At 42.0% G+C, this 144,179-nt stretch overlaps 1 protein-coding gene across 3 annotated transcripts; it reads right to left on the bottom strand.

Annotated features, from left to right (window-relative positions):
- Nucleotides 1–23,138: 23,138 nt before the first annotated feature.
- Nucleotides 23,139–141,712, bottom strand: MYOF (myoferlin). Of its 3 annotated transcripts, XM_048505859.1 has the most exons (54): nucleotides 140,362–141,712; nucleotides 133,930–133,985; nucleotides 132,648–132,739; nucleotides 115,141–115,249; nucleotides 112,813–112,903; nucleotides 108,287–108,444; nucleotides 107,124–107,252; nucleotides 106,011–106,073; nucleotides 105,872–105,922; nucleotides 105,024–105,054; nucleotides 103,684–103,799; nucleotides 101,308–101,434; nucleotides 100,430–100,533; nucleotides 96,377–96,445; nucleotides 96,242–96,285; nucleotides 95,465–95,547; nucleotides 93,788–93,826; nucleotides 91,201–91,325; nucleotides 88,157–88,273; nucleotides 87,524–87,701; nucleotides 86,022–86,146; nucleotides 84,799–84,905; nucleotides 82,890–83,079; nucleotides 82,045–82,200; nucleotides 79,029–79,160; nucleotides 77,354–77,517; nucleotides 70,682–70,796; nucleotides 68,510–68,615; nucleotides 67,167–67,315; nucleotides 66,839–67,012; nucleotides 66,300–66,408; nucleotides 64,289–64,366; nucleotides 56,767–56,948; nucleotides 56,515–56,673; nucleotides 55,842–55,940; nucleotides 53,810–53,971; nucleotides 52,341–52,506; nucleotides 51,009–51,085; nucleotides 46,113–46,124; nucleotides 44,795–44,893; nucleotides 44,154–44,279; nucleotides 42,402–42,557; nucleotides 41,111–41,202; nucleotides 40,347–40,517; nucleotides 35,718–35,866; nucleotides 34,915–35,054; nucleotides 33,265–33,353; nucleotides 32,426–32,521; nucleotides 31,348–31,489; nucleotides 30,027–30,126; nucleotides 28,856–29,049; nucleotides 27,667–27,776; nucleotides 26,201–26,348; nucleotides 23,139–24,134 (listed from the first exon to the last, which is right to left on the bottom strand). In XM_048505859.1, the coding sequence occupies exons 1-54, from the start codon at nucleotides 140,447–140,449 to the stop codon at nucleotides 24,099–24,101; spliced, it is 6,180 nt and encodes a 2,059-aa protein (XP_048361816.1). In that variant the 5' UTR covers nucleotides 140,450–141,712; the 3' UTR covers nucleotides 23,139–24,098. The 3 variants fall into 3 exon arrangements, with proteins under 3 accessions (XP_048361816.1, XP_048361817.1, XP_048361818.1); XM_048505860.1 differs by lacking the exon at nucleotides 93,788–93,826; XM_048505861.1 differs by lacking the exons at nucleotides 105,872–105,922; nucleotides 106,011–106,073; nucleotides 107,124–107,252; ... (4 more) ...; nucleotides 133,930–133,985; nucleotides 140,362–141,712 and adding an exon at nucleotides 103,184–103,259 and having other exon boundaries at nucleotides 105,024–105,043.
- Between the last annotated feature and the right edge of the window lie 2,467 nt (nucleotides 141,713–144,179).

Raw genomic sequence — 144,179 nt, 5'->3', positions numbered from 1 at the left:
CTTTATTACTGCTAATAAAATACAGGCAAAATACAGGCACATGTCTTTACTAGATTAATATGGGGTGTGTGGGGAGGGGGTGTTGATTATTTCAGAAGTTTTTTCAGGATAAAAGGATTAAATATCTTCCCTTCCACAGCTGTACAGGTTCAAAAACACCTTGTCAAATCTTATAACCACTCTCCCCTGTGATCTGTAGTTTGAAGATGTACACACACTGGACTTTATTTATCTGTTTCCCCAGTTTATTTTGTTTGTTAATACTTCTGGCTGTATTCTTTATTATAGTTATTATGTACAGTATACTGTAATTATTTGTTTCATCGGTTTCAATGGGAAGCAGATTTCCAGCAGTAATCGTTTTCTGTTCCGCTAAATTGGGTCAGCAGTCTCAGAGACTGTCCCTATCATACTCTCTGCCAAATTTCAGATAGACAGGAGAAAAGGATTCAATTTTTTAGGCTATTAAATTTCTCTCTTGAGTAGCAGGTGAATGGCATCTTGAATTGGTCTCAGTCCCCCTTCCCTTTCCTGGGTTTGTCTTGGGATGACAAAACCCCGATCCTCTCCTCTAATTTTACCTCATTACAGCCAGTTGGTTTCATCATGTTTCACCCAAACTGGCTGTTTTCTGGTATTGGAAAAGGTCTGGGGAAACATGCTTCAAGCACCAGAATCAGGTCAGGGGGCAGGAGGGCTTGATTCCTCTGGTTTGCACATTCAGGTTTTTTAAAAAAATACATCCACAGTTCTTACTTCATTTGCTTGTGAATAGGAGGAGGCCTCTCTTTCTCTTCTACCAAGGTTAATAGCAGAGGGATATGTGTGTGTGGGTAAAGTGCTATCAAGCTGCAGCCACCTTTTGATGACTCCAGCAAGGGGCTTTCAAGGCAAGTGAGAAGCAGAGGTGGTTTGCCATTGCCTTCCTCTGCAGTGTCTTCCTTGGTGGTCCTCCTTCCAAGTACCAATTGTGCTTAGCTTCCTAGATCTGCTGAGATTGGGCTATATCATGCAGAGGAATGGGGGTAGACAATTGATGTCATGTAAAAGGTCAAGTTGCTTTTATCTAAGAAATCTCAGAGATCTCATAAATTTGATTCTCATTGGCCGTTTCTGCATGGCACAATTATACCGGGTTACAATCGGTATTTTACAATCCGGGTCTATTTTATCCCGGTTTCTCCCTTCGCATGGCTGCTCATTTCTGTGCAGAAATCGAGTGAAAACCTGGAGGAAATACTCCAGTTTATTTCGCACGAGCCTGGGTCTTTTGTATTTACACCGTAGCAGGTTCAACACAGGATTTTTTTTGAAAAGAATTGCAAAATTGGCGATTTTGAAAATCCCAGGATGAGGGAAATATCACGGGACAAAATGGCTTTAGGACCAGGAACCATGCAAATTTCTTGGCCAAACAGGGATGTTTCCCTCGCTCAACCCGGAATATTTGGACCATGCAGAAAGGACCATTGATATTTAACCCATGGACATAGAACTCTTTTCTTAGCATAGATGCCTGACATCTTGCTACTGCTCTGTAGTAGCCTATCCACCAACAGGTTTGCTCCTGATTTCTGCAGATGTGTCACCTATCATCCTCTGTCTCTACCTCATAAACATCCCATCTCTAGTATCTACCTTCAGAAGGCACAAGAGAAACATTTACCTTTGGATAGGCAGATAGGTGCACCACTAAAACAGAGAATGGAAGCAAATAGGTTATAAGATAAGATTTATTTATACATCCATGACCAGAATAAATGAACGGGATAACATAATACTAAAAATATAACCTCAAAATATAAAAGCACATCAATTACAAGAGCATAGCGTCAAAAACCAGAGGAATCAGAATTAGTCAGGATAAATTACAGTAAAATTACAGAGTTCCAATTAATACCCATCTTGCTGGGGGTAATGGGTAGACAATGACAAACCACCTTGTAAACAAAGGTGAAGGCAATGACAAACCACCTTGTAAACACAGTCTGTCTAGTAAATGTCAAGATGTGACATTACCCCATGGGTCAATAATGACCTGGCACTTGCACAGGTACTACCTTTACCTAACTTCCAAGTGCACATCCCTAGCACTGAACCTTGACCAGCATCAGGTTTTGGAGGGTCCTGGTCAGAGTCCCAGGTTTTGGAGGGTCCTGGTCAGAGTCCAGGGCCCCCTATCTGCTTACCACCAGCCCCCCATGCCCTCTTCTTCACCCCCTCAGCTACATGCTCCCTATGCTGCCTATTTTCCCATTTGCAAGCTCTCCTACCATACATGCTCAGTTCCCTGCGCCACCTGCACCCTTTCCTGAATAGCATTGGCCAATGCATGAAGCTGGGCATGCTTTTGTCATTCAGAGTGCTGCCACCCACATGCCCTTCCTCAATGACACCAGGCACTTGGGAGAATGATTTTAGATAAATAGTAGGGGAGGGGTACAAATCAGTGGCACTGGACCCCTCCAGAGGTCCTGGGCCCTGACAGCTGTCCCACCTTGGGGTCACATAACCCCAGCCTTCATCTTCATCCCTATTAATTGAAAAAGGATTCTGCATTAGAAGTAAATCTTCAGATTTAGCATAGATATGGGGGGTGGGGAGTAAAGTGCCAGCGTAAAGAATCCATAGTAAAGTGCCATCTTTTGCAGTAAAGAGTTCACAGTAAAGTGCCATCTTTTGCTAAGGGAAGCCCCATTGAAACTCCCTTTTGTTCTTCCCATCCCTCAGAGTCGTCCTCCACCTCAGATCCTTCCAAGTTGTCAGAAGGGTAGAAGCTGCCATGGGAAGTGGAAGTTGGCTTTCCTTTGCATGGAATGCAATTGGAGGGGTGAGAACTCAGCTGAAGCCTCAGGTGCATCAGAACAGGAGGGCGTTATAGGTGCTTTCCTGAAAGATTATGCTTTGCAGAGGCCCCTTCAGTTGTGCTGACGTCCTCAAATTGAGCTTCGTTTTTTTTTCCCAAAGAGCATCTTGGCTCCTGTCCTCTCACCAAATCCATCCTTTTAATACTTCTGCATTTTTAAAAAGGGATCCACCTTACGTAGTGTAATTGGAACCAGAAGCCACACTGAATAGGGAAGCAGGAGATAACATCAGGTCACTCAGCGAACAGAAGTTCACCAGGAGCAGCAGGATAAATCATAGTTCATTGACATATTTTTATTGCCTTGGCCTCCTCTCCTATTGGTGGGTTTTTACAACTCATATGACCAGAGCCTGCAATTACAAATCCAAATGATTTGGCAGGCCCTTCTATCAAAGCACTGGTAATAGATCACCCTTGCAATTCCATTTTGTTGTACAAATGTAGGAACCAATTAGATGGGCAGCTTTGTCTGCGTTTCTGCCAATTTATGCATACAGTATGAGGTCTGGATTCTAGTTTTTTTTTTAAAGCTACTCAGAGAAGACTCTTTTTTTCCAGCTAAGGTAGTGGAAATGAGTCAGGCTATATACACTTGATGCAGATACACAGCAGAATTATCCATTCCCAGTGAAAGCTGGTTGGAAGGTCAGAGAAGTAATCATAGAAAGATACAGCAATAATCTCTTCTGTTGAAAGCCTTTAATTATTTAATCATGTTGATTTTTCACTGCATTCTAAACATTTTCTCACAATACACAGTTCAGGAACGACGGACCATACGTAAAAAAAGTATTCCCTGTTCATGCAAAGCTGACCAAACCTGATTGCTGTGGTATCATTCTTGTTTCCTGTTACAGTATAAACAGAGATGTTCTTTTGAATGGCTTGATTAGCTTTCTCATCAAAAATGTTGTATGTTACAGTCTCTGGGCTTTTCAGAGTACTTGGAAATCCCCGGGATATTATTTCCATAAGACTGGGGTTTTCCAAGATATACCTAGTCCTAGTCCTTGCAAAAAAGCTAGTAAAATGTGAGCTAGACAATACAACTTTTGGTGGATTTGTAATTGGTTGACCAACTGGACCCGAAAGATACTCACCAATGGTTCCTTTTTATCCTGAAGACAAATGACTAGTGGGGTGCCACAGAGTTCTGTTCTGGACCCAGTGCTATTCAATATTTTTATCAATGACTTGGATTATGGAATAGAGGGAATGCTAATCAAATCTGAGGGTTGTACCAAATTAGGAGGGGTAGCTAATACCTTAGAGGACAGGGCCAGAAGTCAAAATGACCTGGACAAATTAGAGAGCTGGACCAAAACTAACAAAATGAATTTTAACAGAGATAAATGTAGGACACTACACTTAGGCAGAAAAATTGAAATGCACAGATATAGGATTGGTGACCCCTGGCTTGACAATAGTATGTGTGAAAGGGATCTGGGAGTCTTAGTAGATCACAAACTGAACATGGGTCAGCAGTGTGATGCTGCAATTCTGGGCTGCATTAATGAGACCTCACCTAAAATACTGTGTACAGGTTCCAAATTCTGAACCAGATTGTCATTCCAGTCCCACCACTCAACACCATAAACGCTTTGAGGAATAGCCTTACTTGGCCCCTATTGTCTTTAAGACTGAAGATCTAATAGTTGCCTGTTGAGCTGATGAGCTTCAAGTCTCACTGGCCCATTACACATGGAACGCTTACCTCAGGACTCTTCTGTGCATATTGGTCTTGTAGAGGGCTCTCCTCACATTTCTCTGTTTACACGCAAGAAGGCACTTTCCTGAAGTTTTCAGTAGAGAGCTCTCCAGGCCTGGTTCTCTTAATTCTACCAATTCAGGGATTCTTAAAGGCACAGATATAATTACACCTGGCCCATTACACATGGAACGCTTACCTCAGGACTCTTCTGTGCATATTGGTCTTGTAGAGGGCTCTCTATAGACCTCTGTTTACACGCAAGAAGGCACTTTCCTGAAGTTTTCAGTAGAGAGCTCTCCAGGCCTGGTTCTCTTAATTCTACCAATTCAGGGATTCGTAAAGGCACAGATATAATTACACCTGGTAATCAAGACGGTTGGTTTAGCCTTTAAGATGCACTTATGCAGTGGTGTTCCTAGGCTGGGGACAAAACCTGAGTTTGGCGCCCCCCCCACCCCCGGCAAATGGGCGGCTACCCTCCCCCACCATGAACAAACAATGATTTTTTGCACCAGCTCACAAAACACCTCCCACTCCCAGCAAAATATACATGGCTCTCTCCCCACCAACTCTTTTCCCAATTTCCTAATCACAACAACCCTACGATGTAGGTTGTTAGCCTGAGAAACAACTCCAAGCCAGTGCAAGTGGGTATTAAGCATGTAAATCTCTCACAAATCACCCCCAGCAAAACATTTACCAAACAAATGTCAGCATCATCTCCCACAAAACACCTCCAGTGGAATCCACCCCCAAACACCATCACTTTCAATGGTGCTTAAACTAGGGAGCTCAGATTCTTCTTTTAAATCCACCTTAAAGGGAGAATCTGGGGTCCCCGGTTAAAACAAAATTGAAAGTGATGCTGTTTGGGGGTGGATTCTCCCCCACCCTGAAACAGCATCACTTTTGAGGTTTGGAGATTCAGATGAAAAAAATACCAGATTCAGCCGGAATCTGGGCAAATTTGGGCACTTTTGGACAAATAGTGTCCGATTATGTCCTGCCCAAATATGAACAAATGCGAATGCAAGGTATTTGGGCTTTTTTGGGGGTATTTTTGGTGTTTTTCGGCCTGCAGGGAGAGCATTTTTAAAGCTAGCGGCACCATGATTTCAGGGCATCATCAAGAGACTGCCCTGATGATCACCCAAGTTTGGTGATGTTTGGTTCAGGGGAAGCAAAGTTATGGACACCTAAATGGAATGCCCTATCCCTATTGTTTTCAATGGGAGCTAACAGGAGATGGGGGCAGCCCATTTGAGGGACCATAACTTTGGTCCTCCTGAACCTAACTTCACCAAACTTGGGTGGCATCATAAGAATAGTTACCAGATGATACCCTGAAATTTTGGTGTCACTAGCTTTACAAATACACTCCTTACAGGCACCCCAAGAAATTTGCCCAAGATTCTTTGTTTTGCAGTGACTTTGCTCCATTGTAGCCAATGGGGAATTTCTGAGACAGGCTGCACATTTTTGAAGATAGAGGCACCAGACTTTCAAGGTGGCTCCAGGAAGCCCTCCTGGTAATAGCATCCAGGGTTGGAGACCTTTGCTTCTGAGGGTCCAATTTTATGGGCCCCCAAAAGGCTTATTTTGTTTCCACACTCCTGCCCATGAAGTCTGCGGGCTGAGTTCTCTCAGAACTCTCTCAACTCGCCCCCCCCCACTCCAAAAGCAAAGCTCACCAAGCTTGGATGCTATTACCCAAGACCTCTTGGAACCACCTTGAAAGTCTGGTGCCTCTATCTTTAAAAATGTGCAGCCAGTGCTTACACACTCAGACATTCCCCAGAATCTGCCAGGCTCTTCAGCAAGTTCTGTGGTGGGAAACATTTTTCCCAGCATAGACTTCAATGGGGCTTTCTGTTATGCCCAGCTGGCGCTGTGGTAGAGGTTTCAACAGGAGGCAATGTGGTAGTGGTCTTGCTGTGGGTGGGGGCACTTATTTCCTGCAGGGCTGCTGGTGTGAGTCTCCTGAAAGGAACCAGCCAACTTTGCTAAAGTTTGCCTGGGATGGCCGAATGCTGTGGGCATCAGGTTCACCTTCAACTTGGTGCCCACAGCATTTTCCTCTTCCACACACATTTTAGCAAATTTGGCTGGTTCCTTTCAGGAGACTCACACCAGCAGCCCTACAGGAAATGCCCCCACTCAGAGCAAGACCCCTACCACAGTGCCTCCCTTTGAAACCTCTACCACAGAGCCACAGAGTGAGGAAACCTAGATGTTTCGGTGACTATCCCAGGATTAATCGCCAGTGGTAAATCGCCCCTTGGAATGCCAATAAAGGCTTGTCTATCAAATCGCCCCTTATGTCTTGTCTGGTCCAGGTCTCCTTGCAGCTGGCATAGAGCACCCTTGGCAAACAAGCTGACATTTCTGCTACAGCTTTTTCATTGAAACGAAAGTGCAAAATGCTCCCCAAAAAGCAAGCTCCTGCCTCCATCCTCCTGATCAAGACTCCAACACTACAAAAATACTGACAACATCGTGCAAAACATTCCTGAGATTGCTGATTAACAGCAAATCCTGAATTACTGCACACCTGGCAGTTTCTTACCTTGTGTATCTCCATTTCTTTTGATACAGACATTATTCATTCCCCTCCGGCGATTGACATATGGAGAGTGTTTTTAAATATTTGTGTTCCCTGTAGAACAGAAATACAGAACAGTCTGTGCAATGCAAAAATGTTGTTTTTACTTGCTCAAACTTTGTGTGATTTTTAAACATGTGGTAACATTATCAAAATTGCTACTATTGCTTCTGCTACTGCACTTGGGTTTATAATGTTGCTCTGACTGATCCACAAAATGACATTGCATAATCCTGCCACTGAATCTACCGGTAGTTTTGTCTCTGCTTCTGTTACCTTACATTGCATGCATCTTGTTCCTATTGCAGCTGGCTGAACACTAACAAAAGAGATCTGGACTGTATGTCAGTGTAGGTCAGAGAAACAGTCACAGAGATTCAAATAATTCTGATTTGGATTGAGAAACTATGTCAGTCTTTCACTACAGCTCCAAGGTACAATAGAAGTTTTCTGCATTGTTTTTCTTTCCTGTTGCACCAAATAATGACAAATTTGTAGAGCTGATTTTGCAGATTCTTTGTTCTCCCTTTGTTCAGTTTTTCCTTAAGCTCTAGTGGCAATAATCATGGTTATATAGTGCAAGAAATATTCAATAAATTTAATATTTGAAATTGAAATTGAAACCTTTGATGCCATTATGCAATAGGCTTGAAGAATATAAAATTTAATATAATTAAATAAAACAATCTCTTTTTTTTAAAAAAAAGAAAGGCTTAAAAGTTCTGTTTGGCAAAAAATTGGGAATGTGTGGTTGACAACAACACACAGAAATCTGGCCATAGGTTCCAGTACTGAGACAGAGTTACTATCTAACAAAAACAGAGCTTTGGCAGCATCCGCAGTGCTGTCTAGGCTAGAGAAAAGGGGTTCAAGTAAGTTTTTCTGCACAGAGATGTAAAAAGGGCAGTGGTGAAGGACATGGTGGATGGTTTCCTCCAATCCAAGGGTGCAACTGCACCCTTGGATCGGTGGTTGCAATCAGTGGTTGCAATATGATTCTCTCTTCTAAATCTTCTGGTGGAAGGAAACACATTGCATAAATTCAATATTTAATAGAACCCAGACATGTCAGTGTAACAGACAGGTGGGAATGTCCTGTATTTCAAAGTAAAAAAACAACCCAAAATAGGTCTATTTGATATAATTATGGTGAATCAGGATAATTATTCAAAGTTGAATTTGACAATGAAGAGAAACATGATTCTCGGAAAGAAGGAATTTTTGGCAATGAATGTATATTAAAAACAACATGGAGTCCAAACCATAAACTGTATCACCCCCATCCCCAAATATTACTGTTCACAGATTAATACACACTGGTATTTTTCCAGACTCATAAATCACTAGTTCAGTCTTCTTCTTGACACGTTTTGTAATTCTTTGGAAGATGCATGTAGGTGTTAAAATTGCCCCCAGGGTAGCTAGTCACCACCGAGCTTTTGCGTGTTCGTGCTCCCTATGAACTCGCTGATGCCATGTCTTTCCTCTTTGGGTTCCATTTCTGTTATTCAGTCTTTTGTTTGCTTAGCAACACAGGTGAGTTCAAAGGAAAATTGCCAGACAGAATGGTCCTGATCCAGCAAGCAGGAGGGCCTTTAAGCTAGAGAGGCTGAGATTTTTGTGTCAAACACATTCAGCAGGTGAAAATAACATTTTTTGACAGTCACAATCAACCAAACACCAAGCATCAGCTCTCCTTGTCTGGCTGCTCAGTAATAGAACATCTGATTTGCAGGCATAAAGTCACAGACTCAATCCCCAGTTTCTCTGTACAATCAGGCAGTAGCTGATGTAAAACAGCTGCTGCCAAGTCAGAGTAGACAATTCTGACTTCGATAGACTAATGGTCTGACTCAGTAGAAGGCAGCTTTGTGTGTTCATGTGACAACATGTGATTCGAGCAACATGCTGAACAATTCTGCATCTTCACAGCAGCAGTGGTAACGAACTTCTGTTGCTTTGTAATTTGCACCCTTCTTTAGTGCCCGAATGGTAGGGGAGATCCATCATCATCATCAACCTGCTGTTAAAGTACACTGACCACCCCAGCTGGCCTTTCTTGTAAATGTGCAAAATGGTGCTGCTGACCACCACAATTCTCCAGCTTTAGCATCAATGGCACTGAGTTCACTAAACGCCAAATGGTAATTCTTTTTGCAAAACAAAAGTATTTTTATTTCAGTTTTAAATTTTAGTTCATTATTCACAATACACATACACATGTGCATAATGTATAGATTTTCATACTCTTACAATTAATATGGAACTTGCTATCTAATGTTTCATTTTTAAAAAATTACATGACTCTGCCTTTTCAATATATTTTTTATATCTGCTAACATTTTAAAAGAATAAGACATGTGTTTCTGTGCCATGGAGGGAAACACATCTCACCGTGACATGCCTCTGAAGATGCCACCCATGGACGTGAGCAAAATGTTATGAGCCAACACTACCAGACTGTGGCCACACAGTCTGGGAAACACACAACAGCCAGCATTTTATATTACATGTATTCTTATCACCCTCCCTCCCTGTGTACAGGAGGTCTCAGGACAGGTAACAATAATTTTAAGTACACTGAATAAATACATAGACTTAAAAGCTAAATCAAAACAGTACACTATAACTACAAATTCAGACACTGGGAGCAAACACACAACTGGCTAACCAGGCTGATAAAGAGTCAATGGAGAAGACCAGATGATCAAATAGCACAAAATAGCACTTGCTATATGTGGGGGGGTGGGAGGGGGGACAAGGTTCAGAATAGCCTTATGTATTGTTGCTGCCCTGAACTTTAAGCCTGTGAATTAATAATCCAGCCAAGCGATTGATTGTGGAGCAGCATGCCATGACAACAGGTTTGGGAAGGAGGGATCTGTGACTGCCATTGGGCTGTATGAGTGTGAAATGTGCCTGATTTGACTGTACTGAACTGTTTGAAGATCCAGAAAATAACAGATTTGAGTTGTTCATGACAGCTAAATTGCCCAATGAAAAACCTGGATCCTTGCTCACCACTGGTGAGCAAAATGTAAGCTGAACCTGTGAGTATCCATGCATCCCTTACTTTAGCAGATTGATTGAATTAGGCTTCATTAAGGGAGATGGTGGCCTTTCACTTCAATGTACTGAATTTATAAATAGCTTCAAGAGTCAGGGAAATGATGATGGTCTCATTTCCGTGCATTTACACATGCAGTTGTTCCTAACATGCCCCACAGCTTCTCCCCAAGTATTTTCTTCCATTGGCTGAGCTCAAAAACCAGAGGTATATTGAATGAAAAGACATGTGTCCACCCAAAGAAAGTTTCAGAGGGTACCTGTGTTGGTCTGCAACAGGAGAGCTGGAACTGAGTCTAGTAGCACCTTAAATACCAGCAAGATTTTCAGGATGAAAGTTTTCCAAGAGTTATCATACATCACTTGTCTCTTGAAAGCTTATACCAGTGGTGGCGAACCTATGGCACGGGTGCCAGAGGTGGCACTCAGAGCCCTCCATGTGGGCACACGCAAACAGAGTGCCCCCCCCACACACAACTAGGCTGGCCTGGGCCGCTGGACTTGATTATTAGCATTAAACCTAAGACCTAGTTTTTGGGAAGCAGTGTAGATGACCCTGTTAAGTGCTGTTAAGCCCCACTGATTTTCATGCAAAGAACTAAAGCACGATCCTTTACTTGGGAGTAAGCTCGGTTGCTGGCAATGGGGCTTGCGTCTGAGTAAACCCTCCTAGAGTCGTGATTCACCCGTTGGAAGAGTTGCACGGTTGCTTCAAAGCAAAGCCACCGACTACCACCAAGCTTACTCCTGAGTAACGCACCTGAGTCTTGAAGCCAACCGGTTTTTCTAAACTAAAACCTCAGTATTCAGGTTAAATTGCTGTGTTGGCACTTAGAGATAAATAAGCGGGTTTTGGGTTGCAATTTGGGCACTTAGTCTCGAAAAGGTTTGCCATCACTGGCTTATACCCACTGCACAATTTTTTTTTGGTTTCTTAGAAGCTTATGGATTCAATTCTAGCTTTTGTAGAGGAAAAACAATTAGGCGAGGTAAGCTATAGGTGGAGAGTTCTGTGCAGTCCTGACTCACATGCCCCTTTTGCTTATAAAATGAGACCCTCACATGCCCCTTTCTATTACGGCATTCCTAAGAAAATTGTCCCTTCCTCATCGCTTTTTCACCCAAGAGGGAAAAAGTACAGGTACCCGCATGTTTTTCTCTGTGTGTAGAAAAGCTAGGGTATTTGTTTCTGAGTAGAGAACACAGTGGGATGAGTTAAGTTGCCCTTCTTATTCATTCAGCCAAATTAGCAATCCCAAACAACTGCTTTTTAAAAAAGAAGATGTTGAGATATTGTAATATATCTATCAACTAAATGTATTGATTAGCCTTTGGAACACAGTGTCTCTGTTGACCATGTTAGGATCATAAACAATCAAGCTGTCCTACCTTATCTTAAAAGCAAGGCAAAAGCAGAAATCTGGGGGAAGCACAGAAGTTGAAGTAATGTTACTCAGAAGTTCAAGACTATTCTATAGTTACTGTTTTATAAGCTGCATTTGAAATGGACAGGGAAAGAAAATATGGGCATGACAAAGGCAGCTGATATCCTCCAACTAGATGTCTGTCTTTAATATAGTCTACAAGAAATGGTATCCATTGGGAAGGTCAGCAGAGCTCATATGGGCTGCTAGCCAGATCTTGTTGATGAAGCGATAATATATAATGTTGCAAATTTTAATAAATAAGCAATACAGAAAGATGAATACTGTTGAGTCACTGAATGTATACTGAAACATTTTAAGAGGAGTGTGTGTCAGTGTTCTTGGGATGCCTGTTAAAATTCTCTCTAGTTCACATGCTCCTCAGAAAAAGCCAGTTGACTAATAATTGGTTAAAACAGTTTGTCAGTCATGAGTTATTTAAGCAGCATAATTATGCTAAAGTAGTGTCAAAACACCTCTTAAATGAAAATCACATGAGCACAGGGTAACTACCAAACTGCCTTAAAATCCTGTGTTTAACTATAAAACCTGCTATTGAAGAAGAGATTTACAGTGTAATTCTAAGAACACTTTTCTAGGAGTAAGCTTCATTGAACAGATGCCAAGTAAGATTTTTACTAGACCTGCTTAGGATGGCACTATTCAAATAAGGTAATTTCTATAGATCAGTGGAAGGAAGAACGGTTCAGCGCGCATACACCCCCTTCTCCCTGCTTTGAGGTGCTGCTTCTCTGTTTCCTACTGAAAATCAGCACTCTCTTAGCTGCTTTTACTACCACTGGGGAGTGGGGGGGGGACATATATTTACAAAATAGATATGGGATCATGTCTGATGAAGAATTAACTATGTCATCCATATCTAGCGATAATATACCTTCCAGTAATCTATATCCAAGTCCCATGGTTTGGTGGTTAAGAGTAGTGGATGCTAATCTTGGAGAACCGGGTTTGATTCCCCACTCTTCCAGATAAACAGCGGTCTCTTTATCTGATGAACTGGATTTGTTTCCCAGTTCCTTCATGTGAAGCATGCTGGGTAACCTTGGACAAGTCACCATTCTCTCAGTGCCATCTACCTCACAAGGTGTCTGTTGTGGGGAGAGGAAAGGCAAGGAGTTTGTAAGTCACCTTGAATCTCCTTACAGGAGAGAAAGGCAGGGTATGAATCCAAACACCACTTCTTCTTTACATTTACAATTCAAAAATATGTGCCAGAACAATACTTAACATTTTTTAAATTACCTACTTCTTTTAAGAGACTGGATTGTCTAAGAGCACCAAGCTCATGACACACAAGAGACCACAGTGCCCCATCTGACAAATACTTCATGTGAGATAAATCAATTGAAATACCTTAAATTCATTTAAATCCAAACAAACTGTTCACTGTAGGGCCTTTCCCCACTTACCTTAAGCCCCAGCTGCCAGGGAGAGTAGCTGGCATGGGGTCCTACGCTGCACTCCCTGAGGAGGAGGCTGGCCTGAGCAGCACAACAGCAGCCCGGCGCTGCCGCTGTCACGTCCCCTCAGCGCAAGGCATCCCTGGCGCTCTTGCAAAGGGCGCCTTTTGATGACCCTGCACAGAAGCGTGGGAGTGCGTTAGAGGGATGCCAGCCTGCCAGAAGGAATTGCCGCGATGCTGGGAATTAGATGCACGCTTAACAGCCCGGCCGAGGGAAAAGTGGGGAAAGGCCCCTAGATATCCAAAAAGATCCTCTGTATCAGCAATAAATTTATCCAGTCTATTATATTGATGTTTCTGTTCAGTAGCGAAGAATTTCAAGTTTAAATGTTTATGTTCTAAAAACATTTATGTTTACATTCCAAAAAACCACAGGTGTTCCAAGCAATCTTTGCTTGATCTTTAGTAGCTCTAGTTTTCAAGATCTTTCTGTTTTCCCTACACCAGTGGTTCTCAACCTTCCTAATGCCGTGACCCTTTAATACAATTCCTCATGTTGTGGTGACCCCCAACTCTAACATTTATCCATTTTACAGATGGAGAACACTGATGCAGAGAGTCTTAGGTGACCCCTGTGAAAGGGTCGTTCAACCCCCTCAAAGGGGTCCTGACCCCCAGGTTGAGAACCACTGCCCTACACAGAGATGTTTACACATGCAAAAATCCCATAGATTATGTTTCCACTTCTCCAATCAGCGAAGTGATTCAGTCTATATATTTTTTTTCTTATTGAAGGGATTAATGGAAGATTTCAACAGGAATGACAGTTGGCAGTGCAAATAATTGCCAAGACCATCCTGTTCCTTCAGTGCCCCCCCGCCCCCCCCCCCGCCCCATTATAATTCTGGGCATATATATGAAAGAACCATTAAAACCCAGATATTTTATATCCAAATAATAAACTGGAAAAACAGTAAACATGAACATGAAAAAGATGCAGTTGTTAAAAGCCCAGAAAGTCTAAGTTGGCCCAAATGCCGTCATTGCTTTGAGGTTCAGAATTCCTTTCTGGCAAGCTGAATAGCCCAGTATGGTGCAAAGAAAAGGTAGTTTCTATACACCAGTGGAAAGAAGAATGGTTCAGCACCCAGCATGTGTGTGTTTGTGTGTGCACACGTGTGTGTGTGTGTGTGTGTGTGTGTGTGTGTGTGCACGCTCCCTGCTTTGAGGTGCTTCCTCCCTGGTTAATTGTCCTTTACACCTTTTAAATTTCACCTGGGAGGGGGGAGCTAAGTGACCTATGTAAACATCTTGTTGTTCAGCCTTAATAAAGCCAGGCAGAGAGGCCAAATTTGCATGAAAAAGTTGCCCTCAGATTAGGCTTTTACATTTGGAAATTAGTTATTTTCAGGTCTATTTTCTTTCTATTGTGATGGGCTTGAATGACAGAACTTTGGGGAGGGCAGATTGTCAGCTATTCAAATAGGCTGGATTTAGGCACATGAGCGGCAACAAGGACCCGGTTCCCTGCTAGTTCTTATTTATGTCTTGCAGAAAGAATCTATAGAGGCCTACCCCACGTATAAACCATTAGACATTTTAAAAGAGATATCTAACCATGTATAGGATCACTGAGTTCCATATATTTCTGTATATACCAAATTGATTTATTTACTTATTTCATTTATTCCTTGCCCATCTGCCCAATAGGGACTCAAAATGGATTATATAATTTTCTTCACCTAATTTTCATCCCTACAACAACATAAGAACATAAGAACATAAGAACAAGCCAGCTGGATCAGACCAAAGTCCATCTAGTCCAGCTCTCTGCTACTCGCAGTGGCCCACCAGGTGCCTTTGCGAGCTCACATGTAGGATGTGAATGCAATGGCCTTCTGCGGCTGTTGCTCCCGATCACCTGGTCTGTTAAGGCATTTGCAATCTCAGATCAAAGAGGATCAAGATTGGTAGCCATAAATCAACTTCTCCTCCATAAATCTGTCCAAGCCCCTTTTAAAGCTATCCAACCCTGTGAGGAAGGTTAGGTAGAGTGTGTAATTGGCCCAATGTCCCCCAGCATGCTTCCACAGCATGGAGGCAGGTAATGGTGGTGGTGTGGAGATTTAACCAGGGTCTACAAGATCAACACTCTAACCATTATACTCATTGGCCATTTGATAGGACTGAGGGCGGGTGCAATTTAGAGCTGTATAACGCCTGATATTTTCTTGGCAAGGGCCAGAATCCAAAGAACTGTGAAATTCATTCCTGGAGATCAAAGATGGATGGCTTGGCTGTGAAAAGGAGAGGGAAGAGTTAAAAAGACGATTACACTAATATAAGTCCTTTGCATTAGCTTAAACTGCATTTTGGAACCTCACTAAGGGTCTTGGATCATTTAAAATGTAGGAATTTTCCATTGTGAATCACAAGAGACTTGCAGTTAATGAGAAAAATTGAACATACTAGAAAAGTCACACAGATCTGTAGATTTCTTGGGGCCTAGCTACTGAGACGCCACTATCAAACACAATCTGCTAATAAGTGTGCACCCAATGAAATAGACCACTGTAGAAAGGTTACACAAATTTACACATATGTAGGAAAAGTGCTATGAGAAAATGGCTCTCAAAGATCTAAGGTGAAGATACAAAGCTGGAGCTCACACGGGGCATCAGTGATTGGCCTGAAACTCACAGCAAGAAACCAGTCTCTAATCCTGGGGAAGAAGGCCACCTAGAGACAACAGCAGAATATCCTGTTGCTACATTAAGCTAATAATGAAATCCAAAACTGTTGCATCTTTCACAGGTGTCAAACTCGTGGCCCTCCAGATGTTATGGATTACAGTTCCCATCATCCCCTGCCAGCATGATGGAGAGCAGAGTTGTTAAATTATTCTCACAGCCTGTAAAGCAGGTCAGCACAACTTCACCATATTTCTTGTCTTTTCCTACTACACTCTGATATCCACTGATTTCAATAATATTAAGCATGCCTTCTGCAGTACAGAATCTGCACAATTAAAATTTATGCAACTAATTGTATCTTTGATGTCAAGGGAACTTGCCTAGAATTGCTGTTACAGCTTGATACATTCATTTGTTTTCTTTTAAAGAATGACCCATGTCCCATGTCCATAAGATCCATGCTGTGCCTCAACCAAGGTGTAGAACAATTAACTTCAGTGTGCCTAGTTTCACTCTTTGTCATTGGGGGCAAGGAGGAGACATGATATTTCTATATTTACAATATTTATATCCCCATCTTCTGCTCTAACAAGGGCCACCAAGGCAGTGCACAATTTAAAGCATTGCTTTTCCAAAGGAATCTTTATAGATTCGACTAATGTGCACACCTTAACTTGCCCCAGTTCATTATCACAGTTAAAGTTGCAGGTAAAGGTAAATATCTGTGGAAATACTGGGTCATTACTGATTCATGAAGTGCAATCACATCACATTTATTAGGCAGACTTTGTTTATGGGGTGGCTTGCCATTGTGTTCCCCAGCCATCTGTACTTTACCCCCAGAAGGATCGAAAGCTGAGTCACCTTTGTGCCGGCTACTCGAAACCCACTTCCTTTGGGACTGAACTCAGGTTGGGAGCAGATCTTGGGTTGTAGCACTGCAGTCTAGCAATCTGAGCAAGGATGTTCACCTTGGTATTTGATGCCACTTAAACAGTGAGTTTTTAAAATAGGAATATGGTACTTACAGTGACATCTTGTGACTGTCAGAAGAAATGCAACCGGTAAATCTGGAACTCTGTGGGCTGTGGCATTAGAAAGGAGGACTCTGGCAAGTGGCTGGGTCATTGTAACAATGTAGTTGCTTGATTGGGAAAACCAGAATGTGCTCATGTACCATGACTTTGAGCAGAAAGGGGCGGAGGAATCTCTTCATTCTGCTTGGTCCACAATTTAATACTGCGATGACTGTTCAGCATGATTGAATACCAAGAAAAGCTGACATTCAAGAACAGAAATGGGCGGAGAACCAATTAAGACCTGTTTGTGTGTTATGTGCCATCAAGTCCCTTCCAACTTATGATGACCCTATGAATTAATGACCTACCAAATGTCTTGCTGCTAACAGCCTTGCTCAGTCTTGCAAACTGAGGGCTGTACAGAGTCAATCCACCTCATACAGAGGCTTCGTCGTTTCCTGATTACTTCAATTTTTCCTAGCATTTTGTTGTTTCCAGTGAGTCTTGTCTTCTCATGATGGGACCAAAGCATAATAGCCTCATTTTAGACAGTTTTGCTTCTAGGGAGAATTCAGGCTCCATTTGATCTAAAACCCATTTATTCGTGTTGATCTGTTTGGGGCTGTGTAGGGATGGGTGAAGGAAGGGGAAAGTGAGGATGGGGTATGAGTCTGAAATTGTGTGCATCGAGGAATGCTGGTGTAAATTTCATTGTGCATGCACAGTGACAATAAAATGCTTATGCTTACGCTTATTTGTCTTTTTCATGGCCTGTGGCATCTGTAAAATGCTCCACCAACACAAATGAATCCATTTACTTCTTGTCTGCGTTCTTCATTGTCCCACTTTCACATCCATATACAGTAAGAGGGAATACTATAGCATGAATTATCTTGGTCTTCAGTAACACTCCCTTACACTTAAGGATCTTTTGTATTGTCTTCATGGTTGAACATGATAAGCCCCAGTCTCCTTCTGATTTCTTGGTTGCAATGTTTCCTTTTGGTTGAAAATTGAGCTAAGGACTAGAAAAGTCTTTAACAATTTCAAGTCCTCATTGTCAATCTTAAAATGGTGTAATCATTATTTCTAGTCTTGATGTTCAGCTGTAATTCTGCTTTGGCACTTCCTCCTTTATCCTTCATCAGCAGTCATTCCAAGGTTGATTAAACACAGGAGCTCTGCCCGGCAGTGGAGGTAGATTGTCTTTGTGGTAGGCCCTGCGTTATTCCTTCCTTTGGGTTTTTTTTTGGCTCCAGCTCCCCTCCCCTCTCTACTTCTGTCTTTGCAGATGATCTGGAAGCCTTTTTTTAAAAAAATGTAAAGCACTTGGTCATGTTGGATCTATTGAAATGAAGCTAGATCTAACACAGGAACAACTATTTTGATAGATCTAATACAACCAAGTGTTTAATGTTTAAAAAGCCCTCTCAATCATCTGCAAAGGCCAAGGGCAGGATAAAGGGCAACTCAACCTGTGGGCAAAGAGTGGTTTGATTTACTGGGCAAATCTGAGCCCTGGCACCACTTGGCCTGGCAAATGAATGTCTGGGTTTTGGCGGGAGGTGCTGTGTCCCACTCTTGAGGAGATAAACTACCGAGAGGACCCTCTGCCACAAGGGGGGACTGGCAGCACTTTCCTGACTTTCACAGCAGTTTGAGATGTGCAGCCTGATCCAAAACATGTTTGCAGAGCACTCCAACCCCTGCTTGCGAGTGTGTGTGAGTCCACTGTCCTAGGAGCACAGGATCTGGAGGCTGGATCATGTCTCCATACGCTTGATGGGGTTTATTTTACTTCTGAGTAAACCAGCGGAGACTCTGCCTACAATTCTATGCATGCTGGGGAACCAGTTGTGCCAACAAATGGAGTGCAGCTGGGCTAAGTGGAGGGCGGCTGTAGGAATAGCTCTCTTATTTGCATCTTACTAGTGTATGGTGTGGGGGACAGAGTGCGAAGCCCAGACTCCAGGTATGCAGCTCCTTTAAGTACATAAAGCCCCAGGAAAACCCCACTGTGAAGCAAGCTGCCACAGTTTATCAGATTGCTGGTTATGCGGAGAACTAGCGGACCCACTGATTAAAAGTAGTTAAATGTTTATTAGGGAAGTACATTTCAGGCAGGAACACTGAGAGACAGAATAGCCCTCTTGCCACCTCTTGGCAATGTCACATGGTATGCCACTGTAGTTTGCTATTGTCTCAGATCATTGGAGTTGTCTTTTGGACATTTTTCTTCTCTGCTGAGAGAACAGAGGATACTGGCTAGCTAGGCCAGCACTAAACCAGAATTGCTGATACATTCTAGGTCTTAGGATTGCAGGTTGTCAAAGGTTCAGTCTAAATATCACACTTTTAGCTGAGAGATGTCTGGCCTCAATACTTGCGAAGTATGCAAGTATTAATCAGCATTATGCAGTGTTACATTTTAAAAAAACACAACATTTTCTGTCAGGATAATTTTCCTATCCTACCTCCTAGAGTTCTGGATGCTTTTTATAGTGTATTCATAGATTTTGAAAAGAAGTGGTACAAAGAAGTGTTTTAGTGTGGTGTAGTGATTAAGAGCAGGTGGATTCTAATCTGGAGAACTGGGTTTGATTCCCCACTCCTCCACCTGAGTGGTGGAGGTTTATCTGGTGAACCAGATGTGTTTCCGCACTCCTACATTCCTGCTGGGTGATCTTGGGCTAGTCACAGTTCTCTCAGAACTCTCTCAGCCCCACCTACCTCACAAGGTGTCTGTTGTGGGAAAAGAGCTTGTAAACCACCTTGTCTTCTTGCAGGAGAGAAATGTGGGGTATAAATCCAAAACTCTTTTTTCCTCCTCCTCCTCCTCCTCCTCCTCCTCCTTCGAAAGAGAACCATAGACACAGATGGCTAGATAGACTCCCTTCTCAGATGATTTGGAATCAGAATTCTAGGGCTGTAGATATCAAAAACTTCATTCCCTGCAATCATAATCTAAACTTTCAGAATGCCACAGGCTAAAAAATACAAGCTACAAACTCAAGATACCAAATGTATCTCTTCTGAATGAACAAGTATGTTATGTGAAATTGAAAATCTCCCCATGATCAGTGTATTTTTAAAGTCTCCCCACAAAAGATGTTCTTCAGTCATTACATTATCTTGTCTTTTTTCCATTGTCTTCTGTGCCTTCCCATTGTTCTGTTATGCTTTGTTTCCTTTCTTTATGCTCCAGTCTCTGCCATAGTTGTTTCCCCTCCTTTTTTAAACTCCATCATCCTCTTCCTCTCTTGCACACACAATACCTTGGGAACTTCCACTCCACCCACCATTCCATGGCTAGATAGGTGAAGACATTGTAACAACACTAAGAATCAAACTATGGGTTATATCTCAACAGCCCAAAGTGTACTAATTGTACAGCTAAGAATCATACAGCTCCCCCCATCCTTTTTGTGCCTTTAAAATGCACACGGTAGAGGAAAAAAAAAACATTACTTCTGGCTTCTCTTGTTACCATTTTTTCAAAAGTTTAATTATTTATTTTATTTGTTTTGCACAGCACTTCTAAAAAATCTGGTCTGAAATTCTCATAGGTTTTGCACAGATTAGAACAGCATTTGTTAACTTGTTCAAAAAAATCTACCTAATCATTATACAACTGACAGCAGAATCTGAAAATACAGAAAAGAACTCAGTGGATCCTGGATAGGCAACACATGTCACCTTCACACACTAAATGAACACGACAGCTGAGACCACTTCTCATCCGATTTTCATAATCGTTTCTCTTGGAATGCAGTCCTTCAAAAGTCTCTTACAGGCTAAATTTGGAAGTGCATTTCAAAATGCCACACTTTTCAGCTCTTAAATGCAAAACCCAAGTATTCTGTGATTTCCATCCTGTCAAATCTGTGGCACTGACTAGAAACATCTTAATCGTGAGCGATCAAACTTTTGTTCACACAATTGCGGTTTATTGCCAAAGTGCTATTATTTCAATAGTACACCAACAGTCCATCTGGACCATGATTAGTTCCAGCTCTGAGCCATCACTTTTAGGTCATGCCTTTTGAGTTGGTTCTTACCAATCCCAAATAGAGGGCTATTATATTTTGACAGGCCGACCATTCCACCCAGCATATAACACTCAGCCATTATGGAAGTGATTTCATGGAATTATACCCACGAGTTCATTCAGCAAGTTTAGGTCATTATCTTTTATCCAGTTGCACTGAAAACTGAGAAACCGATTCCTCTTTCACCCAGATTCAGGGACAGCCTTGTCACGACACACAGTCATGGCAGAGGGCTTCGAACCTGATGCAGCTGGCCATGGACTTATTGGTAGTGGCAGGCGATGCTGCATTCCAATGAAAATCAAGGCAAAATGCAGAGTTTTTACTTGTAATCATATTTTAGCTGTATTAATATAAGTATAAACATATGCATAAGTTTAGGACTCCAACCAGTGGAGTCCCAGGCTAAAGAATGTTACTTTTTTATTTGTCTGATTACTAATCATGAGAATGGGTTTCACAGACTGGGTTTTACCCCATCTATGGACTGTTTCCAATATGCACATACATACATGTTTACTAACCTGTCAGCTGAATGTGTGAACAGTCTCTGACATGTTTGAGTTGACACTGACTGGTAGTTAATCAGTGATGGCTCATTCATGCATGTGATACAAGTGCGCTTTGTCCCTGCAAATCTCCAAAACAGGGCAGGACAGACTCAAGCAGTGTTAAAAAGAAAGGCAGTTCCCATCAGAAGACAGCAGGCCCACTTTTAAACTTCCCTACCTCTTTGGATAGTGTTTTTACCATTGCCAGTGTTTTAATCACTAGTGGAATAGGACCAACCAAGCTGTTGTGGCTAGATGTTAAGGCTAATAAAAAGAGGGGAGGGGAAGAAAAAGTTGTTCAGGGACATGATAGAAAAGACTCTCTGCTCAGTCCAGTCTTTGGTGGGGCCCAAGGAATGCTATCCAGACTTGATTGGAGAATTAGTTAATTCAAGGTGAAATAAAGATCCTGTATTGCACCAAGGGCTGCTGTTGAAGCATCATGTATATGAATTAAACTATAATCCATCGAAACTAAGGAAATAAGCCATAAGTTCAAAAGAGAAGTGTTGTTATTTCTTTATCAAAGAACCTGATTATTTCTTTATCAAAGAACCTGATTATTTCTTTATCAAAGAACCTGGGAAATCTGAAGTCTTTTTCCATATTGGTGGAAAAAGGCCCCACATTGCACCTTAGATAAGTCTGAAAACCACATTCTGTGTTCGGCTGGAAGCATATAGAACCACTGCCTGTCAGATCTCTGCCTGACAGCATATCCTCCCCCCCCCCACACACTTTTGTATTACATCCAACTTGATGAAGAGTTCTGAGGAAGTCAAAAGCTTGCTCTTTAATTTGTGACACTTTGGCTGGTTCTAATAAAAAGTATCACACTAGTGGTTAAAATCCCACTAGCAATCCCAAAATCTATCCATAGAATTTCAGGTGAGTGTCCTGCAATTTATCGGGGAGGGGGGGGACGCAATGTCCTTGAGCTAACCTATGGATCTAGTAATGGTTTGACAATTTGTGTCAGGTTTTTCACTGACATATTTCTTGGCACCTTGGTGCAGGCAAAAACGTTTATTTCGTTCTGTGAAGAGCGCTATCTTCTGATTTCTACAGATGAAACTGTGGTAAAAGGCAGAAGATAAAACCAGGCTGGGTTTTTCTCCTGTCTATTTATCAACACTGAAAAACATCCACTCCTTAAGAATGCATAATGCAGGGTAAACACATGGTAAGATTGGGTTATCAGCCCTAAGACAGCTATGACTTTTGAAAAAAAGAGTCTGTCTGTGAGTGCTGTAGAGCCTGGTGAAACTACTAGGTAAGGATATCACTGAGTTGTTAAACGGGAGCAGCAAATACCAAGCTGGAGCCAGTAGACTCCATTGTGGTAGCTCATTCAGCTCAAGGAGCCTTTACAAAGACTCTTTCACTGGTGGAGGAGCCTCATGTATTGCAGGAAAGCACCATCATTAGTAGAGTAGATACTCTAGATCAAACCTGCTCTAATTCTTTAATGGTTCCACTTCTGTTCTGGATCCACAGAAACATTAATGCAGAAAGCACAAGAAATAATACTGTATCTCATAATACTGAGTAGTGAAAGAAACAAGAAAAATGTACTGTTTGATCCCATGCAGAATTACATCTGCCATCCCCAAACCACAGATTTCAGTAGGGGTAGATGAGCCTAACTGAATAGGATGAGCATATTATACAACTATCAACTTGATGTCTGCATATTTGCTACTCGGAAATAACCACCACAAGGACAAATTGTGACTTTATCCCTTATTTCATTGTTTTGCTCATAAAGTTGGAAATGTACAGTACAGTGATCTTTTACATCACTAGTTAACAGTTTTTATTGCACTACATTTTGCTTTACAAAAATACGTATAGTATCTGGTTTTTCAGTGAGTGAAGAGGCAGGATTTCAAAGTGCACTTGATAAAAATACTTTAAATAGAGCTGATCTGTAAAGATAGAGGGAAAAGTAACAAACATTTTGAAAAAAAAGTCATGTAAAATCAAGGAAGACATAATTTTCATATACTGGTGCGTTGAAGAAGACAGCTGGCCTATCCTATGCAGAGTACTACAGTACAGGGTAGTGATAGTAACATGCGTATCAAAGGTGACATGACACAACAGTTTTGGTGACACACCAATGTTCACCAACATTCAACAATGACTATTCTCCCTATTTTCAGTTTAGTAATTTTTATAATTATTTGACATTTCTTTATATAATACATAGTGCCACAATTTTTAAAAAGAAATAAATGCATAAATATTTTTTTCTTCTTTGTTGGGGAAGTGACATGCCAACAGAGTTATATTAGGCATTTTCTGAATTTTTTACTTGCTGTCCAGAATTTTTTACTTGAGTCCAAAATATTCTCCATCACTGGTTTTGGCCCATGCATAGAATTGCACTGCTAATCTGTGAAAGTGTAATCCATAAAAAGTCCACAATATGGGCTATAAGACTCTTTTTTGCTTTTCTGTAACAGAATAACACAACCTACTCTGGAAGAGATAGAACATGGTATCGTCTTCCTTTAATTACCCAAAACTTAATGAAGGACAGTTAAATTCTTAGAAATTATCCCCTTCATGGTTAAAAACATAAGGGAGCAGAGTTACAGGCACAATGGGGAACTTGAATGATTTGGCTAACTGATATATTTGGTCCATATGTAGAAGTTGTCATTGCAATGTTGCAATTCAACTTTTTTAAATAGGGCTCACAATCCTCATTGACAGGTAGTTCTACAAAAAAGAAAAAAAAAAGAAGGTCAAAATGCACGTTAAACATTTAAACACACAGGGTCATTTTAAATGACACGTTTTATCAGTAGTCAGATTGAGATATATAATAACCTGAAGGAAAACCAGGGTATATTATTTCACAACTGTGCCATTTGGCTAATCACCCCAAGTCCAGTGACAGCAAATCCAGATCTGAAACAGCTGTTTGCACTCAGTAGGCTACACCCCTAGGACAGATGACAGCATACACTGTGGGGGAGGGGATGCTATTGAGAGGAGTGCAGAGGATTTGGCTGTACCTACAATGCCCTGAATTGTGAGATGATTTTATACATGGCACAAAAAGCAGGGAACCCACTAGGGATCATGGGTGCTGCCTTCTTATTCCTCTTCCTATGAACTCTGCTTTTGTTTTTTCCCCTCTTCTGCTGGTGACCACAGCGGCCTCTTCCATTTCCCTGCTTTTTTCCTTTCCTTCCGTTTACTTGTTTTTCTGTTCTCTCTTTCTTCTTCAGCTTCCCCTCTGTCCCTCCCCTTTCTCCGATTCCTTCCTTCCTTTGTTCCTACCTACCTACATTTTTCGCTATCTGTCCTCCTTTCCCAATACCAACCTAGGCAAAGCAAAACTGCTGCAGATGGGCATGATGTCGTCTTGTGAGATTTCAGTTGGAATTTTTTAAAAATGTTACAATTTAATGGGTTTTGAACCACCACATTTTAATAGGTTTCAGAATATTTTTTGCCAACTTGGGAATTCAACCAAGTTTGTAGAAATGTCTCTCTTATCCATATGTGGTCCCACTATATGAACTGTTTGATCCATATTTTGGAGCCAATTTCAGTATTAGATATATAACAAATGAGAACCTGCAAGGACTTGCGAGGGACATTTCATTGCCCTCTCCTCCACTACTTCTTTCCTCAAAGTACTCATAGTCTTTACACTTTTCTTGGTTCCTTCTCTCCTTCCCATGCAATAGCCAACCTACATTTATCTGGCCCTTTGTTTTCAGCTTACCTGCTCTTCCCAGCAGCCTCTACCTAGGCCCAGAGGGATGATGCCAGGCCCACTTGTATGGTAGGGAGCCCAGGGATTTGTGTGTGGAAAGGTAACCTCATTTTCCGTATCTCCCACCCCAGAGTACTTCTCTTCTCTTTCCTCACAGCAAGCCCCATGTTGTCTCCTCTTCCCTGGTTCATTCTCTCCTTCTCAGACATTTACCAACCTATCTTTTATCAGCCTTCCATCTTCAGCGGTATACCTTACTTACTTCAATTACACTGCACCTTTCTCCATGGTGGAGATCAAAGCAGCTTACATCATTGGATGTATTGTACATCATTGGATGTATTGCCTTTTTTTTTGTAGAATGATCTGTATTGCCCGTTTGCAGATCCAGTCACCAAATATAAATATCCTCAAGTTTGGACAACTTGGCTATTAGAATATCAGAGCAAGTTTCTTATATCCCAGTTCATGGTGGTGGGGGGTGGGAATCGGCCCATGGAGGTGGCGCAGTCCTGTGCTGATGTGGGTGCCCACTCCACTGGTGCAAGTGACAAATGCGCCGGCAGAGGGAGCAAATACCTGGGCAGTCGGGTACTGCACAGCTCCGCAGTGCCTGATCCTGGAAGAGCCTGCTGCTCTGAGGCTCTGCTGCCGTAGAGTGCTACGCCAGTGCAGCTGAAGGTAGGTCAGGGGCATTCCTGACCACAGTCAGCTACCACTGGGCTTTCGGTCCAGGAATGCCCCTTTCCTAGCCCCTGACATACGCCACTCGAAAGGAATGAGTGATTCTCAGGCATCCAGAGGTTTTCTTGCTTTTTCTATCTTCCCACGCCACCTAAAATTCCCTTGGAGTTATTGTTTTACCACTGCTTACTGAAAATAATTAAAGTAGTTGAGCATTTTGAAACACACACACAAAAAACCCTTCAATATCTGTAGGAATTCTGCCCTGCACAAATTTAAATCCTGAATTCAAGCTTCTATCCTACTTCTATCTAACCCAGAAAGACCTAATGTTACAACTGGGGGAAAACGTTACAAAATGTAAAATGCATACCGGCAATGAATAGAGGAAGATTGCCACAAATAGGAGCACAATCAGCAGGAAGATGAGGCCTATGAAGACCCATTTGAATCTGCGCCAGACAATGAATTTCATAGTCTTGCAAGGATTTGTGAACCAAAGGAAGGAAGTTTCTGGACGACTATATTTTGAAAGAAGAAAAAGAAATACATAAACCCCATTAGTGCACAAGCATGTTTACAGGCCATGGGACAGTCATGGCCATTTTGTAGGAAGAGATTATAAGCATCCCTATGTACAGCATCTCAAGTTGACCAGTTATAGGAAACAGGTGTTCAAGTGCCCTTTGAACATTGCAGGCCATTGCAGGATTATTTTGATGCCTCAGGTGAAAGTTCATTTTGTCATTCCCTACAGTGCTGGGCCATTGTGTTCCCTGAATTAAAAGAAAAGAGCCTGCAGATTACAAAACCACTGGGTCCCCCGGGTCACAGGTGTGTTTTCCCAAAGGACCAAGTTTAACTGAATTCACCAGAGAAGTACTTTATTTACCTTGAAATTGCTTTATCAGGGGGTAAAGAACTGTTGCTGATTATGTTGGGCCAGCCTTGCTTTTGAACAGTCTCCAAGGATCCTCCATTTCCCTTCTTGTCCTTTTCTTACTTACAACTAACCCTGAACTCTCTGATCCATCTACTTCTTCTGAAGACATTGCTTGACCTGCCCTAATATCTCAGTGGGACTGGACTGCCAGAGGGTTGTCTGCCTTCTATAGGTATAGATGCTCTTTTTAATTTTTTTTTATTTTCAGTACAAAAAGAAAACCAAATATACCAAATGATAACAACTGCATTCAATAAGAAGGTATACTATAGATGCTCTGATGTCACCAAAAGGCTAAAAGCCAAAGTCTATGTAACCAAGCGCTAAAGTGGGCTCGGATGACTGCAGAATGTGAATGCCTAGTTTTACGAAGATCTATGTATTGTCGAAGGTCTAATGCCAAGTTTTATGAAGGTCTAAGGTCTTTCGTAAAACTGAACCACATTATTCTTTCCTGATTGCACCACATTATTCTTTTCCACACGCCACTTAATTTTTATTTTATTTTATTAGTTTTAATACCCCGCTTTCCCCAGCCAAGGCCTTTCTCCCTGGAGGTTAACATGCAAATCTGCCTCTCCTACAATGTCTGTATACCCAGTAGCTACTCTGCTGAAGTGTGGGCTTAGTTGTGCCAATAAATAAATATATAAATGCATTCCAATTACATCTACAGAGTCTTAGTCGGTGGACTGGATTGAAGGAAAATTCAGCTCCTCAGTAAGCCTCCAACTATGGAAATTCACAGACATCCTGTTGAAATTAAGAGTGTGGAGGCGCTTTCGTCTCGGAAACAATGCAGACAATATTTTTAAAAAATAATCTAAATTCTTTGGGGTATTGGGGAGTATTCTATAAGACATTCAGATTAATTAGAAAAAAAGGAAGTTTCTCACTTTGGTAGATCTAACTTTGGGTTCATGTTAGGTTCATCTCTTCCTTTACCAGCTGGCCGCTCATCGATGTCTTTTTCTCCAAGGACCTCCAGAGTCATCTCTATTTTACCCTTCAGATAAACCAAAATATACCGGTAATCAAAATCTTCACAGTAAATTTTACCTAAAAGGGAAGGTCTTTTAACTATTTTCAAGTTTAAACATTTGTACTTCTAGGGACATGTGAATAAACTTCATACTCCATCCAGCTTTACCTTGCTTCTCCTTTGACATATATGTTGAAAAATAATGCTTGTAAAAATCTTGCACATTTTAAAACCTACTAAAAAACCCCTGCATGTTTGTGTATACGTAATGTTCCTGATTCTGCCCTCCGTCCCATGCTAAATTTTACAAATGATTCTCATTGCATGTGTGTGAAATCCTCCTTGGCTATACAAAACTGCCTTCTTCCTGTGATTGTATTCAAATTTTGATTAAATCTTATGTGACAAGGATATAAAGTTGTAAGTGCACAATCCTTGGTTTTATTATATATGTAATTGATTTGATTCTGTCCCAGGAACTAGTCTCTGCCTTCTTAAGATCTCTGTGTCCCCACCTTCCCCAGTCAAAAGCACTCTTGGGGGATGCCCAGGGATAAAAAGCTGCTAGACACAAGCAGTGTCTGTACTGGGGGTGAATGGGGCAAAACTGCCTTCTATCACTGAATTCTGTGGAGGCTCTACTGGAGAAAGAAAAAGCACAATTGTGTCTGATTCCTCATCCTCACCGCAAATGCCAGGCGGCTTTTTGTTTGGGGAGGGGTGCCTCAGAAAGTTGCCATAGGAAGGCAAAGGCAGAGCCCATTTCCACAGGATCCACACCAGTGTTTTAAAGACACATACAATGGAACATGCAGAATTTAGCCATCAACCAGAAAATGTCAAAGACAAAACCAATGGATCATGTCCACTTAAACAGCAGGAAATTTGCTTTCAGGGGACACTGCCTATGATAGGCTGAGGTTGCACACACTTGTGCGTGGCATTATTGCCATAGTGATCACATGTGCCATTAAATTAGTCAGGTTTGAGCTTAAAGGACTTTTAAGAGGGAAAACAGTTGTGTGAGATATAGGAAAGGTTCATTACCAAGACTGAAATTCTAGCAACTAAGGAACTGTTTATACATATTAAGCGAAGCCTACTGCTAAGACACGTGAGCCATCTTTTTCCTGGTAGCATGGCCACCACCCTTTCATGGACTTCTGTTCAAAGAGCGAAGCAGCTTTCAGGGGCTTGAAAGAATTGATGGGCTTAGATTCTGGAAGCATGTCCAACGTGCACTTTTCTGAAACCTTTGCCGGGATAACCGCATTGTGTAAATCAAGTTCAACAAAACCTACAGGAAAAAGGAAGGGAAAAAACCAATCTTATATACTCTGTCAATTTTTCAGTAAGAACTTAAGAAGAGCCTATTAGATCAGACCAGTTGTCCACATAATCTAGCACACTGTTTCACACTGCAGAGGACAAATAGGGCATAGAGACTGAGGCCTTCCCCTCCTGTTGCATCCTAAGAGCCCATTCAAAGGAGGGGGGGCTGCCGGCGGAAGTGGTGTGGGCTTCCACAGGCACAAATGCCCTCCTCGGGGCACTTATGCCAGAAGGAGGGTGATCCCACTGCCATGTGGGCTCCGCCACCTTCCCACGTCACTGGAGTGCGGCACTAGATGCCATGCTAGCATCATGGGGCTGCCACTGCCAATGAAGAGAGGGCGGGCTGGGGGAGGAGCCAGCATTAGTCAGCTTCCTCCTGGCCAGTCGTTGTGTTATGCTAGCGACTGGTAGTTCTGACGTATGGGACCTCAGTCAGCAGCATAAGACGGGTGGGGGGCAATGGGGCTTCTTGGTGGTGGTGCTGCTGGGAAGCCCCTTTGAGAGTGGTGCAGTGGCTTGGCTGCAGCTGGCCACCCAGTCTGTGCATAGGGCTGTAACACTGGTATTCAGAGGATTGTTGCCTGTAGATATGGAGGATCTCTTCGGACACCATGACTAGTGGCCCCTAACCTCCCCTTTATGACTCTGTCTAACCTCTTTTAAAACTATCTATACATGTGACCATCACTACTTCCCCTGCCAGTGAATTCCAGTTTAATTACTTTTTGAGTAAACAAGTGTTTCCTTTTCTCTGTTCTGAACCTATTTCCCAACCATTTCATTGGATGTTCCCAAGTTCTACTATTATAGGACAGGAAGAAAAGTCTCCTTCCATGCACTTTTCCCACCACATGCAAAGTTTTATAACTCGGGCAACAGCAATTGGTTGTTTCTTTGACAGATCTCTCCACAACCCTCTGGTTAAATTTAAAGTCATACCCAGATAGTCATCCAAGGAAAACTTATCGTTGTCCCATATCTGAACGATAAGCTTGGGTGGGATTCTGAATTCCGTACTGTCAAGACTCCAGAAGTGTTCCTAAAGAGAAGAAGTCATCATATTTTATGGAGCTGATGTTCACTACTGCATCCTCTCTCCTTCCTCCCATGTATAAATGCTCTGCACACAGAACTGGCCAGTTCTACCCCCATCACAGCCCCCTTGAAAATGGTAAGTTGCGTTTTCAGGAGGGCTGCACATGTTAATCAAATTGGGATCCACATGCTGTTGGATATAGAGAGGAGGCTTATGAGCTTACAAAATGAGACAAAGATTTGCAGTGATCACAAGGAGGATCTTCTGTGTAGAAGGATGAAGCTATACGATTACATGACTTGCTTTATGCTACTTGCAAGAATCCCAGCCCTGGTTGTCATGCACCTGGGCTTAATTTGGCTGGCAGGCCTTCCCTTGGCCTCAGACATAGAGGGTTGGGTACCACCTTAATCTACCTCCTCTATCTTAGCTCTTCTCTCCTGGGAGTCAGAGCTGGCCTTCCCTCCCTGACCTCCTCTCTCAAGCCTTCTGAAGACCTTACCCAGACTTGGGGCTTGCCAAGTGGGATGCCTCTACCCAGAAGGCTTATGTGGATGTGGGCCAGCCTGCGAGGGACCAACAGCACCTTCAGAGCAATTTCTCCCCTGTCACTCCCCTTCCTGGCTCTTAGGGTGGAGCTTCCTAACATTGTCAGATAGCTGACTATTAAAGGGCCGGCTGTCAGTTGGTGCCCAAGTCTTAAAGAGCCAGTTGCTGTTAATCAGCTGGCTAGTACGCAGCACTTTATAAGGTGCATCGGTCACCTCACTGAGTGTGGTAGATGCAAGACGTGATCCTGCGGGGGGCTGAGAAGGAGAGGGACATGTTGTTGTCTCCACTGTGCCCCTCCAACATCCCTTATGCCACAATAGACATCTCATGGTAGATGAATGTAATAGTTTGCTGGCTGCTTTTAATGAAAAGCAAAAATGGGAAACATGGGAGGTTAACAGGAAATGTGGTGTGGAAGGAAGAAGGGCTGCTCAATTCTTTCCTCTTTGATATTGGTCTACTCAGAATTGCCAAAGCAGGGGAAACTTGTAGGAGAGGAATATAAAGGGCTAAAAGGATCTTTGTCCTCCATGGGGGCTGGCTGCATTAAAAGAAACAAAGCAAACCATATCAAAACAAACTCTTAGGAAAGAGTTAGATCCTACTCAGCATCATGTACAATTTGGTCTCAAGATTAACAATTATCTTGAACTTTATTTGAAAAAAAATCACCTTTTTGGAAACAGTACAGAGCTGCTCAGCTGGAAAATAATCAAAAGGAAAAATGAATCTCCAGTTGAAATTCCCCTCCCCATCCAGGGACCTGTAATGCACATCTGTTTTCTGCTTATTTTCTTCAAATCCAGGCATCCATCTGAAAATCAGAAGCAAGAAAATTTGGCCATTCACACCTAATGGAACCGACGACTGTTTGCAATGAAACAGCACTTCACAGTGATTACCAGACTGAAGGATGGCATTTATGTTCTAACGCACTAGAAATGAAATACAGATTTTGGCAATACTTGATTTCACTCCATTAGACCCATCGGAATTCAATGAAATGTGGCTTGTACTCTTCATAACACACAGTGCTAGAACTCTAAATCCCAATGAAATCCCTTGAACTCCAGATGACTAAAAAGGCATATGACCGATCCTCACGGCAGATTCAAAGAGACATTTCATTACATTAAAAATGAAACATGTTCCACTAAACCATTCATTTCATGAATCACCTCTGACTTTGAACTCACAAATCCCTTGAGGTACATCTATTTTACATAGGAGCCCCTTGGGGATGGGGCAGTATAAAAATCTAATTAATTAATAAATAAATAAATAAATAAATAAATAAATAAATAAATAAATAAATAAATAAATAAATAAATATTACACATAATAAATACAGATTGGCTTTTTTCATGAACAAAAGGAACTTAGTATCTGGCCTTCTACAAAGCTTCTTGGTCTATTTTATAGATGGCTCACACTAGTGATTTCACAGTCTCTAAGTTGACCCTAACATAATTCAGTGAGCTGAAACCAATGAATTTCAATGTAGTCTTTGCATAAATGTTACCATATTATTCATTCTTTGGAGTTCTTAATGAGAAATGGAAAATTTCAAATTATTATCTAACACAGAGGTGTCCAGCTCTGGTACTTCAGATGTTCATGGACTACAGTTCCCATCAGCCTCTGCCATGCCAGCAGGGGAATTGTAGTCCATTAACATCTGAAGCGCCAGAATTGAACACCCCTGATCCTAACAGCTATGTTCAGTAGATCTGGGCTACAGCAGCCTTACCCTTTCACATAAATGTCACTCATTTCTTCCCCTGTGATGCTTTTCTCATCTAGAATGACATCCTTTGTATTCCATATAATGACCCGCAGTTCATATCTGTAATACAGATTGGGAAAAATGAAGTCACAAAGGTTCTACTCTTGACTTAGTATCCTGCAGAAAGTAGGCAGGAAGGGTATAAGGCAGTGATGGCGAACCTTTTCGAAACCGAGTGCCCAAATTTCAACCCAAAACCCACTTATTTATCGCAAAGTGCCAACATGGCAATTTAACCTGAATACTGAGGTTTTAGTTTAGAAAAAACAGTTGACTCCGAGGTGTGCGTTACTTGGGAGCAAGCTTGGTGGTAGTTGGTGGTTTTGCTTTGAAGCAACCATGCAACTCTCCCAACGGGTGAATCATGACCCTAGGAGGGTTTACTCAGAAGCAAGCCCCATTGCCAGCAACTGAGCTTACTCCCAGGTAAAGGATCATGCTTTAGTTCTTCACATGAAAATCAGTGGGGCGTAACAGCGCTTAACAGGGTTACCTACACTGCTTCCCCAAAACTAGGTCTTAGGTTTAATGCTAATAATCGAGCCCAGTGGCTCAGGCCAGCCTAGATGTGTGTGCGGGGGCGGGGGGGGGCACTCTGCGTGAGCCCATAGAGAAGGCTCTGAGTGCCACCTCTGGCACCCGTGCCATAGGTTCGCCACCACTGGTATAAGGTAAGAGCAAAACATTACAGAACACTATCCAAAACATTTCACCCACACATTGTTCTTAACATAGCGATATGGTATCATTGTGTGGAATTTCCAGAAAAAGCAGAGCCCCTGCCTTCATCGTGGTCTACTCACTTCTTAGCTTTGCGAGGAGTGATGTTGAAAGGAGGGCCAGGAGGGCCCAAGCTTTTGGGGAAGACATCCACCCACATCTGAAGCTTTCCCTGCACCAAGAAAACCCCAGTCAAGTAAGTATTAAAAAACACACTAAACCAACACTTTAATTTTTCCAGTGTCATCTGATACATCTTGCTCCAAAGATTGTGCAACTTGTTTTGCACAACTAAGAGGGCTCTGGGCTTCCTCTGGGAGCACACAAAGGCACTTTGCAAAGAATTTCGGTAATTGAAGTGTTGAATTCGCCACACATGACCATGCAGATTTAATTTAGAGTTCCTTTGCTAACAAGGATTGGGAACACTTTACTGGCAAGAAAAATACTGTGCGATTCAGCATATTTTGTTACTGCAAACTACAGTGTCATTCAAACAGAACCAATAACCTTTTCAGTGACAGGCCCCTGTGCCTGGAACAGCCTCCCAAAAGGGGCTCCTATGTGGTGGGGAAGGTTGCTACCACCCTGGCTCTCTGGAAAGCTAATCCTGGACAAAGGGGAACTACACTGCTGGTGGGAACAGAAGGTGCTTTTAGATATTTTAAAAAACACATATTGTTATGTCTTTTGTTTTAACGTTTTATAAAAAAATAGTTTTTATATTGTTGTTATCTGCCTTGTGTCCTGAAATGCACAGGATAAAGACAGACTTATAAATATTTTAAACAAAATAAAACAACTGACACACACACACACACACACACACACACACACACACAAGCAGTCAAGGATCCCACAATGGAGCTGTCCAATGCAGAGCTGGTTTTATATTGAAATTAAGTTACTACAGCAGATTTGGAGGCTTTCCTGGAACAATCCAAGGCCATATCTGTCTCTGAGATAATGAGTGTGATCCAGATGAAGTTCTCCACTAACACAAGGCACTGCAACCAGCTGAACAGAATTTCCTGTCTCCCTGCTTCCTGCCACAGTCCAGTGATCTTCCAAAATGTTCCTCTTTGAGGGACAAAGAATGATCAAGAATGGTACGGGGGCAAACTGGAGGTCTGCAGCAGGAAGCTGGCAGGAAGCTGGCAGAAATTACAACTCCCCTTCCACTAGCAGAAACATTCATTTCCATCCAACCCAATGTACTATAACTAAGAAGTCCATTGATGAAATATTGATTTATACATGAAAATAAAGAAAATAATCATACTATCTGACTAACCAATATTTCATGAATGCCAAAAATTAGGAAACAATTGTGGTTAATTACTTCATAATGTCTTTAGATTTTCTTTAATTCTTATTACCTGGCTGATATTTACCACACTTTAATACATACTAGAATTTTGTAGTACAAAACTTGGGTGCAATAGTTCATGGTGATTCGTCCCAAAACAAAGCGTAATCCAAACAAAGTAAACACTTTCTAAATCCTTTTGATTTAAACAGAACGATTAAAGATGATTTAAAGGACTCCCACTTAGACTTGTATGTGTTACAGTACAAGATATAGCCTCATTTATGGACAATTAGAATCTTCACGTAAAGGAAGGTGGAGAAGGAGAGCTGGGATCTATTTCCACACTGTACTCAGATTTGAATGTGTTCTCTGTATCTAGCTATGCCAAAAGTGCTAGGAAAGTAAAAGAAGTTTAAAGTACTTGTGAGATGTTTGGCTGGAAGGTACTGTACAAGGTTCTTGTCTCTACATGTTCAGGCACCAAGCCCTGAGTTCTGAGAATGTGAAGAGCAAGCCGTTCTTCCGCAGGTCCGAGGTGTTCATGTAGTTTTTTGTTGACCTCTGAAATAAAGAGAGACCATTTAAGCAAGTGCAAATGCACACCGAAGTAATGAAATCAGTGTGTGTTCGCATTTACAGTTGTATTGAAAAATGCCTTAAATTCAATGGCTTTCTTTTGGATTTAGGGGTCTCAGCACAGGCACATTCCACAGCTAGTTACGGGAAGGCATGCTGCCATGCACTTCTCTCTTTCACTTGCCCACGGTCTGCAACTGGAATGCCCCAGTTGTACATGCTGAGCTGGTCTTCTATAGCACGATCACACCCTACAATTTTAAATGCAGTTTTAAAATTATTTGTCCAGGTAAATATAAACATTCATGGAAAACACCGAATAGGAAGAAACACAGGTCGATTCCCCACTTACCATCTGCTGCGCGCTACTCTCGCCAAGTAGTGCGGGGTCCCACGGCACTCCCCACTACAGGGGCGGCGACAACGCAGCCGCCCCGACGCTGCCGCTCTCGAGCCCCCTCAGTGTACATCATTCCTGGCGCTCCTCAAAACTGTGCCTTTTGATGACCCCACGCAGAGCATGGGGTCATGGGGAAGCCTGGGAGTGCGCCAGAAATGACGCGCACTGAGAGTAGCGTGCAGCAAAGGGTGGTCGATGGTAAGTGGGGAATCGACCACAATCAGTGAAATAACTAGCAGTGAACATACCAAATTCATCCAAAGTGTAATCTCTGCCTCCATAATTAATTCTCATTCCATTTTCAGAAAGGACCGGTAGAGAGTAGCCTTTGACCCGGGCTAAGTTTTGCAAGAGAAGTGTTGGTTTCAGTTGATCTCTCCAGGTGTTTACCCCTGAACTTTTACAAAACAAGAGCACAATTCTATATGTAATCTTTCTCTTGCGGATACACAAACTATTTCTTTTTTATTTTATTTTTATTTATATCATCAATTGTCCACTTTTCTCACTGGGATTCAAGGTAGATTACTCAGAATGGGTCAATATAATCAACAGGATGGGACATGCAGTAAACAATGATATAGAATTGGGGCTTTAGAATCAACCAGAAATCTAAAAAACAGGACTGAAGCAAAGCATTAACATGGCACGTTGAATGACACAAGTTTATAGAATAGGATCCAACTTACAGCAAACGAAACACAATAGTATAGATGACTGTCCCTAAAGATTTGTCCCAGTTTCTTTGTGAATTATTTTGTACAGTGCAACCCTATCACTTGCACAGAAAAGCCCTCTTGAATAATTAAGTTTTACCTGGATTGCAGAAAGCCAGCAGCATGGAAGCGTTACTGATCTCCCCAGGCAGACCATTTCACAAGGTGGGGGACACAACAGAGAAGACATGACTACAGACCAGAGGCGTAGCTGGGCCAAACTGTGCCTGGTGCACATTCTATATTTTCTCCCCCCCACAGCGCTCCCCCTTTTCCCCTTCCCACACTTACCTTAGTTCAGGGATGGGCAATTATTTTTTCCATGGGGCCGCATAAGAAACAGAAAATATTGTGGAGGGCTGGGCCAAAAGGCAGGTGGGCGAGGCGCTTTTGAAAGCCCCGCAGAAGCCGGCAGCCAAGGCAACCGGCTTCTGCGGGGCTTTCAAAGGCGCCTCGCTCCCCAGCACAGCAGGGGGGCCAGTCAGGGTCATCCGGCGGGCCGGATGTGGCCCTCGGGCCGTATAATGCCCAGGTCTGCCTTAGTTCCTTTCCTTTTTGAGAACTTTTTCAGGCTGCAAAAGGCCCATTCTCAGTAAAAACAGCCTGATGGGAACTATACTTCCCAGGAGACCTTGTGAGCCCCAAAGTCTCCTGGGAACTGTAGTTCCTCAGGCCATTTTCACTGCGAACAGGCCTTTTGCAGCCTGAAAAAGTTCTCAAAAAGGAAAGGAACTAAGATAAGTGGGGAAAGTGGGGAAGGGGGGCACCGCAGAGGGGGCAGGGGAAAGGGGAAGGGGCCTGGGGTGATTTTCTACGCCCCCAGGCGTGCACCCAGTGCATAGAGCACCCCCATCCCCTTGTAGCTTCGCCACTGCTACAGTCACTGATTTTGCCCATTTGCAGCTGGTACCTGCAGAAGGCCCTGTTCAGATAAGTGAAGCTGTCATGGTGGAGCATAGAGGGAGACAGTTTTGCATATATGAGGGTCAAAGGCCATAAAGGTTTTGTATGTGACAGCAAATACTTTCAAGTGAGCCCAGTAACTGAAGGAGCAGGCAGTGGAGTGACTGTAGAATGGATGTAATATACATGCACCACTGAGCTCTCAATGACTGCCAAACTGCAGCATTCTGCATCAGCTGGAGCTTCCACATTGATTTTGAGGGAAGACCGTGTACAGTGCATTACAGTAGTCTAGTCTCAGTGTCACCGTGGAATGGATCCAGGTGGCCAAGGTCTGTTATATCGAGGTATTCAGAATACTCAGAATGCTTACAGGGCAAAGTAAAACGTCCCTGAGTCCACCATCCCTACAAGCCTAACGCCTTTCATGCCTGTTCATGTCCCCAACCAGCTACTGAATCATCATCACCTGTTCTTTATTTCAAGTAAAAATGTCCCTGTAAGAAGTGCCGCTGTCAGGTAGCCAATAAAACCTGGCTATATGCCTATGTCACTGAGAGTAAACAAAGGTAGTATTATGTAAGGAAACCCCTTACACTGGCATGCTGCCAGATCATATCAGCTAAATGACAGCTGTACTTTTATGCAGGGACAGGAAGAACAAGGATTTTAAAGGCATGAAAACAGCACTGATTCAGCAGTAAACAGAAGTACAAAGAGATTTGTTTTAGAAAGCTTCCACTGCTGCTAAAAATACTGGATGGAGAAAAAACTGCTTATGTTTACAGAAAGTGAGAAGGAACTGATGTTGAGGTACACAATTGTATCAGGTGAAAATGAAAACATTCTCAACCCTTTCAACACCTTGTCCCCAGGATCAATAACAATACAGCCCTAAGGAGAATTACTCCAGTCTAAGTCCATTCATTTTAATGGACCTAAACTGAAGTAACACTCCTTATGAATGTGGAGCAAATCATGGAGTGTGAAGGCAGGGGCGTAACGAGGCAGCCCTGGGCAAACTGTAGCCCTGGGCAAAACCTGAGTTGGATGCCCCCCCACATGGGCGGCCACTCCACCGGGACCAAATTTTTTTTTTGCACCAGGACATTGGTGCCTGCAGGGGGTGCATTTTTAGACATATCAGCACCAACATTTCAGCATATCATCAGGAGATTGTCCTTATGCTACTCCCCAAGGTTGGTGAGGTTTGGTTCAAGGAGTCCAAAGTTATGGACTCCCAAAGGGGGTGCCCCTATCCCCCATTGTTTCCAATGGGAGCTAATAGATGGGGGCTACAGATTTGAGGGTCCATAACTTTGGCCCCCCTGAACCAAACTGCACCAAACCTGGGGGTATCATCAGGGCAGTCTCCTGATGAGACCCTGAAAGCTTTGAGACTGTGCCTTCAGAAATGTGCCCCTCCCAGCCTGCAACCCCCATTGACAGCAATACAGAAAACTCAATGCAGAACAAAGATTCTTGGGCAAATTTCTAGGATGTTCCTGAAGGGGGTGCATTTTTTGATGTATCAGCACCAAAATGTCAGGGTATCATCTGGAAACTATCCTAATGGGACCCCCCAAGTTTGGTGCAGTCTGGTTTAGGGGACCCAAAGTTATGGACCCTCAAATGGGGTACCCCATCCCACATTCTTTGCTAAGGAGATGGGGGCTACCCTTTTGAGGGTCCATAACTTTGGACCCCCTGAACCAAACTGCACCAAACCTTGGGGTTGCCATCATGACAGTCTCCATATGATACCCTGAAATTTTGGTGCTGATATGTCCAAGAATACCCTCCCTGCAAGAACATCCTGAAATTTGCCCAAGAATCTTTGTTCTGCATTGAGTTTTCTGCATTGCTGTCAATGGGGGTTGCAGGCTTGGGGGGGCACATTTCTGAAAGCACAGTCTCAAAACTTTCAGGGTCTCATCAGGAGACTGCCCTAATGATACCCCCCAGTTTTGGTGCAGTTTGGTTCAGGGGGGCCAAAGCTATGGACCCTCAAAACTGTAGCCCCCATCTCCTATTAGCTCCCATTGGAAACAATGGAGGATAGGGGCACCCCCTTTGGGAGTCCATAACTTTGAACTCCCTGAACCAAACCTCACCAAACTTGGGGGGGTAGCATAAGGACAGTCTTCTGATGATACACTGAAATTCTGGTGCCGCTAGCCTAAAAACTGCGCCCCCTGCAGGCCAAAAATGGAAAACCACTAAAATACCCAAAAACGAACCCAGCATTTTGATGCCCCCCACAAGGTGATGCCCTGGGCAGCTGCCCACCTTGCCCAATGGGCATTACGCCTGTGTGTGAAGGTCTTTCTCCCCTTGGCTAAACAGACCCCCTGATGGGCTCAGCAACAATTCTGAATAGGGATAGAATTAATTTAAACTGTGCCTTAGATAGGAAAAACATAGCATATTACAGTGGAACCTCGGTTTTCATTGCTTCGGTTTTCATCAATGTTTTCAGTGAAAAATTTGTCTCGGTTTTCATTGATTTGCCTCGGTTTTCATCGATTTGCAGTAAGGTGCAGGGGTTTGTGGAGAAAAATCACCTGGACAAAGCTGTTGCAGGCCATGTCTGCAACTTGTCTCATGACAATGTCTTGCCCCATTTCAGACAAATCTTAAAGAGGCATCAGAAACAGACCTCTTTGGACAGCTTTCTGGTGCAACATTGGTCCACTGGCTCTGAAGCTGATCCTAGTGGTTATTGTTTGTTATTGTTTTCAGCATTAAACACTATGTTTATTCACCAAAAATGTGTTTTTGGTATCTTTTTTGGAGTGCCTAGAATGGATTAATTGGATTTACATTGATTCCTATGGAAAAGTTTGCCTCGGTTTTCATCTGTTTTGGTTTTCATCTATTCTTTTCAGACGGATTACCAATGAAAACTGAGGTTCCACTGTATATCCAGTTACAGTCAGTGATAGGTTAGCACCATGGTGGCGAACCTATGGCACTCCAGATGTTCATGGACTACAATTCCCATCAGCCCCTGCCAGCATGGCCAACTGGCCATGCTGGCAGGGGCTGTTGGGAATTGTAGTCCATGAACATCTGGAGTGCCATAGGTTCGCCACCACTGGTAGCACAATGTAGCCAAGTGAAGTGTTTTTGACAAACATCGGTGATGCTGACAAACATGATGTTTGACAAACATTTCAATTGGTGATGCTGAAGCAGGTTAACTTTTATCTTTATTTCCTCAGCCTTTTTAAAATTAACAGTATAACAGGGACTTACGTGCAGTACTGCTGAGGTATTCCACATTGAGAACCAAAACGGGAGAGGAACCTGTTCTCCAGATCAATGGTGGTTTCCCCGACTTTCTCATCTCGTGTCAGCACATCATAGTCATACACAGAAATCTTCAGATCCTTCTCTTGAGGCAAGAAGCAGCTCAGTTCATACATTCTAAATAATAAAATACCCAGTATTCTTCAAATTAATGCTCACAACAGCACTTTCAACATTGTTCATAAACCTGTAACTAGTTCCAATAGGTATTGCTATTTTAATATGACTACCCAGCCCATTCTGAAAACAAATGGATTATAACAGAAGTCTATCATCAGTGTAAGGAAGATATAGTATTACAGCCTTTCTACTACCAATACCCCTTTATCAAATGTATAAAATACCAGTTTTTAAAAACCTGTTTTTTTGTAGTATAGAAGTTTTAAAGGTTTTTCAAAAAAGTTTTAAGAATTTGCATTTAGTTGCTTTATTTTTCAGCAAATGGTGACAATTGTTCTATTAGTCCTTCAAGAATCCTCTCTTGATAAAAAGCAACAGAAGATGACAAAAATCAATGGAAAAGCCATGCTCTGTCCCCATGACACATTCCTTTCTGTTTTGTATGTGAAAGTAAATTCAACTATTCATTTCTCTATGATTTCAGTGCTGCTGTTGATATCGCTGTGATGCACTGTATGGAAATTAGAATCGTTTTGACAATAGGATCATTTTATTTTTTGGTTTTTTGTGTGTAAAAATAAATGAGTTACCTGCCAAAAACTGGATTGATAGTGTTGGGAACATAATTATCTCTGTCTTCAATAACTTTTTTTCCTAACGTAATTTTAATGTATGGATCACACTGTTTGGAAACAAGGTGTAAATATGATGTTAATTAACATACAAGTCAAAATTGGCACATATGCTAGACATCATTATTATCTATACCAATTAGTCATTTGGTCCAACAGACGGTAGCTTTGCGCACATGGCCTTTGTGCAAATAGAACTCTCTTCCATTTAAGTCACTGGGGAACAACGTGAGGTCCTGATGCTATGGAGTGCCATGTGTGCAGTAAATCCCTAGTATCTAAAAATAATTGCTATCTATACCCTTTTCCACAAAAATAAGTAGGTGTGGTCATGCATGCTACAGCGGAAGTCACAGCAGTGTGTTTCCACACTTTAAAGTAGTACAGATTTTCCGATAGCATTTATAATGTTATTTAAGCACCACTTTCATCCAAATCAGATTTCTTATACTAGTTAACACAGAACTTTGAAAAAATAGTATTTATATTGCCCCAGACGGCTAGCAGCAAGACTTACTTTTCTCTATAGTTGAGCCCACCATTTTCTTCCCTGCTGCAGCACAGAGTCTACTGAATGGGGAAGAAAATGGTGGGTACAACTATAGAGAAAAGTGAACATTGCTACTAGCCACCCAGGGCAATATAAATGCTATTTTTTCAAAGTTCTATGTTTACTAGTGCAGGAAATAATGATTTGGATGAAAGTGGTGCTTAAATAACATAAATGCTATTGGAGGATCGGAAAGGGGGGGGGGATGGCAAATGCTAGAACCCTGGAGGAGCACGAAGAAGGTCCAGGATGTTCAGGTGGTTTAACTGCATGCCTCCCGAGTTCTTTTTGTAGGAAAAAGTACATGTTGTTGTATTAGTCTGCAAAGTGCTTTACTACCTTTTTGTCATCAATACTACCAATTGTGAGACAATTATCTGATGGAAACTGAGGGTGATACTGACTTGATCAGGAGTTTAAACCTAGATTCTAAGACTAAAGTTGATATTCAATCTGTCATAATCATAGTGTTATTAAGCAGCTTAATTTTTTCTGTATTTTGGTGCTAACAGGTCTTCACATTTCCTGAGTCTTCCCAATAACAACAACTACTACAACTAACTACAACTACTACTACCACCACTACCACTACCACTTTTCTACCAAGTTCCTAGTTCAGGATCCCAGACAAATGAAGGGCTCCAACCACTGAACCAAAATAGCTCTAATCTAAACTAAATCCTGGATACATTGGCTCACCAGCCCATTGTTATCCTTAGGTTGGAGAACTAAGCCGCGGACAATATAAATCCGTATAATACATTCTTGAGGTCCACTGTCTGGTAGCTCACGGAACTGTCTGGGAGGAGGTGGAACAGTAGGGTCATCTGGCAATGGGTAGATCCTGAAGGATCCCTAAGAAACATCATAAAAAGAAACATTGAAGTTGCAACCAAACAACACATTTCACTAAGTGATTAGCTACCTTTTCTGCTGTGCCCATGGAGAACAATATCACAATCAAGTTTTATTTGAAGACCACTGAAGAAATTACTCAGCACTGAGTCCAGTAACTCTTTTAAAAAAGGTAACGTTTCCCCGTCAGTTGTGGTCAACCCTGGGGTACCACTGCAAGCAGTGATTTTATAGGCAAGCCATTTTTGTGGGGTAGTTTGCCATTGCTTTCCCTGGCTATTCTTTACCTCCTAGCTATGAGTAAGGTACTCATTTACCAACCAAAAAATGGCTGAGTTGACCATGAGCAAGCTGCAAGGATATTTGACCCACAGGGGGCTCGAACTCCTGACCATGTGAGTGGCAGTCACTTAACCACTATGCCACGCGGCTCCCTAGTAACTCTTTTAGTTTACACAAATGAATGGATTCTTATGTTGTGTAATTTAACTATGTGTGTGCTATTTTTATGGCCGTTTCTGCATGGTCTAAATATTCTGAGCAAGAGAAATAACCTGTCTATTCAAGAATTTTGCATAGTTCCCGGTCGTCAAGTAGGTTTGTCCTGCTATATTTCCCTCCTCCTGGGGTATTCATTTGGCAATTCTTTTCCAAACTCCCAGGGTGAGCCCGCTACCATGCACATACCATGGGAGCAGAACCAGTTTATTTTTCCTGCCCAGCTGCCTGATCTCCCTGCCACTCCGCCCACCCCCTGATCTCCCTGCCTGACGTTCATTCAAGCTGCCACTCAAAAACAACAGCCAATCAGAACGTGGGACACTGGCATGCTCAGATACATACAGAAATCCCAGGCTTGTGTGAAAGAAATTGGAGTATTTCCTCCCAGTCTTCACTGGATTCCTTCACAAAACGGGCAGCCATATGAAGGGAGAAACCAGGATAAAACAGACCCAGATTGTAAGAAACCGGTTGTAACCAGGTATGATTCGTGCAGAAATGGCCTATGTCACTGTTCTTATTTCATTTATTCTGCATTAGAATTCATTTGTACACAAGTTTCTTACCCAGAAGGCATCTCTTCATATATAATATTTTGAGACTATCTTTTAAAATATGTCCATGTGCATAGTGTATTCGCAACCATAGAGCAACATTCTTTTTTACACCTAACATAGGATAAGTTTATATACACAGCTGATCAAATCACATCCATCATCTTGGATGCCAAGCACTCCCATTCCTGTAAGAACTGTATGTGTTGAAGTCAATTTCTTCCCAGATTTCTCCCCAAACCCACACTTCAAGAACAATTGCTCTGGAAAGCTTCAGAACTAATTGAAGTCAGTTTTTGAAGGGCAGACGGTGGGGTGGTGATGCGTATTTCTGTAGCCAAGCATAAATGATGTCTATAAAATACTGCAAATGGTACGTATACACGGATTTAAGATTTGAACGTACCATATGATACATAATTGTTCATGCCCTCACTTGGAAGCTCAATTTACTCAACTAAGTACAATTTGCTTAATAATAATAGTAAATTATTTGCCCTGTTCTGCTTAACAGGGGCACTTTAAGATGTATTTTTTTTACCTTAAATTCCCCTACAACTGTAGGGTCATCATTTTCTTCAGATTTTCCCCGTAGCAGCTTGAAAGTATCACAGAAGTCTGTTAAACTCCTAAATTCAGCCACATTCTCCAGTTCACAGTTGTACACCTTCAAACAAAATGTAAGAAAAATTAGAAAAATGCTAAGCAAAAATACAAACTTTGATCAATTTAAAACATTTGCAAGTGTACCTGGTTATTAACGTTAAACTTGAAAAAGGCATTTGGAAAGAGAAAATTACTTTTTTGGATGACTATTTGTGGAGGAACTTTGACATAACTGGTGAACGTAAAATCCATACCATCTGGCAGAATAAACCAGTCAACAAAAATGTTATTGGGTGACTTTGCCTTATGATTTTTAAGTATAGAAATAACGTAATACTTGTGATAAAAGAGGAAGTTAGAGAAAATTACAGATTTCAAATGTTTTCTCTCATGAGGTAGCTCTGGAGTTTTTTCACATGGCAGCTCTTTCCAAAAAATACAAAGCTGAAGATAGATAACATCTCTGAATAAGGGTCACATTCCTAAGCAAAGTAAATTGAATTAAAGGCAGGTAATTTTAATAATTGGGTTGATATTTTACAACCAAAGTTTGGATTATCCACCCTCAACAAATACCTTTAGTGTTTCATATCCTTTTTGAATGTATTGTCCACATTTTTCAGTATCTCCTGTTGAAGCATAAAATTTACTCCACCAGTCTACAATTTCTTCTTCCTAAGGATGGACAATACAAAAAAGTTTAGCAACAACAATAGCTTTCAGAACGTGGGCCAAGCTGTTAAATGTGTTAAATGTGCCCCAACTCTGTGCAACACATGGTGTGCAGAGCAATATGTATTACATATTGAGGCATACAGTTGGGCTGCTTAGTAGATCAGGTTTCAAAGACTTCAGAAACTCAGATAAATCTACTGAACATTCAGTAGGTCCCTCAAATTCAGAAATCAGTTGAAGGGCCAAGAAGGTTCCTACACTACAGATCTACCAGAATCTCTTTCTACTTCTTCAAAGCCTCCAGTACATGTTCAGAGCAGTAGCGTAGTGTCAACGGGGTGCCGGGGACATGGTGGGGGCATTCCGGGGTGGGGGTTAGCGTGGCGGGCGGGGTGCAGGGCTCACATATCCTGGGAGCAGTTCCCCCTTGCTTGGCCCCAGGTTCAGCATCAACCAATGAAACCTGAAACTCTCTGGTATGAGATGCCCTTCCCCAGTTCAGAGCTCTACATAAATCATCTATTCCCCCCGCCCCTTCCAGTACCACCAAAAGATCCTTCTGGGAGCAGCTGAGCAGAAATGACTTAGGAATGTACTTCTGAAAATGTACTTCTGGAAAAAAATTATGTGGGGAGCAAGTAGTTTAAAGGGGCAAATGAATCAGAGAAGGATCAAGTATGCAAGCACACATGCTACTTTCCTACTTCATATTGGGTCTTCCTAAGACAGCTGTTATTGAAAGAATTAGGCCACTGTTACAAGGTACCAGAACTGTAGCCAATGTAAGGCCTTTAGATACTCCCTTAAACTGGAGCACTGATTTGTTCCTCTTGGAAATGTCACAGTGGAGAAACTGCCTATTGCCCTGATTCACATACACATTTACATCTGATTTGCATGAAATACCCCCTATAACCTGTTTTTTCAGGAGGCTCAGAGATGTCAGGCAGTCTCCCATAATTGACTTGGCTGAGGCCTGCTTAGTTATGACAAAGTAATGGCATTGCCACATATTTTAGAACAGCATCTTTATGAAAACAAGGAGAACTGAACACAAGCACTTCTGGGTGCTCCAGCATGAGTGATCTCAAACTGCTCCACATTTAAGGGAACTGGAAATGCCCTTCTGGTGTTAAAGGCCCACAACAAATGATTGGATCAAACACAAAGAAAATGAAATGTTTGACTACATATTTTCACACATAATTGATTCATTTACCTTTTCTGTCAGCTGTTCAGGAAGATACAAGGAAATGAAAAAAAGTAAAACAGAAGTAAAAAGATTAGTATTCAAACATACCGAATAAAAATTACACAAAAGAAAACTTGTGATTTTTCCAATGGATATATACATATAAAAACAGAATTATCACAAGAACCTGTGCTGATTTTTATCCCATAGTCATAGAATTCATTGATTTTTTTTTTCGGGATCTCCAAGTTTAGGATCAAAGAATGAAAAAAAAAGTGGTCTGATGTTCTATTCCTAGCAAAGGGGTCAAGGACTGCTTCTAAATTGGGACTTCTCTCCTGATGGAGAACAAGAAGAGAAAGTCCATACAACATGGTGCTAATTGTGTGGCATGACTTGGGAGTTTCCTTCTTTAACTAGATTAAAAATCCATTTTGGGCACTCCTGCATCCCCTATGAGGTGGGAAGCAGAGTGAACAACTTGATTAGAAGAAGAGGAGGAGGAGGAGGAGGAGGAAGAGGAGGAGGAGTTTGGAGTCTCAAAGCAGCTTACAAACTCCTTCCCTTCCTCTCCCCACAACAGACACCCTACGAGATAGGTGGGGCTGAGAGTTCCCAAAGAACTGTGACTAGCCCAAGGTCACCAACAGGTTTCACATGGAGGGGTGGGGAAACAAATCAAGTTCACCAGAGAAGAGTCTGCTGCTCATGTGGAGGAGTATCAAACCCGGTTCTCCAGATTAGGTCCACCACTCTTAACCAGTATACCACGCTGGCTCTCATCATATTTTTTGTTAGAATTACTTCTATCTTATTGGGAGTCCTGCTGAATTAAACCAAAGATCCCACTAGCCCAGCATTTGGTGTCCAACAATTCCTAAAAGCAAAAAGCAGTTCCCGCTGTTGTCTCTAGCATTTGGTCTTCAGAGCATTCAAAATATCTGGTTGTCCACTGCTGTAATTCTGTGAATAGGGCCGGGGCGGGGGGGATCTCAGGCACAGAATCCATTTTTTACAAGCCTTAACTGATGGCAAATACTTAGGAAAAAATATAGAGAACATGTTCTGCCTTTTCCAAATGCCTTAACAAGCAAAGTGCCCCCCCCCATCAGCCTTTCAAATAGTTGGTTTCCAACAATATTTTAAGAAACATACACTGAATTATTAGCAGACAACTGTTTGTTGACAAATTGGTCCAGAAAACAACTATAATCGGTAACTGAGAATGCTACTGATGACAGAACCCACAAGCAATTCTAACGCATGAAAAGCCAATAATGAAATAACCATATAGCAGCTTGAGATCTTGGAGGAAAATGTCCATGAAAAAGACCAGGACTAAATTTCTTACAGTTAGCATGGAGCCTCTTTGAATGTTGGCAACCTTGTTTTCAACTGAAATGCTGCTCAGAACTTTGTATCAATGCTAAATTTAGAACTGAAGTCATAATAATTATTATGCATTAAGTTGGAACTTTTTCTTCTCCAAAACCTCTCTGCAGAAGATCCAAAAGAGAACCATCAGCTGAGTGATCAAAGCACACATAAGACCCCATCTGTATTGAAATCATGCATTTTCTTCATACATACATACATGCACAGTTGTTGGAGTAGTCATTTTGCTGACTGCTGTTGACATACTGCTTAAGCACTAGAAATTGGAATGCAGCTCATGAAAGTTCTACATGTCATTACTTTAATCTGCACATTCTTTGTATGCTTTCCAAACAATAATGTATTATTTCCTTCTAAATTGGTCTATTAAATTCCAAAGGGATGCCATCTTTGAGTGAAACTGTACAATACAGTACTTTTAGGATCCAATCAAATTTTTAAATAGATTTTACTTTGAATCTCAAATTCTATAAATTACTTGGCACTGCCAAGACCTGTTATCTACAAATCTTTCACACATTATTTTTTTCTTCAGGACTAGTGGCAGGAAAGAGCTTGTCACTCTGGTACATATTTGTAGGGGTCATACCACTCTAATCTTATTCCATCTACACTGGCTTCCAATTTGCTTCCAGTTCAAGGTGGTGTAGTCACCTTTAAAGCCCTGTATGACTTTGGGCCAGCATCTTTGAAGACTACCTACACCCATATGGATCTACCTGTCTACTCTAGTCATCTTCAGAGGCTCTGTTTCACGTTCCCCAGCCATCTGAGGATAGATGGGGGGCTACCCAAAGGAAGGGCCTTCTTGGTTGGAGTACTGAGCCTCCCTACCCAGGGAAAGTAATCTGACTTCCACTATGTGTGTTTGTATTTATATATATTATTAAACTGTTTATTTTGTATATGCTATATTTTAAACTCTGTTTTAATCAGACATTTTAATGTTAGAATGTTTGATGTTCACCATCTTGGGACCCCTAGTTGGGTGGAAAGGCGGCACAGATATTTTATGAACAAATCAATAAGGTCATGAGTGAACCTCAGACCAAAATGCAGTGCTTGTGGTCTACTGGAGAGGGGTTACTCAGTTTGTGATATGGTGGCCCAAGACCTGGATGTGAGGTCTTGTAAAGTTTTGAGAAACTCTCAAAAGGTCACAGATCACAAACAATCAGAATAATTAGGATGTTTTTGGTTTTTCTGGGTTGTATGGCCATGTTCCAGTAGTATTTTCTCCTGACATTTCTCCTGCATCTGTGGCTGGCATCTTAAGAGGAGACATCAGGAGAAAACACTACTGGAACATGGGCTCATTCCGCACATGCAGAATAATGCACTTTCAAACTGCTTTCAGTGCTCTTTGAAGCTGTGCGGAATGGCAAAATCCACTTGCAAACAGTTGTGAAAGTGGTTTGAAAACGCATCATTTTGCGTGTGCGGAAGGGGCCATGGCCATATAACCCAGAAAACTCACAAAATCCTCATGATTCCAGCTGTGAATGCCTTCAACAACCAGAATAATCTCATGTCAAACTAGAATATGTTCACACTGAGCCAAACGTGGGTTATTAAAACCACTATCTAGCAGCATTAGGATTTCTAATTTCCTTAAATCTGAAATCAAACAGAGCAATGTAAGAAACTGATTCTTACTCCTATACTGAATTAATAATTACAATGGCATTTTTCAATCTGTGAACATACACACATAAAATACCAATGTCACTGTTGTTCTGAAACAGAAAATGAATGTTTTTGATTTTTCATAAGAATACTTCCAAATTAAGTTCAATACGTTTCCCCTTTCTCCTTAAAAATGTCAAACAACATTAGAAGTTACTGTACTAAGCTATTTGCTATACACTGCTCCTTTAGTCTTTAAAGTACCCTAAATAATAGAAAATGATATATTCTTGTGAAAACAGCAGATATTGTTGCTTGTGATTGGGCCATCTCAGAGGAGGCTTCTAACATTTTACCTGTTTTTTCCAGTCCTACATCATAATGCAGTTTCCCGGCAAAACAGAAAGATTTTAGGTAAAACATGAGGGGGCTCAGACTTTCCAGAACATTGTCTTTTGACAATGTTTTGCAAGATATTACTGGAATACTGCTAGGGAATGACAGCTTCCTTTCATTATTTAGATTCAAATTGGAAGACTAACTGGACAAGTCATTTGCTGCAAGAGCATCGACTTTACTTTAGCATTACTTTAGCATTTACAAGAACACATCATTTGCTCATTCAAATGGTTCTCTTCATATGGCACAATTAAAGGGCAGCTATGCTACATCAAATTCCAAATGAGGGTGGGTGGGTTTCTCCAAGCATGTCAAACAAGGTTTTAAACAACCTGTAACTGGAAAGAGAGAAAAGATAAACTGCAGTTGCAAAATTGTAACACTTCTGGCATCATTTAACTGGCAGATGAACCTCAGACGTTACCATGGTTTAGTAGGATGAACCCCCTAAAAAGCATGAAATATCAGCAATTGGATGCATAATTGCTTTTGATGAATAATCTTAGAAATCAGTTGACTGGCTACTGTTGCCATGGCAATGCTCCATTTTCAACACATTTCTAGAGGTTTAGTGCATCTCTGATTCTCCTCAGTGCATGTAAGATCTAGATACAATTTTCTTAGTCTTATTAATCTTAGTCTAATTATTAATCTTAGTCTTAGTCTAATTAGTCTAATTTTAGTCTAATCTTAGTCTACTAATCTACTCATCTTGTCAGATAAGTGAGAAAATACCAAGCACTTCTTCACACACTGCTTCTCGAGAACAAAGGCCCTTTCCCCACTTTCCTTAAGCCCCGCGCTACTCTCCTTAAGTAGCGCGGGGTCCAGCTGCCTTCCCCACTTCAGGGGCGGCGAGAACACAGCCGCCCCGACGCTACCTCTCTCCCGCCCCCTCGATGGGTGGAATTCCTGGCGCCTTTTGAAATGGCGCCTTTTGACGACCCCGCACAGAGCGCGGGGTCATGGGGAAGCCAGGGCGTGCGCCAGGAATTGCGCGCGCTGGGAATTGCCCGCAGCAACCCTTGGGCAAAGGTGAGTGGGGAAAGGGCCAAATATTCATTTGAACAGCATTTCCATGGGGGTGAACTGTACTCCATAAAGTCAACTGAACCTGTTAAATATTTCAAACATTTCAGGTTTGGAACCTCAGGACCTAATTGCCAGTGAACAAAATGCAGGTCAAAATATGATTCATCAAATTATTCATTGAATAATTTTGAACAGCAAATATATTCTAAAGCTGCTGCAAACCAATTCAAGAATACCATAAAGAAGATGATCATGAACACCGAGAAAACAAAATGTTCTGACTGGAAAAATGGTCAAGACATTTTTCTCTGCAAGGCAGCAATAATGTTAATTGTTATTGTCAAAGCTTCCACCAGCATTTGCAGACACTTTGATTAGTTAGATTTCCATCTGCCAAAGCTGTATGCTGAAAAGCACATAAATCAGCCACAAAAATATCAAAACACCAAAGTTGCATATGATTGTGATTACCTGTGCTGTGAGTAGGGGCTGGGTGGCTTCCACTTCAATCACCACATCTCGACGAGGGGCAGCAGACAGGAGACTAACTGTAAATCAAACATTCTGTGAAGCTGAATAACTTGCGAAAGTAAGTCCACATTTGTAATTTTTTTCAATCAAAATGTTAGTTTCCCCCGTTTCTCTGCGTTGAGTCTTTACAAAGACTGTCCTTCCCAATTAAAAAAAAATCTTACTAGTTTAAGATTTCATTAATATTAATTAAACTTAGTTAAATCTGTGGGTGAACCAAACAATAGCTCTGAATAACAGAGTATACTTTCCTTATTTTTGAGGTGATAAACATGTCATAAGCATTTCATAATCTATGGCAGAAAAAACAGAATGCCTCTTCTAAGATAATGGCTTCCACCAAGAACTGTTTGTATAACAGTGACATCCATTTATTAATTATTGGAACCAAACACATAGCTGATATAATGTTCAGCAATAGATTTTACACAGTGCTTAATGTAGCTTTACATTTAGTTTTTTTTCTTTCTATTTGGAGGGGGACATGATATTAATTATCTTTTTGTGGTTTGTATATTTACATTTTTTTTAAAAGATGGTGCTTTCCAACTATATTTCTAACATTAAAAACAAGTATTGAGGTTTTTTAAAAACAAAATCTACTGCACAATTAAGAAGTTGATTGATGAAATAGAGTCAAAGATTTTTAACGGATTAATCTAACCAAGTAATTGACTAAATAGCACAGATCTGATGCACTGTGTATGTTTTTCCAGGAGAAAGACGAAAACTATATTGTTGAAGGCTTTCACAATTAAAATCACAAGGATGTTGTGGGTTTTCTGGGTTGTATGGCTGTGTTCCAGTATATTTTTTCCTGATGTTTTGCCTGCATCTGTGGCTGGCATCTTCAAAGGATCCTCTGAAGATGCCAGCCACAGATGCAGGCGAAATGTCAGGAAAAAACGCTAGTGGAACACGGCCATACAACCCGGAAAACCCACAACATCCTAGAAAACTATATTGTATTATAGAACACACAGCAAATATTTCCACATGTTGCAAAAACATATTGTTCATTAACATCTTTGTTGTTTCCTCAACAGTCTATCTGCTGTGACGACAGGTTCTTTAAAACCAGAACTCCCAGTCACATCAGATGATCAAAAGGAATGGAGCACAATCCACTGAGAAGATAGCATGTCCTCCATAACCCTGGGTATGTGTTCAACTGAGCCAATTTATTTCAGAGGCCCCTTGTGTTGGAGATGTTCTCAACGGACTGTGCCGATGGTAGTGAGACTGAGCCTTTATCTTTTATGGCAACTCTACCTTTCATCTGTGGTGCAATGTCTTCTTGAGTAGCATAAGGATCACAGCGAAAATGCTCTAGTAAATCAATGGTACATTGTCCCACGATAGGTTTACGGCCGAATTGCCTGTGATCTACCACTTTAAGAACTAAGGATGGAGTGTACAATTCCTCCTTGGGCAGCAGCTGGCAGCAAAAGAAGAAAAAATGTTGTTTACATTTCTTATAGAAAGCATAGAAACATGCATGGAACAGGATACTTCCATCTTGCAAGAAATACAGACATGTTCATAATTTTGGAGCTGGGAATGTGTGAGTTGTAACGACAAGAAAACAATGTTCTCTCTCCCTCTCTAGGTTACTATTTCTGATTTTCCTTACAATTGCTTAGAAGAAACTCCCAAATCATATACACACTGCTCATTTTGCTGTATAATTCATTACAAGTGTAAAAATCTGAGTTTCTTTGCTGTAGTTTTTTTGTGTGACTATGAAGAATACACACAGGCTTGCTTTTAAGTACCAAAGCTAGAAGAACCTGTTACCATTGATGGTTGCAAAGAGAAACTTAGTATGTTATTTGCTTAATTCTGACTTACCTCTCTGTGCATGCAGTTTCTTCTAGGATGATTTTCCTGTAAGCAAACCAAAGACTAGAGCAGAAGAGGCAACAGGATATATACACCTTGCTACATGTGTGTAAATAGTAAAAACACATGCATGCAAATGCCTCTGTGATCTTCTCAAAGTTACTTCAGCACAATACACAGCTCTACAGTTATGACCTCTTTATCTGCCTCTTGACACAGATGAAAATGCATAAATACATGTGAGGCCAGTACTGCTGAACAATAAACAGTATGCAGTACCTTACTCCAGTGGTTCTCAACCTTCCTAATGCCGCGACCCTTTAATACAGTTCCTCATGTTGTGGTGACCCCCAACCCTAACATTTATCCATTTTACAGATGGAGAACACTGATGCAGAGAGTCTTAGGCGACCCCCGTGAAAGGGTCATTCGACCCCCAAAGGGGTCGCGACCCACAGGTTGAGAACCGCTGCCTTATTCAGTGCAGAAATCTTTAAGTTGTTGAAAGGTTTACATGAATAATACCACTGGAATACCAATTTTTAGATTAAGAGCATCTAGGGAGAAGGATTGTATTCTACCATGAGTAGGTTGGCGTTCAGTAGTACCTTAGAGACCCACAAGAGTTTTGGAGAATGAGCTTTTGACAGTCAAAGATCGCTTCATTAGAGTTTTGATACTTGGAAGCTTATATCCCTTCCCAATTTTGTTGGTCATCAAATCTAGCTCTCCTACTGCAGACCAACAGGCTACCCTCATGAAGCTATTCTAACATAAAGATTTGTCACAGATGGAAAAGTGGGATACAAATATTTCAATAAAAATTATAAATTAATTGTGTTAATGTACCCATCACCAATGCCAAAAGTCTACTAAAGACATTTAGTAGAAGATCGTACCACTTTCATGAAGAGAACAGATCCTGGAAAATTTGGTGTCTTCTTCAGGTTTTTAATCACTACAGATTCCACCATTTCTCCTCCACACTCTATGATAAGACTAGGGGATGTAACAGAAGCCATTTGGTAGTTTTTCATGTTGCGTAATCCCCAGGCAAGGATCTGTTCCAAACACACACAAACACACATTATCTCACCATAGAGGAAAATAAGTCTACGGCATAATCAATCCAAGAAGTTACGAACTAGGAATGAAAAAAGAACTACTGCAGGCACATTGACCCTCTTAGTAGCAAAAAAAATGTTAATCAACATTTTATAGAAAATACAAAATGCATTGTACAACTTATTTTAGTTGATTAAAAAAACCAGGTTTACCCACGATTACAGTGACTTCCAGCTGCATGATTAATCTGAATACTTGGAAGCTTTGGGAGAACTATTTCCAGATAAAGGACATTCAATTGTATATACTACAATTATTCGCATGTGTATATATGCACAGTAGCATGCATAGTAGCACGCTTGTGCAAGACTGGGGAGAACAGTGTTAAACGATGAAGTTCACTGGAAGGTACTTTTAGCTGGCCACCCACCCTAATCAACCCACCACTGTCTGGACTCACTGATCAATGATCATGGGAGCCACTGAGCTGCAAGTGTAACCCCCATGCCCAGAATGGGTTGGCCCAGAATGGGTTGACCCAGTAAGGGGGTGGAGACTCGGAGCAGCAGAGAGGCTGAAAGAGCTCTTTGCAGAAGACAAGGGTACCAGACTCGGACCTTGATTTCTATAAGCCCTTAACACCTTGTTAAGGTAATTGCAATATTGTTGGGAACTACTGGGAAGGTAGTTGTTGTTTTTGCTATGTTGTAAATGTTGGAGTTTATTGTTTCAGGGTTTTCTTGTGTGGTTGTAATGGGTGAGAGTTCTCCTGGAGACCTTCATCATGTTGCAACCTGTTCATCAAGCCCTTGGAGTCTTCAGGAGCCAGCCAACTTGCAAAGAAGAATTTGGACTTGGCAATATCAGTAGACTGTAAATAGAAGGACTTGAAATGCAACCTGAACAGGACCTTGAATTGTAATGTTAAATGTTGATGTTTTAAAAGTGTTAATTGTAAAGAAAAGTAAACCATTTTGTTGTTAAAAGTTGTTGTTGCAACTCATTCCAAGTACTGCCCCACAGAACCCACAAGCTGAGGTTACACAAGCACATGGTAGGAACCATGACTCCTATGGCCTCACCAGCATCATGGCCAGGATAACAGGAAGTAGACCAAAGCAGCAGTGGACAGAAGCACCCGGAGGTATGCAGCAGTGAACAAGCTAAAGATAACAGCCATGGAAGAATCCTCTTCATCACTGAACAATCTCATCTTGCTGTCCTGTTCCTTTCTGCAAGCATGCTGAACAGGATGAAGACTGGGACTTGGCATCCTATGCAGCTCGAGCAATGTGCTGAATACCACTGGTCTAATAGGTTAGTAGGCCAGTATTACCAGAACGGAGCTGGAAGAAATGGCTTGCCTAGGTTCCAACAAAGAATGCCATACCTTCTCTTTCATGATATTAACTATTGGATTACATGCTAAATTCCTGCAGGCATGTGTCTGATAATTAAAAGACTGTCTAGCTCTTAAATGAGATCATTTTTTCCCCTTTGTGAAATCATAGATCTTTATCTAGAGCAGGGGTAGGGAACCTGCGGCTCTCCAGATGTTCAGGAACTACAATTCCCATCAGCCCCTACCAGCATGGCCAATTGGCCATGCTGACAGAGGCTGATGGGAATTGTAGTTCCTGAACATCTGGAGAGCCGCAGGTTCCCTACCCCTGATCTAGAGAGTCTGTTCTAGATGGCTAAATTCTTCCTGAGCAAAAGCAGCAGCTGTTTGTGCCACTGACTTACATATGGCTCGATGGTATGTGCTAGGGTTTGCTCTTGTGCATGCATATGTGAGATGTTATTTGTCCTGTTAAACACATGGCTCTCTGGATGGTGGGAGTTTGTAAGTAGTAAACAGAATACCTCAATAGCAGTCAGCTGAACTACAGGTCGAATTCCTTGTGGAACCATATAAAGATTTGGTGCTCTTTGTGATGGAAGAATTGGCAGGTTGGATCCATCCTGTTTAGAGATTTTGAGAAACATATTTGTCATTTATATTAAGCCTGAAACATACACAGTAATCAACACTTGAAGACACCATTACAGGCCAATCCAGATTGGGTGAACGGGTGAGGACAGAACTGTTCTGGCACCACCCTGCCCTCTCCAAGAGACTTCTCTGCAGTGCAGGAACCCGCCCCCCCACCAGAAACTGCCACCCCAAGGGGATAAGAGAGATACACCGCAAAAATGTGGAATATTTCTGAGGCCGGCTGTGCTGACACATGGGGGCTAGGTGGGCAGTGGAAGCTGCCCACTCCCTGGCCCACCCCTGGGACACCCTTGGCCACCCCAGAGCAACTTTCTGCACCAGCAGGCTGAAGCACAAGTACTAGCTTTTGAGTGGGGCACCGTGGAGCTGTGCAGCACCCACTCACCAGGATAAGCCTTCCTCCTGCTGGTGCATTTGCCCCCTGCGCCAGTGGGATGGGCACCCAGGCCAGCGTAGGTCTCCTGACTCCAGAGATGGGTTCAGCCCCCCACATTCTGGATTAGGCTGAGCATACTGAAATTATTTTTTTAAAATAGTTACCTTTTCCCTCAATATAAGCTCAGCTGCCAAAAGGACATCTCCACAAGCCTTTCCTGCATTTGTAACTGGATACCACAAAAGCTTAGGACTGATGTCAAATTCTGGATTGAGTTTCACCATTGGAGAGCAAGAGGTTCTTCCCAGAAACTCATCTTTGCCCTGGACAAATGGATGAATCCAACATGATGAACTTGTTAACCCCCAGCCATTACTAAAATGATCGAGATAGAACCCAGAAATTCCACCACTTACCACTTGATCATTGTCAAAGAGTTCTACAACCACAAGAGGAGGGTTTTGTGCTACTGCTTGGGGGTCTCCATATATTTCAATTTCATCAAATATGAGGGTTTGATCCCATGTTGGATTCAGTGTTGAATGGATTATCTCAGTTGTTTTACTTCGATGGAGGAATGAAACATGAGCATATGGATCTGAAAGATGACAGACACACATATATTTTAAAATGATATTTACATTTTTTTCTAATCCTGTTTGCACAAGGATGTTCTATATCACTATTCATCAACCATCAAACCAAGGCCTGGAAATGTGTCTAGATGTTTCATTCCGATCCAATAAAATCTAAAGTGATTCCAATGAAAGTAGCAATTATTAGTGTATTTGAGTTCCATTTCAGTGCTCTTATCCACTGATGCATGGTGATTCTTTTCTTGCTTAGGATTGTAGTCTGCGCTGGCAGTGAGAAGCCCCTTTCCCTTCTGAAAGTGCAGAATAATGCACTTTCAACCCACTTTCACAATTGTTTGCAAGTGGATTATTCACACAGTAAAATTCATCTGCAAAGTGCATTGAAAGTGCATTATTCTGCATGTGTGGAAAGGGCCTAATGCAAACAGCATCAGCAATATTCTTGACATCCTTGACTTAAAATTCAACTCAGTCATCTCAAAAGAGCCACTGCCTTTCAACTAAGTCCTCAACTGTAATATGGGGTTACAAATACTGACCTTATCATAAGCATTTTGCTAAAGATTATTGACATAATATGTGTGAAGTGTTTTGAACACCCAGGAAAATCCCAGAACGTTTAATAGGCACTATCAACAGCAATAGTTTGACTCAAACATGCAGTTAAGCATATAGGGCATGGGCACTGGCACAAATTATGGCAATATGCAACATTAACAGCTAGGCCATGATGTTGTGCTAGCACAGCATCATGTGTTGTCTCTGGCTGACAATGGATATCAACATCAGATGAGGCTCAGCAATTCTATACAAAGGTGATAACATTCCAAAAGTGGGTAGAGAGAAAACAATCAAATCAAATCAAATGCTACGCTAAATGGTCACTGTGAAGCCTTCCCTTTTAGGGAACATGGGACACTGTAATATATGGTTATTATAATGGGCATGAATTTCTCCTCAGTGGTCATTTGGGATTTTATGAGGAATTTATGAGGGATTTTATGAGGAATACTTGTAATCCAGGGCCGCCAGGAGGCGCGTGGCCACCTTTGCCATCTCCAGGGGCTTGGCTTTTTACCACCCGAGAAGGCCCCATAGTAACAGTAACAGGAGCACATAATTTAAGCACTGCTGAAGACATCAAGAAGTTGTGCTGCATGCTGCTTTCTGCTGTGGAGTCCATCATCCCCCCCTTTCCTTTGTATTTATCACACTGATTGATTGACTGCTTAATTGATGGATTGATTGACTGCTTAATTGATGGATTGACTGATTAGTTGATTAACTGAATTGATTGGTTGACTGATTGTATTGATTGTACTGATTGATTAATTGATTAACTGATTAGCTGAGGTTAGTTAGTGGGTGGTTTGTATAATTCTATATTAGCTTGCTTATTGTATAGTATTAGTGTTAGTTAGATAGATTAGAACTAGCAAATTAGTGGCGAGCTGAGTCCACCTACGGTGGAGAGTTTTGCCGGGGTTGAGTTGGGAGGGGACAGCGGGGATGGGGGCACCTTCCTTGGGGTTGGGATCCCAGTGTTGATGGGACAGGGCAGGTATGACGGTAGGCGGCGGCCATATGAGAGAAGGTGGACGAGATACGGCTATGCTCGTTCACCTTCTGACCTCCGACCTATCCCAAGGGACGAAGGTGGTTGGGTTCAGAGACACCCTGCTTCGTCTTTGGTGTTGATAAATGCCAGGTCCATAAATAATAAGACCGCTGTTCTCCGGGATTTTCTTGGAGTTCAGCAGATGGACCTGGCTTGCATCACCGAAACCTGGGTGCGAGAAAGCGAGACCGTTGCCTTAGGTGAGGTCACGCCACCAGGTTTCGGGTGCCTCCACCGATCGCAAACACAGGGCCGGGGTGGTGTCGTGGCGATGTTAGTCCGAGATTCTATCCCTTTTAGGGCTATCCCTGTCCCGGAGATCATGGGTATGGAGTGTGTCGGCCTAGAGTGGTTGGCATCGGAGAGGTTGGCTGTTCTCCTGGTGTACCGGTCACCTAGCGCCCCGGGAGACAGCCTGCCGTGGCTGCTGGAGGTGGTGGCGGACTGGGCGTTGCGGTACCCCAGACTTATTGTTCTGGGGGACTTCAACGTCCATGTCGACGCTGCCTCATGCACGGTGGCCGCGGACCTGGTGTCATCCATGGCGACGCTGGGCCTCTCCCTGGTAAATTCTGGCCCCACTCATGAGGCCGGTCACACACTAGATTTGATCTTTGGGTCAGGGGTTGATGTGGTCATATCCTCTATTGACAGAGTGCCATGGTCTGACCACTATGCCCTGAAGGCTCGGATGAGCATGCCGCAACACCCCCGTCTAGGCGACGAGCGAATTTATGCTCGCCCGCGGAGACTTATGGATCCTGATGGATTCCTGAATGCTCTGCGGGATCCTGAACCCACCAGCACCCTTGATGGACTAGTAGCGGACTGGAATGTCCGCCTCTCAAATGCCATCGAGGCTATTGCACCCCGACGCCCTCTTCGACCCTGTTCTCGGCTGGCTCCGTGGTACACTGAGGAGCTACGCTGCTTGAAACAGGAGCTTAGACGGCTAGAGCAAGTGTGGAGGAAGTCTCATGACGAAGCTGCGCGAACATCTTATAGGACGCTTATGAAGGCCTATGAGATGGCGACGAAGGAGGCGAAGAGAGTGTTTTTCTCCTCCTCTCTCGCGTCTGCTAGCTCTCGCCCAGCACAATTGTTCCGCATTATTCGATCTCTTACCTCTTTATCAGAGGGTTCAAAAAACGATCAATTGGCCATTAGCTGTGAGGCATTTATGAGCTATTTTGCAGATAAAATCGCGTCGCTCCGCCAGGACCTCCCTGCCACCTTGGAGACAATTAGCGAACTGGAGGCTCCCTTGCCGTCTTTCGGCCCTTGTTTGGCCCAGTTTTCCCTGCTCTCCGAAGACGATGTTGACAGAGCCCTGGCTGCTGTTAGACCTACTACCTGTCCTCTGGATCCGTGCCCCTCCTGGCTTATTAAAGCGTGCCGGGAAGAGCTGCGACCCCACCTGTTGGCTATCATCAACTGCTCCCTTGAGCAAGGAGTTTGCCCAGGTGGGTTGAAGGAGGCAGTGGTCCGCCCACTCTTAAAAAGACCATCTTTAGATCCTAGTGATCTGGCCAATTACCGCCCCGTCTCGAATCTTTCGTTTCTGGGGAAGGTAATTGAGAGAGTGGTGTTGGAGCAGCTTCAGGGTTTTCTGGAGGACGCATCGGCCTTCGATCCCTTCCAGTCCAGCTTCCGTGCTGGGCATGGGACGGAGACTGTTCTCATCGCCGTCACAGATACGCTCCGTATGCAGCTTGACCGAGGCGGATCGGCGCTGCTGGTGTTGTTGGATCTCACCGCAGCGTTTGATGTGGTCGATCATGACCTTTTGACCCACCGCCTGGCTGCTTCTGGGGTGCGGGGTATTGTCCTTCAGTGGATTGCCTCGTTTCTCCGGGACAGGAGTCAGCAAGTGTGGTGCGGGGACCGAGCTTCCTGGAGGTGCCCACTTTATTGCGGTGTGCCTCAGGGAGTGCTGTTGTCCCCGCTGTTATTTAACATCTATATGCGACCCCTTGCTCAGCTGGTACGGAGCTTTGGGCTGGAGTGCCATCAGTATGCTGATGATACCCAGCTCATTCTGTCGATGGAGGGGGGAGCAGACACCGCCCCTGCAGCTCTACAGCATTGTTTGGAGGCGGTTGCTGGTTGGTTGACGCAAAGCATGTTAAAACTGAATCCAGCAAAGACGGAGATCCTTTAGCTAGGTCGCCGGGGGGGTGGGGGGCTTTCAGCCACCGGTGTGGGAGGAGGTCTCATTGGCACCGGCCCCCTCGGTTCGCAGCCTGGGGGTCCACCTGGATTAGTCTCTTTCTATGGAGACCCAGGTGGCCCATGTATCCCGGGTTGCATTTTTCCATCTTCGCCAGGCCCGGCGGCTGGCCCCTTCCTCTCCCAGGCGGATCTGGCCACAGTGATCCATGCAATGGTCACCTCCAGATTAGACTATTGCAACTCGCTCTACGCAGGCTACCCTTGAGGCTGATTCGGAAATCGAAACTGGTCCAGCACGCAGCGGCTCGTTTGCTCACGGGAGGTGCCTCCAGAGATCACATCACGCCCGTGTTGCACCATCTGCACTGGCTCCCGGTTGAATTCCGAATCGTCTTCAAGGTATTGGTGTTAACCTTTAAGGCCTTACGCGGTCTGGGACCTTCGTACCTCAGGGACCGTTTGGCCCCATATGTCCAACATCGGTCTCTGCGTTCGGCAGAGGCCAATTTGCTGGAGGTCCCCGCCCCTTCTATGATGCGGCTGGCCTCCACTAGGGCCAGGGCTTTTACGGCCCTGGCCCCTGCCTGGTGGAATGCTCTTCCGTCAGCTGTCCGGGCCCTGTGGGACTTAAACAAATTCCGCAGGGCCTGTAAGACTGAGTTATTCTGCCGGGCTTTTGGGGAGGCCGGCTGCTGATAGGTGCCCGTTAACAACTGAGATCCGCTGTTCCCCTCTCAGAGTTAGAGGAGTCAAAGGTTGAACGCCGTCTGTTTTAAATATTTATGAATCTGGAGCGCTGCATTTTAATCTGGTATAAATTTTAGCATTTTATTCTGTTTAGCCACTTATATGTATTCTATGTTGTAAACCACCCTGAGCCCTTTGGGGGAGGGCGGTATAAAAGTGGAATAAATAACAACAACAACAACAACAACAACAGCAGCAGCAATGGATGACATTCTCCAGTAGCACTGTATGATGCTATTTAATTTTGTGCATAGCATACTCTTCTAATTCATTGCTACTGCTTATGCATATGACCAAAGGTGACCACTGGAGGCATCATTATTTATTTACTTTATTGATATCCAGCCTTTCTCCTCAGTTGGATCCAAAGTGGCTTTCATCATTCTCATCTCTTCCATTTTATCCTCACAACAATAAGGCAGGTGAGGCCAAAGTCAACCAGCAAGGTTCCATGGTTGAATGGTGATTTAGACTAGAGTTTCCCAGATCCTAGTCTGCTACTCTAACAATTACACCACACTTGCCCTATATCAGATGGCTACACTTGGGGCACAAGACAAACAGGCATTTTCCCCCATTAGGAACCCAAAGCAGCTTACAACAGAAGTCCAATGGAAGGGAACTGCCTCAGTTAGCAATATAATTAACCATTCCACCTTCACAAGAGACCTCTGCCAACTCATTATCATTATCTCAGCAAATGTGGGTTGGGAACCATGTTCTACCCTCGGGCTGCTAAATTACACTCACAACCATTAAGGATGAGATCAGCTGTCTGGGGTAACAGTCTCCTTCTATATCTTTCCTTTGTACATTTTTGCAAGACATTGAGACTCCTTTCTTAACCATTTTATGATGCGCAAACATCTTTATTGCATGCCATGACACTGTCGACACAGAAGTGACAATTCTGAAGAAACAGTTTACAGATCCGCTGACCTTACTCTGTACTCAGCAGAACGGGCACATGCAGCGCATTTTATGATTCTTATCTTATGAACTTAAACAATGAGACTGAATATGTGATCGTCATTGCTCTAAACTTTGCTACTACATTTACTCTGTTATATCATGTTCCTGGATTCCCTTTCCTGCGGTACAGTACCATTCCATTTACAGCAAAAACAATAAATGCCACAAATTTAACACAAATTGAGCATGGAACTAAATGTTGCTTATTTATTTATGACCTCCCTTTCTTCTAAAGGAGAGGGTAAATGATTAAAGGGTTCTAGGCATACTATTAGAAAGACCTCTAAATCATCCAGGTCTCTGAAGAAGGTATCCGATTATGGTTATTAGCATTTCCTGTACAAATTGCTGTTACACAGTGCCTTGAGCTATATAAAAGGTTATCTTGAGGTCATCTTCACTGGCCCCTAACGAGGAATGTAATGAGACCAAATAAAAGTTTGATTTTACTTTTTTCTGTCCTTTCATTACTGGAGGAAAAAAAGAGGAAATTGGGATCTGAATTAAGAACTGTCTCTGGTTTGAGTAACAGTTCCAGGTTTTGAACATATGAAACAATTTTCTCAGTAATGACTATACTGGTTACACGATAGACACTGAGGTATAAAACTTAGCCATTATTACTGAAAAATACTGTTCTTCTAGAGTATGAGAGTTAAGAGAGGCTTATTACATAAAATATGATAAATGCAAGAGGAAACCAGAAGGAATAAATGGCCATGATAAAAAAAATAACAGAAACCTTCCAAAATTCCATCACTACAGTCTGTGTTGCATTCAACCCTGTATATGCTAATATTTTATCCATGAAATTTTATGTACATTAAAATTTTGCACATGAAATATGGGCTCAAAAATCACTACAGTTGCAATGTATGGATTAATAACTTTTTAAAAGAAAAACAAATAGTTGTGTAGCAAAGTGTGCTTGGTTGCAGCATAATATCCTTCACAATAATTGGTTCCATTCACAATAACTGTCACAAGGTGGGCTAGGCAGAAAGAAGGAATTCTGGCTACCACTGACTAGATCTACTGGCAGTCACTGACTTAACTTCACTGGTCCCAGAGAAGGGTAGTACATGAAGAAATTCTTTTGAAAGAAAACACAAAAATAACAGGGGCATAAGGAAAGAAAGATGGAAGGTTGAGCAGTCTAAAAATATGATGGAAATAGAGACAGGCTTGAAGAGCATTCTGACAAAAAGGAAAACAGAGAGAAGAGTATATGATCAGCAACTGCAGAAGTAAGAGGAGTTTGGACTTATACCTGACTTTCCTCTCCTGTAAGGAGTCTCAAAGCGACTTTACAGACTCCTTTCCCTTCTTTTCCCCACAGCAGACACTTTGTGAGGTAGGTGGGGCAGTTTGAGAGAGCTATGACTAGTCCAAGGTCACCCAGCAGGCTTCATGTGCAGAAGTGGGAAAATAAAATCAGTTCATCAGATAAGAGTGGGCTCATGAGGAAGAGTGGGGAATCAAACCCAGTTCTCCAAGGCCCCTTCTGCACATGCAGAATAATGCACTTTCAATCCATTTTCACAATTGTTTAAAAGTGGATTTTGCTATTCCACACAGCTACACAGTGCACTGAAAGTGCATTATTCTGCATGTGTGGATGGGGCCCCAGTTAGAGTCCACTACTCTTAACCACTACACCATACTGCTCTTAACCACTGTACCGCTTAACCACCGTTCTTAACCACTACACCAAAGTTGTGATCATCACCCAGATCTTTGTCTGAAGCAAGAATGTAGCAGATAAGCTCACGATTCAAGCAGCGTTTACAGACTCATGAGTTCTTCAGATCTGACAGTTCCATCACACACTACCTGAAAAACTGTCTTTGTCCAAAGCTGTAAGATTTCGAGCTTGATAGATGTAACACCGAAAGTGGTAACTGTAGACTCCTTAAAAAAACAATAATACATTAGATGAGCGTTAATATAATAGTAAGCTTTGCTCCTCTATCACATTTGTTGTTTTGTCCACCTACCTGACTCTTCTCTGTACTACTGTTAATGTCAGTTTACAATTACCATTAGCTGTTGTGGGTTTTCTGAGCTGTGTGGCCGTGGCCTGGTAGTTTTAGCTCCTAACATTTTGCTGACATTTATGGCTGGCATCTTCAGAGGCACATCACTTTGCCATGGAGAGAAACACATCTTACCATGACATGCCTCTGAAGGTGCCAGGCATACATGGGGGTGAAATGTTAGGAGCTAAAACTACCAGATCACAGTCACACGGCCCAAAAAACCCACAATAGCCAGTTGATTCCAGATCTGAAAGCCTTTGACACTGCTCTACCACCTCTGTCTCCTTTGCTGTTTCTCTGCCTATAATAGTAAGGTGAGATTTTGCATTTCTGATTTGCATATAGTCTACTGACATTAGATAAATGCATACCAGTACAAATCAGAGAATTGTATATTTATTGCTTGATGATCTGAGGATGCTGACTGAAATTCCGGTTAGAAACTTAACTCATGTCAAAGTCTTTTTACCTATTACAAAGTCACTGTATTTTTCAAGTGATGACATGAGGTCTCTGAAGCAGATGTTCAGTGTGAATCTTGTACCTTCCACTAATGCATGCCCTTCTCACACTGCAACCACAGCGCATGGGGAGAAGTCACTTAAATACTCCTCTGAATTTTCTTCTCTTCCACTATTGGCTCTGTTACAAAACGTACATGCTAAGCAAGTAACATTATTATATGAAGCCAGCAGCAGCTCCATGGGGAGGTAATACATACACAGCAGATCCTCACTATTTGTGTATTCATGACTTGCAATTTCACTGATTTGCAGTCCCAGTCTGATCATGATTTGATTTGCAGTCCCAGTCTGATCATGAGATGTGGTCTGAAAACTGTTATTTCTCACACTACATCATCATCGTAACCATTACATTACATGACTCAATTTTACAGTAAAATTGGTTGTTTTGCTATGGGGAGGCAGCGGACCCAGGCTTCCATTAAGGTTGACAGAGAAAATCCTGGTGGGTTGATGATCTGGGAGGCTGCTCTCTCCCCATCTGGGCCACTCCAGTCCTCAGTGAGGACCAGTCCTTGCCCTGTACAAGAAGGCCCTTATAGCTGTTGCTGTGGGCAACCCAGCAGCTCTGGTCTGTGGTAATAGCACCTTACATAGCTGCTGAATTTTCTCCCCTCTGACTTCCTTGAATTCTAAGCAGACAAGCAGACACCACAATACTGGCCAGATCCAAAGACACCACTGACTGGCAGCATTTTTTCCCCACTCTGGAGTAATCAAAATAATTATATTAATGGAAGCATTTAACTAGATCTGGCCAAAACCATAAGAGGTTGTGGTGGTTGCCATCCAAGTATTACTGGGCCAGAAAGCTAATTCTGATCCTGAAAAAAAACCACCAAGTGTAAAATGGGAATATGTTATATTTCAACCACGCAATGAAAAACAGAGTGCAATTATTTTTTCTAGATACCTTCTACTTTGATCATATAAGCACAGAAGGCTAGAACACAAGATGAACAGGGGAAGAATTTGACAACAGTATCCACACTACTCTACTGAAGACAAACAACAGCAACAAAGAGCACATGGAAAGGTAACAGTGTATTGTGGTGCAAGCTTTCAAAGGCTAAAGCTCTTCTACTGAGTCAGACCACTGGCACATTTGTTTCACTACTGTTTACTCAAACTCTCCTGAATTTCAGGCAGAAAAAAAAGCTTTTTCTGGACACCTGCAATCCACGATACTTTAATTGGAGATGCAGGGACAGAACCTGGTACCTTCTGCAGGCCCAACCTGTGCTCTACCCAGAAGAGATAACCTTTCTTCTTTGAACTTACTGCTAAAGGTACAGGAAACTATAGGAGTGTTTGCACCAAATACATGTGCTGTTGAACTTTTGGCCTTCTCTGAAGTCGTGTCTCCATCATCAGTACTTGTATCTGCTCCCTAAAATATATATAAAGATAAAATAGATTGATATAATTATATAAATATAAATTATATAAGTATAATGATTGTTTATCTAAACACATCTACAGAAAGTCAATTGCCAGCTACTCATTTTGCACTCCCCACATTCTAAGAGTATTTCTTAAATGCCATCCATCCGGAGGTGGGGAAGGGGTACAATTTTCCAAAGCCTGGAGGTCTAGGTTGTAACCCCATTACCAAGAAGAAGAACCTGACCTGAAGCAGCCCCTGTCTCCAGAGCTGCGCCAGCTTAAACTTGGCTGCTGGTACAGCTGGAGGTGGTCTGGAGCATTCTTGGGGCAGAGCCAACCTTAGTCAGCTTCTAAGTTATGATGAGCAGGGTATGAAGTGATGAGCAAGTTATACAGTTATGATGAGCAGGGTAGCAAGTTAAATGGTTACTTACAAGAGCACCTTCAAGCTTAAAGATGGCTGCTGCACCATGTGTGTCTGAGGGAGCCATTTTTCTCCTCCAGCGGCGGCGGCGGAAAGTATCTGAACTGCGCTGTTTCCAGTGAAATTTCCACCCAATCAAAGAGGCAAATTCCCATCCTTCTTGATCCTCATAGAATGAGCTTTCCTAGGACAGAACCGCAGACATTTAATTTCCAGTTGCCACAGATTCAAAATGTATGAATAATTACTAACCATCCATTCAACTAACCATCCATTTTCATTTTTCCATTCCCATTATTTTCAACAAATATGAAAGACTGATTGCATTTTTTTCTTACTTCTTTAAGCCTTGATGTTGTAGTTTGACTTGGGTCTTTTCTGCGTTTTTTGATCAGCCTTCGTCTTCTGTGGGTATGATACATTTTTTCTGCAGCTACCCATGATCGCGGTTTGTTGTCAGGGGGAATGGTAATTCCATATTCCCAACCTAAAATAACATAGGTCAACATGTATTGGTTGTCTTGAACTGCTTCTACCAATTTATTATTAACTGAAATCCTAATTCTCTCCATTCAAGTGTCAATGATTCATAGTCTCTATGTTATCCAAACAGCCCATTCTTGAACAATGTGGTTCCTCAGATCAGTGTTAATTCTCTGCAAGAACATGACAGTTTATTGTAATGTTTATGCCTCTAAATCACAAAAAAGAAATGTATTATTTATTTATCCTAAAGACTATGTTGCCATTCAACCCAAATGGTTTCCAATATAGTATATACACTGAACAAAAATGTATTCAAAAACCACTAAAACATTATATATTTACAACATAACAATCAATAAAAACAACCATGCACTAGAGGATGTGTGGAAATCAACCAAACCCAAAATTTGGGATGAAAGAAAATGTTTTAACCTGGTGCTTAAACTCCTCAGACAAAAATCAGGTAGTTGAGGGGCATTCTACCACTGAAGTGCCACTATGAAGAAGGCCCTGTATCTGGTAGCCATCCACCTTACTTCAGAGGATAAAGAAGGTCCAAGCTGCTGTGCAGGTTCATATAGGACCAAAGAGGACTGGACTTGAGCAATATTTTCCCAGACATTTTGATTGGACTAAGCCAAAAGAAACATGGTGATAGAAAGGGCCATCAAGTTGCAATTAGAGGGTTTTTGTGGCATGATACTAACATAAATAGTTTGCCATTGCCTTCCTTTGAATAGCAACCCTGGTATTTCTGGGTGGTCTCCCATCCAAGTACTAAACAGGGGCAACCCTGCTTAGCTTCCCATATCTGATGAAAGTGAGTTAGCCTGGGTTATCCCACTCAGGGCAGAAGATATTGTTAACTGATTCAAGCTTCCAAGATGGAATGGTCTATAAATTCAATAAGCAAAGCCACATGAAAAAGATTAATACAGATTCCCAAACTACTTTAGATTGACCAAGGGCTTGCATACACATAGTGCATTTTGTTTTTGTCTTTTACAGCAGGTCCTGCCAAAGTGTCCTCCAATAACTTATTAGCATGTGTGGGCATTCCTTTCAGATAAAAATGCAGCTTGTTGTAAAGCATGGGAGGTGGCACAGTTTGAAGAGCTCAAGTCCCAAACTCAGTTGGAGTTGCAAACCTTGTTAAGAATCTGATTTGAAAAGTATTGTAAAACTCTAGCCTCACCTTTTTCATCCACTGCTCGATTTATATCATAAATCCAAGCATCATCATCCCACATCCAACCTGGAGGGCAAGTGATCTCACTTGGTGGAGCTGTTTTTTCACCATTCTTTGGAACAGAGAAGGAAACACACATATGCCTATGTTCAGACTCTTAAAAAGACATAGCAGTTGTCTATTCAGCAAAATTATACTATAATTTCCCACTTAATAGTATTTATTTGCTTTGCTTCTTTACAACTTGTCTTACTTAAACTCAAGGTGGATTACAAAATACAAAGAAACCAGTTCAACCAGATAGCAGCAGCAGCAGCGTCGTCGTTGTCGTTGTCGTCGTCGTCATCATCGTTGTCGTCTGGATTTATATACCCCCTTTCTCTCCTGTAAGGAGACTCAAAGGGGCTTATAATCTCCTTTCCCTTCCCCCTCACAACAAACACCCTGTGAGGTAGGTGAGGCTGAGAGAGATCTGAAGAACTGTGACGAGCCCAAGGTTACCCAGCTGGCATGTGTTGAAGTGCACAAGCTAATCTGGTTCACCAGATAAGACTTCACAGCTCAAGTGGCAGAAGGGGAGTCAAACTCGGTTCTCCAAATTAGAGTGCACCTGCTCTTAACCACTACACCATGCTGGCTTTCAAGGCATCTGATCAACAATGCAATAGGACTAGGATTACAAAATTAGAAAACCATACAAACATAACAGTGCAATCCTGAGGAGGGGGGGAGGGTGAAACTGCAGAGGCATGACCCTGCTGCTGGGGTAAATTCCTCTTATACTGGTGTAAGGGGCACTTTTGCCAGTGTAGTGGCACTTATGCTGGTGCTTGGGAGCTGCACAGCGCCACAACGCCTGAATGCCAACACAGTGATGTACTAGCATTCCTCCAGAGGAGGAACCCAGCCCAGTGCCAAAGGGGGCATTCCCAAGGACAGAGCCAACTCCGGTTGGCTCCCTGAACCTTTTGGACCAGGAATGTCTCCATTTGCTGGAACAGATTTACACTGCCAAAAAGGTAGGCATAGACCACTGTGCTGCATGAGGGAATTTCACAGAGATCAGAGGAGCACTGCTTTTGGATTGTTATGCTCTTAGGAGGTGGCACTGCTGAACTGTCCCCAACACAACTGCCCTCACTCAAGGCTGCACTGTAAGGTATGATAATGGTACTAGAAATCAGAATGGAGAGTTTATTGTTGAATACTTTTTCGTGGATCTAAACTAGATCTGATGTTTGTAAAGCTTTTATCAGATCTGATGTTCGTTAAGCTTATGCTAAAGCGAAACTTTTAAAGAAGTGCATCTTTAAACAGGCTACAAGAGCTACCCTTTTGCAATTAGAAACATTTAGAGAAACAGTCTGCAGAAAAAAACATTACATTTCCCAGTCTATTGTGCATGATACATTATATTCAAAAGCATAAGGTAGAACAAAGTCCCTCATGGTGCCAGATAAAAAATTCAGTTGCAAAAGAAGCCCTCCCAATATGAACAGGAGATGCACAATACTGGGAAAGAGATAATTAACTTTGCACCACTGATGAAAAAAGGGCCTTCCGGCTACATAAACCCTAGTAAGGAAGGGAGAGACAAAGACCTGTTCTCTACCTGTCTTTTCCCGTACCATGGCTTAAAGCAGGGGTCTTCAAACTATGGCCCTCCAGATGTTCATGGACTACAATTCCCATCAGCCCCTGCCAGCATGGCCAAGTGGTAGGGCTCATGGGAATTGTAGTCTCTGAACATCTGGAGGGCCATAGTTTGAAGACCTCTGGCTTAAAGAAACAGAGTGGGATTTTTGGCACTGTCTTGTTGTTATGAATCTACAGTTTATGAATCTACAGTTTATGAATCTACAGAATGAGTATACTGCACATAATATTTTGAATAAATAAATAATGTAATTCCTATTTGCACTGTACATGATCAGATCATTTCAATTCTTAGTTGGAGCTTCATGATGTGTCCTTATGTCATAGAATCTGCATTCTATGTGTGTTTGACCACAGACACTAACAAATGAACTAACTTGAATTACATCATTCATTCATTTATTTATATTTTAAACTTATATCCCACCTGTTGTGTGGTGAGGTGGGGCTCTTGTACTACAATGTAGTTAAAAGGGGGCTATTAAAATGTAGGCGTGAAAACTCATCAAAAGCAAGACTAACCACATCAGTGTAACTCTCTTCAGCTGCTTTCCAGTCTCCTCCAGGGTAGCGGCTCTCATTTTGATACACTTCATCAGTAAACTCAGAATGACCAGCATCTGCTTCTGTCAACAAGCTGGTAAATAAGAAGAAAATTTCAAACTTGTTAAGTATTAAAATATATTCACTGAATGCACCAAGATATTCAAGAAATCTACTAGCTACATGTGAACTGTCTGACTTCAAACAAGCAGCTGCAGGGATCTTTGACTGATCCAATTTGATGGATAGGGTATGAACCACTTTTAGTGGCTGAAAAAGCCCAGAGTGGTTATTCACTCTAATATCTTCTGTTTAATGAACCATTTGGACTGGAAATTTAGGAGAAAATGCTGCTAGTTATGCTGCCTTCATGACATTGGGCTGCTTGACATATTACGTAGGCTGTGAGAACCTCTAGGGCAGTGGTGGTGAACCTATGGCACGGGTGCCAGAGGTGGCACTCAGAGCCCTCTCTGTGGGCATGCGCAAACAGAGCCCCCCCCCCACATCTAGGCTGGCCTGGGCCACTGGGCTCAATTATTAGCATTAAACATAAGACCTAGTTTTGGGGAAGCAGTGTAGGTAACCCTGTTAAGCGCTGTTAAACCCCACTGATTTTCACGCGAAGAACTAATGCGCGATCCTTTACCTGGAGTAAGCTCGGTTGCTGACAATGGGGCTTGCTTCTGAATAAACCCTCCCAGGGTCATAATTCACCTGTTGGAAGAGTTGCACTGTTGCTTCAAAGCAAAGCCACTGACTTCCACCAAGCTTACTCCCGAGTAACACACGCCTCGGAGCCAACTGTTTTTTCTAAACTAAAACCTCAGTATTCAGGTTAAATTGCCATGTTGGCACTTTGTGATAAATAAGTGGGTTTTGGGTTGCAATTTGGGCACTCGGTCTCGAAAAGGTTTGCTATCACTGCTGTAGGGAATGTATCATCTGTAGATGGCTGAAGGTGATGCTGCATCTATATGGTCCTCACCAATAATAATCACTCCATAAAAACATCCTGGGGCCCTTTTGTTTCTCTGGCAGTGTTAAAATGCGTGCAAACTATATTAACAATCTGTGAACAGCTAGACATTACAGGCAAGAGAAGTACAACACATAAGTTTTGAAAATTAAGCTCCCAATGCTTTTCTAACATGTCAACCACCACTTTTGCAACTGGGAAATTTTTATCAGCTCCAGAAACTAAATATCAATTAGCTGTGGAAACAGAAAACTAGGGAATTATATTTTGCAGTTAATTAGTTTTTTCAATGAACTGTAACTAAACTCAGATTACTTCCAACCACATTGCAAAACTAATATTTTCCTGTTATTTCACAAAGCACATACTTATTATCACAAATGTTTTGTATTTTTTAGTACATTTAAAAAATTAAAATATAAAAATGTACATGAAGGGTAATTAAAAATGATAATACAGTAACAGAAAATGTGTCACCCAAAATAGAATGTAGCTTTTCTTTGGTTAACTGGGATTTCAGAGTTTTGTGCTGCCACCTGTTGGCTAAGTTATACTATAAACCAGTGGTTCTCAACCTGTGGGTCGCGACCCCTTTGAGGGTCAAACGGCCCTTTCACAGGGGTCGCCCAAGACTCTCTGCATTAGTGTTCTCCAACTGTAAAATGGATAAATGTTAGGGTTGGGGGTCACCACAACATGACGAACTGTATTAAAGGGTCGTGGCAGTAGAGAGGTTGAGAACCACTGCTATAAGCACTGTTTTGAAAGGCTTCTTCATGTATTGGTAAGAGCTTTTCCATATCTGAGGCATAAACTAGCTTTGAGAAGGCAGCATCTGTAATGCACATGAGCATAATGGCTGGTGTAGTTTTTCATCACAAACTGATGGAAGAGACAGCTGCTTAAAGCCTGGTGTGGAAAAAAAATATGGCTGAAGTCTCCCACTTTAGCAGTTTAAATCTAATTTACTTCACTTGAACTCAACAGATCTAAGGAACCTGTATGCAGGACTGCAGTCAAATACTCACTTGGGCATACACTAAGGTGACCATTAGTCCCGCTTTTCGCGGGACCCTCCCGCTTTTAAAGAACTTGTCCCGCGTCCCGCGGCGATTTTAAAAAGTCCCGATTTTTGCCAGTTGGAAGGGCATGTGAATGAGGGAGCCACGAGATTTTTTTTGCCTCGTTGCGCCCCTCCTCCTCAGCAGCAGTGCGGTTGCGTGCCGGCCTGGCGCGTTAAAAGTTTCCCACCAAACGACCAGCGCGGCGGCGGCGGCGCCACCCACTTCCCTGTGAAACTAACTGGCGCGTGTGTGAAACGTGGCCGGCCGGGGCGAAGAGGCGAAGCCGACTGCAGCTGCGTGTGGCTCGCAGGCAGGCAGGCAGTTGCGGGGGGGAAGGAGGAACTCCGGGTGCGGGTGGAAGTCACCGGGTGGCGTGACCGCGACCAACCGGCAACCCTGCAAGCCCTGCTGCGGAATCTGACTGGCTGGCAAGCAAGGTAAACCGAGCTCCGTCTCTGGTTGCCCCCATTCTTTCAGAGGGGGGAAAAACAGCAAAAATGTGGGAACTGGGAAGGGCTAGGGTAACTTTCTTTTCTTCCAGTCTTGCAATGCGTGGAACTCTTCAAAAAACAACAACCCTACTCATTGGTTTGTTCGGCAGGTGCAGGGGAGAGAGAGGAGGAACTCCGGGTGCGGCTGGTGGTCACCGGGCGGCTTGGGATCACTTTTCTTCCAGCCTTGCAGATCTTGCAATGCGTGGAAATCTTGATCCCCCCCCAGCTCATTGGTTTGTTCCTCCCCAATCGGAGGCCAATAGGCTTTTTAAACGAAGGTCTTGGGAGGGGCCATTCCCTAGAGAGGAGGAAGGGAGCCGGCAGGTTGCTGGCTTGGGGCATTGGAGTGAAATTAGAATCCTTTATTTTTTTCCCAGCCTGCATCAGCCAAGTAAGTCCTGCATGTTCACTTGGAGTGTAGGGTAGGTCAAAAGAACTTGCAAGAAATTATCTAGGTTGTTTTGGAAAAGGGAAATTTCTGTTGTGGCTGACAAATATGTTCTGGGGTGGAAGAGGAGGCAGACAGTCATGTTCTCATACACTGTTTCTTGGTGGGCCTCTGTAAAGGAGGGACTAGTTCTTGCAATGCATATTTGATATGTGTTTGAATGGATTCTTACATTGCAGCTTGTATGGATCATCACAAATACAACCTTGAGCATCATTTTTTGGTGGGGAGGGAGTCACAGATTGAATTGGTTTGGACTGTTAGTGGATGACACAAACAAAAACTTTCCTTGTTTTAAAAACTGTCAAGTAAAAGTTAGCGTGTCATTGATTTTTTTAAATTGATTTAAATTTTTTTACTCAATCAGATTTTAAATATGAAATGCTTTTAATGGAAACATCTACCTATAGATAATTTGAATAGTTTTCTGTTCAAGAGACATTATAGTCTGATGGTTATTTATCATGAAATAAGGATTAGTTTTTAATTTATGTAGAATGAGACTGTATATTCATGCAATGCTTAAAAAATTGTGTAGATGAATTCCATTAACCCATTCACAATGTTATGCTCTTCCAGAGATTTCTGTAACATTATTTTGGGCAGTTTTTCCATGCAGAAGATATTATTACAGACAGTTCTCAAAACTGTGAATTTGTGTCTACAGAGATAACATGCCTCTTCTTCACTGGAAAAATATTATAAAATAAGCATTGAGTTGAGAAAAGACCTTAATCCCATTGTTCTGTTTGAAGAACAATTCTGGATCCATACACTGCCTTTCTCTCCTGTAGAGACGCCCACCGCCGCATTCTACCCCCTTTCCCTACCTCTCCCCATAACAGACATGTTGTACGGTCTGTGGGACTGAGAGAGACTGGCCCAAGGTCACCCAGCAGGAATGTAGGGGTGCAGAAACACATCTGGTTCATCAGATAAGAGTCTGTCACTCATGGAGGAGTAAAGAATCTAACCTGCTTCTTAATCTGCTCTTAACCACTACACCATGCTGGTTTTGCAAATGTATGTACACAGAATCTACCCCTCACCTCTTTAGTGTTAAGTTTCAAGAAGTTCATTGAATAGAAGATTGTTTGGAGTGGAACAGATCTGCACAAGAAGCTAAGGCCCCTTCCGCACACGCAAAATAATGCGTTTTCAAACCACTTTCACAACTGTTGCAAGTGGATTTTGCTATTCCGCACAGCTTCAAAGAGCACTGAAAGCAGTTTGAAAGTGCATTATTCTGCATGTGCGGAATGAGCCTAAGTGTGAGGAGATGGGGAAGGCAGTAAAATGTCCATGAAACCTTTTGGACAGAATAGAGGCAAAGGTTTTGGGATATTTATTTGTGTAGCCAGAGATTAGGTCATATTATTCTATCTGTGGAAGAGCAGAATCTGTAACCACACTCCATTTTTCCCCCTAACTCATCAATCACAAAAAAAATATTACAGTGTTTGTCAGGGAGTTGATGGCAAAGCTCTGCTGTATATGGGGAGGGGACTGCACTGCAGGGTTATGTAATGGCAGTGCATCCAAGAAATGGCAGAGTGTCAACAGTGACACCACCAGCACTACCATTCCATTCCATTCCAAATCACAAAAAAGGAACACAAGCCATGTGTCTAAGAAAGAATAGGAAGAGGCCTATTAGAATGACACCTGAATGCCATCGTTTGGTCAAGAGTGTATTGATAGCTTCCAAGATCTGGCAAAATCAGGCTATGCCATAGCATTCCACGGCCAGCCAGATCTACCCTTTAGAGATGTTAAAAAGTCCCACTTATCATGCATCACACTTCTTGATGCATGATCACACACTTGAGCATATGTTAATTCTGCTCTGCCTTTCAATGCACCATGCAAGCAGTTTTCACCCACAGTAAAATAAATCCATTTCTTTTGAGTTGCCATTGCAAACCAGCCTCTCTTTCTACAAGTTCATCTGAACAACCACGGGCTGAGATGAGTCATGTCAGGGGTCTGGAACACATTTAAGGGTCACACTATTAGTACAGAGACACACCTTTAAAAACTTTTTCCAAGTGCTGGGTCACTCTGTGTGGTTCTAAGATTCACAGTGCAATCCAAAACGGAGCGATTCCAGTCTGGAGCAGCAGTGGCATAGTGTTTATGAGCAGGTACGCTCTAATTTGGAGAACTGGTTTTGATTTCCTGCTCTGCCACTTGAGCTGTGGAGATTTCCTGCTCTGCCACTTGAGCTGTGGAGGCTTATCTGGGGAACTAGATTAGTCTGTGCACTCCAAGACATGCCAGCTGGGTGACCTTGAGCTAGTTACAGTTCTTCTGAGCTCTCTCAGCCCCACCCATCTCACAAGGGGTTTGGTGTGAGGGGTGGAAGGAGATTGTAAACCCTTTGAGTCTCTTTACAGGAGAGAAAGGGGGGATATAAATCCAAACTCTTCTTCTTCTTTTTCTAACCCCACTGACTTCAATGGCTTTAGACTGGAGCACCTCTGTTTTGGATTGCACTGTTGGGGTGGTAATCTTCAGTAGGGTTCAGAGGAATTCTGTGTGATCTGTGGACTTCAGTGGAGTTCTCCAGTTCTGAAATGAGGATATCTGTTATGGTCTTGCATTTGACAAAGGCTGCACTAGGGTATGGAAATGTTCAAACTTCCAAGGGGAATTTTAGTGCCCAATAAGTTGTTTAATCTGTGATTCAACATATAGACCAAATTTTTAATCAAGAACCCCCCCCCCCCCCCCCCCCCCCCGTCAATGGTGTCCCACTTTACCAATGTTAAAATCTGGTCACCTTAGCATATACATTTACAATGATTTTTCTTTGTTGTGGGAAGTGTGCAGACATAGACACAAACAAGACTAAAAGCATCACAGGTGTTCATGTGTAACTCTTATCTCTGAATGTCAGGGCAATGAAAACCTATCAAGATCCAGTTGGACTCTGCCTTCCAAGGCAATTTCTGGACACTCTGTTGCTGGAGTCTTGATTCTGATCTGACAAGACTATAAAGGCTTCCAAGCCAGGCCTGGCCTTAGACTGGACAACAGTTAATCTTCCTGTGTGGACAAACTAGCACGACAGGTATTGCCAGCCATTTTAAATAGAAACAGCTGCCACGAGAGACCTCACTTTGGATGGAGAATGTGGCATATATATGTGAGCCCTTTCTACATCACGCATAACAGGCAGCAGGCAGGCAGGCATCTGTGCTTTTTTTCCTTTCCAAGGTCAGCAGTAATTAGTCGCAAACTTTCCACTTCCCTAGTACCACAACAGGACCCAGACCCCCCCCCCTCCCCCAGCAATAATCTGCTTCTAAGATCCAAATTGCATATCTGGAGTTCATGTTATTGATTTCCAACAGTACACAAGCTTGTTACATTGTTTTTCTTTTCTTTTTTCTTTTAAAGTAGAACATATATATTGCCCTGACTTGGGATGCTGTGTAAATGCCCCCACTTACAACAATAGCAGACTGCAAAAAAAAATCCCAAAAGATCTAAGATAGTACTGATTTAAATACCCTAACTGGGAAGTTTCTAGCAAAACTGGTTTCTATCTGGGTGGGTCACAGCACATAAAAGTGTCTATCTCTCTTCCTGCAAAGTGTTGGCATTTCCTCGATGGGAAATTACTTTTGTTCTGTGGTAGAGTAATTAAAACAAAAACCTGACCTTCTTTCAGGATCAACAAACCAGTCGTCATCCCACTCCCAGCCTTTGGGAGGCAGAAAATACTCTCTTTTCAGCTTGATTTTTCCTGTGACATCAGAAAATTTGTGGCGGCCGACAAGTCCTGAAGTTCCCCATTTTCCAAACATAAGAGCCTGATTTTCATACTATTTGAAAAATGAAGAAAGCAATGATAGAGTCTGATGAAAAATCTCTTGCATTTGATATCTCACCAACTTTAGAATCAAAGAATATTCCTCACATTTGGGTGCTGTGTGGTTTCCGGACTGTATGGCTGTGTTCTAGCAGCATTCTCTCCTGACCTTTCACCTGCATCTGTGGCTGGCATCTTCAGAGGATCTGATGTTGGGAAAGCAAGTGGAGTATATATACCTGTTGGAGTGTTCAGGGTGGGTGAAGAACAGATAATGTTTTTTCACCCACCCTGGACACTCCAACAGGTATATATACTCCACTTGCTTTCCCAACATCAGATCCTCTGAAGATGCCAGCCACAGATGCAGGTGAAACATCAGGAGAGAATGCTTCTAGAACACGGCCGTACAGCCCGGAAACCACACAGCACCCAAGTGATTCCGGCCGTGAAAGCCTTCGACAATACATTCCTCACATTGCCTTTCTCAGGACAGTCACATAGAAGCCCCAATGACCTGTGAGTCTTTCAACACTGTAAAATATTTACAACTGCATGTATTGACTGATAATACTGCTTTGATAGTACTGCTCACCAAGTACACATGGTGCAGGTATCCTTCAGTGTAGCTATTTTTAGAAAGAAAGCTATAATTCACCTCGAGCTCAATTCAAATAGTGAGAAAAAGGTAATACTTCAATCACTTACAGACAGAACCTGCCCAATTTCATAATTTGAACTTTACTGCATAATTTAGAGGAACTGAAGCCAAACTTAATTTGACAACTATTTTCAGTATCGTGACATATGCAGACTTGTGAATAAAATGAGCATTTTACTGCGTGCGCACAAATTTCTCACCCACAATCAGATACCACAGTCCTCAGAGGAAAGAACATTATTTATGGATAGATTTCAGGGATGCTTGAGGTGCAACATTTCTCTTCCAGAAATTAAGCACTGGGCTATTATCTGTCAGGTGCCAAATGGGACAAAGGCAGGCTACAATGGCACTCTGTCTTAGCCTCTTGACTCTATTAAATTTCTTATGCACATGAAGTAGACTTTTTATAGAAAGATAACAGTATTTTCACGCTCTACACATCATCAGTGGGGCAACCTGTGATACCAGTTAGAATGGTGCTGATTTTGGAATACACTGAATTTATCAGAGGTGGTAAAAGTGAAATTAAAGTTTCCTATGACTGATGGGACAAATGATCTTTGAGCAAATGATCTCATACATATGATCTGTCAATTTAGGGTACAAGACTTTGGGTCTTGAAGTTCCCCTGAGCACACCATTAAAATGAAAGCTGTGTGAGTGCCACTGACTGAGTGTGTTTGTGTGTAGCTGTCATTTCACAAGGGTTTGCACAGGAGAACTTTCTTATACCCTGACACTCTAGGATGAGGGGGAGGGCAAAAATTCTGTAAAATCCCCCAAGATCTTGTCTCAAACTTTAATGTGAAGAAAGGCAAAATTCTAAACAACTGTAGAATCAAAATTGTTAGTTCACCTACCATTTCAGCAAAGACACTAAATGTTCCTTCGGCAAAGCTATTAAACTTCTTCTCAACCGCACTCAATCCCAGCCAAACATTAACCCGCAACTGTGCAGGTATTTTTGCGCCGTTGTTTTTGTCCTGTGGGTACTAAATCACATAAAAACAATTGCTATCCTTTAGGGTCATGCAAATATCAACTAAACAAATACAGTAGAGAGCCAGCACGGGGTAGTGTTTAAGAGTGGCAGACCCTAATCTGGAGAATGAAAGTTTCAGGGGATGGCCCATGTTAGTCTGTAAGTGCTACAAGTCCAGTAGCACCTTAAGCATTAACAAAATGTTCTCAGTATATGTTTTGTGAGTGAAAGCGATCTTCATCAGATAATGAATAAGAATTTGTCATTAATTAATACGCAAATGCACATCTGCCTGTTGCATTTCTGCATAATTTACAGCTCAGGTGTGACTTTTTCATGAGCATGGGTAATGATACTGTGTGTCTTCCTCAGCTGTGATATGATCATTCAGTCATTCCTAATTTGGAGATATAGTAGAATTATCTGCCCTCAAGCCCACTGTGTTTCTGAATGTGTATTTCTTTTGGGGCTGCTGCCCCTTCACAGTCAGTCGATACATTTTAGAATTGTTGGCAGCAGAGTGATCCCTTCAGGCTGGACGTTTCTTTCTTTATTGCACATCTGTAGTTTTACAAAGTGTCTTACAAGATCCTTCTCCCTACTCTTTTTTCCTTACATCAACAACCCTGTGAGGTAGGTCGGGTGTAAGAGTGTCATGGGCCTCCCAGTTTAACCAAGAAAGAAGGGTATCTAATCCATTGATAGTTTGGGAAACTCCTATCAACATGACATTTGATTTTCAAGCTACTCAGTGATGACAAGGAAACATGAACAATGATTAATATTGCCAGTTTCAGACTTGGGCAAGGACAAACTCATTGTTTGACAAGGGCTGGGAATGAAAAACAGGAAAAGAATTAGCAGTCTGGCTGTGCTTGGCCAGCAGCACACTGACAAGTCATGGATAATGTTCTTAAAATTGTTTCTGGGTGTTGCTGAACTTGAAAAAATATTTAAATGTTACAACTTACTGGGTAGGCACAGATCACTGGGACACAGGACATGTGCGTGTTGAATATAAGAAGAGACTGGATTTATACCCCACTTTTTTATCCTGTAAGGAGACTCAAGGCAGCTTACAAACTCCTTCCCTTCCTCTCCCCATAACAGACACTTTGTGAGGCAGGTGGGGCTGAGAGAGTTCTAAAGAACTGTGACTAGCAGCTAGCCCAAGGTCACCCAGCAGCTTCATGTGTAGAAGCAGGGAAACAAATTGGTTCACCAGATAAGAGTCCACCGCTTATGCAGAGGAGTGAGGAATCAAATCCAGTTCAATATCATTGTTATAACAGAAACCCACAGGAAAACTGCAAGCATAATTTAATGCAATTAGGACTCTTATTCAGATCTCTGGGAATGTAATTCTAGCAGAATACAAACTCAAATAGAATGGAAGAAAGTGAGGGGATACAATAGAATCATAAAATCAGAGCTGAAAGGGGCTCACTGCAGGATTAGCCTGAAGTAACCATGACGAAAGCACAACCCGGGGCTTACCGTGGGCCACTATCGCTACTTGGGAGTGTGTGTGGGGAGAGGAGGGAGCAAGAGGTAGGTTTCGCACCAGCTGCATGGTCCCCTCATAGGTGGGGCTGTGGCAGCCCGGCCTGAGTGAGCAGGTGAGGTGGGCAGGGTAAGTGGAGCTGCGGCAGCCTGGCCATTTAAGGGTCCTCACCTCTTCAGCTCGGTGCTCCACTTACCCACCCTCCCTCTTTTATGAAAGTTTTGGGCATAGTTGTTCTGGGTTCTGTTCATTGTTTGCTTAATTTCTCACAGTTTGGCGGGTTGTGAATGGGGATCAATCCATTTTGGGGAGGAGGAGCCTGCGTGCCAGCCCTCCCCATTTGTGGGGCCCGAGGTTGGGGTGAGCCTCAGTACTGCATGCCCAGATATGGGTTGCTGGTGGCTTGAACCCTCAGGAAGCGAGGGGAGTTACATTTAGAGGACAGCACTCAGATAGTTCCCACTGTCTTGCTGCTGCTGGTTCCCCCAGCACTCGGGCCTGGGGAAGGGTGTCACTAGGGGACAGCAAGGGTGCTGCCCAGTGGTCAGATCCATCCCCTATGCTGTGGCTCTGCTTCCTTAGCCAGCAAAACCCAAAACTGTGGCCAATTTTATTCCACAAATGGTTGCCCTGTGTCTTATTGTGGGTCCTCGATCTTCTTCTCCCCTCTTTGGATGGCAAGTGTTTGCACAACCGCTGCTTAAAGACTGCCAGTGAAGGGGAGCTCACCACCAAATACTTGCCCATACCTGTCTATAATCTATGAAGCTCTTTCTCCTCTTTGCCTTATATTTGGCAGAGAGTGTCCTTGAATCAAGAGGTACAATTCCTGAAATTTCATCAAAATTGCATAGAAAACAGCCAGAAATTTGATTTAAATACGCTTTCCTATAAGATCTGGAGTTTTTGGTCGTTCTGGGTAAAAACCTCTGAAAATATTATCTGTATAAAATCAAAAAGCAAGGATGTTATAGCTGGAGATGTATTTCCCACTGAAACCAATGGCAAACAAAAAGGAAAATGGACCAGTGGAAAGGTGAATTAAATTTTGGAGACCCTACCTCTATGTGTCTGAGTACTTTGAACTCTAATTATTTAATTAGTTATTCTTCAAGGAAATAGTAATGAAGGGGAAATGAATCCACATTAGTTAAATAGGTTGCATATCTATATATCTACATACATGGAGTTCTTAAATTGTGTGTTCTGATCCCAAAATGTGGATATCTATATTAGCAGTGTCAGGACTGTTCATACAGTGTTGCTCTTCCCACGACAATATTCTACTTCAAACTTGCTCTAAAACCTATAGTCTTCCATGCCACCAACTTAAATGCGCATTGTAGCCCTAAATATTTTTAAAATGTTCACATGGTTGGGCTCATGTTACCTTTAGAAAGACGGTCTGGGTCTTCCCGCAATACTTTCCAGATGCCCCAGCACTTGTAGTGGAATATAAAACCTCGTGGGCAGGAATGCGTGCATAGGCGAGCCTCTTCTCCCCTCGGATCATCCAGATGATCACATCAGGCATGCTGTTCTGTGGCTTTTGTTTTAAGTCGGGGAGACAAATGGAAACAGAATTTTACTTTGCAATATAATATCACTTTGCAATATAATATTGATGCCTGAGATTATTAAAGACAAAAATGCTGCACAAAATTTGCTTTTCAACTTTAATGAAGTTACTTCTCATGGAGAATTACATGCCCCCTTATCATTTTTGGTTTGTTACAATATATAATCTAAGAACCAAAATATAATCTAAGAACCAAAAAAAAATTCAAAGAAAAGGGAGTGAAATTGGCATAGGAGGATAACACTGACAAAATTATATTTTCTTAATTTTCTTTTTGTTTTCTCCCAGGATTTTGCTGTAGTTCTGTTCCTGCACTATCAAGTGTAACTATTTAACAAAGTAAAGGTTTTTTTGTATTGTTGAAGCCTTTTTACTCCTAATGTTTTGCCCACGTCTATGGCTGGCATCTTCAGAGGCATGTCACGGTAAGATGTGTTTCTTTCTATGAATTTTTTTTTCTTTTCAGCTGGTATTATATTCAATAACATTCTCCAGGTATTTCATTTCTATGAATTCCTTTGCCATCTATTTGATCTCCACAATATCTATATCTATAGCAAACTACATTTTTGTTCCATCCAGGGTCAAGTTTAAAGATACAATGCTCCAAAATCATTGTATATTTTTAGAGGAAGACAAATAGACAGACAACTAACCTCTTCACTTAAATGTATTAGTTTATCCAACCAATCTTCAATATCTGTCAGAGTGGCCTTCACATCTTGGACTTCATCCCTCAATCTTGCTGCTGCCTCCTGAATTTGCTTAAATGATTTGAGCCGCAGTTTTCGGATGTGGGTATCAAGGATTGTAATATTCTGCTTGCCTTCAGCAGGGAATTCCTTACTGAAGGGAGAAACAAATAGGCTTCTTAGTAGTATTTATTCAATATGCCAAATCTCCAGATGGCACAAAAGATCAAAATTATGCATATAAATTCATATAAACAACCACCATAAAACTTTCAATATTAAAACAAGCCCAAAAAACTCAATACGGAGCAACATATAAACCTATAAAACCATTTTCAACCTAGGAGTATTAGACCATCAAAAACAGATCAAAATTACGAAACAAATCAGTTAAAAGCCTAGGTAAAGAGGAATGTTTTGTTTTGTTACCAAAACAACAATAAAAAGGCCCAAAGTGAGCCAAGGCATTCAAAAGACAATGTACTACATTGAAAAAGCCCTCATCTGTGGCATAAATACAATTCCATAAACAGTCTGTGGAAATGTGCAACTAGGTCAAGGTGACCAGACGTCCCGCTTTTGGTGGGACAGTCCCGCCTTAAACCAATTTGTCCCATGTCCCGTGGGTTTTTTGAACCGTCCAGTTTTTTGGAAGGCTGCCGCACTGCCTTCTGAGGCACTCCCCTTTTTCCTGCCTTGTGACAGGGCGGGAAACAGGAGCGCCCCAGAAGGCAGTGCGGCAGCCTCCCGCGCACGCGGCCGCAGGAGCACACTGCCTTTTGGGGCGCTCCCGGTTTCCCGCCCTGTGACAGGGTGGGAAATGGGAGCGCCCCAGAAGGCAGTGTGCTCCTGCGGCTGTGTGCGTGCATGCGCGCGCGCGGCCACCCACCCGGGTCCCGGTTTACAAAGGTGACAATCTGGTCACCTTAAACTAGGCCTCATTTCCCAGTACCGGTAATATAACAAATAATATATAAGGTATTACGTTTTTGAGATCAGGGGCAATAGGATGTCTTACTCATTACTCAGTCCAGCATGAACTAGTGACTTTTGACCTCTTATGTCCCAATTGCCACTTACATAGCTCCTGTTTCTGCCTGGCTACTCAATCTGAGCAACCCATTGCACAGTACAGACAGAACTGCAATAGACTGTTCTGCCCTGCCTTTGGTTTGCCTTTCAGCATCAGCTAAAGATATACTCATCGCCTTAGAGCTGGTGACAACCACCTGACAAGGTGCAATTATAAAGCTGAGCAGCTATTACTGGCTGTACGCAGTCTTTAGATGGTCTTTCTAAGGAGAACAGGATCAAGGCACCTCACTCTAGTGCAGGGGTAGGGAACCTGCGGCTCTCCAGATGTTCAGGAACTACAATTCCCATCAGACCCTACCAGCATGGCCAATTGGCCATGCTGACAGAGGCTGATGGGAATTGTAGTTCCTGAACATCTGGAGAGCCGCAGGTTCCCTACCCCTGCTCTAGTGCAAGAAAACTCTTATCCTTTTGTTCTAGTGTTGGCCCTGCTCCCTGACCCACAATAGCAGCCACCATCAATCCATCCACCTCAGTATGGAGAGATGGCCTTGAGAAGCACAGAAGCTCTGCAAAAAGGGATTCTGCTAGAGAGACAAGGGATAGTGAGTACCATTTTAAATCATGCAAAGCACAGCTCTGAAATATTTGTAGAGCTAAGCATCATTACAAAGGCATGAGAGATGGAGCTGTCCAGCTCTGTTCTTCTGGCCTCAGACAGCAGTAATAGCTATAGCAAAATAGAGACACTGGTATTTGCAAACTTAGTAAAAAACCACCATAACATCAGAATTGACATTTTCAACTGTTCCAGAGATAAAAGTAATGGATAATCTACCTTAAATCCTCCATAAGTTCGTCAATTAGCTTCAGCCATATCTTAAACAAGTGGTCTTCTGACATCTTTTCCTGTATTGCTGATTTGAAGGCTGCTAAGTTTGTTTGCTGCAAATTCAAAGAATTGTACAAGGCCATATACATTAGCTATTGATACCAATTTTTTCATATTATGACTTTTCTCCTGTATGAGAAAGTTGTTTCTAAAGGGCATACATGTAAAAGTTACTTTCAAATTTATCAAGCACACTCGTGATAGGTATTTACACATGTGGTGGGTCTGCAGAAAGTTCATCTGTATAGAATCAACCATCTACAAGGACACATGGAGTGAGATAGAAAAACATTGGGAAGACATGCGGAACACTGGCAAATAAAGAAGGATAGTGCCAAACTGAAAGCAAATTTCATTGTAATATGGAATTTTCATCCGTTTATTTCAAATGAGCTTTCTTCCAGAACTTCCCAGTTGGTGAAGGAAGTTGGAGAACTTCTATTACAGAAAGCTTTGTGAGGCTTTGCTTTAAAAAATCATTGCCGTTTTGACTAATGTTTAAATTTTACTTCTTGTTCACTACCTTGGGCATCCCAGAGGTAGAAAAATGCATCAAAATTTCAGCAAAATGGAAGTATCTTGTCTATACTTTCACACATGCTTTTTATGTGCTTCATCTGTGAGGAAGGGAAAGGAAACATGAACATACTTTTTCCCCACATATACTGCTCTCCTGACAGGTAATTGTAAGGGAAATCTTAAGCGGGGTTATTCACTTTTATGCCTATTGGCATCAATGGCTTAGATGGGCAGAGTTTAAAAGAACAATAGCCCTTTTCCTTAAGTGCAAAAAGGTAAGTATTGATCTTAATTTCTCTGGAGAAAAAAAATCACAGTCACACATTCAACTCAAGAGTTTTTTGGTGGCAATGAAGTAAATCATGCACCAGTAGATGGATTCTGGGAAAATGCACATGAATGGTATAATGGTATCAAAATTTCTAAAAATATATGTGTTCTCAGAATGGCTATAGGTATCATGAAGAAATATTGTTTGGAGCTCTTATGAGGCAAGAGCTGTTTTTTCTTACTGTGAAAATCTACCAAGAAGTCTAACTTTACACTATTGATTACTTTTCTGTATTCATAATGGCAACTTACCTATTTTTTTTAAAAAAGCAGCCAAATGCATAGATTATGTGAAAAAGAAACAATCATAAATGACTTACCAGTTTTTCCACTATCACAAGAATAATATTTAAGGGATCCAGTCTATGACTTATATCTTCCCAAAATGAAGTCAGAGTCACTACTGGCTTTGTGTTTGCCCATGGCAGGTAGTAGTAGTAGTTTCCTGAGGTGAGACATTCATGTATGAAGAATTATTTTGACAGAATGTCCTTTTGCTAAACAATATATACAATTATGATACTTTAGTATGGGTTAGATGAGCTATTTTGTTGAATGAGATGGGAAATCCAAATAAAGATGTTAGTAGTTAGTAGTAAATAGTTCAGTAAACGTATTACTTGCTGCCTGTCATAACAGCATTCCCAAACCTGTTACCTCAGTCAGCTGCCTTACTCTTCCTTATGGCAGAGACTATCATGACTCTGTTCAATAAAAACCATTTGGTGAGTACATCTGCAATGAGACAGACTTTACATTCCCAGTAGCCCACTATGAAAGAATCTATACACGTCTGAATGTTTGGAGAAAGTAAACCTGCACTGGAATTGGCTGCTCTGAAGGCAGCTGGCTGGTACCTGATCAAGAAGACTGTAACAACTATGCATTTGCCTGAACAGGCCCTAGTTTTCCCAGATAATTAATTGAAAAGGAGCATCACATGTACTCTTTTATCTTTTCAGAAGAATAAATATTATTACTTTGGCCAATGAATTCAAAAAAATGAGAAATATCCAAGGTTTGAAAACAAGCAATTTCAGCTATGGAAAAAGTCAGCAGGGTGTAGTGGTTAGAGTATCAAGATAGGATCTGGAAGACCCAGGGATGAATCCTACTCTGCCATGGAACCTTGCTGGGAGATGTTGGGCTAGAAACACATTCACTGTCTAATGTACCTCACAGGGCTGTTATTGTGGGAAAAGGCAGGGTATAAATAAAATTCTGCTAGCAGAAGAGAGGGAGTGATTTGTGCTGACTGTTCCTTCCCACCACAGACCCTGCATCATATCTAGTTGACTTACTAGGTGTTCCTTGATATCCAGGAATAGCATTTGGATGTACACAGGAAGTTACAATGAAATGGGGAGATGGGAAAGTTCCATTTGTAGGCTGATAGATGCAACTTATCTTTTTTTTCATGTTTTTATCGCTATTAGTCATATTGTGTTTTTCAAATGCATGAAGCTGGCTTAATCTAAATCTATATCCATGGCAGTAGTACTTTCTTCATTTAGTGTAATTATGTGATTCTGAAGTTTGAAGCTGTAGTTCCAAATAAAGAGAGACAGAGAGGAAAATACAAATACATGCAACTGGTCACAGGGTTGCTGTCTTTCAAACATTTTCCCCCCAGAAAAAAGGCTTTAATGCAGGGGTTTCCAACTTATGGCTTTCCAGATTTTCATGGACTACAATTCCCGTCAACCCCTGACAGCATCACTACTTGGCAGAGCTGATGGGAATCTCAGTCTATGAACATCTGGAGGGCCATAGATTGGAGATCCCCTGCTTTAGTGCCAATTTGTGTAATAGTAATACTCACCATCAAAAACACCACGACTGTACTGAGTTGTTGATGCCAGTGGTTTACAGGTGTTATCAAATTTATTCCCATAATTCCCAATGCTAACTTCAAACTGGATAGCCTCACCAATGTCTTGTAACATAGCAGCAGAATGGAATACAACACTGAGACTGTACTTTCTTCTGCGCTGATATTTCTGTAGGTTCCAACAGGAATGGTGGTTTAAGTAAAAATGCCATTTAAAAAGCAAATGCACCAAAACATATAAAGATATAAACATATAAATATATAAACAAAACATATAAAATGCCCCACAGCTCATGCCTAATCATATTTATTTGAAAATATTTATTAACTTCATCATGATTTTTTCCAAGTGTTTTAAGTTCAGCACTGCGATCTGTAGTACAATAATACTTACAAGCCCATTGAGAAGATGCCCACTTGGCATTTTGTTCAAAATTTCCATCACTAAAAGATCTCAACACATTCAAGAAACGGCACTTAGAAATGAAAGTGTTGTTTTCACTTCATATTTTTAGTATGGAGATAAATTGGGAGATGCAATGAATCCTCTGAGAACCCAAACCATCTAATTTAAATATGTCACATCTCTATATTGCACCTACGGGGTAGCAAAACAGGACCTACCTCAACAACCAGTATGTCATCACTGGGTATTGTCTCAATCTTCTTACTACGAGGTTCACAATCAAGCAGTGTACATAGTTCCACTAAGATTCTGCCTCTGTAGGCTACACCTTCCCCCTGTAACACAATCAGATTACCTCAATCTGTATATTTGTAAAGTTTGCATACTCATTTATATCATGCATGCCATCTGCTTTCTTGCATTGCATAACTGATCATGTTTTCAAAATTAGAAATGTTTCCTTCTATTAACATTAAAAATGAAGAAATATGTTAAGTGGAAATTGAAGGCTGGGGTTTGCCTAGAATTGCTGTGGGTACAAAGATGACGTGGATTTTGACTCATTTCTTCCTCCAATGGCAGCCCCAAATGCCTTCCCCCAATACTACTTCTGGGGGTTGCAATTCCCCCCTTGGGAATAACAGGGGAGGGGAATCAGTGGTTTTCCATGGGAAGGGGGAATGAGCGAGAATCACCTCCCTCCTTGTACCTGCAGAAATTCTAGGCAAGATCCAAGCCTGAACTTTTGCTACTGAAATTAATGAAACATAGTACTGCTAAACATGTCTAAAAGAAGCTGGATCCACACCAGTCAACTTTTTTGGCAGACAGGAAAGAACAAGACAATTGAATCGAGCGCCTTCCTTCCTTTTCTAAACTGCTGACTGATGTGATTCCTATACTTCACAGAGCTAAGCAAAACATGAGCATTTATGGAGTCACTTTCACAACACCTGTTTGTTCACCTTTTCCCTGACCCAGCTGGAGAAGTAGCCTGCTTGCACATGACACCTCTCATCCCTGTCTTGACTGTAAACAAACATAGTTATTCACTACACAAACAAAAGATGGCTACTTTTTAAACACTGATTCTATCTGTGAATTCCATTTGAAGATTAAAAATCTTGACTTGAATCCCACCTATAATTTCTGCAGACAGAAGGATTTCCATCCACAGAAGTACAACTTCCCTGCCTCCCACTTCCCTTTGAAGTCTGAAATGCCACCTGAAATGCTTCTCTGGGGGAGAAGAACAGCAGGGCAGTGGAAAAAATTATCTCACCTGAGGCAGAAATTTTAGGCAAGATCCAATCACTCTTACGGAAATTTCACATCATTATTAATATCCAAGAAAGACAGCTTCTTTTAAAAATCACCAATCAGTTGATATAGGTGGGGGTTAAACTGAGACTGGCTAGAAATTAGCATGGGTCACTGGCCTCATTTTGTTGTGCAAAATCAACACATCAGAGCCCCATGAAAATAACCACGTGGGCATGCCGTAGATTGCATCGAAATCAGACCCATTAATCTACACTCATTAAATATAAGTGAAAGACCTATCACAGCTGTAATTCTTATTATAATTTAATGGGGCTGGTCCATGAACAGGGGCTAATGTTGACTTGAGCCACAAAGCAATGTCACGCAGCTATTTTCCCAATATTAAATCTTTCAATCTTTTTTTGAGCGATCTACCTTTAGCTTTAGTGGGAATTAACAGCCATGCCCCTAAATTAGCACATCCCAATTCTTTTATATGCTGATGATACTGTTCTTTTATCTCGTTCAAAAATTGGACTTAGTCGACTGCTGAACAAATGCGGGGAGTATTGTATAGATAATGGATTAGCTATTAACCATCAAAAGTCCACGATTTTGGTCTTTGCTAAACATTATAAAAAACATAACTGGGCGATTAACAATGTGCCAGTGGAGCAGGTTAAATGATATAAATATCTTGGATTTTTTTTCCTTATAATCTTTCCCGGTTAACCCACAAAAAATCAGCTATCTCAGCTGCTACCAACAGTTACTCTGCTATTGTACGCTTTTTCTATGGGAAGGACCACTCCCTTGTTCCAGCAGCATTAAAAAAATTTAATGCAAAGACAGAAGCACAGCTATTATATGGGGTTCCCATTTCTACATGCAGTTAACGACTCTGAATATGGTCCAATCCACATTTTTCTGTAAAATTATGGGCCTACCAAACTGTGTACCCTATGCGGCCCTTTGATTAGAACTGGGTCAAAACTCATTAGTTTATAGGGCCTTTCGAGAGCTTTCAAATTTTGACTTCGCCTACATTTTTCACACAATGAGCGCTCGCTGGTTCACCTACTCTTATCTGACACCCAGGCTAATCCATGGTTTTCTCTAATAGAGAGAAAGATCGAATCACTTGGCATACCTCTCGACTCTCTTTTCCTTTTATCCAGTTTAGTATCCTATAATTTACTAAGACAAAAAGTTTTTGGAAAGAGAATGGATCAATTTAACCAGGGCTGCTAGGAAAACTTGTTCACCCCTACATCTCTCAATTCCTTTATATCAAAATAGGATGGCTCCCTACCTGTATCTTTTAACTAATCCTAATCAGAGAAGAGCCTTTATACTTGCTCGCTTTAACGTCTTTCCCTCTGCTTTATTGCATGGTAGATTCAACATCTTAGAAATGAGCAAAAGGGTGTGCTCTTGTAATGAACAACAAATTGAAACATTGATACATCAATTGTTCTGCTGCCCTAAGTCCGCAAATATTAGATTAAAATATTCTAATATGTTTTCTCTGATTCCTGATGAAATGGATGCTTCATGCAGACTCCTTTTTTTTACTGGATAATTCTGATCTCACAACTTGTGAAATGGTAGCAAATTTTTTATTGGAAGTGATGTATAACCAGTAGCCTACACTTATGCCATATATTTTGTAAAAATAAAAAAAATATTAAATCATGGTTGTTGTTAATAAACATATCTGCATCTCAGTCTCTCTGACTGCCAGCTTTTTTTGTGTGTCCTACCACCTACAATCCCTTTTCTGCACAGGTAGCACATTTGCAACTGCCTTCTGCCTAGAGCCTGAGTATTGGACTTACATATTTGTATAGACAAAATAATACTTAGATGAATTTGTTTCTCTGCAAAGTTAATCAGCTGTTTTGGAAAAAAAGGCTATTGATTCTTTTTGATTTTAAACATAAAGTTAAAATTTCAGGATGACTGTAAGAGGCAGAGATACATATAAAGATCAACTGACCTTTCCAGAGTTCAGCTCATCATATGGATCTGGGAATCCAGTGTATTCTCTTGGACTTCCATAAAGATTTAGGTAACACGGCCCAAATGTTGGTAAGAATCCCACTTCTGTTTCCCCAGTGTTTGCTAATACATAAATGTCATTATTAGAAGATATTGTAGATGTCAAGAGTACAAGGATGTGAACATTAAAACAGTTGTAACAAACTACAATGTTAAACATTAGTTGTTAGTAGGAAAAAAAAGAACATTTTATTCCATGGGTGCAAAGAAATTTAAGAATTGCTACGTCTAAATCCATACATGTTTGATCTACCAACTCCTTGTTTGATCTGCAACCTGTAGTGTATGCAGTGTGATCAGGAACTGAGCAAGCCTGGTCCTGAAAGGCTGAATTCAGAAAACACATTTAACAAGCATTAAATTGACATGTGGATGAATCTGGCTTGCAGAGGTGTATCTGCCAGAGGAACATGGGGGGTCAATTGACCCCAGGCGCCACGCATTAGATTACACAAGGGGGGGTGCAAAATCGCCCCCACACCACTCCTGTGGAGAGGCACCCCCACCCAGTACTCCCCCCTCTGTGGGCTAGGACTGCCACCACCCTTCGCTGGCTGAAGGAGCTGGCTGTCATATGTGGGGCACAGGGGGGGCACAGGGGGTGCTTGAGCAGTTGTTGCCCCGGGTGCCATTTTCTCCTGGTACGCCTCTGCTTGCAGGTCAACCAGAGCTCATGCCCCACTTACAAACCAGATCCAGATTAAACTCTAGTTGTTATTACATACTGATTAAAGGTCCAAATCATTTTAATGTTCATGTGACATCTGAATGCAGACTTATTGTTCATCGCTGAGGGAAAAGAGCAATGTGGATGAATGGGAGGCATCAAAACTAGCTGCTAACTAGACAGCCTCTGGCAGACACAGGCTTCTCCATTCACTTCAGATAAACGACAACTTTCACATCAGTGTGCCTGTGGTGCTATGGATCAGCCACATGAACTATCCATTTCAGTTTAGACTGTACTTCATGGAAAAAGAAGACCACAGAATAAATGGTCTTTCTGCTATATTCCTGCCAACAGCATTTTATAACTATATGCCCTGCACTGATGTCTTTGTCTAAGAACCAGCGAAGAGGCATGCATGTTCAACTGGAGTTCTGTGGACCGGATCAGTGCAGCAATTCACAGTGCTGAATAAGTACTCCATTGTTTAAAAGCACATTGTCTTTGGGAATGCCTCTGATTGATTGAGCATTCCTATGCAGAGTTACTCCAGCTTGTTCACTGAAGTCAGTGGGATTCTACTGAAATAACTCTATACAGGATTTCACTATAAAACCAGCCAATAAAGCTGGATATAACAACATGCAGTTATCTTCGTTGGATATACGGATTAATGTAAGATCCATTTTAATGAGTCAATGAAATGAAAAAATCTATTTGCCAACATTCATACATGTATGTGCAAATTTCATCTATCCGAATATTGTAACCACAGGCACCACATGGAAAAGATTAGTGGTCAATAGCAAATAGTTGTGTCAAGCAAAGCTTTTTACTATGGCAGCCAAGTGCATTAGTTGCTATCAAAAACTGGAATCAAACTTGAATCCTCCTATAATCACGATGCCCAAAATACAGACTGTACATTACTAATAAGAGAGATTTACACGTCTTCATTATGCATATTTCACTCATATGCCTGTGACCACAACTTCTTTGTGAAAAATCAAGGCCTTTTGCTCAAGAAAATATGCTGAGGATCAGGTAAATACAGAGATGTTCACAAAACAGATTTCGACGGGAAAAATAGTAATTACTTTTGCTTGCAGTAGCATTAAGTTCAAAGACAACAATTTCACAAAAAAATGTAATTGTGTAATCACAGCTGCACAGTGAAATTAAAACGAAAATGAGCACAGCAGTTTGAGTGTACTTTGGCCATCCATTCTTGCTTTATTAAGCCATACCTATTTTAAAGTACTGAATGAAAAAGCAATGTAGATTTAAGGATAAACTGGATTCCTTTTACAGGCATCACTCCATAGTGCTTTCATTTCTAATTTTAATGTATTCATTTGTGGGGAAAACCCCCAGACACAACACTTAATGCAAAGGCCAACCTGTTCAAAGCGCCAATTCTTGTAAACAAGACCTATTTATATGTTCTAATTAGAAAAGCATTAAAGGTTGAAACCACCAAACACTACATCTTCCATTTACTTAATTTATGCAATTTTACTTCAAAATGCAACCAGTTAGTTATATATTTACAGACAACTGCTACAGTAGTAGCATACACCTAACTGGCTTTCATTCCTAACTTATGCACTGCAAACCAGGGTGCATAATAATTTAAACAAGTACATGCACTGCTCTAAATAAAGCCATGCAAAAGCCAAGAACAAGAAAAGCAAAGAACAAGAACAGCCCAAGCTGTTCAAAATTACTTTCATAAACTTCCAAGGGCCGTTGTAGCAATATAGCATAATTTTGAGTGGGTATTTAAAGGATTTAAAGGAAACAGCAGTTTGGACGAAGGAAAGAGAATCATATTATAGCCAAACATATGATTATGAACCTTCATACGATGAAGCCCCAGCTCCCGAACGTGAAAGCTCTACATCACAAAAAGACAACAGGTTACTTAATAAGTTGCAGACTGAGTATATACAAACATTTGGCTGAAAAATAAAATCAAAGCTTGAGCGAACTGTGAATAAGTCCGGAATTTCAGTTTGCAAATAAGATGCTGCCTGATCCTATGAATAGCTTCATGCAAATGATTATGACAGGCTATGCTAGCAGCCATATAAGCAAAGTGCCACAAAACTTGAAAGTAATATAAGTATAAACGGTATTTAGAGGTACTACACCAGGTGAATAATGAGTGTAAACATTCGGATTCAAGGGTGACAGTTTCATGCAATCTTCAAAAAATGCTAATCCCTTTGGCTGAAGATGAGTTAAAAAGTCAATGTAGCACTCCAAGGTGGAATTTGTCTTTTCGAAGAAAGAAAGGCTTTAGGGACACGGCACATTATTGTTGTTGATGTTGTTATTTTGCAGCTATGTCATATATATTGTAGAGCTATTAGAAGGCATAATTAATTGGTTCATCAGGATGCAATCCTATGCAGAGAAATAAATATGTTCATACTGGAATGACTGCATAGGATTGCACTGATGGAGGCAAATCCACAGAACAGTATTGGATGAGTAGCGGGATGAGAGGTGCCCTAGGAAATGGCCACTACATTTCTGCTAGACATCCACCACACCTGTGGAGCTTCACATCAGCAACCGATATGCTAAGTTGAAAACCAATGTAAGAAGAAACAAATAGTGATCTCGCTGCAGGCAAAGTCGAAGTAACCAAAGCCTTGATTTCTTTGACATTTGTTATAGAAAATCTGTATAGCCTTTTTCTATATAAGTAAATTGATGGTACAAAGTCAATGAGCATAAGTCACAGTGAACTGACTCTTGAGGCACCTGGCCTCTTGGATGGGGCTGTAAGAGAGATGTTAGGTTCAAACTCAGTTCCACAGGGCAGCAAGCCCCATCCCAACTTGCTTTTGGGGTAGGATCCAGGTTCCTTTTGACTTTCTGGGAGGCGGTTCAGTTTCAGCTGTCACATGCACTCACCAAAAGCTTACCATCAGAATGCAATTCAATATTCTATCAGTCTCTAACAGACGTCCCTCTGTGATACACCTCTGAAGATTCCAGCCACAGATGCAGGCGAAATGTTAGGAACAAGATCCACCAGACCACGGCCACACAGCCCGGAAAACCCACCAGAACTACTTCAGCTAAGGCTTGGCCCCATTGTCTGAGTGGTCAATGTGCTACTGACAAACAGATGCAGCTTAGTGCAAGCACTCCCTTAGCTTACCTGTCATAGGAGATTAAAAGATTTTCGCTAGGATTAAGTTCAATGTATGTGGGTTGAATATTACAGCCCTTGTTTCAGACCACTAGAGAAGCTCTTCCATCTAGCAAACTTCAGCATGGCACTACCATGCTAGTCACATAATGTTTAGATCCCTGGCATGTTCCACCCATAATGTTGGCACTGCAGCTGAATGTAATTTCAGATGTAATGTCAAAGGCATCATCTATATTATACCATTATTAGCATGGCCGTCTTGACTAAATGAGGGCAATCTGTCCTTTTACCCTTCCCCTTCCGCCTGCTCCTCTGCTGAACTTGTAGAACCTTTGAAGAAAAACTATCTCAAGGACACCAGCTTACCTTCAACCTCCCCTCCAGAGGCAGCAATTCTGGAGAGTCCTAAATAGGTTGTGCCGATTGTGTCATTTTTTGTAAGACGATCCCTGTACAAAACAGAAAGTTATGATTCAATGCATCAGTACCTGTTTTAGATATAGCCAACTTCACTTATACCTAAATGGCTTTCAACTTAAAACTGTATTACTGTATATGTGCTATTTTAACCATAATGCTCTATTTGAACAGTGTGTGTGTGTGTGGTACATTAGTAGAAGTAGGACATTTCTATAGGGATTTCGATAGAAATTAATATACTTAGGTATGGCTGCAGCCAGAGTTAAATTAGAGGAATGGCCACCAGATGGTGCAATGTGATCCCTTAAAAAGATGTTAAAGGACATTAATGTCTTCAGGCAGAACTGCAAATTCCTAGTGTTACTCCTTTACTCAAAGTAATCCTACTGATAACAAATCAGTTCTAATGAGCTCTATAATAACTTAGTGGAACAGCTATGCCTGGGTTCTATTACTTAGGGCCCTCCTGCTGCAGCAATAAACAAGAACTCCAGAAAAATTAATGTACTCAGACAAGTCTGTTGGTCTCTGTAAAGAGGACTATGATTACCAAAGTAATCTTACACCAAAGTATTAAGAATAATATTCTGCAAATGTAACAATTAATTACATTGTTGCTTGTACCACACAAAGAACAAATATACGTTCATCCCTCATGTCAAAACACTTTCTCCCCTTGGGTTGTTTCATTTGTACCTGTATACACAACAAAAAAGAACTCACCAATCATATATTGTCAGTCTCATTTTTTCACACATCGAAGGAAACTAACATAAAACAAAAGTATAATTAATCATTGTTAAAAAGAAACATAACTTAGTAGTTTGGGGTACAGCCCCCCCCCCCCCACACACACACCTTGATTTGAAGATTAATGAGTTGATTCCATTCTGGGTTGGCATTCTTTTCAATAATATTTGTGCAAACCTGGAAAAAAATATAAAACACAATATTCTAGCCATTCAATTGTATAAACTCTCGTCCTTTATCTTTTATTCAAACAGAAAAAGTGTGAGCAAAGTTCACTAAATGATATCAGGAACTTGCCATGAAAGTTATTGCTATATCAAAAGGTATTCTTTTTAGGTCAAAACATAATCAAGACATGTTGCCTGGAACAAGGCATGAATTGCTGCATGCCTATCTGAACAATAATTAAGAAAAAGATGCAGGGACAACGTTCCACGACTTTCAGTACGCATCTCTTGTCAATTATGTTAATGCAATTGCACACATGAAAATGACCCTGGTTTGGGCCAACAAAGGACCTTCAGCGACCAATTTTATGACACATACAAGTGACAAACAATGGAATTAAGAGCAATCAGTGGATCTCACTGAATATTGCCAGACACGTCAGTGTAAATTGAGGCAAGTAATCATGCAGTGATTATATAACCACTAATGATGCATTGGGCTGTCTGCCATCCATTCAAGACCCTATTGCCATCTTGCCTCATGTATACAGCAGTTCAGCTTCATGAAATTGGATGCAGAAGTCCATGAATCTAATTATGCAAACATGTTTGCCCCACTTCAGTAAGGGCAATTCACAGACAGCCAGAAACCAGGACTTGTATTGCTTGCTGTGTTGCCTTTTGCATGCTACCAAAAGTTGGCGGGGTCAGCTTTAACAGAACCTGCGATCACTGATGAGCCAGGCTTGCTGCTGCCTCCTATTGCATCCCTCTTGCAACAAGCGATTAGAACTGTAAAACTGGCAGCGCCGATCATCTATTGGGTAAAAGAGATCTTCTGACACAGCTGTGGACATACAGCTCATTGCAATGCACAAAGATCTCTGGATCAAGCCATGTGTCTGTGTGCACATTATTTCACCTCAGACATAAATTATCACAACTTTCTCCTGTTTTCATGACTTGATTATTTTATTTCATGGTGGAGTTATATCGTGTACTCAGTTCTGGCTATTAGCATTCAGTTATTACAGACAACAATGGTTTATGCTGCACTCTGAATTACTGAAGATTGCAGGGAGATTGCAGAGAAGCTGAATGAATTCTTTGCATCTGTCTTCAACCAAGAGGAGGTGAGGAACATTCCTGCACCTGAACCAAGCTTCTTCGGAGGCGAATCCGAGGAACTAGCGAAGATAGTGGTAGACAAGGAAGAAGTTCTGGCAGCCATTGATAAACTAAATGTTACCAAATCCCCTGGCCCAGATTGCATTCACCCAAGAGTTCTTAAAGAGCTCAAGCATGAAATTGCTGATCTTCTCACTTTAATATGCAACTTATCCCTGAAATCAGGCTCCATCCCTGAAGACTGGAAGATGGCCAATGTCACACCAATCTTTAAGAACGGATCTAGGGGGGACCTGGGAAATTACAGGCCAGTCAGTTTGACATCTGTTCCTGGTAAATTAGTAGAATCTATCATTAAAGATAAAATTAGAAAACATGTAGAAAAGCAAGACCTGCTGAGAAAGAGTCAGCATGGCTTTTGCAGAGGCAAATCCTGTCTTACAAACTTACTAGAGTTCTTTGAGGGTGTAAACAGGCATGTGGACAGGGGTGAACCGGTGGACATTGTCTACTTGGATTTCCAAAAGGCTTTTGACAAAGTTCCTCACCAGAGACTGTTGAGAAAACTCAGCAATGAAGGAATAAGAGGGGAAGTCCTCCTATGGATTAAAAACTGGTTGAGAAACAGGAAACAAAGAGTGGGTGTAAATGGGAAGTTCTCACAATGGAGAGATGTCGGGAGTGGTGTCCCCAAGGATCCGTTTTGGGACCAGTGCTCTTTAACCTATTCATAAATGACCTGGAAGTAGGGGTGGGTAGCGTGGTGGCCAAGTTTGCAGATGATACCAAATTATGTAGGGTGGTGAGAACCACAAAGGATTGCGAAGAGCTCCAAGCGGACCTTGATCAATTAGGTGAGTGGGCTCAGAAATGGCAAATGCAGTTCAATGTAGCAAAATGTAAAGTGATGCACATAGGGGCAAAAAATCCAAACTTCACATTACACGCTTACAGGGGTCAGTGCTATCAGTCACAGACCAGGAAAGGGATTTAGGCTGCCTTAGTTGATAGTTCCATGGGAATGTCAACTCAATGCATGGCAGCTGTGAAAAAGGCAAACTCTATGCTGGGGATCATTAGAAAAGGAATTGAGAATAAAACTGCAAAGATTGGCATGCCCTTATATAAAGCAGTGGTGCGACCGCACTTGGAGTACTGTGTCCAGTTCTGGTCGCCGCATCTCAAAAAAGGATATTGAGGAGATAGAAAAAGTGCAGAGAAGGGCAACAAGGATGATTGAGGGACTGGAGCACCTTCCCTATGAGGAGAGGCTGCAGCGTTTGGGACTCTTTAGTTTGGAGAGGAGGCGGCTGAGGGGGGATATGATTGAAGTCTACAAAATTATGCATGGGGTAGAAAATGTTGACAGAGAGAAATTTTTCTCTCTTTCTCACAATACTAGAACCAGGGGGCATTCATTGAAAATGCTGAGGGAAGAATTAGGACTAATAAAAGGAAACACTTCTTCACGCAACGTGTGATTGGTGTTTGGAATATCCTGCCACAGGAGGTGGTGATGGCCACTAACCTGGATAGCTTTAAAAGGGGCTTGGACAGATTTATGGAGGAGAAGTCGATTTATGGCTACCAATCTTGATCCTCTTTGATCTGAGATTGCAAATGCCTTAACAGACCAGGTGATCGGGAGCAACAGCCACAGAAGGCCATTGCGTTCACATCCTACATGTGAGCTCCCAAAGGCACCTGGTGGGCCACTGCGAGTAGCAGAGTGCTGGACTAGATGGACTTTGGTCTGATCCAGCTGGCTTGTTCTTATGTTCTTATGTTCTTATGAAGGCACATTATTAAAACCTAACGGTACTAAAGAAAACATTATTCCTTTTTAAAGTAAATGTCATGCCCCCACAGAAGCCTTTATTATTTTCATTGTTAAGTATAAGTTTCCCATAGATAGCATGGGTTTAGTCCTCTGTATAGTCTCCAAAGGGAGGGAATTTTAGTTAGCCCCTGTCCCTCTAAGAAGTTTCCCAAGAGGCAGTCTTTCTGTTATCTCCTAGCAATGCCCCTGTTTAACTCAGTTCATTTCAGTACAGGTGCCCAAGGAGTTAGGAGGCAGCAGTACTTTGCCATGTCAAAGGTGTACAGAGAGCACAAAGTTGGGGTTTACAGAGAATAGTAGCCACATAAAGACTCAAGGAACTTAAAGAAGTGGACTTTCCTGGAAGCAGTCAGAGGGCCTTTCCCCACTTACGTTAAGCCCCGCGCTACTCTCCGAAAGTAGCGCGGGGTCCCCTGGCACTCCCCACGACAGGGGCGGCGACAGCGCAGCCGCCCTGATGCTGCCGCTGTCGTGCCCCTTCAGCGTGCGGCATCCCTGGCGCTCTTTTAAACAGCACCTTGTGATGACCCCGTGCTCTGTGGGGACGCCTGGGTGCGCGCCAGGGATGCCGCGTGCTGAGAGCAGCGCGCAGCATAGGGGGGATCAAGGTAAGTGGGGAAAGGCCCAGAGAAAGAACAAAAGTCTATAGCTTCTACTTTCCAGTCAAGCAAGTACTTTATTTTAAGCAGACTCTGGGAGGAGTTAGGGTCTCCATTCTTCTAAATATTAAACCTTTTATTTGAACTCTTAAACCTTGCTTGTGACTCTCCCACTTTGTTCTGGCAGGGCACAGGGCATCAGAAACAGTTTTGCTTGGGGAACAGAACAGTTAATGAATAATGTATTACTGTTATCCTTTTTTTTTTTTGCTAACTATGTGTACTAAACCTATGTGTACAGAAATCACTGAATCCAAAAAGGGCTCCCTCAAACGTCTAATCTTAATATTTAAGGTTAATATTAAATAATATTAAACAATAATATTTAAGATACTTAATAGTTTGTTCCCTTATTAGCAAAGAATACCTTTTTCCCAGCAAAACAGACTTCCACAAATGGATCCACCAGGTTTTTCTTGTCTGCTTCTCCTCCAAATATTTCCTTCACAGTTTGCGCAAAAGCATCATCCACTGAGGATAAATCATACAGAAGAGCATGACAATAATTTCCCCAAATCCATATTTTGTGGCTTGAATGCTTGGGTATTTGACAAGCTTAAAATACTGTTGCAGTCCAATGCTGAAACTCAAAGTATACTAGCATGCCAACCATTATTAAATATGGAGCATTTCAAAATGAACAATGAGTTAATTGCTGATTAAAATGGTGCTAGATTCAATATCTGAAATTGAGAAACTAGAAATGAGAAACTAGAGACCCCCCCCCCCCAACCAAATATTGATCCAGGGAGACTGAAGTCTACTCCTTAATTGCCAATCCAGAGGAGAAAAGAAGCATGATAGCTGCATCACTTCAGGGGCAGAGTATCCTCCACGCAATGACATCCTTCCACATTGAACATTAACTGTCTCTTTCCAACACCTTCAGTGCAGAGGAAATGTTTTTATTTAGAGGAACTTTCGGTCAAAATCACTACTTTGGTAAATCTAGGCCTTAAATCATCTCCAACAACCTCTATAAAACTCTCTAGAACCGTGGTGGCGAACCTTTGGCACTCCAGATGTTATGGATTACAATTCCCATCAGCCCCTGCCAGCGTGGCCAATTGGCCATGCTGGCAGGGGCTGATGGGAATTGTAGTCCATAACATCTGGAGTGCCAAAGGTTCGCCACCACTGCTCTAGAAGCTAGCATGTAATTTATTTACATTTATTTACAATGTGCAGTTATATAAGTTTCCTATTTTATTGACAGACAATTGAGATTTTTTTAAAATTACATACTCTGAGGAATATCTTCAGCTCTGTAGATCTTTAAAACGAAAGTGACCCATCGGAGAGCTATTCCAGCTGGCAGTAAAAGGTTACTTTCTACGTCATCGTTGTCATTATCCCGTTCTCTGTTTTCCACCTGTTGGAGATTAATTTGTATACGTTACCCCAGAAGAAAAGCATCACACAAAGTTGTACAGTGGATTAATTTGCCTGTTTAAGTAGTATGTCTCTCCTCATTCATTTTTGCTGGTTTTTATCTACAGGATTGCCCTATGCCCTTGTTATCAATATAAGTAAAATTATAAATTGCTAAGAACTGGCTTCAAGAAGGAACTTGTTTAGAGGGGATATAGCTTTCTAAGTCCTGACCTAGATAGGCCAGGCTAGCCTGATCTCATCAGATCTCAGAAGCTAAGCAGAATTGAGGCAGAAGAGTTATAGTGCAATGCTAAGAAGAGTTACACCTTTCTAAGCCTATTAACTCCAAGAGACTTAAACTCTGTTTAGGATTGCACTGCTAAATATTCAGTGGAATTCACTGAACATTGGCAGATATGTCAACTAATCATATGGTGGCATAGCAACAAATAATGCAATGGATCTTTTGACAATATTTCAATACCCTGTGGTCATTCTGGTGCCTCTCTGTAGCTGAGACACAGCAGCCTGACACATCTGAAAATCTGAGTCGGTGTGGTAATTTGGTCACAGTGTCAGACTAGGATCTGGGAGACCCAGGTTCTAATCCACACTCTTGCCACAAAAGCTCACTGGGTGATCTTAAGCTAGCTACACACTGACAATCAACCTACCTTACAAAGTTGCTGTGAGGATAAAATGGAGGCAAGGAAAACCATGTGAGTCATTTTGGGACTCCTTTGGTGACAAAGGTAGGGTATAAATGAAGTAAATAAAATCAATTTGGAAATGTAAGTCACAATATTCAGGCGATGAGTCAGTTTTTGTACATCGCTATGTAATATAACTATAAAAATTATACTGGATGAAGAATGTACATTTTATTGCTCATCTGAACTCTATCCAGTATTAGTAATACTTAATGCCAGCATGAAAGAGAAGCAAATACATTTTTAAATACTTCAGAACTGGCAGATCAAAATGGAGAAATCTCTGGCTGAAAAGGATGTTTCTGAACTGGACTAATTTTGATACAAAAATATGAATTCATATTCAAATTCTTTCATATTCTTAACTGACTTAGCTTTAACCAAAACAAATACCCAAACAGCACACCTGCATATAACTTGGTGATTCTAAGGCCCCTTCCGCACAAGCAGAATAATGCGTTTTCAAACCACTTTCACAACTGTTTGCAAGTGGATTTTGCTATTCCGCACAGCTTCAAAGAGCATTGAAAGCAGTTTGAAAGTGCATTATTCTGCATGTGCGGAAGGAGCCTAATTTAGAATGTAGCACACTGCTTAATTAAAACTTGATTGGCATTCTTGTATGTAAATAGATAAGAAGTATATAATCTTAAATCTACAAAAATGAGATTGCTCTAACTTGGATTTTTTTTTCATATCTACAGTATTTTAAAAGTCACCATTAATATAACAAACAAAACCAAAAGCTTTCCCAGTCGTGTTTATTAGTGGCTATGTAGTTTCACATTTACCAAATTTACCAAATGGCAAGGCCTGCTAGGTAAGATGGAAAATACACACAACTTGATATTTTGAACTTTAATGCTTGTGTCGATGCATTTTTGGGAGAAAGCCCAGAGCATTTCCACAAAAAGATTCATTATTTTTTCTGAGATTCAAGCACACGCTTACAGAATAGCAGAAAAGGAAAAAGCAAAGTCATGAGCAAGAAAAAGTTTCGTCCAAAACATAAGAGAAAAATCATGATAGGGATGTACCTTTGAAAGGCATTGGTGCAGGCCTTGGAAGAGAAATGCTGTGGCGACAGAGTGGAAAGGAGTTGAGCAAGCAGAACTGGGGAAAAGAAACACACAGTAAGCAGGCTCGTTCTTTCTAGATCCTTCTGCTAATACCAAGTGCAAACTTGGTGGAGTCACCATAATAAATTAACCAATAGAACCAGTAAGAAGCTTATGCCCTGACCAGGATAGCTCAGGCTAGCCCAATCCCATCAGATCTTGGGAGATAAGAACATAAGAACAAGCCAGTTGGATCAGACCACCAGGTGCCTTTGGGATAAGCAGGATCAGCCCTGGTTAATACTTGGATGGGAGATCACCAAGGAAGTCTAGAATTGCTACACAGAGGCAGGCAATGGCAAACTGCCTGAGAATGTTTCTTGCCTTTAATACCCTATGGAGTCACCACAAGTCGGCTGTGATTTTACAGCAAAAAAAGAAGTATTACTAGAAGAAACCTATCCACGCAATCAACTTACTGGTGGCTCATCTCCAGTTCCAAGAACAAACATGCTGACTTTCAAGTATCCTTTGGGACCTGAATTTGTGTCTTCAGGGTCATTTAGAAGCAGCCACTTTCTCATGGCAGCATGGCCTGAAAGGAAAAATCACAAATTCGATTGAAACCTGCTCCTTACAAATAAGGGTTTGGGTTTCCCCCCCTTGTTTTTAAAAAAAAGTGATAACAGACATATGGGTGAAACAATGAGAACACAATGCTGAAGGCTTAGCTTTAATTATTTTGGACCTTTTCTCATTCAATAGCTCTTTTTTGAAACTATGATAAAATTAAAGTCTAGTACAAAATATACAAAGGCCGAATTCCCACTGAAAAATTAATCTAGATACAACCAACTTTCAAAAGAATCGGCACCTTTTCATCCAGATTCCAATATCCTCAATGCAGCATGTTTCTAGTGAAGACATCTAGGCCTGCCCTCGGGGAGTGGGGGTGTGTGCCTGCTGTCAGGGCAATTGTTAAGCTAGCAGCACCAAAATTTCAGAGTATCTTTAGAAGACCCTCCTGATTAGACCACCCAGGTTTGGTGAAGTTTGGTTCATGGGGGCCAAAGTTATGGACCCTCAAATGTGTAGCCCCCATCTCCTATTAGCTCCCATTGGAGTGTTTTTTCAAGAAGGTGCATATACAAGCAGGTCCAGGAAAATCCCTTGAAAAGGGGGGGAGCACCAGAAACAGGACTGATCTATGTTCCATGGTTCGGCTGTGAGGAGATCTTGAGGGAACCTCACATTTTCCAGCCAAATTAAAGCTGCAATAATGCACAATCATAACTGTGAAGACTTTTGTCAATTTCCTCCTACAAAAGCAACTTCCCTTGACAATTTCACTGACTCCTAATTGTATATCTTCATCTTAATGAGATATAAGAAAGAGATTTTTTTTAAAAAATCCTTGTTAAAATGGGGGATGAGGGGGAGATGTAAATGGCTGAAGGGGAGGTTGAGCAACTACATAGGGGCATCCATAAGGGCCAGACGTTTGAGGGAGAAATAGGTTTTGGGAACCAAATGGAGGAAAAAAACATGTAGTATGAAAAGAAAAAAATGTAGTATTTGGCAGCAAGATATGCTGTAAATGACTTGTGCAGAAAAGCCAGAGAGAGTCTGCCCACTAGCTCCTCCATGCATACAGCAAGGCTGTTCAGCAGTTGCTAAATATTTCAGTAGTAGCTAAATATTTCTTCCTTAGCATGCTGCAAGATGGAACTTTTTTTAGCTGAGTTGGGCACCATGCCAGGATACCTCCCTCCTGCTGTGTTAAGAAAGTACAGAAGTTCATGCAAGAACCCTTACTTACCAGGCTCATCATAGACATAACCAATGTCAATCTGTAAGAAGAGTTTAGAGCATTATCTCTCTGTAAGTAACCAAATACAAGAAAGAAAAAAAACCAATATTCATTTGTGTCAAAGGGTAGCCAAGTTGGTTAAATTTGAGTCTAGTAGCACCTTAGAGACGAACAGGATTTTCCAGATATAAGTTTTCAAGAGTTTAAGCTCCCTTTTTCATGTGATTTTCATTTGGCTCGGCTGTTTGCCTGTTTTCAATTACATGTCTAGCCACTATGTCAAACATGGTAGTGGTGTAGTATCCTGACCCCAGGACATGACTGGAAAGGCAAAATGACACAAGTCAACTTGCTGAAGCTACGTATGTCTGGGTCTGGTCATCACTTGGATGGAAGACCTCCTAAGGAAACCGGATTTGTCTCTTTTTTGGGAGGGAGATGATTTTAAAGTGCTGCAGATACTGAAATAAATCCATGTATATCACCCTGAACCTTACAATACAAAAAGCAGGATATAATAAAATAGCAAACTGAACCAAATGTCAAAATGACTGTGTAAATTATCCTTCTTATAGAAATCTGTCTGTCCTCAAATCCATTTTTTTCAGTTTATCATCTTTATCAAACATGGACATTTTATTAGTGGTTGGCCCTGTTATCACAGCTAGGCAGTTCAATCATCTCTGGATCCACATTCATCAGATATGGCCCATTTGAAATGCAGAGCCTCCTCAACCCAAATGCGCAAAGGGGCTTTTTTCCGACTCCTTTGGTTACACCCCTAATGAGGTGGTAGTCAGGGCAACCAAAATGGTCTAGTGTGTTCACATAGGTGGCAGAAGATCAAGAAAGCTTACCTTAAATTCCCCCATTAGACTGTCGGCACGTAAAGAATACGAGTCATATACCTACAATTGAAAGGAAGGAACAAACAATTCATAACTTTTACTTAACAATGATGGGACATATACAGTAAACAATGTTATTCTTCCTTACTCGAATGCTTATTGTTTCATCAAACAGCTCTGAAGGGGTCATGTGGATGTTGTAGAAAAAGATCTGTTAAGATAAGGGGAAAATGATTTAGACTTTACGCATGTAGAAAAAGTGGGAGCATAATACAGAGAATGTACATTTCACTAAAGCAGGAACCCCCAGCCTTTCAAAGGCTGCAGGCACATTTGGAATTCTGACACAGCATGATGGGTGGAGCAACAAAATGGATGCCATGGAAGGCTCTGTCAGTCACAAAATGATTGCCACAGCTTCACTTCAGTAACACAGTGGAGATTCTTGTGCTGAGGTAGCATTTGCTGTCCAAAGCAATTGCAGTGTGGTTAAGAGCAGGTGTACTCTGATCTGGAGGAACCGGGTTTGATTCCCTGTTCTGCCGCTTGAGCTGTGGAGGCTTATCTGGGGAATTCAGATTGGCCTGTGAACTCTGACACACGCCAGTTGGGTGACACTGGGCTAGTCACAGCTTCTCGGAGCTCTCTCAGCCCCATCTACCTCACAGGGAGTTTGTTGTGAGGGGGCTAAGAGAAAGGAGTTTGTTAGCCCCTTTGAGTCTTCTTACAGGAGAGAAAGGGGGATATAAATCCAACTCTTCTCCTTCTTCTCCTCCTCCTCATTCTTTAAAAAAAATCTGCACGGACATTCAGATCTCCAATACTCAGAAGACTTGCTGGGCACCAGCTTATAGGAGTCAAGCAATAAATGTTTTAAAGATCTTATTCACAAATTAGGGAATTTCACTGAGGCTTGGAAAATCTGTTGCATTCCTGCAGGACAGGACAACATTATTTGCTGAAACTGCTTAAAGTTCTCAAATAGATATTGACACAGGAAATCTCAGGCTGCTCCTAATACTGGGGTTCAACTGCTGTAATTATATCAATTTTAATGACCCTCAGGGAGACGGCAAGGCCTGTCTGTGCATAGCTCTGATTCCAGTCACTAGACTTAAGTATCCAAAGATTTGGCCAACTTCGGTATTAGAATATAAAATGGCACTTAGAATTCTCTTGCAGTGCAGTGGGAGTGCACTTAATGTTTTTCATGAAAAAAATTACTCTGAACTAGGAGAAGGTCAATGTGCAGTATACTTACCTCATCAAAATAGGGATTGTTCCCTCTTTTGATTCTTGTTCTGTGAGTTTGGCCACAAATATGTACTTTCACTACTGGTTTTATGTTATTCCCACACAGCTGACGGCCTTCAACAATTCTAACACGTATCTGATGGAGCAAAAAAAAAAAGAATTCAATCAGTGATAGATTTGTTAGCTTTTGATCTTCTAAACACTTGGCAATGTGTTTTGTTTCTTTTCCTGTTAAAATAAGTAACTAGCAGCAACAGATGGATCAACCAAAATTCTAGTTACAAGCGATTCCAGAGAATGAACACAATTCTTGTACATGAGCAAGAGCTTATTTCTTTGTTATTTGTATTCCAGTGTTCCCCCGGATTGAAACCCAAAGCAGCTCTCACTCCTCCCCTCCCCCACTTCATCTTCCCTAGAACCCTTGTGGGGGATTGGTCACCTCTCCTCTTCCACTTTATCTCCCTAGATAGGAGGAGATAGGAGGAGATGTGAGATAGATCACCCAGGGAGCTTTCACTGCAGAACCAGGATTAGATTCTGCTCATCCCATTCAAACTACTGAGCCCTGCCAGTAGTTTGCTCTCAGCTTAACCCTCTTTTCCCTGTATTAGGGAAGACATGTACAGTACACAGTACATGTGGAACATTCAAGGGCACAGAAGAGAAAGAGACCAACCCCTGCCAGACTGGAACTCTGTGTACATAACAATGCTTCTTTCACGCATTGAGTTGCTGGATCATGGTGCATATTTATAGAGCTGCTGCCTCCTCATTGTTAGCTCTGTTGCTTATCAAACATTAACTAGGCACTTAGAAAAATAAATACTTTTCTCTCGAGGTCTGGGATTTACTCCCACCCCTCCTTTGTTTATAGATTGTAGCCCTTATTACACCAAGGAAAAGATTCTTCTAGTATTTAAAGAAGAGTTTCTGGAAATTTCTGAAGAGAAACAAATACGTTTGTACTGCGCCTAACTGACATATGCAGCCGACTTGCAAATATGGGTACACTGAATTGTAGCCTTTGATTATTTTGAAATCTTCCATTACTTCAAGTCTGCACAGCAGAACAATATAACTGTTCACTAACTGTTCATTAACTGTACTTGTGTACTGCACAGCAAAAACATAATACAAGAAAGTCTGTAATTTCACAAACTCTGCAACCTGGAAGTCTTGTGGTTTATTAGACAATGCCCTCCGATTTTTTTTCCCCTTGGTAATGCGCCGAGCGAGCTGCAGTTCACGGGAACCACTTGGTCCACCTTGGGAAAGGCCACCAGTTCCACCATCAGCCACATCTTCATCACCTCCATCTTCTCCATCTATAAAAGAAGTGCACACAGTTAATAAACAGTTAGCATGATTTTATCCTTGAAGGAGAATGAACAAAGAACTCACAGCTATATAACAAGATGCAGTTATAAAATCTGATCATTTCCTTGGAACTTGGCAACTGCTGTATCTCAATATAATGTTAAGCAGCAGTACAAAGTTAGATATGATTATAAAGTTATTGTAAGGACTGAAGGGGGTCATTTATATAGCTACTAGCAGCTTGAATCCGCCACTAATCCTAAACAGATTCCTCTGCAAACTTGGGGTACTCCTCAGGTTTGCAGAAAAACCTGAAAAGTTAAAAAAAAAACACATCAAGGGTTTAAATTCCACCCAAATTAAAAATGTACTCACAAAATTGATCTGATGGCAGATGCCACCATAGGAACCCACTCTAGGGCGCAGAGGCGTAGCTCCAAGGGGACAGGGGAGTGCGGGACGCATTGGGCGCATGCCCCTGTGAGGGTGTGGGGGCGTGGCGGGGGGTGGCAGGGGCATGACAGGGGTGGAGGATGCACCAGTGCACTGGGCGCTTTCCCCCCTTGCTACGCCTCTGAGGGCTGGCCTCCATGATGGAGGATGCTGGGAGCTGCTCCAGGTTCAACTGCCATGGTGGCAGATGCTGGGAGCAACTCTGTGCTCCGTCACAGCCTCAATGGTTGTGAGGAGAAGCTCTGGGCTCAACTGCAGCAGACCCCTGGAATGCCCCTGGAACGCCCTCGCCACACACCCCACGGGAGTGTGCGCCTGGTGCTTTATGCACCCATACACCCCATCCCCTTTGAGCTACGCCACTGCTCTATGGTAAGTTAATTGTTCAAGTATTCAATGTATGTGCTGCCTCCCAGTGGGCAAACAACACCTCAAGGCTATTTCAGGAAAACTTTTGGGGAGGGAACATCTCTTCAACCAGTTCTGTGACCCCAATCCCAATCACAATTCTGTGGTGCTTCAGAATTGAGTTTCCGTAGGAACCTTTAGCTGTTGTCCGGCTTCAGGTCTTCATTGTGATAATGTTACACATAATGTCTACCATAGACCTTCATGGGCACTCCACAGCAGCTGTATTCATCAGATGTAAGTCCCATTTTATTCAATATGGCTTACAGTAAAATCTGTTTAGGATTGCTGCCATAATCAAGCAACTTTTACCAATTATAGCAAATAGAATCCTTTCTATTTGCTATAATTAAAGATACTCTTTATGAATTGCTGATGTATATTCATTTATGGAAATAGAGCAACACACCTCGCTCCAGCATCAGGGACATGATTCAAGTCAGTGCAGTGGTGGACAGAGGGTGGTGCGCATGTTGTATAAAGTATAATATGTATCATTGAAAGACACCAGTATTCTCAGCCCACTCTTAAAATAAATCCATGCTTCTAAGGCACAATAATTTTCCAAGAGCCTTACTCTGATCTTGGAGAAATGAGCCATACCTCCTGTGTCTAGGCTGGGCCCCTACCTTGCTGCCTGCTCCATTACAAATAAAGACCTGGCTGATTGATTTTTTTCACAATGCAACTTAAAGTTTAAAAGTGACATCTCTTGCTGAAAACTGGAGGAACTGGTTTTTTTGTTTGTTTGTTGGGAAAGGTTACACCCTGGCCTCTAACTATATTTCTTACTGGAAAGATCCTCCTTTCTCAGCTTGAAGTTAAGTCCATATAATTGCTGACTCACTCAGCAGGCTTTCTGTAAACGAACACATTGGTCTTCATGACACGAAAAAAAAAGCTAACGTTTTGAGGAGGCTTTAAATCATAACGGCAACTGTCCAGAGTCACAGCTCCTGGAACAGACCGCAGCAGTAAAGAAACTGATTCATAAAGGCACAAACAAAAGTTGATCAGTGTAAGCAGTCTTTAAAGGCAAAATGAACGCAGAAAAAAATGGGATTGAAAAGTAATAGTCTCTACCTCTACTCATTCATCAGGCAGGATCATTATCACTAGGCGATCTCTCCCAAATTCTTTCCAAAGTGTTGCCCAGTGGTGTGGTGGGGGGGGAGGGTTGGGCTGGAGCCCTAAGTGTCACTTTCTCGGGGGTACATTGCAGGGCTGCCCCTCCCCCGCAACTGCACCCCAGCCCTGAACCCTCATGGAGTTCAGGGCAGAGGCGCAGCTGTGTAGGGGACATAGCACCCAGGGTTAGTTAGCCCTGGGTGCTGTTTGGTTAAGCTACGTTCCTGTCTTCTGCCGAACTAATTCAGACGGCAGAAAATGCCATAAGCAGAGAAACTGAACTTTGGTCATCCACACAGACTGGTGCGTAACTCACCACTCCACTAAACAATTTTGGAAGCCTTTCTCTAGCCTAAGGAGCCTTCCAATTTAAGCAACTCTTGGGGCTGGAAGAAGCTCCTTACAGCTGCAGGAAATTCCTCTAACTCAAGATAAGATTTTTTTTTATGCCAAGCCACAGCTGACTTATGGAGACCCCGAAAGTTTTCAAGGCAAGAGACATCTGGATGTGGTTTGGCATTGCCTGACTCTGTGTCATGACTGTGGTATTCTTAGAGGTCTCACATTCAAATACCCGCTAGAATCAATCCTCATTAGCTTCTGAGGCCTGACAAGATCAGGCTAGTCTGGGGCTATCCAGGTCAGGGTAAAGTATTCACACAGCACCATGGCCCCAGCATGAATGTAAGAACATAAGAACAAGCCAGCTGGATCAGACCAGAGTCCATCTAGTCCAGCTCTCTGCTACTTGCAATGGCCCACCAGGTGCCTTTGGGATCTCACATGCAGGATGTGAAAGCAATGGCCTTCTGCGGCTGTTGCTCCTGAGCACCTGGTCTGCTAAGGCATTTGCAATCTCAGATCAAGGAGGATCAAGATTGGTAGCCATAGATCGACTTCTCCTCCATAAATCTGTCCAAGCCCTTTTTAAAGCTATCCAGGTTAGCGGCCATCACCACCTCCTGTGGCAGCATATTCCAAACACCAATCACACGTTGCATGAAAAAATGTTTCCTTTTATTAGTCCTAATTCCCACCCCCCCAGCATTTTCAATGTATGCCCCCTGGTTCTAGTATTGTGAGAAAGAGAGAAAAATTTCTCTCTGTCAACATTTTCTAACCCATGCATAATTTTATAGACTTCAATCATATCCCCCCTCAGACGTCTCCTCTCCAAACTAAAAAGTCCCAAACGCTGCAGCCTCTCTTCATAAGAAAGGTGCTCCAATCCCTCAATCATCCTTCTCTGCACTTTTTCTATTTCTTCGATATCTTTTTTGAGATGTGGCGACCAGAACTGAACACAGTACTCCAAGTGCAATCTCACCACAGCTTTATATAAGGGCAGGACAATCCTTGCAGTTTTATTATCAACTCCTTTCCTAATTATCCCCAGGATAGAGTTTGCCTTTTTCACAGCTGCCATGCATTGAGTTGACATTCCCATGGAACTGTCAACTAAGACGCCCAAATCCCTTTCTTGGTCTGTGACTGATAGCACTGGTCGTTCCCCCACTTACCATCTGCTGCGCGCTACTCTTGCCAAGTAGCGCGGGGTCCCGCGGCACTCCCCACTACAGGGGCGGCGACAACGCAGCCGCCCCGACACTGCCCGGCTCTTAAGCCCGGCTCGAAGCGCCCGATCATTCCTGGTGCTTCTCAGAAACAGAAAGGCACCAGCACTAGCAGGTCGATGGGGAAGCCGGGGAGCACGCATGCAGTCAAATGGCCATGGCCGCTGAGAGTAGTGCGCAGCAAAGGGTAGTCGATGGTAAGTGGGGAAACGACCACTGACCCCTGTAGCGTGTATGTGAATTGTACACGCTTGCACCCTTCTCACCCAGTAGTAATTTTTAAAAGTGCAGGAGACTCTGAGAATCGATCTCCCAGGTCACTTGCAGCTTGGCCCATTCGCTTCTTGTGGATGGAACATCTCTTGATGAAAACAACCGGCTCTTGCTGCTATTTCAAACTTTTATGCAGAAATGCTGATCAGAGTCCAACTAGACATAGCAGGAGCACACCTGTTCGTTTAAACTCAGTCCTGTCCCATATGGTGTGCATGATTGGTTGCAGGAGGTGCTACGCCTTCAGTGCCTCTGTGCTTTCTCTCTCGCACTCTGTCTTGGGAGTGAGCTCAGTTGGGACCAAGTAACTGCAGAGCGTGGATGGCTCAGTTCCCTGTGCTCATGTACAGCCCTTTAGCATCGCACTCCCACATCCTCTTTGATGCAATTGGGGCTAATCTAGCTTTAAACAAACAAGCCTGCTGTTATCACGTCTACTTTGACCCTGAAATGCCACATAAAGTAGTTTACACAGGCTGCTTTCTTGTTTTCCTTGTCTTAAAGAATTTTGGAAAAAGGATCCTGAAAATGCTGACATACCTTCTGTATTCTCTGTGTTTGTCCCCCCGGGGTCATTAGGATTTGGAGGCCCAGCTGGCGGTTCATATCCTACCACTAAATCAATTGTTGCCTATATTAAAAGAGAAGGAAAATTGTGAATATTTGACAGGATCTAAAGAGCTATTTAGGCTCATGTAGGGGATCTACATGATATCTACAAGATAAATAGGCTGTTGACTTAAAAAAAAATCCCCGCATATATTCATGACAAATCACAAGCTCCTACTAAATACCCCTGAGTTTCAAAAGCAGATTGACACCTGGCAAAAAAAGCTGCTCAGAGGCATACCTAGGGTGGGGTGCCACTTGAAGGGGGGAGCTCTTGGTACCTGGCAGCCTCACCACCAAGAACTCTGCTCCACTCCAATGCTCCACCTCTGCTCCACCTCTCCAATGCTCCGCCTCTGCTCCACCTCTGGAGTCCACGTGTGCTCTGGAGTCCTTGGATTTCGAAGGTGGGGCCCACAGTTCAAAGTTGGACCTGGCCAGGCTGAGCCAACAGTACAACTCTCAGATCAGCTTTATACTGTCAGCTCTGCCTCTGAAGCTCTACCTCCATAGTCATGTGGACTTTGCAGGCAGTATGTGCAGTTCAACACTAGACCCAGCAATGCTGCAGGTGGTGGGAGGGGTTTTCAGTGCTTGCCCTGAGCACTGTTTCCATAGATATGCCCTGGAGCTGCTCTTCAAGAAAAAGAAACGTAAATATCTCCTGGGCCACCAGAGCCACTTTCATTGTTCTTGAGAGCCTAACGGTAAATTGTGGGGGAGCTTGTTTCAGAGCACTTTTGCAGCCACTTAGCTATAATAATACAGCACACATTTTTGAAATATTGCAACAATGAATATAATACATACAAAATACGTGCGCAATATAAATAACATGTGGTAGCTCCTTCGAGAAGAGAAAGAAGAGCAATCATTATCATAACATAACATATATTTAATGTAGATTTAAAAAACCCCACAGTCTGGAATCCAAAGTGACAGGCACCGTGTTCCACCGATTCATGAAACATTTCTTCAGTCAGGACATTTCTTTAGACAGTGAATTAAACAGTTCCTGCAAGGTTCTTGATCCAGGCTCTCTACAGAAGGATCTTTGAGGCCTCAGTGGCTACCACCAGACTGTGGCTACCAAAAGATAGGCCACACATACGTGAGCAGGTTGGTGGCACCTTAGATCAGTTGAAACAGAAAAACTTCTTATCAAGTTGCAGAGACACCCAATACAAGAATCCTCCCCAACCAATTCACTGAGGGCCTTAACCCTTGATTTTCCTTGTATGTTCCTCAGATCACATAAATCAGACAGTTCTGACCTTGGAACTCAATTCCCAGACAGATAAGGATCACAGCACAAAGGGATACAGGACTTAAAACTTTCCTGGCCCCACTTTCTTGACCTGAAATGGCCCATGGAAATGCTATTTGCACTGCTGAAGAAACCTGCATGTAGTCCATCAGTATTCATAAGGTTCACCAGTGGCACCAATAGTGACTCCGCATGGCTGTTTCAGGCCAGGAAAATAGCATGTAGAGGGAAAGCCCCTCTTCCCATGCACTGTGGTCCCAGTTCAAATTCCCATGCACCTGGAAACTGAGTTTCAAGCACAAAACTTGCAGCGTACATGTGGGATACAGAATTTGGGACAGACCTAATGAGTAGGGATGAAGGGAGAAAGCCTGTACTTCTTTACCATTTAAAAAATGAGAGCACTAGATGCGTGCATAACAGAGAGGCCCACTTGCACCCTAGAGTTATATCTCTAAATTTCTATCTATATATAACTCTTTGTGTGTGTGTGTGTGTGTGTGTGTGTGTGTGTGTGTGTGTGTGTCTGTCTGTCTGTCTGTCTGTCTGTCTGTCTGTCTGTCTGTCTGTCTGTCTGTCTGTCTGTCATAAGCCGCCCTGAGTCCAGTCATGGGAAAGGGAGGATTATAAGCAAGCAAGCAAGCAAGCTTCTCTAGCCACAGAAAAGAAAGGGGCTTATTAATAATTTAACAGAGGATCTCTGATGGATGCCTGTCAGTCTTCTTGCAGCTGAAGCACCTCAAAGGAAAGCAAGGAAAGCAAACAAAGCAAACTGTGTGCTGAGAAAAGAAAGGGTACAGTTTGCATAACTACTGTGTGGGAAGGCCCTGCCTTGCTTCCTTGTTCCCTTAGTTCTCTCCCTTTACACACACTCTGCCTCTTTGGTATCGTGATTCACCACCATGAAGCTTTTCAGACAAATATGTTGCTGAACTTTTGGTAGAATGTCTTGTTCAGGAAAACCCAGTAACCAAAATAAGGAAGCCACTCACTCCGGTGTCCAGCCCCTTTTCATTGAGCAGGGGAACGAGCTTGTAAGGGAGTGATCTACTTTGTGTGCCCACCAGTTCCTTGAGCCCTAGTGATGCTGTGCCAATTAGCCTGAAAAACAAAAGGGAAGTATGTTACTCAACAGTACACTTAATGCTTTAAGTAAGCACCATGCGCTTCTTTGATCTGATTCCAGTTCATGCCTGACATTCAAAGAAAATTCAGTTGAAAAAGGTGAAAATCCATATGGCACAATTTTTTGCATTATTGTTCATTTAATTTGACTGCAAGCTTTCCACTGAAAGGTAACTGGGGTAGAATGCTCCCTTTCTTTATCATGTGTTTGCAGACATGATTATGGCACAATGACAATTTTAATGGTCCCAAGGGGTTGTCTCCGGGCCCCATCCCCCCCCCATATGCTTTTGCTTTGAAGGGCTGACGATTATGGAAATGCAAAATTTGGCTTCATTATTTTGCAGGCACAGAGTAGCTCCACCCCTTCCCCAAAATGGCTGTGGGTGCAATCTCCAAATTAACATGCCACCCACAATTGCCCACAGTTTCCCTTCAGAGTTCAATCAAAGAAGGATTTTTAAAATCTGCCTCAAATGGAGAAAATGCGAGAACCAGATGCATTATGAATTAATTAGGTCATCGGGATGCTCCCAAATATACCTGGAGCTCCCCATGTGGAGAGCAGCCACTGTCACCTTTTCCAGTAGCATTTATTTGCTGGCTCCAATAAGTTATCAGTACTTCTTTTTACCAGCAATCAGCTCTATAACAGCTGACCATGTGCACCATCTGTGCAATGATATGCTCACAGTGTAGAAGTGCCACATGCAACCACCATGCAAAGCACATCACATTCAAACCCTACAACCACCATGCAAAGCACACATCATGGATGTCTGAATGTAACCTTTCAAACTCTACAGTTGGCATAGGCTTTGTTTATTTATTAAAAGAATATTTATAATCTATTGCCCTTTTTGCAAAGGAAGGAACTGAGGTCCTGAGTTAGAGTGCACACAGATAACAGGGTCTTGGATCTGTTTCCCAAAACTTCTTTTATGGCTATTTTTCTAATTTGGGCTAAGGTTGCCAGGTCCCCCTTGGCCACCAGTGGGGGTGGGAAGGGATAGGGTTGCCAGATCCAGGTTGGGAAATTCCTGGAATTTGTGGGGGGGCCTCAATGAGGTATAAAAACATACAGTCCATCCTCCAACACATCCATTTTCTCAAAGGGAACTGATCTCTGCAGTCTGGAGATCAGCTGTAATTCCAGGGTATCCTCAGGCCCCACTCAGAGGCTGGCATGCCTAATTTGAGCAGTCAAAAAATGACACAGGCAGCCCCATCCAAGGGGCCAGGCGCCTGGCTGTGGCGCTGCAGCTGTGCTAGTTCACCACCCCTGAAAAGGCTTCCCGGTGGTGTGGGGAGGCTTAAAATGCCAAAAAGCCTCCCTGCTGCCAGCAAATCTTATTGGGCTGAATAGACTTATGTCAGCTTTTTGGTGGCATAAGTCTACTGTCCCGGCTGCTGGCACAACAGAGAAAAAGGCCAAGAGGGAGTCGGTTAAAGTTTTCTCCTCCCCACCCACGTCCCTGGACTTCTGCTGCGGTACATAGAGCCTGGTACAGCGTCCCATGTCACATCCCATTGCTGGTGAGGTCGGCAGTGGCCACATGCCAGTGGATTCACCCCTCTGCTGGGACAAGTGCACCGGGAAGGGCAAATCCGCCAGCGTGACTACATGCTGCTTCCACCAGTGGATCCACCTCCCCTCCCCCGGATGAGGCTGTTGTAGAAAATGAGAAGGAATACTGTGAAAAAAGAAAAATAATAATAGTACATAGGTTGTCACATTGAACAATAGGCTCACACTTTCAAGGAAGTATCAAACAATGGATATGTCAGCTAGATGAGAAAGTATTAGGAACATGATGTAACTATGAAATTGAACATATTGTTATCTTTAAGCATTAAGGTTACAGAAATTAAAATCTTGGTTGCAGTACAACAGTAAAGAAAAGGCTTGATGTCCACTGTCCAGGTGGAGACCAGCATAGTTACTGCACAGATCTAAGTGGCGACCACCACCTCCTCACAACAGAGAGTCTAACATGTCCTCACTCAAATATCTTTTTATTCCAATTAATTACAAAATCATAATAGGTATCACTTTATTTCTTGGTCTATTAATCATGTGATTTTCAAACTCTCTGTTTTTCTATGGAAACTAACCCAATTAGAAAAGCCCATTCATGAGCCATACAGTTAGTATCAGAAACATATCACATTTATGCGTATTAGGGCCTTTCCCCACTTACCGTAAGCCCCGCGCTACTTGAGGAGAGTAGCGCGGGGTTCCTCCTCCCTCCCCACGGCAGGGGCGGCAACAGCGCAGCCGCCCCGACGCTGCCGCTGTCGCGCCCCCCTTAGAGTGCGGCATGCCAGGAGCTCTTCCGAACTGGCATGCCTTTTGATCTACTCCCAAGCACAGAGCGCGGGGTCGGGGTAGACGCCAGGAGCTCGCGCCTGGGATGCCGCGACAGCTGAGAGCAGTTTTGACATAGGGGGAATGGAAGGGAGTGGGGAAAGGCCCTTAAAAGGTACAGATGTCAGCAAAGAATGAAGCTCTGGAGATCAACATCCTTGCCATTAATTGAGCTTACTACTCCAGAAGGAGGGTTTTAAGAATAAGATATGTAGAGACTTTCTAATCCTCGCACTAATCACTGATAGTCCAAATAATTCACAACGTGTGTATGGGTGACAGCCTAAATCAGTAATTACAGCACTTCACACACATTTTACACACACCGTAGAATCTTTTCCAACAGAGGTACTTTCTCCCACTTCAGGTTTGGTGCTTAAGGCCTGATGTGCGCATGCAGCAAAATGCGCTGGAAATAAAGCAGTAAAATGCAGAAGTGGTAAAATGGATTATCCCATTTCAGACTGCAAGTAAGGGATTGTTCCCCCTACGCCCCTAATAATTACACATGAGGAAACTAGCACAATATGCAAATAGCTAAGCTGGAACTTTTGTCCCTGAAGAGCTGCCACTTTTGTTTTTAATTTTCAGACAACTTTAATGTAGGGCTGCATTAAAATGTGACCTCCCCACCTGTAAATTGATGTGGTTCAGCCCACTGTACCACTTCATAATTCTATCACTTCATCCTGTTGCATGGGTTGCCCAGTAGTAAAGGGAAATTATTACATGGCTGCAGCTGAAGAGCAATTCTGCATCCATGTAGTGCAGGGGTAGGGAACCTTTAACACTCAAAGAGCCATTTGGACCCGTTTTCCACGGGAAAAGAAAACACTTGGAGCCGCAAATAATTTTTGACATTTAAAATAAAGATAACACTATATATATAGGGTTTTTTTTACCTTTTACTCTGCTCATTCTGAGAAGCACATGGATGCGCCCACCCAAGGATGAAGCCGGTGGCTCGGCCTCACCGGCCGCCGGGAAAGCACCCGCCCCGCTCCAACGGGGCGGGCGAGAGGGGAAGCCCGCGACACGGCCCAGCCGACTGTGGGCAGTTGGTGCGCCCGCCCTGCTGCCTGCAAGTGGGGCAGGCAAGGAAAAGCTGTATGGGGCCGGCGGCTCAGCCTCGTGGAGCCACAGTGCAAGCGGGCAGAAAGAGCCGACGATGACAAGGCTCGGTCGAACTCCGCAGGTTCCCTACCCCTGATGTAGTGCAATGTCATATCTAGCAAGGCTCAGTAGAACTAATTTGATGGATGTCTTTGTAGACTGCATGCATCCAGCCTGCATGAGAGAGCTGACATTTTTAAAGCTTCTTCTGCAGGAACATTATCTCCCTGCTAGTATTCTACAATAAGGGCAGTTTTCATATCTCACAGAGGCATGCAATTTTTTTCAACAGAGGGCCACAAGGTTAAATGGCTCAGTGCTATCTGTCCCCAATCTTAGCCACTCAATAACTCTAGAACAGCAACATCACTCAGAATCAGAGCTGACAGGGTACATGCCTTGCATACGAGTACTGGACATGACTCAAATGTTAAGGCGGATAACGCAAGGGCCAAAAACGGTGGTGTGAAAATGGTGTGAAACCGGTGTAAATTGTTTTAAAACTATTGTTTTAAATTGTAAATTGTTTTAAAAGGGTTTACATCGTTTTCACACCGTTTTCACACCGCTGTTTTTGGCCATCCGCCTTAGTTAAGCACACGAGGCTGCATGCATATCTGTTTTTCTTTTGTCAGTAATTTCTCGTAATGCCCCAGTTTCATAATGTAATTGTTATGGCAGTACCTCAAACAGCTCAATTTTTTCTAAAAAAAATCCTCAAGTGGGCCACACCCCAGGGTCAGGTTGGCTAAATTTGGCTCAAAGGTCGGATGTTGGACCCCCATGCTATAGCAGAACAAATATAAAAATATGATCCTTCAACCTGTATGACTTACTGAGTAATTTTGTTGAATACGTAAAACATTCCTTTGTCTTTACTACCAGGCAGAAATTGCAGACTGTAATGTAGCAAGAGTGCCTCAAGGCTAAGCTAAGTTTGAGAGAGCAATACCGGAATGCAAAACTGGATCTGTTGCCCAGATGCAAGGAAGAGGGGGAAAGAACAGTAGCAGCAGGTACAAAGGTAAATTCTCCTTGGGCCCATGGTTTCCAAAAAATTTAAGGAATTTTACTTAAACTCCTAGACTGCTTTTAAGGGTTTTTTTAAAAAAAAATCAAAGCAGCATTTATCTTTCACTAGAGCGTTATGAGAGGAAGTAACCACTAGCTATAGAAAAATGTAGGGGTTTGAGGTAGATATGTGTGGGTGAATGGAATATATGAAGCACAAGACAATGAGGCATTGATATCTTTATATAACTTATTTCAGAAAATTTGAGGAGCATATAATATATCATAGAAGCTGAGAATTTTTCCTTATACGACTGACTGAAATGGTGTTGATGAAAACATACAGGGAATTAAACTAAACTTGTAACTCTAATTTGGATTTTGAAAAGCCCTGTATAGTATGAGGAAATGGAAACACCTCAGGAAATGTCAAAATTATCCTGATCATAAATCATTCTTTCGCTGCTGTCACAAGCAACAAGGGTGCGGTTGTTAAAACTGCCATCAAAGTTCAAACAACTTTCTTTTCATCATCTTTATCCAGATGCTCCCATTCACAAATATAGATTCTAAGGAGGAAGGGGAGATCCGTTCAAAAGGTATTAAATCAAACTAGCATTTATATCTTTTACAGGGGGAAAAAAGCCCATGCCCCCTCAGGATCCACCTCTGGAGCCAGCCTGGTTTCCATTCCAAGGAGTTTCAGACAGGTCAGTTCTGTCAACACTGTATGTGTAAGTGCCACATACTTTGTGGTACTCACGGTGCCATCCTAAGAGGTTACACCCTTTTAAACTGTAGAATTTGCAAGGAAAGATTTTGGGTCAGCCTTTGGAATTCTAGAATTTACCAATAATGATACAAGTACAGACAATCAGGCATTTTCTCTGATTTAACAGTACCCCAGCTTTGGATACAACAGCCTTCACATAGTATTAATACAGAAATTATAATTTTATAGGGTCCAACTGAAAGGATCCATATACTGTAGAAGTCTTTATTAATTGTTCATGGTCATGGAAAGGGTCAGTCCCTATAACAGTTAAGATGCTGACCGTGTTCCTTTGTCCAAACTGCAAACTTAACAAGTTCTATGTCACATAAATATATTAAATACGCACCAGTGGCTTCATACCACTATAGAGGATATCACCCAATCCCGGCAAAGCTCTTTGTCCCCCAGATCTGTGGGTAACAGTACTTGGAATAACTTTTGCACATTCTGCTTAACCTACATTTAAGAATGCTCCTACCTTATCTATATGATATATATGCAATGTGAACTCCTGACTACTAAAGTTTAAGAAAACAGGACATGTGTTTAAAGGTTAGTTTGCTCTAAGAGATGAGGAATGCAGATTTTTGGAGACTTCAACCAGAAGTACAGATAACAGTGCTGGATCATCTCATTCCCTTCAGTTTTTTACTTGGCCTTCACAGACATGGCTATGATATGGCTCATTTACATTTCACCTCTCCTTGAGCAGGAACAATCATGTCTGTGGTATCCAAAGCCACTAGTTAAACTGGCAAAGAATTGACATTGCAAAATATGGAAGACTAGCAGCAAAGCCTATTGCAGGGGAGATGCAATGGGCCCTAGCAAAGGGTCGAAGAGGAAGCATCCATCTCCCTGGAAATGGGCTTTCTTACTGGGACTAAGGAGAAGCGCCCAATCTGACCAGCTTCCTTTCATGGTGCAACAAACACTCCTCCTGAAGGCCTGGCTCAAGATGGGTAGGAAGGTGAGAATACATAGAGGGTGGAGAGGAGTGGCTTTGGTGGGTGGGAGGGTGGCATGGTCAGTGTTGGGGTGGGGGAGGGTTGAAAGGTGCAGCCACGGGTGAGGGAGGGCAGCAAGATGAGTGTTGGGGCAGGGGAGGATTGAAAGGTGTGACTAGGAGTGAGGAGAGGGTGGCAAGGGGTGGGCAGGGGTTGGGGGGTGGCAAGGGATGTGTAGGGGTGGGAAGGTATGGCTAGGGGTGGGGGAGGGTGGCAAAGGGGATGGGAAGGGGCGGAGGAGCGTTTTGCTGGGCCTCTTTGGCCCAGCATGGCTGAGGAGAATGGGAGAGGCTGGCTTGAAAGGGTTGGGGGTGTCAGGTATGGGAAAGGCTCAGCTGGGCGCTTGTGCTCCCAACTAGCCAATGGGGGTGCAGTACACACAGGGCTTTGGTCCCTTTGCGGCCTGCACAGTAATTGGCTGAGGGTTCATTGTCGTTTCATTTGAACCCTTAGCCAATTATGTATTGTTAGATTGATGAGGAAATCCCTGCAGAAAAACAACTAGATTTGAATCCAGTAGCACCTTTGAGAAGAACAAGATGTTTGGGTATAAGATTTTGAAAATCAAACCTCCTTTTCTCAGCTGTGACTCATAAAAGCATATACTCTGAAAATCTTGTTGATCCTTAAGATGCCACTGGAATTGAATCTAGTTGTTCTACTGCTAGTAGCGAAGCTGGGGTGGGGGCACGAGGGGATGTAGGCTCCAAGCAAGACTTGGATGTGCCCCTCCCCCCATCTGCAGGCAACTAGCAGCAGCAGCCCAGAAGACTTGGGCACTGCCCTTGAGGGTTCCCAGCTTTTCTTGTGCCCACTCTGCCTCTTTTTCCTCCTGCTGATTCCAGAGGCCACCAGGACCGGCAGGAGTCCTGCAGCCTGACTGTAACTGCTGGCCAGAAAGGATTTGGCTGCTCTCATCCCCTGCCCAGCAGACTTGCCAGAGGGAGGCAGGTATCAGACTCCACTTTTGCGCCCCCCCACCATGCCTGGCTGTTGGAGATAAGTAGCAGGGTTGCACCAGCAATTCCTACATTCCAGAGCACCCAGCCCATGCCGGAGAGGAACTGGAGAAGCTGGCCGCCACATGTGGCCAGGCCCCTCCACTCTGAGCAGCTCTTTTGTGACCAGTTCCAGCCTGGCTTTTGGACGGGCTCTGGGCTTGACAAAGGGTGCCACTGCTCAGGCAGTGCAGAGAAGAGGCGGGCAAGCCCTTCTTTTGTGCGTCCAGGGAGGAATCGCTGGATTCCCAATGGTCGTGGACAGTGGGAGGTAAGGGCAGAGTAAGAGTTAAGGGGGTCACCAGCAGCCACACCACAGGAGGGGGGGGGCGCAGTTTCATTGCTTGCACCAGGCACTATTTACTGTTGGTACGCCACTGTGTTCTGCAGACCAACACAGCTACCCTATGAAACTATCCAAAGAGGAAGACAATGCAAACTGCCTCTGATTCTCACTTGCCTTGAAAGCACCTTGCTGCAGTCACCATATTTCTTGCAACTTAAGGACACCAAAATAAGTACTGAGGGAATAAACAAGCTTTGATGAAGGACAGGGGAAGCAGACATCACTTTATAAGATAGGGGACAGAAAGAAATTCACAAGGCTTGGCAACTCAGGAGCGTATCTGCTATATCGGGTAGTGAACACAGGATAACTGAAAGGACTCTTGGCCCATTAAAGAGGAAAATGATGCAGAAAGAAAGAACCCCCCCCCCCCCACAATGTTGCACTCCCAAGCTGAATTGGGCTCCAAAGTGCTTGAGAGTTTTAGTGCTCTGATGTTACATGTGACTGCTAGTAGGTTTGTAGAATCGGACTTGTCATATATATCATCTAGCTGAGCTCTCACATCTCTCTTTCTGTGAGGGAACAAATAGAAAATACAGTGGGATTTTATAAGGAGGCCAGGGCCTGACAAGGGAGAAAGCAGCTGGTCAGTTGTTTCCTAAGGCCCAGAGGCTGAGAGAGATGAGAATTCTTCTGCTGTTACTAAAGGGCTCCAGTGTTTAAAAATAAAAAACCTGTAGTCTCTTTAATACAGCACTGAATTATTTGCTTCGGTATATTTAAGTTCAACAGAGATAATCATTTTAGACTTTGCAACAAAAAGAACAGTAAACCCTGGCCACATTGCAAATTAACATATTTATTATGGACGTACTGGGCTTAAATGGGTACTGGGCCTAAATGCATATTGGGCCTAAGTGGCGTCCGGGGGCATGCCCCACGCCCCACATACAGGAGTCAGTAGGGAGGTTGGGGGAGGGCCGGGCTCAGAGGGGGTGGCTCGGGGCCTGGGGAGGGCAGGAGCCAGCCTGCAGGGGGCCCGGGGGTGGGGCTTGGCAGCATGCGCCCAGGGACATGGGATACCCCATGTCCCCATTAGCGGTACGCCACAGATTATTGCACAAGCTTTTATGTATTTATTAAAATATTTATTCCCTGCCTTTCCTCTTAGTTTAAGGTAGCGTACAAGTAATAATTAAAACAGTGTACATTTAAAAAAGCAAAACTAGAAAAGCAAGTATCTCCCAATCCCCTAAAAGATGCCTGCTGTTCATACCCCATCAAAAGCGCAGTCACACTAAAAAGAAGATCTTCAGTGAGGGGCTCTCCTCTCCAGGGATCCTATTCCACAAAGCAGGAGGCACAATGGGAAAGTCCAGGCTTTGGTTGATACCAGGCAGGCAACCCTAACAACATATACTCTGACTCGCTCCTGACAATAATCAGATGTATGAATTTTGGCCCAGCTGCAGTTTCTGGAGCAGCTCAATGTATAGTGAGTTATAGTAATCCAACTAAGAGGTTATAAAAGCATGGACCAGTTTGGCAAGATTGGATGAAAGGAGAGATCCACTGCTAAAGTCTGCTTTTCAAACAGCAAGGCCAGGTCTGTGAGCACCCTAAAAGCTCATAACCTGCTTTTTAGGGAGCACAGCCCACTGGATCAGCTGAATGAAAGGAATGCCTCAGACATTTCTGCTATAGCATTTCCTCTTTCCACAAGAAGAACTTCTGTTTCCATTTTTGGACAAGACTATCTCAAACTCCTTAAGTACAAAAATCTCCAGCCAATACTTCTCACTCCACAATGTATGAGGATGTGGGCAGGGAAACGAAAAGGAATCTTCTGGATACACTGACTCATCACATCATGGCTTTGTGTGGGTTTATCATTTGCTCTCTCTTCCAGCCTCCAGTTGCAGACCAGAAACCTTGATCCACTGGATAGATTACAGTCGTTCCACACTACATTTTGTTGAAGACTATAAGAGTCTACTTTAAGCAAAACAAAGGAAGTTCTACAAAGAAATCCCATTTAACTGAACCACAGATCCTTGCTTGACACATGCACTTTTAATGTTTTTTTTTATATATATATATATATATATATATATGGCTGCTTCACAATATTTGCCCCCTCCTGCCAGTTATTCCACCTGACACAATAACTCAACAATCATGATGCAACTCCCAATCTATCCTTGCAGCTATCAGTGCGATTCATGGGTTTCATTGATTCTCAGCCTGCTGTTCTGGGGAAGGGAAATAAAGTTTACATTATCTCTCTTCCTCAGAGATATTCTTCTGGAAGGCAAACCACAGCTGACTTCCAGTCAGAGGACTTGTCATGTATATAATTTATAGAAATTTGAAGAAATTTCTACAAGTTCAAAATATAGTGTAACGTATCCAACCAAGCACTTCCTCGGACAGAACAGTATTTTGGCTGACTTCCTTCTCCCACTGAAGTAAGAGGGGGATGTGGGACAGGCCAGCTCTGCAAAGTCCACAATTGGTTGATACACATATAATTGTGTGCAATGAGCATTTAGAATATAGGTGTCAAACTCGTGGCCCTCCAGATGTTATGGAATACAGTTCCCATCATTCCCTGCCAGCATGACATGAGTTTGACACCTGTGATTTAGAACAATATAGCAGTGGCTCACTGGGAGTAATTATCCCAGTTGTTCTTTTTTCTGGCTTCAGCACCATAACAATATATTGTCTGATCTGCCCTCAGTTGCTGCAAGCTGCCAGTGCTGTTAACACCATGGTCAGAAGAGATCCAAGTCTATAAATATAGATGATGTCATCAACCTGCTGACTGACAATTAGCCAATGGGACAGTTTCTTTTTGTGTTTGCTACTGAATCAGCATCAGGCCTTCTTACACAGATACTATCTTAAGTTTTATTCCCATCAAGTATTAAATATTCACGCCTTAGATAAATACTAACACAATTCTCTGTACCCTCCTCACAAACTTTCTGGACATCCTTTTTTTGCCATAATCTTTCTATGTCTGAATTCCACACTCTCTCAAATTTCTCAGTCTTTTTTTCCAGCTCGCTTCCTCTTTTAAATTTTTCTCCCTTTTCTAGATTAGTGCGCACACACCCATCACATTTTTTATCTCACCCTTCTTTCAAGAAGCTCAGATAGGCACCATATATTGGGTATGCTCCTAGTGTTATTCTCCCATCAACTCTGTGAAGTGGTCTAGGCAGAGAAGAGTGCCGGGCCCAAAGACACACAATGACTTCAATCGCTGAGTAGAGCTTTTAAGCAAGACATCTTCTGCCAAAACCTTGCATGCTGCACTACACTATACAGAACTGGCTCCTGATTCATAGATATAAATGGTTTGTCTTTCACTATTATGGTGTAGTGGCGTAGTGGCTAAGAGCAGGTGCACTCTGATCTGGAGGAACCGGGTTTGATTCCCAGCTCTGCCGCTTGAGCTGTGGAGGCTTATCTGGGGAATTCAGATTAGGCTGTGCACTCCCTCACACACCAGCTGGGTGACCTTAGGCTAGTCACAGTTCTTTGGAGCTCTCTCAGCCCCACCCACTTCACAGGGTGCTTGTTGTGAGGGGGGAAGGGAAAGGAGATTGTAAACCCCTTTGAGTCTCCTACAGGAGAGAAAGGGGGATACAAATCCAAACTCTTCTTCTTCTGAAAATCTGTCATAACTTTGATGCCGCTGTACAGTTGTGCCAGATAGCCACAGCACCAATACCCCTTTAGCAGCAGTAAAAAAAAACAACCCTCAGCATGCACAGTTCTAGTTGCAAGTGGCATTCATAATGCACAAGATTTCTATTTGCATAGGGTTTTCTGTGGATTAAATCTAAATTGTGGTAACCTGTAACAACATGTGTTCACACCAACTGCTTACTGTTGTTGGGCAACAACTTTGCCTTGTGCAATGTCAAAACAAATCTATCCCACCTGAAACATTCACATGAAGCACTCTCCCATCACTAGCACTTTCTGATGGGTGGAAATACACAGCACTGGAACTGGCCCTTCTTAGACATTCTTCTCTATGTCACGAGCTGCTTAGTTCTATGAACTATGCTAAGAAGGATACAGACTGCTGCCATATAAAGTCAATAGTCCCCTCCCCCATATGTGCTTTAACACATCATATCAGGATGTAACATGTTTTGTATACAGGATAAAGAACTAGAAATTGTTTGAACTGTCCTGTTGACAAATCTGAGGCTAGAGTCCTAATGCACATCCAGTAGGCAGCAAGTCTTATTAAACACAGATGCATTTACTTCCAAGTGAGCATGCATAGGACCGGGTTGCATGAGAGTTTCAGAAACGTGCTGCGAATGTACATTCCTCACTGTGGAGTAATGGCTGTTTACTTAAGCAAGGGGACTGGCCTACCAATTTGATCCTTTGCTGCTAGGTTACCAACCATTCAGTGTCTGGAAAAAATGCTGCCAGTTTCTCCTCCTACACAAAAAAAATACAATTGCTTCACTTAAACTTTGTAGAAACTGGCTTCCCACAAACATGAACATCTTTTTGAATTGAATATGTTCTCCTATTATTATGATTCTTTTATATTAAGAAAAAATCTTAAGGAAAACAAAAAATTTAACAAAATGGGAAGTTTAGAAGAATGTGCCAACATAATAAAAAGCAGATGGCTTTTCTCATCCAGACTTCTTATATGGGAAAACCTAGTCATGCAGTTAGTCACGTGGCATGGGCCTACCGTTCTCTTGTATGACACATTAACATTATGCAGTTGTGGGTTTTCAAAACTGCATTTCAAGCGAGCTTATATTTTGTTGCTGCAGCAATTATGTCTTAAGCCCAGTCTGGTCTTAAATCCGATAAAGTTTCTACAAGTCAAAGCAAGTTTCAAGAACTGGAAAAATGCACACTGTTCCTGTTTGTCTAAACTACAGGGACATGCCACAGTAATGAGTAGTTTGTTGGCAGTGCACAGCTGCAAAAGGAGGAAAATTGTTTTACTGAACTTATTCTCTTAAGAGCAGCTAAGACTAAAAACTGGCCAAAGCAGGAACAGCAATTTCTCTGCTGGGAATCGAATCCCATCTATTCGTGTTGCTTTGGTCAGGACTATTGTTTGATGTTTACAAATAAAGGGTACAATCTACTGGGAAGTTCTAACATATGATTCCTGTTGAAGTGAATAACTGTATCCTAAGAGACTGAATAAAACAGGAGTCGGGACAGAATGAAAAAAGTGCAACGCTAAAATCTCTGACCATCCACTTCTATTTGTTGGTTTTAAAGGAGCTACTTCATTCTGAAAAATGACATCACAGCACATACAGGGAATTTGATTTTATTCCTGATACCTATCCTACTGTGGGAAAAGGTCTAGTCCAGGTGTAATTCCCATTTCTGGAGACTGATATGGAAGAGATCAGGAATGTGTTACAGACCTCTCCCTCCTTTCTCAGTGCACTGCAATTCCCTTCCTCTTGCTTGTGAATTACAGTTTGCTGTTCACATATGTTAAAAATATATTATATTTATATCCTGCCCATCGCTGGAAATGGCCATGCTTGGGATGACTTTATATGAACTATAGTTTGCAGCATAACATCCATAATTAACATCAGGTAAACTATCAGTTGCAGGAGTGGATACATGAAGCTGCCTTCTACGGAGTCAGACCAAAGATCTGCCAGCATCTCAACTACTGTCTTCTCTGACTGGCAGCCCACCTAATCATTTTCACTGGAGATGCTGTGGATTGAACTGGGAACCTTCCCCATGCAAAGGAGACGCTCTGTCACTGACCCACATCACCTCCTCACAGTCATCAACAATCAGAAGCACTGGCTACGGATTTATTCACTGACAAGAGTTATTACAAGAGGCACCGATTAAACGGTAGCGCATTTGGGTTATTCATTTACTATTCACAGTATCTGAACAGCCATGGATACACTGGAGTAGACAGCAGAGTAGTTATGATTACTGATTACAACCACCATGTTGCTCAGTCCCACATAAACTCCTGAGAACATAATAACTAAAGTGGTTGATGTTCTTTTTACCAGTTCCAGCTCCTGTGCATTTAACAGCAGTTTAAACTGCACATATTTAGTAGTTATTAGTTCCACACTGTGTACACCTGCTGATTTCCACAAACCAACCTGCTGTAAAAATCACAAGAGAATGCCAGGACATTTTTTTTAAGCAGACGCCAACTCTAGTTACAACTAGTGCTGTGTGTGGCTGTCATGAGTGGCCTACGGGCAGAAACAAAGCACTTTTCCCAGGAAGTCTTCTTTGTTCGCTCATTATTTGTATTATAATTGGGTGCTACTCAGAATAAATATTTATGTCCTGCCTTTCTTCCTTTAGATATAAGATCAACACTGGATTATTATATGAAATGCAAATATAAACATTATTGAAAGAGCAAACATTAGCCTATAAATGGATAGAGATGGTTTAGACCGAAACAACGTCCGACTGAAATCCTGTCTTAGATGCCAGACTTAAACTGCTTGAACGGTCAGATAAGAAGCTATTTACTTTTAAAAAAATCATGCTACTTCTGGCCAGGGATATGTCTGAATTTCTTTCACAGCTGGCACATATTCCTGGTCTTACTTAAAAACTGACACATGGTAGTACATTCTCAGCAGAGGCATAGCTCCAAGGGCGGGCCTGACGCACCGGGGCCGCGCCCCTATGGGGGTGTGGCAAGGGCGTTCCGGGGCGGGACGGGGATATTCCAGGGTGGGACGGGGTGGAGGATGCACTGGTGCACCAGCCGCTTTCCCCCCTTGCTACGCCTCTGATTCTCTGTACAGATGATACTAACAAATTAACAGCACTACAGATGTGAAGTGCAGGTTGACTTTACAGTTGACAAGAATAGTGTATCGAATTGAAAACAAGCATTATCCCACAACCGCTCTTACAATCAGCATTCATAACAAGCAACTTTAAAAAATCTGGAACATACTGGGTTGGATCCTATACTCATTTATCATCAGGCACACAGGCACTTCTGATTGGGAAGGAAAGAAAGCAAGTTTTACTGATTTGTCACTCTTACTGAGAACCCTCATGTGGGATGGGGGTTGAGCAACAGTAGGTAGGTAGGAAACTTCTTTTCCAAGAATCTAACACATTAAAACACTGATATTGAAAATAAACCCACATTTCTCCTCAACTAGAAAAACAATCTATAATTTCCTAAAATCTGTCTCTATTTTCTAACGAGAAGGGCTATAAATTATCTCTATAGATAGAAGAATGTATAGCACTTTGTTAATAGTATGTCATATTTAAAGAGAGTGAAAGTAACAGAAACTGAGCTTTGTATTCAGGAAACACCCTTCCGAATTATCATCTAATTAAATGCTAGGAACAAAATACCTCAGCATGAATCACAACAGTAAATAGCACACAATAAGATGTGGAGGCTGTAAGCAGCCATTATTGCTTTCTCTCTCTGATACACTGAATGGGTGGGTCCATGAGAAGTAAATCCAAACCTTTTACATTGTTATGCCCACATTAAGAGATAAAAATCACACACATAAAATAATTCCAATGAAAAAATGACGTATTATCCTACCACTGTAATTTACTACACATAAAAGAGCAATTATCATTATCAATTATCAGTCGGAACTCTAATAATGAAACAAATCACACAATACAAACAACTATGATACTAGTAGCATTGGTCTTATGTGTATCTTCACAGCGGGGGACAATATGCCACAATATGGCCCATTCCGTACACGCAAAATAATGCATTTTCAAACCACTTTCACAACTGTTTGCAAGTGGATTTTGCCATTCTGCACAGCTTCAAAGAGCACTGAAAGCAGTTTGAAAGTGCATTATTCTGCATGTGCGGAATGAGCCTATGTGCTTGGCAGCAATCCTACATACAGATGGAGGAGAAGTCGATCTATGGCTACCAATCTTGATCCCCCTTGATCTGAGATTGCAAATGCCTTAGCAGACTAGGTACTCAGTAGCAGCAGCAGGCCATTGCTTTCACATCCTGCATGTGAGCTCCCAAAGGCACCTGGTGGGCCACTGCGAGTAGCAGAGCACTGGACTAGATGGACTCTGGTCTGATCCAGCAGGCTAGTTCTTATGTTCTTATGTTCTTATAGGCTGCTTAAATCCTGTTGAAGCTTACAGTTCTCACACACATGATATTTCCTTTTACTGTCAGATGTTTGGTCTATATATCTCTGTACTGACTGGATGTGTCTTTCCAAGGTCCCTGGCAGAGAAAGTCTTCAATTCAACCACTTCCTGAATCTTTAAGCTGGAGATGCTGGGGAATGAATCCAGTACCTTATGCACACAAAGAAGATGCTCTCCCACTAAGCTATCGGTCCATCCCATAGGATTATTTTCACCAGATATATAAGCTGGGCTTGTAGGAAGAGAACATATATTTAATGTGTATTATAATTATCTCAAATAATAGCCTGATAACTACCTGGGAAAGGCTTTAAGCTGACCCAACTATGATCCCGGCCCAAAATCTGCTGAAGGACTACCCCAGTTCCCTCCCATTTTTAGCCAAGCTTTATGGAGGGCTTACATAAACTTAGCATCTTCTTTTGCCCATTGTCAAAAGAATGCCTTCTGTGAGGAAGGGAAGGCACCAGTGGTGGGATTCAAATAATTTAACAACTGGTTGTTTACAAGCACCATTTTAACAACAGGTTCTGCAAAAGTGGGGCGAACCTGCTGAATCCCACCACTGGAAGGCATTATGGTCTTGCAAGATGTCAGAAGCAAAGCAGCATCAGAACTCGAATGGGAGACCATCAAGGAAGACTCTGCAGAGGAAGGCAGAGTCTTAGTTGGCTTGGTAGCCCCTTGCTGGGGTCACCATAAGTCATCTGCAAGGCAACTTGACGGCCCTTCACACACACATGTCTTTTGTGAAGCTTTATTATGCTTGTCTATGGCAGTAAAAAAGCTTGATTGTGATGTATTGTTGAAGGCTTTCATGACCGGATTCAACTGGTCCTGGTGGGTTTCCTGGGGTGTGTTGCCGTGGTCTGGAGGATCCCGTTCCTAATGTTTTGTCTGTTACACACTGTAACAGATTTTCCTCTGTGATACACCTCTGAAGATGCCAGCCACAGATGCAGGCAAAACGTTATGAACAAGATCCACCAGACTACAGCCACACAGCCCAGAAAACCCACCACAAGCACTTGATAGTGATGCTTTATTTTTCAACTAGAACAAGTCTTTTTATCCCTCTCAAATTTACTTTAGGTTCTGCAGAAACATAAGTTTTCTTTGTCTACACTCTTTAGTTCTCTTCTTCAATTCACTCTTAATTCACCTTCAGAGCACCTTCTTCTCACCTCACCTTTGACTTACAGTCTTATTGTGCAAATCTTCTAGTGTAATTTGCCATTAACCAGGAAGTGTGGGAGGCAGTCACAGCATGCAAAGAGAAGAAATACAGAGAGTGTAGAAATTCTAGGGCTGCTTTTATGGAACTGAGTATGGCATAACATGTGAACTGACTAATAGCTGATATGCTAAATAAGGAGGTAGAAATATATTTACAGTGCAGCTCATATCTTCCCATTGTGTTCACAGTTTAAAACACTGACAGAAAGACAGTTGAAGTAGGAAGGAGAATAGCCAGTAGTGAAGGAATCCTGCACTATACTCGAAGTTTAAAAAGCATTTAGCTAATGCTATCATACACATTTAGTGCAAAATTATTTGATGCTATTGTTAAAAGTCACTTTTCAGTTAAAGCAAAATAAATGAAACTTTTTTTAATGATCAACATACTTGTTTTGTCCCAGGGTTTCAAAGTCTTTCACAACAATCTGAAGGGATGATGATATATCCAGAGGTATTCCTTTCAAATCAAACTCAAGTATCTATGCAGAGAGAATCATAACAGCTATTAAAATGAAAATAAAACTGATAAGCAATTTTTAATGAATTTAAAACATTTGTATTGTTCAAGGTTTCATGGCCAGAATCAACTGGCTGTGGTGGGTTTTCTGGGCAGTATGGATGTAGTCTGGTAGTTTCTGCTGACTGCAAGGATAAGACTCACATAAGAAGCCCTGCCCATGTGACTGTAGCATTCAGATGCAGGACCAAGTTACATGGGATTGTCCTATAGAAAATTGGTAGCTGTAGCTACATCTGAAGGGCACCACTTTTAGATGCTGTTCATACATGTTATGGTCACCCTGCTGTTGAATCTGGGAAACTACTTCCATGAACTATAGCATTCATGAGGCCCCCAGTTTCCACGGCATTAGTAGAGGCTCCACTTCCTACAAAAGGTGCCCTTTCTCCCTGAAGGTCCTTGTCAGAAACTGCCTCCCCTTGAACAATCTTGTCCATAAATGGATGCTAAAAAAACCCAGCTGGTATAAGGAGGAGGAATTTTCTGAACATTTTTGTCCTCTAGTGAAATATTCCATGCAATTCCCAAGGGACATCTGACCCTCAGGAATGGCTTTTGACCAGGTGCAAGATGCTGCTGCAGGAACAGGGATCTTTCCCCCCAAAATAAGGTGTCCTTGAAAAGCAATTTTGTGAAGCCCTCTTCACTGAAATAGCTAACAAAATTTTATTGAGTTCAGCAAGTCAGAAATATGCCTCAGCTGACACACACCTGTTGTGGCCTTCATTCACTCTAAGAAATCACTTCATTTCATGCTAATTTGCACAGCTTCTAGACAAATTTAATTTCTCTTTGAATGAAGAACATTTCATTTTCCTGGTTCTCAAAGCAGCTGTGGTGTAACACAAAGGGAAAGAGAAAGTGCAAATGTCTCTTCTCTTTTGAAACAAAACTTCAATATTGCTTTATAAAGTGAAATGTACAAGCCATCTCCATATGCAGGTTCTTCAGAAAGACATACAGAAGTTCTGAGCATCAGACACATGCAGAATGGAAGTGTATGACACTTGTATGTTTCCTTTCATCTCCTACTCTATGTGGCCCAAGTCAGAGATTCTCAATGGGGCAGAGGGTTGACTTTTGCACACATACGATGCATATCACACATGCATATCACACACTGCGGAAGCAAGAATAACAAAAAGTCACCTCATTCCACACAGGGTTGAGCTCACTGTCAATTGACTTCGTTTTCTTTTTTTCATCTGCAAGTAAACAAAGTTGGATTACCTTGTGAAAAACAAGAACTTATAAGTATAATATATCAAAATATAAAATGTTTCAAATGCAACCAAGTAAATACCTAACTGCAAGGCCAAATTGATTCACCCAATTGTTCACCAGGGCATTGCATATGGCATTGCATTTCATAAAGTATGCTGAAAATCTACATTTGAATAAGAAAGTACAAATACTGTGACTAATAATTTATACAACAGAGATTACTTAGAGGACTAGTTGGTGTACTGGCTAGAATGCTGCAGTAGGATCTGGGCCAGTCACACTCTTTTAATCTAACCTACCTTACAGGGTTATTGTGAGGATAAAATGGAACGAAAGAGAATGATGTAAGACACTTTGGGTGCATATTAGGGAGAAAAGTGAGGAATAAATGAAGTAAAAATATTCAGTTTAAAAAACTTCGCTCATTTTTGTCATTTCCATTGTTCATTATGTTAACCTTTACTTCTGCAAGTATAAATGGGAAACACACTTCTGATTATATCTTTGCCATTATATTCTGCCATGTTTGTCATGTTCATCTGAGCAGGTTAAAGTTTAGAAGACCCCTTCTTGAAGAAAAGGATGATCTGGTACAGATGATGCTCAGGCATTCCCAGCTTTAACTCCCACTAAGAGGAAAAGTTGGGCAAACATTCACAATTCTATCTTTCCACAAACTGTGTTAAGGCAAACCTTTTGAGGATGGATTTTCTGTAAGTAGGCTTGGTGGTTCTGATATTGTTTTACAGATATTTTGTTGTTAGTTAATGGACTTAAAAAAACAGCCAATCACATTCCCAGGAGAAATACAAATTGGTCCTTTGGATGTGACTTTAATTATTGTAGAAGATGCATTGCATAGAGTTTGCCGGCAATAGAAAGTAAACTGATTGGCCTATAATTAAAGGGAGCTGGACTAAGAGTTTATCATTGTATCATCAAACATCCTTCATAATTCTAGAAAGTTTCATTCTCTGCCTTCACTGTTATCACCTGTAAAGTTTCTTGAGACCCCATGATTTTGATCTCAAGGAATGCATGAAGTTTACTCAAACATTCCTTTTTTATGTGGAAATGTGATGGAAAAATATGCAGATCCTGAAACCCAACACATACTCTTGATGCATCAGTCTCCACTAATAACACCCAAACCTAAATAATATCCAAAATTGTCCCAAGCCTCTAAGAAATTTTTAGATGAAGTTCAGTGAAAGTATTAGAAAATGGACACAAACTGACATATTTCCATCCCTTCTTCTTCTGAGCAATGTGTGAGTCAGTCTGCACAGTTATTTCTTTCTGCTGGATGCAGAAGGGAGGTGCTGACTGTTTAGCCTTTGAGCAGAAAGCAGGGAACTGACTCATGTTACAGGAATTAACGTTTTTTTAAAAAATGATCTGCGCAGGATACTGACTCAAAGGACTGCAAAGTTACAACTTGCAAAGAAAAATGTCTTTTAAAAATCAAGTCATATTTTAAATCTTGTTGCTTTAATCTATATGTAACATCAAAGTGCATTGGTACAAACTCACTGAATATAATGGAGCATTTTGATGGTCGAAATCCACAGTTTGACACGCTCATCTCCCCATGACAGCTGCAGCCCAAAATGCCTCCCAAATGGCTGCTGGGATCCACTGCCCTCAAAGAAGTACTTCAGAAATGCCTTCTTACCCCTTCCTGACAGTCTTGAGCGACAGTAATGTTCCCTAAGGAGGACAGCTAAGGATGCACACTTAAGCCTCCTTCCTTCAAAGGATGTTTGCTGAAATTACGATATCTTGCTTCTAAGTAAACTCCTTTTGAAACTATGTAACTCCTTTTGAAACCATATCAGTCCAGAGACACCTCTGTGAAAATGGCCAAGGCTAGCATGATGCCATCAGATCTCAGAAGCTTAGTTAAGCAGGGGCTGCCCTGGTTGGTACGGTACTTGGATGGAAGACCACCAAGGAATACCAGGGTCATTATTCAGAGGTAAGAAATGGCAAACCACCTCTGTTAGTCTCTTGCCTTGAAACCCTGCTGGGTCACCATAAATCAGCTGCAACTTGATAGCACTTTACACATACACAGGTAACAGTTACGAACAAGGCTGAACAAACCAAATTTCATTCCTATAAAGAATTGCTTCAGTCTCAATGCACTAATAACAATGGGATTAGACTGAAGTAACTCTGGATTGGTCTGCACTATAACAATGGAAAGCTAAACAAAGTTACACACTTCTGCTGGTTAATAGGTTTAGAAAGGTATAACATCACTTAAGGATTGCACTGTAAATCTGGTTGCTGCTGCCATCCCATCCAAGGCAGGTGAGGGGTCTTGAATATCCATAGCAGGACTCAGTTCTGTGCACCAATGGTTTTCCAGCCCACCATATATTTTCCTACTGTGTTATAAGAGCCACCCTGTATTAGCATTCTGCAAGACTTTGCAGAAAGTAAAACCGTTGAATGATCCAAAGGCAAAGCAACGATCATTAAGAATGAATTTGAAAAAAACATCTCCTTCTGTATGTCCCTGAGCACCATCTGTGGTTGTCAGACAATCATCTGTTGGCTATCCCACCTCTTAGGGCCACCCATTTGCCATAAACCAGAGCCCAAGCCCTTTCTATTGTTGCTCCTGCTCTGTGGAATGGGCTTTCTGAAGGAGGGGTGGGACCTCTTTGCAGGTACTGTAAGGTCTGTTTACTTTATTTACCAAACAGGGTTCAAATTGCAGGCAGAGGAAGAGATTTGGTGTTTGTCATTTTATTTTTAACACATTTAAACCATTACTGTAATCCATTTCTGACCTCAAGGAAAGGCAGAGTATAAGTGTTTTAATCAATAAAACAAACTACTAAAATTTAATAAAAATGAGAGATTTACAGGCTTCCCACCAGTTACTAATTTCCCAAGCACAACAGCTTGCCTGAAACCAGATCATTAATTTGTGTCTGAAATGACACTGAAACCAAGAAGTTCTCAATTCACATTACCCTTATGCCCAAGCTATATCAACTCTCTATTTAAGAGGTCTATACCTTATTTTTTTTTGAGTCTGAGGACACCATTGGAATTCTAAGACAGAGCATGGATGCAACCACAAAATGGCTGCTGCAGAGCATGCAATCAGCCACAAAACATAGGAGGTGAAGGCCCACACACACCAAGTGGAAACCCCTACCTCTGCCTGAGGGAGCTGGTAGTATCACCCTCTGGGAGGTCTGTTGGTCTTTTTGACTATGACTTCTAGCCTGCTCTTACCAGAGAGAATGTCAAGGAGGAATTTCACTCAAGCATTAGCAGTCACCATGGTTTCAGTAACTGGCCAGTGGCCAGCCAGATATCCAGAGAAGGCCATAATTAGAGAAGGCTTGTGATAGCCCTTGACTGCTATTTTCCTTGGCACTAGCTATCAGAAGTACTGCATACTACCTCAGCATATTCCATTCCACTGAGATTTATCCTGCATGTTTGCTTGCAGCATGCTCTCTTGCTTTCTAAATTTGCATCCTAGGCCATGATGGTTTGCTTGTACTGGACTTACTTCTACTCACACTTACTTTTGGCTGTGATCCTAGAAACACCACCCACATCTCAATCCCACAAAGGCACATGCTGCTTTGCTTTTCCACTGCCTAGAAGGCTGCTGCTGTTAGAAACTTTCAGTTAATAATTTTACAAAAATAGCATTTAAGGCTGATTCATAGGTTACATTTTTAACCCTTGTTTTAACACCCCCCTCCCAATTCCAACATTTCCTGAACAAAGTAATCTCTTCAAGCTGCATCCATTTTAAGCATCATAATATGATTTATATCCCCTTTGGTGGAATATAAATCCTAAACAAACAAATAAATACTATAAATTCTATAAATGATGAGTTTCAAACAGAATGAAATATGTTGCTAGTCTACTAAATGACCTGGGGAGCCATTATTTGTATCTACTTGCTAGAAGCTATTCAAGGACTGGAAAGACCCTATATCAGTGGTGGCGAACCTTTGGCACTCCAGATGTTATGGACTACAATTCCCATCAGCCCTGCCAGCATAGCCAATTGGCAGGGGCTGATGGGAATTGTAGTCCATAACATCTGGAGTGCCAAAGGTTCGCCACCAAGGTCCTATATAGACTTTCCTACTGAGGGAATACTTACACATCATTGTTGATGATGAAGACCTGCATGTTGCAAAGTATTCTGGGCATGTTTCATTCACACCTAGAATGCATTCAACACTCTGAGTGGCTGCATGCTGCAGAGGAAGATTTTTCAGGGAAGCTTTCCTATCATTGCTGATCTTCCTCGTACCAAATCCCCATCAACCTTTTGAGGAGCCCCAGGATCCCTGAAACACAGTCTGAAAGTCAAAGCCTGCGATGACTCTTCCACTCGCGCCCACCAAAAGCAATGCCCACTTTTTTCCTCTTTATAAATAAATATATGGGCCAACTAATATTTGTTCCCTTCATTCTTCCCCATATGGTAGCTGCCACCAGGAATATAATTTTTTTAATCCCTTTACCTCCTTTTCATTGTGTGTATGAGCTTATAAGTCAGTCTTATGTGGTCTTAAAGAAAATAGGGTGAGATTCCAATATTTCTTCGAAGTAAGATTTTATTTATAACTGATAGGTAACTTCAAGGTTTCAAGCAAAATATTTACAAAATAAAATAAAATAAAACTGAGGCAACAAATACGTTGAGGACTTCACTCAAAATGCTGTCACTCTGACACTTTTGACAGCTTCTCTTTCACAGTTCTCTCAGACGCGCTGTCTTTCTTTTGTCTAACAGTTTACTGAGGCTTTGACTTTCTCTAACTCATCTCTCAGTCTAAAGTCACACACACGCTCGCATAATAAAATAATTAATTGTAATAATTCCTGCATACATGCAGCCTACCACATACAAACCCAGTTGTGTTGAAAAAATGAAATCAAAACAGCTTGAACATAAATCCGGATATTGATGGTGTGAATCATAAATATGTTTTTTACATTGTATTTCAGCCTTTGATTTTTCTGTACAAGATTTTGAAACAACAAATCTTTTAAAGTGTGCCTTTCTTCATCTATTTCACAACATAAAAGTAAAACATATTTAGTTCAGTGGTCAATCATTCTCAAGTTCCTGTTTTGCAAGGCATCAGTGGGAAGAGTTTAATTCAAGGACAGCACTAAATGTCCCTAAAATATGGCAACAAGGTAGAAACTTGAATAAATTATAAATAAAAATTGAAAGAAGAGGCATTTCACTTCTTCTCCCAGCTTTACTTACATATTTCAGAAATGTTTAAGAGACAAATCTATGTTCGTATTACACTGTAGCAATTGTCTGGCAGTCAAGGCCTTGCAGCTATTTTTGTCCAGAAAAATCTTTTCCAGTTCAGTTATTTGCATCCAAATAATGATACTCAAAAGAACAGTATCTCCAAAGGTCTGGCCAGAGTCCAGTGTGATTTATTTACAGTACAAACCAATGTAGAGTTATGCCAGTCTAATCCCACTGAAATCAACGGGCGTAGCCTAAGTAGGGTACTTCTGCATAAGACTACATTAAGTACACTGTGTGAAACTTTCAGTGCAATCTTATGTGGAGTTATTCCAATCGCTTCAATGGATTTACACTGGAATAACTCTGCATGGGACTGTACTGTTGCATATCTTGCAAGGTACATAACTACAACCAGATCTTATTGTGGAGAAAGGATGCATCAAACTGCACTGCAATAATTCACTGCACTAACTGCAAAAAAAATCCACTGCAATAATTGCAAAAAAAAATGAAAGAAAAGTTCACATAAATAGAAAAATGTATTTACAGTCTCGCCTTCACATTTTGGTTGATAATTTGCACAACACAAATCTTTGTGTTTCAAAAAGAGAAACAAAACACCTTCCTATAGAAAATGTGATATATTTAAAATGTTTACAAACTTGAACAAAACTTTAAAGCAAACAGTAAAAGAATTACCCCTCATAAAAAAATTCCTGTTTTTAACAGAATATAAAATACCGACAGAACAATTACTATCAAATGTCTTGTCTAATGTTGCAGAAGAATAATTTACAAGCAAAGGTGCAGTTCAGTCGCAGATATGGGTAGGTGTGTAGGCAAGACAAGTCTACACAGATGCGAGACAGTTTTGAAATAGTACTGCCCACAAATGTCACCCCCTCCATCATTTCCCATTCTTTTAATAAAACTGTCTTATATTACTTTCTTCAGAATTCTCCCAAATCCTGCTGCATATGGTCAAGGCATATATAGTTTGTGTCAGCTGTCATACATTCTGAGATTACATACTACTGAGATTAAAGTATCATTTCTAAGATCTTATTCCCCAAGTTAGTTTTACTTACCTTTAAAAATAACTGATACAATTGGATCTGGTTTCCCAAACTTGTTTTTAGGGATATTTGCAGCAGATTCCACCACTATCCGAAGCATTGTTTTCAATTTTTTAAAGGCAGCACTGTTTTCAGAAGAGAAACTTAAGAAAGTCTGCACTTCTTGCTCTCGGCAGCTTCCAGGCTCAAACGCCAGGAGGCAGCGGCAGGGAATGGCTTTATTACGGTGAGATGTAACTGATGGGTGGATCTATGACGAGTAAGCTTCCAAAGCCAACAAAAAAGGGATCTGTAAACTGACACCCACAATTCCTGTGGCATTAGACAAAACTAGCATAAACTTGTGAATTCTGCTAGGCTACACTGCAAACTAAAAAGATCAAAAGGGAACAAATCCTCCTGTGTTCAGACAAGAAAGGCGATTATGCATAAAATACAGATCATAATTGCTACTAAAGTACATAACACCCTCAACAGGCTTATGTAATGACGTCAGCACAAGTTTTGCAGTAAAATGATATTCTGCTTTTTCATTCGGTTCCTTCCATGTGTCATCTCTTTTTATAGATCACTTGGCTTTCCTCTTTCATGACTGAATTCATCTAATCAAAAGTATTATATCGCCCTCTTCTGTAGAATTCAAAAAACAACCTTTTGAATAAATCTAATATTGTATACCTATTTTCTGTAGCCAGTATGGGTATTATGTAGGGGAAAATCATTAAAGAAAACAAGTTGTTTAATTAACTTGTGAACAAACATCCATACTAGTCAAAGCCATGTAAATATCTGAACAGCCAAACAAACAGAAGTTTGTACCATGAATTTCCCTCCCTGCTTCAGAGACCTTCAGAATGAACATCCTTCATAGTCAAAGAAACTTTCAATGGAAAAAGGCAATCTTATACATTCCAGGGTTCTCCATTACATGGGAGCACAGTCCTTACTACCAGTGTGGTTCACTTAGCATCCACCCTCCTGCTTCAAATGTATTTGTACAAATAGTCCCTGTTTCTGGTACAGTCTGTGCTTATCTTCCCCTTTTTTTTGGAAACCCTTGTTAAAATTTGGTCAGTGAGAGATGTTGATGCTGTTGGAAGTTCTTGTCTGAAAAGCTCATTAAGGTAAATCTCAGAGTTGGTGGATGGATCCATCTTGTCATCATTTTACTAGTAAATAAATGCATGCAGATCATAGAATCATAGAGTTGGAAGAGACCACAAGGGCCAACAAGTTCAACCTCCTGAATGACCGCATCATGCAGCAACACATAATCACAACACATGTGATCATCCAGCCTCTGCTTAAAAACCTCCAAAGAAGGAAACTCCACCACACTCTGAGGCAGTGAATTCCAACAGCTCTGACAGTCAGAAAGTTCTTCCTAATGTTTAGGTGGAATCTCTTTTCCTGCACCTTGAATCCATGACTCCATGTCCTAGTTTCCAAAGCAGCAGAAAACAAGCTTGCTCCCTCTTTGATATCCCTTCAAATATTTAAACTTAGTTATTATCTCCCCCCCTTAACCTTTGCTTCTCCAGACTAAAAATCCCCAGCTCCCCAAGTCTCTCTTCCAGACCTTTTGCCATTTTGGTTGCCCCCCTCTGTACATGTTCCAGCTTTTCAATATTCATCTTAAATTGCAGTGCCCACAACTGAACACAGCACTCTAGGTGAGGTCTGACCAATGCAGAGTAGAGTGGTAGAATTACTTGCCTCAATCTAGACCAGTGGTTCTCAACCTTTCCAATGCTGCGACCCTTTAATACAGTTCCTCACACTGTGGTGACCCCCAACCCTTACATTTATCCATTTTACAAATCGAGAACACTGACGCAGAGAGTCTTAGGCGACCCCTGTGAAAGGGGTCCCGACCCACAGGTTAAGAACCATTGATCTAGACACTATATTCTAATTGCTGCATCCCAGAATTCCATTGGCTTTCTTGGCTGCCACATCGCACTGCTGACTCTTCAGTTTGTGATCTACTAAGACTCCGAAATCCCTTTCACGTGTACTGTTGTCAAGCCAGGTATTACTCATCCTATATCTGTGCATTTCATTTTTTTCTGCCCAAGCGCAGAATTTTACATTTAATTGTTGAAATTCATTTTGTTAATTTTGTTAGCCCAGCTTTCTAATCTGTCCAGATCATTTTGAATTCTGCCACTGTCCTCCAGGGTATTAGCTATCCCTCCTAATTTGGCATCATCTGCAAATTTGATTAACTAACCAATATTTTTATCAATGACTTGGATAATAAAATAGAGGGCACGATGCCCTCTATTTCATTATCTAGGTCATTGATAAAAAATATTGATTAGTTAATGCACTAGGTTAGTTAATGCACTAGGCATTAGTTGGCTGTTTTCCTCACTGCATCTGATGAGGCATGAACACTCAAAAACATATTATAGAAGAGCTACATATTTCTAACATATTTTTAATCAAATAAACCACCAATTTGCTGACTTTTTAAATTCCTGTAGGCCATGGCTTTTGAAGAATACGTCAGTAACAACATACAACAGTGAAGTGTCATCAGTAGTGTGAGAGCGAGTAGTTAAAACATCAGACTAGGATCTGAAAGATCCAGATTTGAATCCCTACTCATATCATGCATGATTGCTGGGTGACCTTGGGCCAGTCACACACCCCCTCCACACATGCATAATAATGCACTATTATTGCTATTCCACACAGCTGCAAAGTACATTGACAGTGGATTATTCTACATGTGCAGAAGGGGCCTGAGTCTAACCTACGTCATTGAGTTGCCGCAAGGATAAAACACAGGAGAGAATGATGTAACCCACTCCAGGTGTCCACTAGAGTGGCGGGATATAAAGTAAATAAATACATTTGTAGCAGGTGAGTGGATGCTAAGTGAAACATAGTAAGGACTATGCCTCCATTTTGAACCGTGAAATGAACAGACAAAACAAGCCCATGCATGTGTGCTGCTGAAAAGAATGACAAAGCTCCTGATAGTAAAGAGAGCCCAGAAGCATATTAGAAATGCCCACAAAAGCCTACTTGATTGGACATTATTCTGAAACATCTAAAGTGAGGCAAAACAAAGTGAGACAAAACAATTCAGTTTGACACTGTACAAGGATGATTTGTGTGTGTCAGGTGCCAACAAGTTGCTTCTGACTCATGGAGCTCCTGTGAATCAATGTTCTCCAACATCTTAACAGCTTTGATAGTCTTGCAAACTGATGGCTGTGACTTCCTTTATAGAATAAATACATCTTATGTTGAGTCTTCCTGTTTCCTGCTGCCTTCACTTTTTCCTAGCATTGTTGGCTTTCCCAGAGATTCTTGACTTCATGTACTGTGCCCAAAGTATGATACTTTCAGTTTAGAAATTTAAGTTCCAGGGATTGTTCAGGATTGATTTACTCTGGAACTCACTTATTTGTCTTTCTGACGGTCCACAGTATCCATAATACTCTCCTCCAACACCATATTTCAACAGAATCTACTTTCTTCCTGTCAGCTTTCTTCATTGCCCAACTTTCACATAGGGGACACTGTAGCCCATAGAACACTTACCTTGGGCCTTTTAGCTGCATGGTGGGGTTGAAGTGTGGTCTCCCCATGTTTCTCTGTTTATACTCGAGGGGGAAGCCCAGTCCTTTCCCACAGCTAGTCTCAAGGGCTCTATATCCTGGTTCTCTGGACTCTGTCCCTCTTAAAGGCACAGATCTCATAACACTCAGTAGTCCCAATACTAGCTGACCTGATATTCTCCCTCACTTCCCTTCCTCTCTCTCTGTCTCCAAGCCAGCCTCTCTCACACTGCTGCTGTGGGAAAGAGGCTTGCT

The sequence above is a fragment of the Sphaerodactylus townsendi genome, linkage group LG08 (assembly GCF_021028975.2).
Source record: "Sphaerodactylus townsendi isolate TG3544 linkage group LG08, MPM_Stown_v2.3, whole genome shotgun sequence".
NCBI lineage: Eukaryota > Metazoa > Chordata > Lepidosauria > Squamata > Sphaerodactylidae > Sphaerodactylus > Sphaerodactylus townsendi.
Note: the sequence above shows the minus strand (reverse complement) of the source record. Positions and strands in the feature narration are given on the sequence as shown.

Excerpts from the sequence above, each read along its gene's own strand:
- MYOF (XM_048505859.1), bottom strand. The coding sequence starts at position 140,449 with ATGCTTCGGATAGTGGTGGAATCTGCTGCAAATATCCCTAAAAACAAG. Across the intron at positions 35,867-40,346 it reads ATACCTCAGCAGTACTGCAC|TTCAGGGGTAAACACCTGGA; the intron begins GTAAGTCCCTGT and ends GTTTTGTAAAAG. Across the intron at positions 30,127-31,347 it reads TCTGTACTGTTTCCAAAAAG|GAACACTTCTGGAGTCTTGA; the intron begins GTGATTTTTTTT and ends TCTTCTCTTTAG.